This window comes from Oncorhynchus gorbuscha, linkage group LG25 (assembly GCF_021184085.1).
Source record: "Oncorhynchus gorbuscha isolate QuinsamMale2020 ecotype Even-year linkage group LG25, OgorEven_v1.0, whole genome shotgun sequence".
NCBI lineage: Eukaryota > Metazoa > Chordata > Actinopteri > Salmoniformes > Salmonidae > Oncorhynchus > Oncorhynchus gorbuscha.
The window spans coordinates 23,117,435-23,261,613 of NC_060197.1; the positions used below are offsets into that span (position 1 = coordinate 23,117,435).

Sequence of the window (144,179 nt, forward strand, 5' to 3'; positions counted from 1 at the left end):
GTGTGTGTGTGTGTGTGTTGTTTTTCTACAGATGGAGTGCTACTAATAGACCCAGAGTACCTAAAAGACCGTAAAGGTAAGTGTGTGTGAGTGCACGCGCGCGAGTGATTAAAAATAATAATAAAGTATTCACAATTTCACATCCCTTTATTACTCTTCTCATGTTCCCGTCTCCCCTCTCTCCTTCTTCTTAATTTTCCCCCCTGCGATCTCTTCCTCTCCCTCTCTCTCCCTTCCTCCTCCAGTCTTTGTGACTCTGACCTGTGCATTCCGGTATGGCCGTGAGGACCTGGACGTTCTGGGTTTGTCCTTTAGGAAAGACCTCTACATCTCCACCTTCCAGGCCTTCCCCGCCGCCACCACAGAGGAGGAGCGGAAACCACTTAGCCACCTGCAGGAGAGACTGCTGAAGAAGCTGGGCCAGCACGCACACCCGTTCAACTTCACCGTGAGTTCTGTAGACTGGCCCACTGCGCAGCAAACACACCCGTTCAACTTCACCATGAGTTCTGTAGACTGGCCCACTGCGCAGCAAACACACCCGTTCAACTTCACCGTGAGTTCTGTAGACTGGCCCACTGCGCAGCAAACACACCCGTTCAACTTCACCGTGAGTTCTGTAGACTGGCCCACTGTGCAGCGAACACACCCGTTCAACTTCACCGTGAGTTCTGTAGACTGGCCCACTGCGCAGCGAACACACCCGTTCAACTTCACCGTGAGTTCTGTAGACTGGCCCACTGCGCAGCGAACACACCCGTTCAACTTCACCGTGAGTTCTGTAGACTGGCCCACTGCGCAGCGAACACACCCGTTCAACTTCACCGTGAGTTCTGTAGACTGGCCCACTGCGCCCAGCGCAAACACACCCGTTCAACTTCACCGTGAGTTCTGTAGACTGGCCCACTGCGCAGCAAACACACCCGTTCAACTTCACCGTGAGTTCTGTAGACTGGCCCACTGCGCAGCTAACACACCCGTTCAACTTCACCGTGAGTTCTGTAGACTGGCCCACTGCGCAGCTAACACACCCGTTCAACTTCACCGTGAGTTCTGTAGACTGGCCCACTGCGCAGCAAACACACCCGTTCAACTTCACAGTGAGTTCTGTAGACTGGCCCACTGCGCAGCAAACACACCCGTTTAGCTTCACAGTGAGTTCTATAGACTGGTCCACTGCGCAGCAAACACACCCGTTTAAATCAACTCGTTTTGGTTCCTCTTTGCCCGTGTTCAATTCTGTGGTTATGCGTTTCTGTCTCCGGTGTCTGTGTGCCTGTTTGTTGGTGAGCAGTTGTGTATTGATTCTGCGGTGTGACTGTCAAATATCTCTCTTTCAGATCCCTCAGAACCTGCCCTGCTCAGTCACTCTACAGCCAGGACCAGAGGACACGGGGAAGGTACACACACACACACACACACACACACACACACACACACACACACACACACACACACACACACACACACACACACACACACACACACACACACACACACACACACACACACACACACACACACACACACACACAAAACTTTTGATTGATTATCTGCCTCTACCTTCATCTCTGCTCAGGCTTGTGGAGTGGACTTTGAGGTCAGAGCCTTCTGCGCCAGGACTGTAGAGGAGAAAATACACAAAAGGTACAGTGTTGTCGAAACCCTGCGTTTTGATCCCGGGATTCAGTGCAGACGGTTTAAGCGATTGTGTATGTGCTGTTTAAGGAACTCTGTGCTGTTGATAACCCTAGTGTGTGTGTGTGTGTGTGTGTGTGTGTGTGTGTGTGTGTGTGTGTGTGTGTGTGTGTGTGTGTGTGTGTGTGTGTGTGTGTGTGTGTGTGTGTGTGTGTGTGTGTGTGTGTGTGTGTGTGTGTGTGTGTGTGTGTGTGTGTGTGTGTGTGTGTGTGTGTTATGACTAGTTTTTTCATATGATATTACATATGTTGTTATAGGAACTCTGTGCGTCTGGTGATCCGTAAGGTGCAGTACGCCCCTGAGAAGCCTGGTCCTCAGCCCATGGTGGAGACGACGCGATCCTTCCTACTGTCAGATAGATCCCTACATCTAGAGGCCTCACTGGATAAAGAGGTAGGGCAGGCCCCCCCCGAGACAGACAGAGGCCGACGCGCAGAGACAGACGCACGACGGACACACACACACACACACATTAATTAATTAGTTAAAAGCGTTATGCAAACATTTGGTTGATTGGATTGGTTAAAGCCTGAGATTATCGCCCCCACCAACCGAATTCACTCCTCCCCGTTCTCTCTGTCTCTTCCTTTCCTTCTCGTTCTCGCTCGGTCTTCCGCTCTTCTGTCTTCCTCTCTTCCTCCCCCTCTTTCTCAGCTCTACTACCATGGCGAGCCTATCAGTGTGAATGTCCATGTCACCAACAACTCCACCAAAACAGTGAAGAGGATGAAAATTTCAGGTAAGAGACAAACGTGTAATCAGCTGGCCCCAATTCAACCCCCCCCCCAACCCTTCTTTTATGCATAAGCTCCATCACTGCACTGCTAATACCTACCCAAACCCTACAGATCTACAAACATTGAGGGGTTAGGCCCAAGGGGGAGGGTTTCGGAGCGATTTGGGAAAGGCTGTAGCAGAGGAGAGGCGCAAACCTTCCCATCTGCCACTCCTCTGCTCTCTCCATCTTTTGTCGCTGTGTGTCTGTCAGTAGTTTGCCTCTCCTGGTGTTGTTAACCCTTTCTCTCCCCTGCCGCAGTGCGTCAGTATGCCGATATCTGTCTGTTCAGTACGGCTCAGTACAAGTGTCCTGTTGCACAGGAGGAGGCAGAGTGAGTACCCCTTCTCTCCGGAACCTCTCTCTCCATCCCTGTAACGTTCTCTTCATCACGTTCTCTCTCTCCTTTGGCCCTCGGGACCACTCTCCTTTCTTCACCTCTCTCTTTTCTCCTCTGTGAGAGAATGTTGGGTGAATAACGCACAGGTTGTGTGGCCAAATAGAGACTCACTTTCGGTACTCTTCGTTTTGTTTCATTTATTTCCGCATAACTTCTACCCTCATGTTGTCTGACCTTCTATGCTCACTGAAAATGTGCTATGCTTCGACATCATACTCCTGCCCCTCCCCCGATATACCAGACCCTGCAAACCCACCTTTCTGCTGGTACTACCATTCCAGACTGCCCCTCTCCTCCTCTCAGCTCAACACCTCTCCTGCCCTGCTACCTCCCACCCAACCCACTCTGAGACCCCAGGCAACCTCATCTCCTCCCCCGCCTAGTAACATCACAGCCCCTCGTCCCCTTGTTATGACATCATGGAGTTGGTGTTCTCTCCCCCTGTACTGTAGTTTTACAGGTGACTGATGTAGTGCTGCACAGATGTGACACCTACAATAAGTCTGTGGGCCACACCGCCGACTGGTGAGTAGAGGAGCAACAATACGAATGGCTTAAAGTAACTATCCAGTGTTTCCAGATTTCTATCAAATATGACCTCGAATTTGTTTATTAAGTATGTTAAAAAGCTGCTTTTCTGTGTTTTAAATGGTGTGGGCGTACTCCCAGCCACCGAATGGTGTGGGTGTGAACCGGTTATTCAAATATGAATACGAGTCGATCGCTGATTGGCCAAGTCATGACGTCATCCTTTATGGGGAAATAGCAAGCATTTTTGAAACGGTCTGTTTGAGATACAAGTTTGAGGTGGGGTTTTTGAAGTGTTTCCTCCCCCCTCCAATTCATGCTTTGGCCTCATACGAGCATATGATGAGTCAACAACGTTATTTGGGTGTGAGTTAACCGAATATGAACTTTTAAAAGTGAGATTTTCACTGGATAGTTACTTTAACCCCTGGAACTCCCAGACCTAGACCTCCCCACAACCCCAGTACCTGGCTTGATTTAGGCTCACCAAAACTTCCCCTCATAGCCGAAATCTTGATGCCTAACCTCCCACCTGGATAATTATCCTTTTGGTCCCTCCCTTATCCAGTCCTCTTCAAGAAGCCAATGGCCCCAAATCCCAATTTACCTTCCTCTCAAATTGCGGGAAATCTCTGACTGGTACCCAATCTAGTCCCCTTCAATAATCCTCTTCCTCTCTGCTCTAATGTCAGCATCTTTAATCCTTGTCTTTCCTCTCAACTTTCCTTACTGCTTCCCAAGCGTTGTGGACGCGTGTACGAACGAGAGTGAGTGATTCAAAAAAACAACCACATATGATGAAACAGAGAAATGATCAATTCTTTCTCTCTCCACAGTGACCAGGTGTCCCCCAGCAGTACGTTCTGTAAGGTGTACACTCTGACTCCCATGCTCACCAATAACAGAGAGAAGAGAGGCCTGGCTCTGGACGGGAAGCTGAAGCACGAAGACACCAACCTGGCCTCCAGCACCATGTAAGAGACTAGAGAGAGAGACACGCACATGAATACTCACATTCAGTACCAGCCAAACGTTTGGACACACCTACTCATTCCAGGGTTTATCTTTATTTTTACTATTTTCCACATTGTAGAATAATAGTGAAGACATCAAAACTATGAATACATATGGAATCATGTAGTAACCAAAAACGTTTTAAAATATATTTTATATTTGAGTAGCCACCCTTTGCCTTGACAGCTTTGCACACTTTTGACGTTCTCTCAACCAGCTTCATGAGGTAGTCTCCTGGAATGCATTTCAATTAACAGGTGTGCCTTGTTAAAAATTAATTTAATTAATTTTCAGCCAATCAGTTGTGTTGTGACAAGGTAGGGGTGGTATACAGAAGATAGCCCTATTTGGTAAAAGACCAAATCCATATTATGGCAAAAACATCTCAAACAAGCAAAGAGAAAAGGTAGTCCATCATTACATTAAGACATGAAGGTCAGTCAATACAGAACATTTCAAGAACTTTATTCAAGTGCAGTCACAAAAACCATCAAGCGCTTTGATGAAACTGGATCTCCTGAGGACCGCCACAGGAAAGGAAGACCCAGAGTTACCTCTGCTGCAGAGGATAAGTTCATTAAAGTTAACTGCACCTCATATTGCAGCCCAAATAAATGCTTCACAGAGTTCAAGTAACAGACACATCTCAACATCAACTGTTCAGAGAAGATTGTGTGAATCAGGCCTTCATGGTTGAATTGCTGCAAAGAATCCACAACTAAACGACACCAATAAGAAGAAGAGACTTGCTGGTGGAAATCTGTCCTTTGGCCTGACGAGTCCAAATTTGAGACGCAGAGTAGGTGAACGGATGATCTCTGCATGTGTGGTTCCCTACGTGAAGCAGGGAAGGAGGAGGTTTGATGGTGTGGGGCTGTTTTTCTGGTGACACTGTCAGTGATATATTTAGAATTCAAGGCATGTTTAACCAACAAGGCTACCACAGCATTCTGAAGCGATACGCCATCCCATCTGGTTTGTGCTTAGTGGGACTATCATTTGTTTTTCAACAGAACAATGACCCAATACACCTCCATGCTGTGTAAGGGCTATTTGACCAAGAAAGAGAGTGATGGAGTGCTGTATCAGATGACCTGGCCTCCACAATCACCCGACCTCAACCCAATTGAGATGGTTTGGGATGAGTCGGACCGCAGAGTGAAGGAAAAGCAGCTAACAAGTGCTCAGCATGTGTGGGAACTCCTTCAAGCCTGTTGGAAAAGCATTCCAGGTGAAGCTGGTTGAGAGAATGCCAAGAGTGTGCATAGCTGTCATCAAGGCAAAGCATGGTGGTGGCAGCAGTTTTTCATCAGTAGGGAATGGGAAGCTCGTCAGAATTGAAGGAATGATGGATGGCGCTAAATACAGAGAAATTCTTGAGGGAAACCTGTTTGTCTTTCAGAGATTTGAGACTGGGACGGCGGTTCACCTTCCAGCAGGACAATAACCCTAAGCATACTGCTAAATCAACACTTGAGTGGTTTAAGGGGAAACGTTTAAATGTCTTGGAATGGCCTAGTCAAAGCCCAGACCTCAATCTAATTGAGAATCTGTTGTATGACTTAAAGATTGCTGTACACCAGCAGAACCCATCTGACTTGAAGGAGCTGGAGTAGTTCTGCCTTGAAGAATTGGCAAAAATCCCAATGGCTAGATGTGCCAAGCTTATAGAGACATATCCCAAGAGACGTGCAGCTGTAATTGCTGCAAAAGGTTTTTTGACTTTTGGGGGGGTGAATAGTTACGCACGCTCAAGTTTTCTATTTTTTTTGGTCTTATTTCTTGTTTGTTTCACAATAAATATTTTGCATCTTCAAAGTGGTAGACATGTTGTGTAAATCAAATGATACAACCCCCCCCCCCCCCCCAAAAAAAAATATATTTTAATTCCAGGTTGTAAGGCAACAAAAGAGGAAAAATGCCAAGGGGCTGAACGCTTTCACAAGGCACTGTATGCCAGGCTTGTAGTGTCATACCCAATAAGGCTTGAGGCCTTACATTTGTCAGTAATTGCTGACAAATGTTCTTCAACAAGGTACTGAGTAAAGGGTCTGAATACTTATGTATAAATATATCAACCTGACAGGTGTGGCATATGAAGAAGCGGATTAAACAACATGATCATGACACAGGTGCACCTTGTGCTGGGGAAAATAAAAGGGCACTCTAAAATGTGCAGTTTTGTCACACAACACAATGCCACATGACGACTGCAGGAATGTCCACCAAACAACACTGCCTCTCATATCAACGTACCACTCTATATGCTCACAGGACCGTTTATTAGGTACGCCCATCTAGCACTGGGTCAGATCCCCTTTGCCCTCAGAACAGCCTGAATTCTTCAGGGCGTGGATTCTACAAGCTGTAAGCGTTCCACAGAGATGTTGGTCCATGCTGACGCGATGGCATCACGCAAGTACTGCAGATTGGACGGCGGTATACCACCGCCACCAGCCTGTACCATTGACACATTGATGGGTCCATTGACTCATGCTGCCTCTACCAAATCCTGACTCTGCCATCAGCAGGACTCAACAGGAACCAATGTATTCTTCAGGCAATGTTTTTCCACTCCTCAGTTGTCCAGTGTTGATGATGGCGTGCCCACTGGAACCGCTTCTTTTAGCTGATAGGAGTGGAACCCGGTGTGGTCGCCTGCGGCAATAAGCCCATCCGTGACAAGGATCGCCGAGTTGTGCGTTCCGAGATGCCGTTCTGCACACCACTGTTGCACTGCATTGTTATTTGTCTGTTTGTGGCCCGCCGGTTATCTTGCACGATTCTTGCCATTATCCTTCGAGCTGAGCTCTCTCATCGACAAGCTGTTTTCTCCCACAGGACTGTCGTTGACTGGATTGTTTTTGTTTGTCGGAAACCCTACACGCGGTCGTGTGTGAAAAGCCCAGAAGGGTGGCCGTTTCTGTATTACTGGATCCGGCGTGCCTGCCACCGATTGTCACACCCTGCTCAAAGTCGTTTAGGTCCCTTGTTTTCCCATTCCAAAATTCAATCAAAGAGTAACTGAATGCCCCAATGCCTGTCTGCCTGCTTATGGGGGCATTTGCGCAAAACTGAAAGCGCAAACCACCGCATTTAACCATGGAAAGATGACTGGGGAATATGGCCGACTACAAACAGTGTAGTTATTCCCTCCGCAAGGCAATTAAACAAGCGAGATGTCAGTATAGAGACAAAATGGAGTTGCAATTCAACTAAACACCTTCTTTACCCGCTTTGAGGATACTACAGTGCCACGGACGAGGACCTCTACCAAGGACTACGGGCCCTCCCTTTCCTGCTCCGTGGCCGACGTGAGTAAGACATTTAAACGTGTCCTCAGAGCATTCGCAGACCAGCTGGTTGGAGTGTTTATGGACCTATTCAATCGCTCCCTATCCCAGTCTGCTGTCCCCACATGCTTCAAGATGGCCACCATTGTTCCTATACCCAAGAAGTCAAAGGTAACTGAACTGACTATCGCCCCGCAGCACTCACTTCTGTCATCATGAAGTGCTTTGAGAGGCTAGTCAAGGATCATATCACCTCCACCTTACCTGCCCCCCTAAACCCACTTCAATTTGCATACCGAAACCAATAGGTCCACAGACGATGCAATCGCCATCACACTGCACACTGCCCTATCCCATCTCGACAAGAGGAATGCTGTTCATTGACTACAGCTCAGCATTCAACACCATAGTACTCTCCAAGCTCATCATTAAGCTTGAGGCCATGGGTCTCACCCCTGCCCTGTGCAATTGGGTCCGGGACTTCCTGACGGGCTGCCCCCAGGTGGTGAAAATAGGAAACAACATCTCCACTTCGCTGATCCTCAACACTGGGGCTCCACAAGGGTGCGTGCTCAACCTTCTCCTGTACTCCCTGTTTACCCATGACTGCGTGGCCATGCATGCCTCCAACTCAATCATCAAGTTTGCAGACGGAACAACACTAGTGGGCTTGTTTACCAACAACGATGAGACAGCCTACAGGGAGGAGGTGAGGGCACTTGGAGTGTGGTATCAGGAAAACAACCATTCACTCAACGTCCACAAAATAAAGGAGATGATTGTGGACTTCAAGAAACAGCAAAGGGAGAACCTCCCTATCCACATCGACGGGACAACAGTGGAGAAGGTGGAAAGTTTGAAACCGCACGGGGCTGAAGAAATTTGGCTTGTCACCTAAAATCCTCAAAACTTTTACAGATGCACAATTGAGAGCATCCTGTCGGGCTGTATCACCGCCTGGTACGGCAACTGCACCAAGCACAACCGCAAGGCTCTCCAGAGGGTGGTACGGTCTGCACAATGCATCACCGGAGGCAAACTACCTGCCCTCCAGGACACCTACAGCACCCGGTGTCACAGGAAGGCCAAAAATATCATCAAGGACAACAACCACCCGAGCTGCCTGTTCACCCCACTACCATCAAGAAGGCGAGGTCAGTACAGGTGCATCAAACCTGGGACCGAGAGACTGAAAACAGCTTCTATCTCAAGGCCATCGGACTGTTAAACAGCCATCACTAACACGGAGAGGCTGCTGCCTACATACAGACTTGAAATCATTGGCCACTTTAATAAATGGATCACTAGTCACTTTAATAATGCCATTTTAATAATGTTTACATATCTTGCATTACTCATCTCATATGTATATACTATATTTTATACCATCTATTTTTTCATCTTACCTATGTCGCTTGGTCATCGCTCATCCATATATTTATATGTATATATTCTTATTCCATCCCTTTACTTTGATTTGTATGTGTTAGGTAGTTGTTGTGGAATTGTGAGATTACTTGCTGGATATTACTGCACTGTCGGAACTAGAAGCACAAGCATTTCGCTACACTCGCAATAACATCTGCTACCCATGCGTATGTGACCAATACAATTGGATTTGATTCATATAGGAAGCCACGATCCATTTTTCGTGAACGGCACCTAATAAACTGGGTGTATATATATGTGCATGCAGTTTTCCTCTTGTCTATCTGTCGGGTTTCATTGATGTGTGTCTGTTTGATGTGTTCCAGAGTGAAAGATGTGTCCAATAAGGAAGTTCTGGGGATCCTGGTGTCCTACAGAGTCAAGGTCAAACTAGTGGTGTCCCGTGGCGGGTACGTTACATCTGGGCTCATACACATCCACTAAAATGGTCTGTCTGACATAGATTCGCGAAGTGGTTGTAAAAAGTAAACATTTCCACCTGGATTAAGCTGGAATGTTTTACGAGTATTAGGTTACCTCTGCCTGACATCTGATTGGTCTCCGGACTTGGGGGGGTTTAGTTGAATCAACGTTGTTTTCGATTTCCTTTGTCAACCTATTGTGACATGGAGTCAACGTGGCAAATACGTTTCGAATTGAGAAAAAAAAGCTGTCAACGATAACTGTTGTTTGAGGGTGAAATTTCCACCACGGGATTGTGTAATCATGGTAAGCAAATTTCAACATGAACAACATCAAATATGTTGAATTTGTACCTTTAAAACAACGACAGATTTTCAACGTTATATCCACTATCAGGAAAACAACAGTAGGCTAGGCAGTACTTCCTACTAGAGAATTTCTATATCTACAGCTATCCTTTAGTCTCCCATCCAGGGTTTTAATCAAGCCCAGCCTTGCTTAGCTATGATATTTGTCACTGACTTACCAATGTGCTATCGTGAGAATGATTGTTGAGAGACCTCCACTTATAAAGTAAATAGATTCAGTGTTGCTATCGAAGTCATTCCGAATGGCCATTTTAACTTTGCATCTGCGCTGTTTGAAGTAAATGTGTTTTTGCAAAATTGTCAGTGGAAACTGTTAAAAGTTGTCCTTGTGAATCGAGTTGAATGGTTTGTTTAAGTTTGCAATCATTGGATTTTGTTTGACATACATTTTAAAGTGAAAAATCGGAGTCTCCGTAGTCTTTGTTAGTAGAATTGCCCTAAATCTCCGTTAAGTGTGTCGAGAACCAAACACAATTCAACATCACATTTGAAATACAATAAATAGCCTATTAGCTTGTCGACAAGTTAACAAATCATATGTTGGATTCACGGCTCCATCCCAACCAAAAATAGAAGTTAAAGAATGGGATTAAGCCAGTGGCTCAGATGGAATTTTCCAAACAGCAGATACATATCCTTTAAATGTTGATATTTGGTTGGGTGGTCAACCAAACAGAATTCGGTATTACATTTACATTTAAGTCATTTAGCAGACGCTCTTATCCAGAGCGACTTATGTAATTACAGTAAATAACCTTACAAGCTAATGTAACGTTCAACATTAAAATGAGTAACACATCCATGGCCACATTTTGAAGTTACTGTAAATATAAAATGTCCTCTTATGCAATCGTATAAAGCGTGCTTGTTCAAGGTCGCATGCGCAGGTCGTCGCAGGTCTTAGGAGATCTTCACAATGTCTCGACCAAATATTACCCAATTGTCCATTGTTGAAATGACTTGGTGTTCCCAGTGGGCTGGCGTTGCTTTAACATGACGGTGTATGTCCTCTGTATAGCGACGTGTCGGTGGAGCTGCCTTTTGTCCTGATGCACCCCAAACCCTCAGACCAACACATTTCCAGACCTCAGTCAGGTACAGACCCCTGTGTGTGATCGAGAGAAAATGACATTTTAGAAATAGAAGTGTTTTTCAGTGATAGTTACCTGTTTTGCCATGTCATTACTTTCTCCAACAGCCGTCCCAGAAACTGATGCCCCAGTGGACACTAACCTTATAGAGTTTGAGACAAAGTAAGAGAGCGAGAGAGAGAGAGAGAGAGAGAGAGAGAGAGAGAGAGAGAGAGAGAGAGAGAGAGAGAGAGAGAGAGAGAGAGATTGAGAGTGTGTTTCTCAGATTTCAATTTAACCTTGTTTGTTGTTGAACACAATTTGAATCTCTTCCTCCATTCCTTCTCTCTCAGTAATTTCTCTCAGGATGATGACTTTGTGTTCGAGGACTTTGCCCGTCTCCGACTGAAAGGAATGAAGGACGATGAGGATGACCACTTCTGCTAATTCTCCCTGCCCCAGGACCAGGCACCCAAACCTGGGGAGAGGAGCTAGGCGAGTCACTGGTTTAGCCTCCGCACCAGACAGTAGACCCAACTCCAGAAAAGGGGTGCAGGGGCACTCAGATATTTTTAAAAGCCTCTCCCCGTTCTCTTCATATTCAAATTGCTCTCCCATCTTCTTTCTCCTACATTTGCGATGGCATTGTTAATTTCATCTCCTTCGTTTTGTCACTCCTTTTGTTTGAGAAACAGAGATAATGAGAGAGATGGAGATTATTTAAAGGGCATGTCGAGTCAACTGTCTCTGTTTTAGGAAATCATTCTATATGTTTTGGGTCCATTCGTTGATTCAGGGTCGATCTTATATGTTCTATAGGTCCCACAAGCGGTCAGACAGACAGATATACAGTGCCTTCCGAAAGGATTCGGCCCCCTTGAACTTTGTGACCTTTTGCCACATGTCAGGCTTCAAACATAAAGATATAAAACTGTATTTTTTTGTGAAGAATCAACAACAAGTGGGACACAATCATGAAGTGGAATGACATTTATTGGATATTTCAAACTTTTTTAACAAATCAAAAACTGAAAAATTGGGCGTGCAAAATTATTCAGCCCCCGTAAGTTAATACTTTGTAGCGCCACCTTTTGCTGCGATTACAGCTGTAAGTCGCTTGGGGTATGTCTCTATCAGTTTTGCACATCGAGAGACTGAATTTTTTTCCCATTCCTCCTTGCAAAACAGCTCGAGCTCAGTGAGGTTGAATGGAGAGCATTTGTGAACAGCAGTTTTCAGTTCTTTCCACAGATTCTCGATTGGATTCAGGTCTGGACTTTGACTTGGCCATTCTAACACCTGGATATGTTTATTTTTGAACCATTCCATTGTAGATTTTGCTTTATGTTTTGGATCATTGTCTTGTTGGAAGACAAATCTCCATCCCAGTCTCAGGTCTTTTGCAGACTCCATCAGATTTTCTTCCAGAATGGTCCTGTATTTGGCTCCATCCATCTTCCCATCAATTTTAACCAACTTCCCTGTCCCTGCTGAAGAAAAGCAGGCCCAAACCATGATGCTGCCACCACCATGGTGTGTTCAGGGTGATGAGCTGTGTTGCTTTTACGCCAAACATAACGTTTTGCATTGTTGCCAAAAAGTTCCATTTTGGTTTCATCTGACCAGAGCACCTTCTTCAACATGTTTGGTGTGTCTCCCAGGTGGCTTGTGGCAAACTTTAAACAAGACTTTTTATGGATATCTTTAAGAAATGGCTTTCTTCTTGCCACTCTTCCATAAAGGCCAGATTTGTGCAATATACGACAGATTGTTGTCCTATGGACAGAGTCTCCCACCTCAGCTGTAGATCTCTGCAGTTCATCCAGAGTGATCATGGGCCTCTTGGCTGCATCTCTGATCATTCTTCTCCTTGTATGAGCTGAAAGTTTAGAGGGACGGCCAGGTCTTGGTAGATTTGCAGTGGTCTGATACTCCTTCCATTTCAATATTATCGCTTGCACAGTGCTCCTTGGGATGTTTAAAGCTTGGGAAATCTTTTTGTATTCAAATCCGGCTTTAAACTTCTTCACAACAGTATCTCGGACCTGCCTGGTGTGTTCCTTGTTCTTCATGATGCTCTCTGCGCTTTTAACGGACCTCTGAGACTATCACAGTGCAGGTGCATTTATACGGAGACTTGATTACACACAGGTGGATTGTATTTATCATCATTAGTCATTTAGGTCAACATTGGATCATTCAGAGATCCTCACTGAACTTCTGGAGAGAGTTTGCTGCACTCCATTCAACCTCACTGAGCTCGAGCTGTTTTGCAAGGAGGAATGGGAAAAAAATTCAGTCTCTCGATGTGCAAAACTGATAGAGACATACCCCAAGCGACTTACAGCTGTAATCGCAGCAAAAGGTGGCGCTACAAAGTATTAACTTACGGGGGCTGAATAATTTTGCACGCCCAATTTTTCAGTTTTTGATTTGTTAAAAAAGTTTGAAATATCCAATAAATGTCGTTCCACTTCATGATTGTTTCCCACTTGTTGTTGATTCTTCACAAAAAAATACAGTTTTATATCTTTATGTTTGAAGCCTGAAATGTGGCAAAAGGTCGCAAAGTTCAAGGGGGCCGAATACTTTCGCAAGGCACTGTATGTTTGTAATTCAAAAACATATCCAAAATCCCCAGGTTTACCTTAAATCCCGGTTGGAGGATTCCGGATTTCCTGCTTATTCCCTTCTGATTCCGGGATCTTCCAACTGAGATTTCTGGAAAATCTGGGAATTATTTGAAAATGTGGGGAATCTGGAACTTGAATGTACAGGACTACATTGCTGCACAACTACTTAGAGGGAACACAAGTTTAATAGTTTATGCAAATGCATTGTTGTTACATGGTTATAACCTGTTATTACACTGTTATTATGTTATCAGTGGTGGAGTGGAGGGTAAGCGCACCTAAACGCCATTTACGCAGATTTTTTTTTCTCTTCCACCTTTTGCAGGAAAATGCATTGGAAAGTATAGGGAGCATTTACTTTACTCACTGCGAATGGTGACCAGCATTTACCCACCTATTTATTTGACCACAACATGACGGGTCACTATGCGACACGATCATTGCAGCTTTTCACCTATCCTAAACACAAGCTCATTACCCAATTTGTAATAACCCAACACTCGATCCATTATGGCATGTGTAGAACGATTGCATATCGTCACAGTTGAGGGAGGGAGTGTGTAAGTGTAGTGCACTCACAGCGAGGAAGGGTTGTGAGTGTAGTGCACTAAGAGTACAGTGAGTGTTTTTAAGGGCAGTGCACTTACACGGAGGGTGTGAGTGTGGTGCACTCATCGTGAAGATACGCGGAAGCGTATGTGCAGACAGTGTGGCCTTTTCTGTTAGGGACTACATAGGAGACTTCCGGCATCAAAACCTACACACACACACACACACACACACCCGACATGCATTGATTGCCATGAACACGATAAATAACTATTCTTTTACATTTATGATTTGCCAAAAGTTTATTATTTGACAAAGGTCAAATGGCATGTCCTGGTTGCAGTTTGATTGAACCCCACCATCGATAAGATTAGGGCTCATGCCAAGGATGTACTGAGCTTGGATCAGCCCCCGGTCCCGTCCATGTAGTGTTATTCGTTATGATCAACCTGGCAAAAACTGATTCAAAATCAGCCAAGATTTTTTTGATTAGTCACAAATGTGTGTTCAATGGCACACCTGGTGTGTGATAAGAAGTTCTGCAGTCTTCTGCAGGTCTCTCGAATATACTGTCGATTCTGGAGAGAAAGTTTGATGCAGGTTGAAGTTTTCCCCTAATCACTGATACACTGATTAAAACAATCTGACCGTGTAATGGTAAAGGTTAGGATTGATGAGTTATTTGATCCTAGATCTGTGGTTAAAGTGCATCTTCTACCTCAAATCGGCTAAATTTATCATTGACCAATCTCTCAAACTTACCAGCATCCAACATTGGCCTCAATCATCAGAATCACCAATGTTGGGAGGAGTGGAAAGGGCGATGGGAGGAAAGAGGGGAAAAGCCAGGCACGGGGGATGGGAGGTAGGGAAAATAATGTCGGGAAAATAATTATATTTTTATTGTTGTAATAATCGCCAGAGATATGTGTACTTAAATGTTGCCATTATTTTTATTTTATTCTAAAGACATTTTATTTTTCATTATTAAAAAGTCATAAGTGATATAAACTAACCTTATGCTATTTCCCTGCTGTATTCTCTCAACTGCTGTAAATATTATTACTGTAAATGCAACTCAACAGCCAATAAGAGTTCACTATAGAACACTGCAGTCCAATAAGAGCACAGTTTATAGGATAGTCAGACTCCCCAATTTAGGTTCTCCAGGACCTCTTAGTATGTTGGTCTTAGTTCCGAACCGGTTTCACAGTTAAAATTGTGTAAACTGAACTTTTAAAATTCTACATCAAATGAATGTTGGTTTCACAAGTCCACGTTAAGGTCAATAAATATGTTTTGTATAGGAAACCGGTATAACCAGGGGCCCCTCTGGAACAGGATATGGAGAAATACAGTGAATCCCAAACCACCCCCTCACACCTCTCAACTCGCTCTGAGGGCCCTCCGTTGTCGCGTGTTGCTGACGAAACTCCGAGGGTGACGATGGAATAAGCAATAACCCCATCAACGTTGGGACACGCTGAAATGAATAAAACAAGCATGAAATTCAAGTGAACAAATCCCCTCTGCTGTTTTACAAGATATAAACCTCAGTAACAGTTTAATTTGGGAGGTATTTAATATTTTACATGTGTCAAGTCTTGAAATCAGACAAAAAAAAATCAAATGCATGTGACATATAATTAGGCACACCTCTACATGATTTCGTATGAAATTGCTCAAACTCCAAACATATCGCAGTGCATGTTGGGATTGCACTTCACTCTGAAGCCTGCAGCCTTGTTATCTGAGAGTCTAAATATCCCTTTACACCCTTGGATCATTTTCACTCCCTCAGCTTTGGGACACGTGTGCAAATGGTGGAGGAAAGCGTGAACGCGCAAATGGAGGGGCGAGGGGGTGATTTGAGATTCAGCCATAGGCTACTGCTGTAGTATCTAGATTGTAGACACCCGATAGGATAGTACAGAGAAGTACATTGCAGTCAATTACGTGTGTCTATCATGGTGTGTAGGTGCAGAACAAAGGTAGATGAGGAGGATCGATTGATTGCAACTTGGCTCACTTATCAGATTGGAAATCACTGTGTTTGATCAGGTTATAGATTTATAAAACGTATAAACATAAAAGATAAAGTATCCACCTTGTGTACAGTTTCAGAAGGATAAGCTTCAACGACAGCAAACCAAGAGTTACAAATTACTAAGCCAGCAAATGCAATGTAACAACAATGACCACCTCTTCTTATAAGATGTATTTTAATATCAGGGTAGAGGTGTGTTTAAATGGATTAGATTGTAACTGTAGCCATTTTGGTTCAATGACAAGAATGTGTTTTTTTCATAACGTGCTGCCTAATTCAACAACTGTCCATGGTTAACAAGAGTTATTGGTCATGTTAAACAAAACATTTTGTACATTGGTTGGTTTTTACACATTTGAACGAACCCAGGTGGTTGAGGTTGTAACAATTATAGAAATATAATTACTAGAAAGGAAATCTGCATTCAAGTTAATGTTTTGCTTTTGTGTAAATATATTTCCAGGGGTGTGATGTCAGTCACAACACATTGGTTTTGAAGTTTCACATGAAGGTTATAAAGGTTCATAAGAAGGTTACGAAGCTCATACTCTGTTCATGTTATGAATGGATCAACGCATGGCATGGTATTCTAACAATGCACTGCAACAATATGGAAAATGTTGTGATATTTGTGATTAGAACTTTTAGAACCTCCAGAAACTCTTAGGGACCATGTAAACGTTACAATGAGATTTTTGGTAACTCTGTACTTTAAGTGGCATCTTACGAAGCGTTATAAGGCCTTATGAACATTCACAGCACCGTAGAGGCCATAGAGGTTTAATAAACTGTGTAATTAAGCAGTAAGGCCGTTATATTGATACTATATCACAGCTAAGGCTAGGGGCCTCTTGTTTTGTTACTATATTATATTTACATGTGCTATGAATGTTTAATAAGGCATAAGACTTCATAAGAAACCGCTTCAGGTAGAAGTGTTACCAGCTTTTCTTTTTTTTTTGTAAATCTGAATGGCGATTGTCCTCATGTCTATAAACCAGTGAAGTGTAGAAAAACTTAAAGTCGAAGTTCAGTATTTTACAACCATGGATTACAGTTTTTCCTGGCCCATAGACTACTTTCAGGGTGAGGAACCATCTAAAATATTCAGTAAAATACTTAACTTCCCCTTTTTAAAAACAAATATTTTATTTTTGTTCCCTTCAATCTTAGTTGAGGTATCTATCCATGGAAACGCACGCAATCATGTCAATTTGTAGGCTTGTGTATTGAGTCAGACATTTTATTTTAAGGACAATTTAAGCTACCACAAAAATGTAGATTCATAGAGAACTATACTTAAATGCTACCTGATACTTTATCTGTGAATTAATTAAATTAAGACAAAGTATATTGTTATCAAGGAAACCAAGATGCTGTATAAGCAATGTTATTTTACTCAATAAAATGGAACAAAATGACAATGAAAAAAATGTAAGATTATAAAAAAAATTACATTGGAGAATATATGTCGCTTCTTTATTTTGTACTGCATTTTAGAAAATGTCAAATAAAAAACTTAACATACAAAATGGTCTATTTGTAAGTGCGTGAACGTTCTGTGTATGCATGACACAAGCAGGATAATGGAATGAAACACTAACTTTATTGCAGAACATTGCCAGATACATGACTGATATCATACAAAAACAAAACAAAAATGAAGTATTTCAGTCCCCACCTCTCTTCGGCAGGTGGTCCTAAAACACCATGGTGACAGCGAGCGATGGAAACATCCCCCTACTGTGCTCTGCCCGAGTGCCGACCGACCGTTTGTGTTCTCTCAGGGTTGTGGATCCAGCATGACTTCGCAGGTGCGTCCCAGCTCTCCCAGTTTGACCCTGGTGTATTCTGCTCGGTTCAAGGCCATTTGACAGTCTTTCCTGGCCGAGTATGTGGAGCCCTCGTGGGGCTGGCCTGTGGCAACCTGCAGGGGACGGAGAGAGAAGGCAATGCAGTGTGGTGAAAGGGAGAAATGTTAGTGCTGGCACAAGGCTACACTACTAGGTGAATGTGAAACAAGCATAACTTTGATGTAGAAAGAAAAGGTCATTCAAGGGTTTTTCTTTATTTGGACCATTTTCTACATTGTAGAATAATAGATTTCAGATAGACATCAGATTTCCACCGGTCGAATGTCCATTGCTCGTGTTTCTTGGCCCAAGCAAGTCTCTTCTTCTCATTGGTGTCCTTTAGTAGTGGTTTCTTTGCAGCAATTCGACCACAAAGGCCTGATTTTCACGCAGTCTCCTCTGAACTGTTGTGTCTTTTACTTGAACTCTGTGAAGCATTTATTTGGGTGGCAATCTGACGTGTAGTTAACTCTAATGAACTTCTCCTCTGCAGCAGAGGTAACTCTGGGTCTTCCTTTCCTGTGGCGGTCCTCATGAGAGCCAGTTTCATCATAGCGCTTGATGGTTTTGGCGACTGCACTTGAAGGAACTTTCAAAGTTCTTGAAATGTGGAATGAATTTCAGTTAACAGGTGTGCCTTGTTAAAAGTTCATTTGTGGAATTTCTTTCCTTCTTAATAATGCCTTTGAGCCAATCAGTTGTGTTGTGACAATGTAGAGGTGGTATACAGAAGATGGTCTTTTACCAAATAGGGCTAAGTCCATATTATGGCAAGAACAGCTCAAATAAGCAAAGATGTCTTAAAGTAACGATGGACAGTCGTTTCTCTTTGCTTATTTGAGCTGTTCTTGCCATAATATGGACTTAGCCCTATTTGGTAAAAGACCATCTTCTGTATACCACCTCTACATTGTCACAACACAACTGATTGGCTCAAAGGCATTATTAAGAAGGAAAGAAATTCCACAAATGAACTTTTAACAAGGCACACCTGTTAACTGAAATTCATTCCACCTAATGAAGCTGGTTGAGAGAATACCAAGAGTGTGCAAAGCTGTCATCAAAGCAAAGGGTGGCTACTTTGAAGAATATAAAATATATTTTGATTTGTTTAACACTTTTTTGGTTACTACATGATTCCATGTGTTATTTCAAGTTTTGATGTCTTCACCATTATTCTACAATGTGGAAAATAGTAAAATAAAGTAAAACCCTGGAATGAGTAGGTGTGTCAATGTTTGACTGGTACTGTATACGTTTCAATTCACGGCATGGCACACTGTGTGTGAGGGCATGCGTGTGTGTCTTCTTTCTCCTACCTATGTGAGGTACTGATCTGGAACCTGAACTCGGTCTACTCTGACAGAGCTAGTGAATTGACTGGGCTGACTGTCTGTGCATCTCTGTGTGTCCCCTCTTACCTGTGGGAGCTGAGCTCAGTCTCCACTCTGACGGCCCCAGTAAACATACAACTGTGTCTGTCTGCGTGCGTTACCTGTGTGAGGTATCTGATTTGTGAGCTGAGCTCAGTCTCCACTCTGTTGACGGATCCAGTAAACTGGCTGAGTTGTCTGTCCAGGAAACTGGCATTGTGCTTGTCTTTAGACAGCTCCAACACAACGTTGCCTAGAGAAGATAAACACAGAAAACAGAATTAGGCCTACAGTTGATGTATTTACTCACAGAAACTGTCATGGCTTGTCTTAAACAACTACAGACATTGAGCAAATAGAGTGACAATGAATGCCCATTCCTTCTAAGAGCTCTTTTCTAGTACTATACATGTGTGGCTAGGTACAGTTAGCTAGCTATGTAATGACACAGGTACTACTGTTAGCTCTGGTCCAGGGTGAAGGCCCAGCGCTAGCAAGGCGCACTAACGCCCTGGATCAGAGCTAATGTACGGTGCATTCGAAAAGTATTCAGACACCTTTCCCTTTTCCACGTTTTGTAATGTTCAGCCTGATTCTAAAATGGATGATTAAATACATTTCTCATCAATCTACACACAATACCCCCATAATGACAAAGGCAAAAACAAGTTTAGACATTTTTGCAAATGTATTAAAAATAAACAAATACCTTATTTACATCAGCATTCAGACCCTTTGTTATGAGACTCGAAATTGAGCTCAGGTGCATGCTGTTTCCCTTGATGTTTTTACAACTTGGAGTACACCTGTCGTAAAATAAATTGTTGGACATGATTTGGAAAGGCACAGTTGACAGTGCATGCCAGAGCAAAAAACCAAGCCATGAGGTTGAAGGAATTGTCCGTAGAGCTCCGAGACAGAATTGTGTCGACACAGATCTGGGTAAGGGTCCCCAAAAAATTATGCAGCATTGAAAGTCCCCAAGAACACACTGGCCTCCATAATTGTTAAATAGAAGAAGTTTGGAACCACCAAGACTCTTCCTGGAGCTGGCCGCCAAGCCAAACTGAGCAATCTGGGGAATGAAAGGTCTTGGTAAGGGAGGTGGCCAAGAACCCAATGGTCACTCTGACATAGTTCCAGAAGGACCCCATCTCTGCAGCACTCCACCAATCAGGCCTTTATGGTAGAGTGGCCAGAAAGAAGCCACTCCTCAGTAAAAGGCACATGACAGATCGCTTGAAGTTTACCAAAAGTCACCCAAAGGACTCTCAGACCATGAGAGACAAGATTCTCTGCAAGGATTGAAACCAAGATTGAACTCTTTGGCCTGAATGTCAAGCGTCACGCCTGGAGGAAACCTGGCACCATCCCTACGGTGATGCATGGTGAAGGCAGCATCATGCTGTGGCAATGTTTTTCAGAGGCAGGGACTGGGAGACTAGTCAGGATCGAGGGAAAGATGAGCAGTGCAAAGTACAGAGAGATCCTTGATGAAAACCTGCCCCAGAGCACTCAGGACCTCAGACTGGGGTGAAGATTCACCTTTCAACAGGACAATGACCCTCAGCACACAGCCAAGACAACGCAGGAGTGGATTCGGGACGAGTCTCTGAATGTCCTTGAGTGGCCCAGCCAGAGCCCGGACTTGAACCCGATCAAACGTTTCTGGAGAGACCTGAAAATAGCTGTGCAGCAACACTCCCCATCCAACCTGACAGAGCTTGAGAGGATCTGCAGAGAATAATGGCAGAAACTGCCCAAATACAGTTGAGTCAAGCTTGTAGTGTCATACGCAAGAAGACTCGAGGCTCTAATAGTTTCCAAAGGTGCTTCAACAGAGTACTGGGTAAAGGGTCTGAATACTTATATAAATGTGGTATTTCAGTTTTTTAATGTTTAATATATTTGCAAAAATTTCAAAAATTTTAGTATCATTTTTAGAATAAGGTTGTAACGTAACAAAATGTGGAAAAAGTCAAGGGGTCTGAATACTTTCGGATTGCATTGTATATCTAACTAGCTAGGTATGCGTTTGTTATTACAATGTATTTGAACTGTTGTTGTTGCATGCAGAGGTAGACGAACCGGCGCACTGCAGAATCGTTGCAATTTGACTCTCAACCTCTTCCAAAGCTCGCAGTCGGTCATTCGCCATCAGGATCAATTTCACACACTGGGAGTAATAAAAATAGACGATTCTTATCAGAATCGGCTACGTATGGAACACTATCGTAGAAAATAGGTTATTACTTAAATGCATTAATCCTAAATGTAGCCAAACTCCTGCATAATGTCAAAAACACTACAGAAAGCGAACATCAACAAAACAAAAAGCTTTCCGAGTAAAGGCGCATATAAATGACGTCAACCTCTTTCGAATAACTACAACCGTCGCATAATTTAGACGTTTTAGTGTGGCGGAGTGGGAAGATGGCTGTAACAGCGGATTGGATGCATGTCCCCTCCAATATGTGGCTAACCAACCGAGGGTCTGGTGTCTGTTCTGAAAGAGCAGCGGACCGAATATTTACCAGCACTTTTAGCGAATTACCGGGATCACGGCGTGTTCTCGACACAGGTAAAACTGGCTTGCTATTCTTGGTATTGGCCACGCATGGCATCCCGTCTGCTTTCCATTTTTTTATTACCTTTATTTAACTAAGTAAGTCAGTTAAGAACTCCCAATCGCGGCCGGTTGTGATACAGCCTGGATTTGAACCATGGTGTCTATAGTGACGCCTCTAGCACTGAGATGCCTTAGACAGCTGCGCCACTCGGGAGCTGTCTCAATGATTGATGTCTCAATGCAATCGACTCGTGCTAGTCTTTGTTTTTCCCTTGCTGAATACCATTGTGTCATATCTTGCTACATAGCCAACTCTAATGTTGCTTTGCTTCTAAAGTTTGTATAGCAGTGTTGATGGCCTGGTTGATGTCACTCCTCGCTCTTATCCCTCAGAGTACTGGAGCTGTCGGTGGTCTCGTGGGACTCAGCAACGCCAAACTCGGCAACAGCAAAACCAAGTTCGAGGGGCTGTATCTTCTCTGTGCTGGTCAAAGACAGTTCTAGTGATGTGTTCCAACAACACTGTCTCTTATGGCTACGGTCCCTACAACAGGTCATACATGTAAGACACTGTAGGAAGACACCTGTAGACCCGTGCTTAACTTTGGCATGAGCTCAGGAGGAGCACCTGAAATGTTCTACTGCTTGAGCTCCTGTTGCTCTTATAGAATATTAACTAGAAAGTATATCTCCTACACCGAAATATAACTGTACCGGCACCTATTTCAGTCCAAGTCAAGCGCTTTTGTAGACCTTCACAATAAGTGCACACACACACACACCGGAGACACATCTGTCCAAAACATTCACTGAGTCAAATCCAAGATACACAAGACTGCGGTGCCAGACGGATTACCAGGACGTATGTTCCGGGCATGTGCTGACCAACTGGCAGGTGTCCTCACTGACATTTTCAACATGTCCCTGATTGAGTCTGTAATAGCAACATGTTTCAAGCAGACCACCATAGTCCCTGTGCCCAAGAACACAAAGGCAACCTGCCTAAATGACTACAGACCTGTAGCACTCACGTCCGTAGCCATGAAGTGCTTTGAAAGGCTGGTAATTGCTCACATCAACACCATTATCCCAGAAACCCTAGACCCACTCCAATTTGCATAACGCCCCAACAGATCCACAGATGATGCAATCTCTATTGCACTCTACACTGCCCTTTCCCACCTGGACAAAAGGAACACTTATGTGAGAATGCTATTCATTGACTACAGCTCAGCGTTCAACACCATAGTGCCCTCAAAGCTCATCACTAAACTAAGGATCCTGGGACTAAACACCTCCCTCTGCCACTGGATCCTGAACTTCCTGATGGGCCGCCCCCAGGTGGTGAGTGTAGGTTACAACACATGTGCCACACTGATCCTCAACACTGGAGATCCCCAGGGGTGTGTGCTCAGTCCCCTCCTGTACTCCCTGTTAACCCACGACAGCATGGCCAGGCACGACACCAACACCATCATTATGTTTGTAGACGACACAACAGCGGTAGGCCTGCTCAACGACGAGGCAGCCTATAGGGAGGAGGTCAGAGACCTGGCCGGGGGGTGCCAGAATAACAACCTATCCCTCAACGTAACCAAGACTAATGAGATGGTTGTGGACTACAGGAAAAGGAGGACCGAGCACGCACCCCATTCTCATCGACGGGGCTGTAGTGGAGCAGGTTGCGAGCTTCAAGTTCATTGGTGTCCACATCAACAACAAACTAGAATGTTCCAAACACACCAAGACAGTCGTGAAGAGTTCACCTGCCATCCAGGACCTCTACACCAGGCGGTGTCAGAGGAAGGCTCTAAAAATTGTCAGACTGTTTACCACCGCATGGCAAGCGGTAACTGAGTGCCAAGTCTAGGACAAAAAGGCTTCTTTACGCTGCTGCTACTCTCTGTTTATCAAAAATGCATTGTCACTTTAACTATAAATTCATGTACATACTACCTCAATTGGGCTGAGCAACCAGTGCTTCCGCACATTGGCTAACCAGGCTACCTACATTGTGTCCCGCCATCCCCTCTTTTATGCTACTACTACTCTCTGTTCATGATATATGCATAGTCACTTTAACCATATCTACATGTACATACTACCTCAATCAGCCTGACTAACCGGTGTCTGTATATAGCCTCGCTACGGTATATATCTTTTTACTGTTGTTTTATTTCTTTACTTACCTATTGTTCACCTAATACCTTTTTTGCACTATTGGATAGAGCCTACACCTGTTGTATTCGGCGCACGTGACAAACTTTGATTTGAAGATGCACACCTGTACAGCACAATGCATAGCCTAGAGGGAGGCACATATTTTAATGAATTTGCTGAATCAAATGTGGATAGGGACATCAGAAATAACTGGGTTAAATCTCTTGATATTGATTATAAAAAATTAAAAAATCTACTTAAGCTAATTCAAACCCTTTTTTCCCTTACCCCCAGTCCCAGGACCCCCCTCCCGTCCGTCCAGCTAGCGGTGGGGGTCCTCCAGGACCTGCTCCATTATTCCTCCCAGCTACCTGAGCTGGCCAGGGAGGTGGGCCTCAACTCTATCCTGGGGATCCTCACCTCGCTGCTAGGCCTCAAGTCTGAGGTAAGTTAGGGCTGGGGAAATTGCTTGTATACAGTAGTAGTTAACTACGTAAGTATTGAGAAATACTAGAGCAGAATTCGGTAACTGTGTGTGTATGTTTAGTGTCACCTAGCTGCCATTGAGGGGATGACTGCATGTATGACCTATCCCTGAGCCTGTGGCTCCCTGAGGGTGAGCATTACAACACACTCATAAACTACATTACAAATAGGATGCTCTTTTAGTACATCATATTTGGGAGACACTGTGTTGTTGTTATTGATGTTGTTTTATCTCTGTCTGACAATTTGTCTTCAACAGGACAAACTGGGTGCCTATTTCTTAGCCAAAATGGACAGCGCCAACCCAAAAGTACAAGAGGTTTGTCTTCAGTTTATTTGTGACTCACCACCTGGATTCGGTCCTATGTAGTGAAATGGTGTTTTTTACATTGGATAAAAGTAGAGACTCCGATCTAGAAAATGGTATATCATACACTGCAGTTGAGGAACAATGTGAAAGTAATTGTGTTTTTGAAAGTTGATAAACTTTCAAAAACGAAAATGGCCTGTGAATGTGGCCTGTGAATGTTTTGGTACTCCTGCTGGAGAACTCTTCTTTGTCTACACCCATTCAGCATTGTTCACACCCTCTTAAACCTTAGTCCCACCCAACTCTTTAAGGATTCACAGTGTAGTAAACAACCAAAGGTTTCAAGACTAAATGTGGTGAAAGTAAGTAGCAAAAAATAGTAGCAAAAATTAACTTAGGATATAGGCCAAGGACTAGATAATCTGATTTTGGTGCAGGTCATGTTCTTCACATTACCCGTCTCTGGTAAATGCACACTACAGTGCCTTGCGAAAGTATTCGCCCCCCTTGAACTTTGCAACCTTTTGCCACATTTCAGACTTCAAACATAAAGATATAAAACTTTATTTTTTTTAAAGAATCAACAAGTGGGACACAATCATGAAGTGGAACGACATTTATTGGATATTTCAAACTTTTTTAACAAATCAAAAACGGAAAAATTGGGCGTGCAAAATTATTCAGCCCCCTTAAGTTAATACTTCGTAGCGCCACCTTTTGATGCGATTACAGCTGTAAGTCGCTTGGAGTATGTCTCTATCAGTTTTGCACATCGAGAGACTGACATTTTTTCCCATTCCTCCTTGCAAAACAGCTCGAGCTCAGTGAGGTTGGATGGAGAGCATTTGTGAACAGCAGTTTTCAGTTCTTTCCACATATTCTCGATTGGATTCAGATCTGGACTTTGACTTGGCCATTCTAACACCTGGATATGTTTATTTTTGAACCATTCCATTGTAGATTTTGCTTTATGTTTTGGATCATTGTCTTGTTGGAAGACAAATCTCCGTCCCAGTCTCAGGTCTTTTGCAGACTCCATCAGGTTTTCTTCCAGAATGGTCCTGTATTTGGCTCCATCCATCTTCCCATCAATTTTAACCATCTTCCCTGTCCCTGCTGAAGAAAAGCAGGCCCAAACCATGATGCTGCCACCACCATGTTTGACAGTGGGGATGGTGTATTCAGGGTGATGAGCTGTGTTGCTTTTACGCCAAACATAACGTTTTGCATTTTTGCCAAAAAGTTCAATTTTGGTTTCATCTGACCAGAGCACCTTCTTCCACATGTTTGGTGTGTCTCCCAGGTGGCTTGTGGCAAACTTTAAACAACACTTTTTATGGATATCTTTAAGAAATGGCTTACTTCTTGCCACTCTTCCATAAAGGCCAGATTTGTTCAATATACGACTGATTGTTGTCCTATGGACAGAGTCTCCCACCTCAGCTGTAGATCTCTGCAGTTCATCCAGAGTGATCATGGGCCTCTTGGCTGCATCTCTGATCAGTGTTCTCCTTGTATGAGCTGAAAGTTTAGAGGGACGGCCAGGTCTTGGTATTTGCAGTGGTCTGATACTCCTTCCATTTCAATATTATCGCTTGCACAGTGCTCCTTGGGATGTTTAAAGTTTGGGAAATCTTTTTGTATCCAAATCCGGCTTTAAACTTCTTCACAACAGTATCTCGGACCTGCCTGGTGTGTTCCTTGTTCTTCATGATAGTCTCAGAGGTCCGTTAAAAGCGCAGAGAGCATCACAGTGCAGGTGCATTTATACGGAGACTTGATTACACACAGGTAGATTGTATTTATCATCATTAGTCATTTAGGTCAACATTGGATCATTCAGAGATCCTCACTGAACTTCTGGAGAGAGTTTGCTGCACTGAAAGTAAAGGGGCTGAATAATTTTGCACGCCCAATTTTTCAGTTTTTGATTTGTTAAAAAAGTTTGAAATATCCAATAACTGTCGTTCCACTTCATGTGTCCCACTTGTTGTTTATTCTTCACAAAAAATACAGTTTTATATCTTTATGTTTGAAGCCTGAAATGTGGCAAAAGATCGCAAAGTTCAAGTACTGTATATCAAATAATCTTACGCTTATTCATCCCATGCACAGGGTACAGAAGGTGTAAACAGTACAGTGAAATGGTTACTGGCATAGTGGAGTCTTTGGTTTAGTCATGTACAGTTGAAGATGGAAGTTTACATACACTTAGGTTGGAGTCATTAAAACTTGTTTTTCAACCACTCCACAAATTTCTTGTTCACAAACTATAGTTTTGGCAAGTCGGTTAGGACATCTACTTTGTGCATGACACAAGTCATTTTTCCAACAATTGTTTACAGACAGATTATTTCACTTATAACTCACTGCATCACAATTCCAGTGGGTCAGAAGTTTACATACAAAGTTGACTGTACCTTTAAACAGCTTGGAAAATTCCAGAAAATGATGTCATGGCTTTAGAAGCTTCTGATATAATTTGACATAATTTGTGTCAATTGGAGGTGTACCTGTGGATGTATTTCAAGGCCTACCTTCAAACTCGGTGCCAAAAGAAATCAGCCAAGACTTCAGAAAAATAATTGTAGACCTCCACAAGTCTGGTTCATCCTTGGGAGCAATTTCCAAACGCCTGAAGGTACCACATTCATCTGTACAAACAATAGTACGCAAGTATAAACACCATGGGACCACGCAGCCATCATACCGCTCAGGAAGGAGATGCATTCTGTCTCCTAGAGATGAATGTACTTTGGTGCGAAAAGTGCAAATCAATCCCAGAACAACAGTAAAGGACCTTGTGAAGATGCTGGAGGAAACGGGTACAAAAGTATCTGTATCCACAGTAAAAAGAGTCCTCTATCGACATAACCTGAAAGGCCGTTCAGCAAGGAAGAAGCCACTGCTCCAACACCTCCAGAAAAAAAGCCAGACTACGGTTTGCAACTGAACATGGGGATAAAGATTGTACTTTTTGGAGAAATGTCCTCTGGTCTGATGAAACAAAAATAGAACCGTTTGGCCATAATGACCATTGTTATGTTCGGAGGAAAAAGTGGGATGCTTGCAAGCCGAAGAACACCATCCCAACTGTGAAGCACGGGGGCGGCAGTATCATGTTGTGGGATTGATTTGCTGTAGGAGGGACTGGTGTACTACAAAATAGATGGCATCATGAGGGATGAAAATGATGTGGATATGTTGAAGCAACATCTCATGACATCAGTCAGGAAGTTAAAGCTTGGTCGCAAATGGGTCTTCCAAATGGACAATGACCCCAAGAATACTTCCAAAGTTGTGGCAAAATGGCTTAAGGACAACAAAGTCAAGGTATTGGAGTGGCCATCACAAAGCCCTGACCTCAATCCTGTAGAAAATGTGTGGGCAGAGCTTAACAAGCCTGTTTAAAAACAACTGAGTTTAAATGTAGTTGGCTAAGGTGTATGTAAACTTCCGATTTCAACTGTACATGGATGAATGCTTCTTCCTCTCTGTCATGGATGCCATGGTTGCCCTTGTAATGTAATTTAATCCTCTGCTTCCACCGGGGATTCCACTGATTTGAAAATTGGGTCAACTTCCGTGACAACGACACAGTTTCTTCCCCACCATTGTCATCAGAAGACTACAATGTCTAGTTCAATGAAAAAGGTTTTCACCGAAATCAAGGATTTCCTCATTGTCTGGTTAGAGTCGAAGAGAGTCAGCATGGCACTATCATCCTCCAGATACTGCTGTGCTTTGTCGATAGCGCTATTAACTTCAATGTTGAGAGCAGTAGCAGAAAATGTTTCAGTTCTTCATTATATCTTCATGTTATAATAATATCTCATGTTATAGACAGAAGCATGCTACATGGCAGATCAATCCAATCTCCTCTCCTGGGCAGGTCAAGCCCAACCATTATCTCAGCCAATCATTTCCAGCGGAAAGGTTCCTGTTTTTTTCTTCGTGGCTACACCAACTAGGCTCGTAATTTTAAATGTTTATTCATATTTACAGATGGTATACAAGTTTGTTATAAAGGCACATGAAAGTTAACATGTTCTAGAAAACATTTCTGCAAAAACAACGTTCAAATGCCTCACATTTGAACAGGGTCACATTTTCTTCCACGTTAAATCTCTATTTGTATGCTTTATTTATATAACCTCATGTTTGTCAACTCCTTCACTTTTCTCCTCCACCTCTATCTTCTCCATATATCTCTCCATCTCCAGGTAGCATGTGAGTGTTATGGTCATCTGACCTGTTTGGGCAGAGTGGTGGAGAAAGGGGGGAGGCACAGAGCCGAGGGATGGACCAATCAGCTTCACTGCCTGCTGGCCTCGGCCAATGGCATACTGGCACAACTCTACCAGGGCTCTGAATCAGGTAGAGAATGCTTTTTCTTTCCTGAAGTGTTTCAGAGTATGAGCGCTGATCTAGGCTCAGTATAGCCTTATAGATCTTAATGAATAAGATTACATGGTCAGGGGAGACCTGATCCTAGATCAGCACTCCTACTCTCAGATGCTTTAATGAATGATAAAAACATTAAAATTGTCTTCAGGGTTTTACAACCAGAATTATGCTCATCTGCTAGGGAGGTAATGATTCACCGGTTCAAATGTTTAAGATACGAGTGCACCGGTCCACGGGAGCCCAAACCAATGCAAATGTAGCATGAATCAGTCTGAAAATCGATTCAAATGTAACAAACCACCGATTCACTGAAGTCTTACTCATGTCATTTTATTTCCCCCATTTGAAAATGCCTCTTGTCTTTTGTGACTGAATAGACTAAATAGTAGTCTATCTAACTAAGCACGTAAATGTGTGTGACAGTCATTGATCTCCAAGCCAGATGTTAACTGTGTGTGCGCACAGAGCGCAGCTGCTCATGCCAACAAGAGCTAGGCATACCCCCTGATTAGGGATGCGCCGATATGACATTTTTGGCCGATAACGATAGCCAATATTTTCCTTGCCAAAACAAAGATACCGATATAAAAAAAATGCTGCCTTTTAAGCATAGTTGAAACACACACACTGACCAAAAAGTTATTTTGTTGGCATTTACATATGTCCCCATTACCAGTAAAACATAATCAAAACCTATTTAGTTCACTTACTTGTTGTGCTGTTTTCTTGTTCAATCAATCACATTTATTTATAAAGCCGGAACCTAGGAAGAAACCTAGAGAGGAACCAGGCTATGAGTTGTGGCCAGTCCTCTTCTGGCTGTGCCGGGTGGAGATTATAACAGAACATGGCCAAGATGTTCAAATGTTCATAGATTACCAACAGGGTAAAATAATAATAATAATCACAGTGGTTGTAGAGGGTGCAACAGGTCAGCACCTCAGGAGTAAATGTCAGTTGGCTTTTCATAGCAGATCATTCAGAGTATCTCTACCGCTCCTCTACTGCTGTCTCTAGAGAGTTGAAACAGCAGGTCTGGGACAAGGTAGCATGTCCGGTGAACAGCTCAGGGTTCGATAGCCGCAGGCAGAACAGTTGAAACTGGAGCAGCAGCATGACCAGGTGGACTGGAGACAGCAAGGAGTCATCAGGCTAGGTAGTCCTGAGGCATGGTCCTAGAGCTCAGGTCCTCTGAGAGAAAGGGAGACAATTAGAGAGAGTATACATACAGTTAATAATAATAATAAATAATAATATATGCCATTTAGCAGACGCTTTTATCCAAAGCGACTTACAGTCATGTGTGCATACATTCTACGTTGAAGTCAGAAGTTTACATACACCTTAGCCAAATACATTTATACTCAGTTTTTCACAATTCCTGACATTTAATCCTAGTAAAAATTCCCTGTTTTAGGTCAGTTAGGATCACCACTTTATTTTAAGAGTGAAATGTCAGAAAAATAGTAGTGATTTATTTCAGATTTTATTTCTTTCATCACATTCCCAGTTGGTCAGAGGTTTACATGCACTCAATTAGTATTTGGTAGCATTGCCTTTAAATTGTTTAAATTTGGTCAAATGTTTCGGGTAGCTTCCCACAATAATTTGGGTGAATTTTGGCCCATTCCGCCTGACAGAGCTGGTGTAACTGAGTCAGGATATACAGTGGGGAGAACAAGTATTTGATACACTGCCGATTTAGCAGGTTTTCCTACTTACAAAGCATGTAGAGCTCTGTAATTGTTATCATAGGTACACTTCAACTGTGAGAGACTGAATCTAAATAAAAATCCAGAAAATCACATCTAAATAAAAATCCAGAAAATCACATTATGATTTTTAAGTAATAAAGGCACAACTTGGTGTATGTAAACTTCTGACCCAGTGGAATAACTCACTGTATCACAATAAGTGAAATAATCTGTCTCTAAACAATTAAGGGAAAAATAAATTGTCATGTACAAATTAGATGTCCTAATCGACTTGCCAAAACTATAGTTTGTTAATTAACAAGAAATTTGTGGAGTGGTTGAAAAAATGTTTTAATGACTCCAACCTAAGTGTATGTAAACTTCTGACTCCAACTGTAAATTCACACAGAACACCAGATAAGACAGGAGAAATACTCCAGATTAGTTCAGTCTCAACCAGGATTTCATCATACATGTCAAGCAGTGAAGTTTCATCTCGGTCTGTCCGTGGCCTCTCATCCTCGGTGCGCACTGTCACTGTCCATTTCCGTCTTGTCCAGCTGTGTCTGTAACATTTAAAGTAAACCCTGTTTCTTGTCTCCATCGACGTAGCGGTACCTAGCACCGAGCATGATGCTAGGTACCTAGCATGATGCTAGGTACCTAGCATGATGCTATAGGTACCTAGCACCGAGCATGATGCTAGGTACCTAGCATGATGCTATAGGTACCTAGCACCGAGCATGATGCTAGGTACCTAGCATGATGCTATAGGTACCTAGCACCGAGCATGATGCTAGGTACCTAGCATGATGCTATAGGTACCTAGCATGATGCTATAGGTACCTAGCACCGAGCATGATGCAGGATGCATGATGCTAGGTACCATGATGCATGATAGCACCGAGCATGATGCTAGGTACCTAGCATGATGCTATAGGTACCTAGCACCGAGCATGATGCTAGGTACCTAGCATGAGCATGATGCATGATGCTAGGTACCTAGCATGATGCTATAGGTACCGAGCATGATGCTAGGTACCTAGCATGATGCTATAGGTACCGAGCATGATGCTAGGTACCTAGCATGATGCTATAGGTACCTAGCATGATGCTATAGGTACCGAGCATGATGCTAGGTACCTAGCATGATGCTATAGGTACCTAGCATGATGCTAGGTACCTATGATGCTATACCTAGCACCGAGCATGATGCTAGGTACCTAGCATGATGCTATAGGTACCTAGCACCGAGCATGATGGTATAGCATGTACGAGCTACCGAGCATGATGCTATAGGTACCTAGCATGATGCTATAGGTACCTAGCACCGAGCATGATGCTATAGGTACCTAGCACCGAGCATGATGCTAGGTACCTAGCATGATGCTATAGGTACCTAGCATGATGCTATAGGTACCTAGCACCGAGCATGATGCTAGGTACCTAGCATGATGCTATAGGTACCTAGCATGATGCTATAGGTACCTAGCACCGAGCATGATGCTAGGTACCTAGCATGATGCTATAGGTACCTAGCACCGAGCATGATGCTAGGTACCTAGCATGATGCTATAGGTACCTAGCAGCATGATGCTAGGTACCTAGCATGATGCTATAGGTACCTAGCATGATGCTATAGGTACCGAGCATGATGCTAGGTACCTAGCATGATGCTATAGGTACCTAGCATGATGCTATAGGTACCTAGCACCGAGCATGATGCAAGGTACCGAGCATGATGCTATAGGTACCTAGCACCGAGCATGGTGGCGACTCAGAGAATGCCACCGAACCGCTTGTTCACAGCTTCTTGTGGAATACTTTTGCAAGTTTTAACCCCACGGTCTGTGTTTTGTTGAGCAGGTGTTTCAATGCCATGACAGAGGGTATTACGTCTGCTGCAGAAGCGGTTAATTAGCTTATTTCTCGAGTCAGTTGTTCGAATGGAGCTGAGAGTGTGTTCATGTTTCAAATGTTCTGAAATACCATTGAAATGGCAGCAGCGGTATGTGAACCAGCACATTCTTGAGCATGCAATACGGCTTTCCTCAGTACGAAATCCTTGTCGACCCACGGTGCTGTCAGACTCAGCATGCCCATGTGGCTGACTTCGCTGGTCCAAATCTCAGTCAAGCTAGTAGCAGTGACGCCCATCGAAAGTAGCTCATGGATGTGCGTTTCAACAATACTGTGTAACTCTGGTAGGGCAACATCTAAAAATAGCGCCTACTTGGTAGTGTGTACGGGGGCTCGAGGTGTTCGACCAGTCGGCGAAGGCCAACATCATCCAGGACAGAGAGCGGTTGATTGTCAAGGGCAATGAATTCCATTATCTTGGTATTAATGGATTTCACCTTTGAGTTGTCTCGCTGAAACCTTCTTCCTCTTTCAAATGACTGCTCGACTTGAACTTGTTTAGTTGTTGGAAGTTTGCGCTTAGTATTTTTCTGCTTTTGTTGGCATGTTGGCATTTTTAGCTAAGGTCGGCCGATTCCGATATGCTTACCGATATATCGTGCATCTCTACCACTGATCTTATATTCAAACTCCTGCATGGCAACTTCAGCTTTCCAATGCTTGTAAAATGGCTTTTGCAATGTCAAATCATAGGCTTTATTAGTTGGGTGACAACCGTTTTAATTTGCTGGGTTATTGTTACTAAATGCATTGTAGAAAATTGTGTTTTACCGGTGGAGTTGTGTAGGCTACCGGAGTGGACACAACTTACATCTTGCTGATTTGCCCATCTAACTGCTGATTGGGTCTTTTCGATTGCCAGGTTTGACCATAAGAAATAGTTTTGGTAGTTTTGCTTTTGGTCATTTTTACAGGAACAGGTTAAATTTGTCATTTCAGAACAAGTGCAGCAATAATTTTTTTGCAAGCTTCACCATTTTGTTTTTGAGACGGGGGTGAAATCCAAAGCTGTGTTTTATATTAATTGGCTATAAATATTTAATCATTATTATAAAAAAAGCATCTGTTAAAATGGCAAGTTAAACAGAATGTGATGGGGAGTTCAGATAAAACATCCCCCCCTAATCTGGATGCTCAGGTCCTCAGCTCCCGTTTCCTGGCAAACCAGACTCCTTGCTCCAGCCAAATGCTACGTCACGCCCACGGACATTCGTTTCTCCTCCGCAATGAATACCTCCCCAACCCTTCACCAAATTTGAACACATTCGCGCCGTCTGATTGGTTTAGAAGCCAATGGGTTGGGCCAGAGTGGCGGTTTGAAAATTAGTCTTTGGATTTGATACTCTGATTGGTTAGAGACGATCAAATCGCTGAGGACTTTTTGTACAAAGCCCCACGTGCCCTCGTCACCACGAACAACTTCAATGATGACAGTCTCGGACTAAAGTCTGTAGCGAACAATGAATGAGAATTTAGTGTGAGTCGTCAGGCTATAGCACCATCGGTAACAGGTTTGAATTTAGAACGGAAAATGAATGTTGTTCCCCAAATCAAACTGAAACGTTTCAAACTAAAAGTATCCATATCAGAGCCCATGTATCTAGATCGTGCTTGAAAGGAATGATTCCCATCCCTATTATCTAGTCTAGTGAGTCATGTCTCTTTCCCTACTGTGTGTTCTGCCCTCTTGTGTTTCAGAAGGGACAGTGCAGTATGAAGGGCCAGGTGTAGAGCTGCCCTACTCTCCTCTGCATGACACAGACCCCCTCCTCATGCTGCAGTTACAACACAGACACAGAGCTGCCTGCCTGGCTCTCAAACACACACTCCGGTAGGTCCACACACACACACTGGAAGCTTTTACTAACTACCCAAATTACAATTGTTCATGTCTGTCTCTAATCTCTCGCTCTCTCTCACACACACAGTGTGGACCCGGCCTCTGCAGTGCGTCTACCTGTACAGCAGGTGCTCAACCTGGTCTGTCGCGCCCTGGCGGTCAGCTCCAAGAGCATAGTGAGTTCTCACTCACTCACCACTGTTTTGTCAAACACCCCCCCCCACCCCCAAAAAATGTAATAAACATTCAACCACCAAAAATGCAGTAAGGTTAGGTACATGGGGGTCTTGGTGTATCGTTAACAAGGCTCTCTTTATCAACAGAATGTAACAGCTGATGGGTGTGTGAAGCTGCTGGTGTTGCCTGCCATACACAAAGATACTCTGCGGGTGCTGCACGCTCTCATCACAGCGTAAGTACCTACTGAAGGCAACCCAAGTGCTAGCCTGGTCCCAGATCTGTTTGTGCGCTCATGCCAACTCCATTGCTCTCATTGTCTAGTCAAACAATGAGGGACAAGGAGTTGGCATGACCGCACAAACAGATCTGGGATCAGGCTACGCAAGTGCTGGCTTGAAAAAAAAAATCTAAATGCAATGGGTGTTTTATTAATTAGTGGACTGATGGACTTGAATTCTTCTTTCCTATCTCAGTTTAGGCAGTGGGTTGGTGCAGTATTCCAGTGTGCTACAGAGACTGTTCTCTCAGACCCTGACTGCCTGGACCCCTGAAACCAGCCTGGGACAACAGAGAGCATTCAGGTATCTCACACACACACACACACACACACACACACACACACACACACACACACACACACACACACACAAACCCCATGTGCGCTACGCGTACATACAAACCAAAGGAGGTTGGTGGCTTCCGCTAACCCCCCCCCCCCCCCCCCCCGCAAGAGCCAGTGAAAGTGCAGGGCGCCAAATTCAAAACAACAAAAATCTCATAATTCAAATTCGTCAAGCATACAAGTATTTTACACCATTTTAAAGATATAATTCTCGTTAATCCAGCCACAGTGTCTGATTTCAAAAAGGATTTACAGCGAAAGCACCACAAACGATTATGTTAGGTCACCACCAAGCTACAGAAACACAGCCATTTTTTTCCAGCCAAAGAAAGGAGTCACAAAAAGCACAGAGGTAAAATTTATCACTACCCTTTGATGATCTTCATCAGATGACACTCATAGGATTTCATGTTACACAATACATGTATGTTTTATTTGATGAAGTTCATATTTATATAAACAAATCTGAGTTTACATTGGCGCGTTACGTTCAGTAGTTCTAAAACATGCAGTGATATTGCAGAGAGCCACATCAATTTACAGAAATACTCATAATAAACATTGATAAAGATACGACTATTATACATGGAACTTTAGATAAACCTCTCCTTAATGCAACCGCTGTGTCAGATATTTTTAAAACTTTACGGATAAAGCAAACCATGCAATAATCTGAGTACAGCCTTTAGACAACAAAGCAGCCAAAAAGATATCCGCCATATTGGGTGGTCAGCATTACTCAGAAATAGCATTTTAAATATTCACTTACCTTTGATGATCTTCATCAGAATGCACTCCCATGAATCCCAGTTCCACCATAAATGTTTGATTTGTTCGATAATGTCCATCAGTTATGTCCAAATATCTTCTTTTGTTAGGGCGTTTGGTAAACAAATCCAAAAGCGTGTTCAGGTCGCGCTGAACGTCGGACGGAAAGTTCAAACAGTTCCGTTACAGCCTGTAGAAACATGCCAACCTAAGTATGGAATCAATCTTTAGGATGTTTTTAACATAAAACTTCATTAATGTTCCAACCGGACAATTCCTTTGTTTGTACAAATTAAGTGGAACGTAGCTACCTTTCACGTGAGCGCGCCAGACCTAAGCTGTGGTACTCTGCCAAACCACTCACTCAAAGAGCCCTTATGAGCCCCTCCTTTAGAGTAGAATCCTCTAAACAGGTTCTAAATACTGTTGAAATCTTGTGGTAGCCTTCGGAAGTGAAACATAACTAATTTCACCCTGTATCTTCAAGAGGGGCTGGTTTTTGCCTGCCATATGAGTTCTGTTATACTCACAGACATCATTCAAACAGTTTTAGAAACTTCAGTGTTTTGGATCCAAATGTACTAATTATATGCATATTCTAGCTTTTATGGCTGAGTAGCAGGCAGCTTAATCTGGGCACGTTTTTCATCCAAGCTACCTAATACTGCCCCCTACCCCAAAGAAGTGAATTGGGAAGGCAGGGCTCGTGGTAAAGGCTGGAGCGGAATGAGTAGACTAGTATCAAATACTTCAAACACATAGCTTGACGTCATTCCATTCACTCCGTTCCAGCCATTATGGGCCGTCCTCCCCTCAGCAGCCTCCACTGACACACACACACTGGCGAACTACACACACTCCAAACCTCCTTTATTTGTATTCATATGTTCATAATCTCTCTCCTTTTGACCCATAGTGCAGTGCCTATGTCCTTGTACCATACCTTAGAACTCTGGGTAAGAGTGGGAGGAGCCTCAGCCAGTGTCTTGCAGGGAAGCCCCACCCACTCTGAGCTCCTACTGGCCCACCTGCTGGGTGACAACACACCCTTGGCGGACTCTGTTAGGGTAAGAGGATCTGATTGGTATATTGCCAATGAGAAGCTTAGGATGGTCATTACTATGGCTATGTAGTGCACTATTTCTGGTCAAAAAATGTTGGTCAATAGTAGTGCACTACATAGGGAATAGGGTGCCATTGCACAACATTTACTCACGCTCCACTTAAGTCTAACACCATCCCCCTCTCCTCTCTTTTTCCTCCTCCTCTCCAGCCCACCAGCTCTCCTCGGCTCCGTGATCTGGTTTCCAAAAAGCCCTGCTCTAAAAGCCGGAAGCCTGGATTGGCTGTGAGCGACAGGGGCGGCGCCTCTTTCCAGAGGAAAGGAGACTCGCTGGCCAATCAGGACACCTGCCTGTCTGCACTCAGAGGTGAGGGGTTTTATCTAGTGTGCTGACATTTGTTGATTATTGTGTAAGCAAAACAAATGTATACATTTTCCAGTCCATGTTGCCAATGAATGACCAATCCCTTTCATAGTGTATTTTTAGCATTTTACAATCAATCACAGGTCAATGATATCTTGACGAGCTGTGATGAGTATAGTAATACATCTCTCTCTTTGCAGCATTGAGACAAGTCATACTGACCAGTGGATCTCTACTGAAGGAAGATATACACAAGGTCAGTTGTGTGTGTTGTATTACCTTCCCTGTAATACAGCCATGAACAACATTATTGGCACCCTTGATAAAGACGAGCAAAAAAAAAGACTGTATAGAATAAATAATACAAGTACTGAGCTATATTGTATGCTAATTTGTTTGGGAAATGATTTTATACTAATCCAATTAACCCCATATTTTGTTTAACAAGTAATAAAAAAAAATCTTAAAAGATAAGGTTTAAAAATGATTATATCAAAGATCTCCACCATATTTTACAGTAGGTATGGGGTTGTTCTCTGCTTATTACATCCTGCTTTCAACGCCAACCTACTACTGGTGTGCGCTGCCAAAGAGCTGCATTTTGCTTTCATCTGGCCATAGCGCCGGTTCCGATCCAATTGCCAATGCCGTTTAGCAAACTCCAAGCATCTACATTTGTAAGATGACATGAAAATGAAAACTATTTGGCCACGGACACCAGTGGTGGGTTTGGTGTATGAAATAAGTTGTGATAAGCAGAGATGAACCCCCATACCTACTGTAAAATATGGTGGTGGTGGTGGTGGTGGATCGCTGATATTATGGGCCAATTTTGCTTCTACTGGTCCTGGGGCCCTTGTTAAGGTCAACAGCATTATGAACTTTACCCAATACCAGGACATTTTAGCCAAAATCCCAGTTGCCTCTGATAGGAAGCTGAAACTTGACCGCAAGTGGATTTTTCAGTAAGACAATAACCCCAAGCAAACAGCAAATTCCACAAAGAAATGGTTAATTGAACACAAAATCAACATTTTGCAATGGCCATTTTAGTCTCCGGACTTGAACCCCATTGAAAACCTGTGGTTTGAATTGAAGAAGGCAGATGAAGGCTATCAAGGATCTGCAAAGATTCTGTATGGATGAAGTCTTAAGACCCCCCCCCCCCAATGTATTCTCCAATCTCATAAAACATTTTAGAAAAAGGCTCAGTGCCGGAGTATTGAAAACAGGGGTGCCAATAATGTGTCTTTTTGAGTCTTTTTAAGGTGTCTTTTTGAGTGTGAAAATATTAACAAAATCTTTCTCTGAGCAATTGTATTAGTATAATATAATTTTCCATTTTATGGAGCATAAAATATGGTTCAGTATTTGCATAAAATAGTCTTTTTTTTTACTCCTTTACCAAGGGTGCCAATAATTTTGGTCATGTTTGTGATTGTTTCTTTATGCGTGTGCTCCTTTCCTCCCCGCTCTCTCTGCCCCCCTCCCCCCTACACACAGAGGGACTGCAACCTGAAAGTACATACACACACACACTCAGGGAGGGGGACTAAGGGGTTATTTGGGGGCTGTGACTAGCCCACTGTCGTGTTTTGGTTTGGTGGTCTGTGTTTAAGCAACCAAGTAAACATGATTCTGCCTCTTCCGTTCCACTTTAAATAAGAACATATACACACACACACACACACCAACTCATACACTGCAAGCACACAATCAACACATTCACAAACACAACTACACGCATAGAACACACAGAGATATCTATACATGCATACATACAGTGCCTTCGGAAAGTATTCAGACCACTTGACTTTTTCCACAGCCTTATTCTAAAGTAGATTTAAAAAATAATATTCCTCAGCAATCAACACACAATGACAAAGCGGAAACACGTTTGTTGAAATTTTTGCAAATGTTTTAAAAATAAAAACTGAAATACCTTGTTTACTTAAGTATTCAGACCCTTTGCTTTGAGACTCGAAATTGAGCTCATGTGCATCCTGTTTCCATTGATCATACTTGAGATGTTTCTACAACTTGATTGGAGTTCACCTGTGGTAAATTCAATTGATTGGACATGATTTGGAAAGACACAACTGTCTATATGACAGTTCTGTACAGCACTTTGAGATATCAGCTGATGTACGAAGGGCTATATAAATACATTTGATTTGATTCTATATCAGGTCCCATAGTTGACTGTGCATGTCAGAGCAAAAAACCAAGCCATGAGATCGAAGGAATTGTCCGTAAAGCTCTGAGACAGGATTGTGTCGAGGCACAGATCTGGGGAAGGGTACCAAAAAATGTGTGCAGCATTGACGGTCCTCAAGAACACAGTGGCCTCCATCATTCTTAAATGGGAGAAGTTTGGAACCACCAAGACTCTTCCTAGAGCTGTCCTCCCTGCCAAACTGAGCAATCGGGGGGGGAGAAGGGCCTTGGTTAGGGAGGTGACCAAGAACCCGATGGTCACTCTGACAGAGCTCTAGAGTTCCTCTTGGAGCTGGGAGAACCATCCAGAAGGACAACCATCTCTGCAGCACTCCACCAATCAGGCCTTTATGGTAGAATGGCCAGACAGAAGCCACTCCTCAGTAAAAGGCACATGACAGCCCACTTGGAGTTTGCCAAAAGGCACCTAAAGGACTCTCAGACCATGAGAAACAAGATTATCTGGTCTGATGGCCTGAATGCCAAGCGTCACGTCTGGAGGAAAGCTGACACCATCCCTACGGTGAAGCATGGTGGTGGCAGCAAAATGCTGGGGATGTTTTTCAGTGGCAGGCACTGGGAGACTAGTCAGGAACGAGGCAAAGATGAACAGAGCAAAGTACAGAGATCCTTGATGAAAACCTGCTCAGGACCTCAGACTGGGTTTCACCTTCCAACTGGACAACATCCCTAAACACACAGCCAAGACAACGCAGGAGTAGCTTCGGGACAAGTCTCTGAATGTTCTTGAGTGTCCCAGCCAGAGCCCGGACTTGAACCTCATCTAATATTTCTTGAGAGACCTGAAAATAGCTGTGCAGCGACTCTCCCCATCCACGCTGACAGAGCTTGAGAGGATCTTTAGGGAATAATGGGAGAAACTCCCAAAATACAGGTGTGCCAAGCTTGTAGAGTGTGAGGGGAAAATTATGTATTCACCTTATTTGTTTGAGATGAGTAGTTAGCAATTATTGACTTAACTAATATTGTAAGTAAGACATTTATTTCCTTCATTCTGAGTGAACTGAGAGGAGTTTTTTAAACTGGGGCTGGCATCTAAGTGATGGCTAGGTAAAAACCTACAGCTGGCATTCCATAGATAAGATGTGGGGGGTGTCACTGAGATAGAGACCCTGGAGGAACAAAGGCCTCAGTGTTCCTAATCTTCATGACATCTGGGACACAGTACCAGAGGCAGATCACCACTTCATTAAGTCAGGATTCCTATTTGACTCAGCTATGCCTCCTTGTCCGTCCAACATGTCCTCATCTCCCACCCTTTCTAATGCGACTATCCCCGATGCTTCTCCCTGTTTTTCCCCTGCCCCACTACAAAGTTTCTCCCTGCAGGCAGTTACTGAGTCCGAGGTGCTAAAGGAGCTCCTTAAACTTGACCCCAAAAAAACATCTGGGTCAGATTTACATTTACATTTAAGTCATTTAGCAGACGCTCTTATCCAGAGCGACTTACAAAAGTGAGGTCATGGGAGCAGAAGGGAGGTTATCGGCCGGAGGGAACGTCCTCTTCTGAAGACGGTCCTGCTGCTCAACACCAACAGGAGACGGAGCCTGCACCGGAAGTGAGGGTGGACAGTGACGATCAGCCATCCAATCAGGAGGGAGAAATATCCAAACAGGGCGGCGACAATACCGGACAGGAGGTCATCAGATGGTTTAGACCCTTATTTAAGGTTGCTGCCCCTATCATGCCAAGCCCATCTCTGACTTTTTTTTACCCGTTTCTCCTTTCTGGGGAGGTTCCCATTGCTTGGAAGGCAGCCACAGTCCTTCCTTTCATTAAGGGGGTGATCACGCTGACCCTAACTGTTATAGGCCTATTTCTATTTTGCCTTGTTTATCAAAAGTGTTGGAGAAACTTGTCAATAATCAACTGACTGGGTTTCTTGATGTCTCTGGTATGCAATCTGGTTTCCGCTCAGGTTATGGATGTCACTGCAACCTTAAAGGGTCTCAATGATGTCACCATTGTCCTTGATTCTAAGCAATATTGTGCATCTATTTTTATTGACTTGGCCACAGCTTTTGATACGGTAGACCATTCCATTCTTGTGGGCTGGCTAAGGAGTATTGGTGTCTCTGAGGGGTCTTTGGCCTGGTTTGCTAAGAGTGCAGTGTATAAAGTCAGAAAATCTGCTGTCTTAGCCACTGCCTGTCAACAAGGGAGTACCCCAAGGGTCAATCCTAGGCCCCACACTCTTCTCAATTTACATCAACAACATAGCTCAGGCAGTAGAAAGCTCTCATCCATTTTATATGCAGATGAGTCTTTTACTCAGCTGGCCCCTCCCTGGATTTTGTGTTAAATGCTCTACAACAAAGCTTTCTCTACCCTTAACCTTGTCCTGAACAGCTCCAAAAACAAAGGTCATGTGGTTTAGTAAGAAAAATTCCCCCTTTTCCCAAAGGTGTGATTACTACCTCTGAGGGTTTAGAGCTTGAGGTAGTCACTGCATACAAGTACTTGGGAGTATGGCACTGTCCTTCTCTCAGCACATATCAAAGCTGCAGGCTAAGGTTACATCTAGACTTGGTTTCCTCTATCGTAATCGCTCCTCTTTCACCCCAACTACCAAACTAACCCTGATTCAGATGACCATCCTACCCATGCTAGATTACGGAGACATAATTCAAAGATCGGCAGGTACGGGTGCTCTCGGGCGGCTAGATGTTCTTTACCATTCGGCCATCAGATTTGCCACCAATGCGCCTCATAGGACATATCATTGCCCTCCATACTCCTCTGTAAACTGGTCATCTCTGTATCGGTCACAAGACCCACTGGTTGATACTTATTTATAAAACCCCCATAGCCTCACTCCCCCCTATTTGATATATCTACTGCATACTGAACAAAAATATAAACGCAACATGGAACAATTTCAACGACACATACAAGCACTGTGAGTGTGTGTACGTGCAGTACCAGTCAAAAGTTTGGACACACCTACTCATTCCAGGGTTTTTCTTTATTTTGACTATTTTCTACATTGTAGAATAATCAAAACTGATGAAATAACACATGGAATCATGTAACCAATTTTTTTTTTTTACAAATCCAAATATATTTTCTTTTTGAGATTGTTCAAATTAGCCACCCTTATAGTGTAACCTTATGAACATGTCCAGTGAAAGCATTTACAACAGTGGATTCATTTTCTAGAGTTGATTGTGCAGTTTGTTCTGAGGCGTGTGAAGGATACGACCGTAATTACATGCATTTCAGTCATTATCTCTCAGCTGAAGCTCAGGTGATAAAGCTACTGGATGAACACCTGCGTGTGTTCAGTGGTTTCATTTTACCCTCGTGCTGTTGAGGACTGTTTAGACTGGTTTAGAGGTGTAATACTCTGGGAAGATTTGTTTATAGCGTAGGAGTGTTTTCCATGTGTGCTGTTGTTTTCTGCTCTTGGTTAGCTCAGGCAAATTTGTATCCTTAGTGATATGTACTGGACTGGAAAGCGACCTTTTTTTGGAATACATTTGCTTCCTGAATCTGTTTCTCTTTATCCCCATCTCTCCCCATCTTTCTCCAGGTATCCTCCTTCTGTACAGAGGCCCTGACCATATGCAACTCCCTCCTCCATCCGCGCCCCCCCTCCCTCTCTTTTCCCCTCACCCTCAAACCCCCCCCCCCCCCCCAGGCATCCAACCTCCTAAGGGGGCCTGCCCCCAGACCTCCCTTCCCCAGCTCCCTGGACAACCACCTACCTCTGGTTCTTCCAGTGCTCTCCGGCGGCCAGAGACCCGTTTTCATCCTCTACGACAAAGAAGAGGCGTCGGATGTGGAGATTTCGCTAGAGAGCGATTCGGACGATGGTGTGGTCATCGTGCCACAGAGGATGCTGATGTTGGAAAGCCAAGATGGCACCAGCGCTGCGGCCACTCTTCCCGGTCTTCCTTAGCACCAGGTGGCGTCACACTCCCCATGCCCTGTCCAAGAGGCGACCCGGGTGGGGACATCTCCCTCCCCCTTTCCAACGACCTTCCCTCTACCTCCCTCCCTCACCCTCTCCCCCCCTCCTCCACCCCAAACTACACCGTCAACTTGTTCCCTCCAGCTCCGCTAGTCTCTCTGGTTCCCCCTCTCAACTCCACCGGTGTGGCCCAACTCGGGGAACCCTCTGTGGGGTTAGGAGTCGGGACTGACTCCCTGCCTGGAGCCCAGCAGATGTTGCTCCACAGCCTCCAGCACCAGGTCAACCTACAGCACTAGATCTTCCCATACAGGTACAAAAATCACGTAATTTTCACTTAAATGTCCTGTCATTAAGTTTTGCTTGTGTGTCATTTATCTTTTGATTTTGTACAAAATACAATATTTTGGGTTATTGAAAATACATTTCACAAAGGTATGGATGGTACAATGATTATCTACACTACATAGCTTGTTTTGTCACAAACTGAAATCAGGCCCAAAAAATATGAATTTTAGAAACCAGAAAATGGCAGAGCTATCTCTACGTATTGCGCCTTTTAAATACAATTCTTGAACTCTACAGATTCACCAGAACCAGTTAGCCCAGTCCAGCAGAGCCCTACAGCAGCAACAGCAATCCATTGACGAAGATCACACGATCATTAATATCAACAGCTCTGATGAAGAAGAGGAGGATGAGTTGGAAGAGGAAGAGAACGATTTCCCAGATGAGGATATTTGATGGAGACCTTGATGATTATAAGGGGGAGGAGATGGAGGATGAAGAAGAGGGAGAGATTCGGCTGTTGGGAGGATAGGAGGGATGAGAGGAAGGAGAGGTGCTCAGAGGGTTGGTGGAGGGAGGGATAGGAGGATTCCGAGTGGAGAGCGAGGGGGAAGGAAGGATAAAGGCTCAGGAGGTAGAGAGCATCGGAGTGCTGGAGGAAGAGGGAGAGGAGGATGCCAATGAAGGAATGAATGACCCGAACATGCCTCAGATCCTGTGTGTGACGGGCGGAGCTCTGAGAGAGCTATCTCAGGCAGAGCTAGATGAGGAAGGGGCCGGGCATGGGCAGAAAGTGAGGTCATGGGAGCAGAAGGGAGGTTATCGGCCGGAGGGAACGTCCTCTTCTGAAGACGGTCCTGCTGCTCAACACCAACAGGAGACGGAGCCTGCACCGGAAGTGAGGGTGGACAGTGACGATCAGCCATCCAATCAGGAGGGAGAAATATCCAAACAGGGCGGCGACAATACCGGACAGGAGGTCATCAACAGCTCCGAGGGAGAGCAAGGGAGAGGGGCCTGAACGAGAGAAAGAAAGAGAGGATGGGAGAGGGATGAAGAGAAAGAGAGGATGGGAGAGGGATGAAGAGAACGAGAGGATGGGAGAGGGATGAAGAGAACGAGAGGATGGGAGAGGGATGAAGAGAACGAGAGGATGGGAGAGGGATGAAGAGAACGAGAGGATGGGAGAGGGATGAAGAGAACGAGAGGATGGGAGAGGGATGAAGAGAAAGAGGATGGGAGAGGGATGAAGAGAACGAGAGGATGGGAGAGGGATGAAGAGAACGAGAGAGAAGGAAGGAACAGAGAAGAAAAAGGTAAGAAAAAGACTCAGAAACACACTGTTCAAAATGTGTCCATATAACCATTATACCACTCAGGCTTTTTGTACTGTACAACCCACACATTTCCCATGTGTTTTATGGACATGGCTTAGGGGGAATACTTGCAGATATACAAATTATGTTGGTTAATGACCGTTGTGCATTTCCTCTGCCACAGAATTGGCCAACAAAAGTTAACAACCCACACTCTCTCTCAGTTGGATGAAGAAGCGATGGCGTCCATGCTAGCCGACATCGTAGCCTGCCCTCCAGACAATGTGCCCTCTGGATCCAACCGCCCATCCGAAACAAGGCCAGGCACGGCTCCATCACAATACCTACAGAACAACTCGATTTCTAGCCCCTTCCATAGTCTCACACATTCTTTCATTATCAACATACTGCTAAGAGGCTGGGTTTAGACGGGCACCCCAATTCTGATCTATTTTCCACTAATTTTTTTTTTTTTTTTTTTACACCCCTTTTTCTTCCCAATTTCATGGTAACCAATTGGTAGTTTGTTTTGTCCCATCGCTGCAACTCCCGTACGGACTCGGGAGAGGCGAAGGTCGAGAGCCGCGCGTCCTCCGAAAACACGACTCAACCAAGCCGCACTGCTTCTTGACACAATGCCCGCTTAACCTGGAAAGCTAGCCGCACCAATGTGTCGGAGGAAACACTGTGCACCTGGTGACCGTGTCAGTGTATACTGCGCCCGGCCCGCCACTGGAGTCTCTAGTGCTCGATGGGACGAGGACATCCCTGCCGGCCAAACCCTCCGCTAACCTGGACGACGCTGGGCCAACTGTGCGCCGTCCCATGGGTCTCCCGGTCACGGCCAGCTGCGACAGAGCCTGGACTCGAACCCAGAATCTCTAGTGGCACAGCTTAGCACAGCCTTAGACCACTGCGCCACTCTGGAGGCCTCTCAGTAATTGGTCTTTTGACCAATCACATCAGATCTTTTTCACAACAGATCTTTTTCAGAGCTGATCTAATTGTTCAAAAGCCGGATTTAGTGAAATGAATATCAGAACTGGGCTGCCTGTGTAAACACAGCCAGCCATAGAGATTGGAATTAGATTGGTCTTAAACAATCACATTTCGTCTTGAATGCAGGACAGTAGATTTGTATTTGTAATACAACTCTATGGACTATTATTATTTTAAAAAACGCTTCAATTATTTTACATCAAAACATAGACTTTGCAGCTCGTACTGGTGTGTGGTGTGTTAGTGAGTGGAGTAGTAGCGTGTTTTTGGATCTTTATAGACAGTATATGACTTCTGTTCTTTTTGTTCTCCTGTCTTTTCTTACAAAATAAACGTCAAAAGCAGTTATCCATTTCAACAGGTTTGCAAAGTCTTTATTGTCTTTTCTCAGGAGCCGTTTCAGTTTGTGTGTTCACTTTGGGAATGAGTCAACTTGGGTTTTTATGCTGTGTTGAGGATGTGAACCCGCCTTGTCAATGCATAATTTAGAGGCGTAAGTGTATGCAGACATTCTGTGAAGGTTTTTACGTTGTTCCTTCATCCTACATACACCCAAACAACTTTACTGCTAAAAACTATTTTGCAATACCAAATGTTCTCCACTTAGGAAATGTACGCCTTTCCTACACACTTCTCAGAAGTTGGTATTCAGACTTACTTGATGCAGGTGGGTAATAACGGGCTTTGCAGGCGTGGTTCCCATGCGCACGCTGAAAACCCTCCCACTTGCTGGCCAACGGATTTCCTCTTTGAGTTTTCATTAAATTGATCTTAAGTCATCCCTTTTAAACAAGGTGTACCTTTTTCAATTAGAATTTAGTCAACAGACTCATTAGAATCCATTGAGCGAACGAGTGCAGAATTATAGGGATCAATGAAAGAAAGACCTAAATAGAAATGCAACAGCTGCAAAGACTTGACTGAGTTACAGATCACATGAGGAAATCAGTCAATTGAAATAAATGTATTAGGCCCTAATCTATGGATTTCACATAACTAAGCATAAATATTTATTTCATAACTCCATTTCTTGAACTGCATTGTGGGTTAAGGGCTTTATAAGTAAGCGTTTTACAGTAAGGTTGTGTTCGAAAGCGCGTGACAAAATAACATTTTCTTTGAATACTGTGTCGAATCTAGGTTGAATCCTGGGGCATCTTGACTGAGCGTTTTTAACGAAGAGTTTTGTGACGGGGACCTGTCAGTTAAGTCTTTGCCCAAAGATGACACGTTTAGAACCAGCCTGATTCTAGCCCACGGGATGAAGCAGCAGATCCTGTCACCGTCTACACATTCCACACGAAACACAATAAGGCAGTCTCCAAGGCAACTCCCGTTTTGCAGATAGAAGTACGGTCTACTCAGACCGCATCTCTTAGATGTGTAAAAGCTATACGCAGAGTGACATTATGCACGTTGACATGTGCGAGAACCTCATTTGAATTTGTGAAGTCAAATTTTCTCTGAATACATTTCATTTTGTTTATGTTTTGACTCAGTATTGTGCTTCTCTGTAGGGGTTGTCTGAAGAGAACATCAGATATGACACTAATTATATATAACAGTGTGTAAACGATTACCCAGTAAGTTCAGGAAAGGTGCTTGTTGTGTTGGTTACATATTTTTAGACTAGGTTTTTGCATGATGCCTCAGTGGTCTTTTGTATGCCTTATCTCTCTGTATGTGCTCATAGAGGTTGGTGTACTTCTCATTTCCTTGTGCTAGAGAGAGAAAGAGAGGGAGAGAGAAGGGGAGAGGTGCCAGAGGGAGGAGGGCATGTAGACAAAGTGATAGAGGGAGGGGGAGAGAGAGAAGCCAAGTCATTAGCTTGGAAACGTGGACAGGTAGTGAGAGTGTGTGAATGAAAGAGGATTTTATTAAAGTGTATTTTGAAGTGTAGCAGACTGCTGGTGGATGACTGTACCGGTTGACAGTGGAGTGGACTGACTTAACTTTCTGAGTGAGATTTCAGAGAGAGGGAAGAGGAGAGAGAGTAAGGGTTGCTCTGGAGTGAAGAAAATTTGCACTCTACACAAAGAAAGAGAGAGAGTGAGGGAAGAGGAAATAGGGACGGGGGAAGAGTTAGGTACACGGAAATAAACAGGAGAGAGAAAGAGGTGTAGAGAAAAGTGTTCGGAGCCTAACAGTGAATGTTCTATCTTTCCCTAACAGCAGTGAGGTAAGTTCTTCCTTTTGCTGTTATACTGTCTGATGAACAAACTGTACACACATTCTGAATGGATATGAATGAATGCATTTAGTCTGCAATAGATTACATACAGACTAGATTACATACCTAAGGGAATGCTATAGGAATGCAAGGTTGAAAAGTACTGAAATGTAAAGTCGAAAAGTACTGAAATGCCAGGTAGAAAAGTACTGAAATGCCAGGTAGAAAAGTACTGAAATGCCAGGTAGAAAAGTACTGAAATGCCAGGTAGAAAAGTACTGAGATGCCAGGTAGAAAAGTACTGAAATGCCAGGTAGAAAAGTACTGAAATGCAAAGTAGAAAAGTACTTGTTTCCAACAAGTTAGTTTGTCAAATTTCTGCCCTGCTGGAGCTCTTCCGGTCAACGTTAAGCACCGTTATTGCGAAGTTGGAAACGTCTAGAAGCAAAAAAACGTCTCAGCCGTGTAGCGGTAGGCCACACAAGCTCACAGAACGGGAACGCCGATGGCTGAAGTGCGTAGAGCATAAATGTCGTCTGTCCTCGGTTGCGAACACTCACTACCGAGTTCCAAACTGCCTCTGGAAGCAACATCAGCACAATAACTGTTTTGTCGGGAGCTTCATGAAATGAGTTTCCATGGCCGAGCAGCCGGACACAAGCCTAAGATCACCATGTGCAATGACAAGGTGTCGACTGAAAAATCTGGGTTTGGCGGATGCCAGGAGAACACTCCCTGCCCGAATGCATTTGGTGCCATTTGGAAGGCAGGCAAAGTTAATAAGTGATATTGCCATAGGGAAAGGGCTGGACCGGGCTACACGCTGTTAAAAAAAACTGATAAAAGCACAAGTGCAAACATTAGCTTTAAGTTATGAGTCTCGGGTGCGTTTTTCTCAGCTCACAGTCTCTCCATTGTTTTAGAGCGAGGGGTGCCGTACCTATTGGGTGTGTACCGATAACTGTGTGCCTGACGTAGGCTATTAATCCATGCAAAGTTTCATAAGTTTATTCGCCACGTACAGGATGCAACAGGTAAAACAATCGAGTTCAATTCTCCCCTTGAGAGCTCTTTCCCAACAATGCAGTGATAATAATATAGATAATCATGGAAAATGTAAAAAAACACATGAACTACAATAAGAGTTAAAGTAACATTAGAATGCAAGTATTTACAGGTCAGTGCCAGTACCTTATTCAATGTGCAGGGTTACTGGAGGGGTTCAGGTGGGTTTATACATAAAGTGACTGCTAGTAGGATATGCATGCAAACCGGGCCAAAAAGCCAAACCTTAAACAATATCTGCCAATTAATTTCCAGCGATATTGCCCATCTGTCTGTGTGGTGTGTGTGCGTTTGTCTATCACTCTGTGTGTACCAGTTGATGTGATAACAGTCTTGTGGGTTGACAGAGAAACTTTCCCCAAAAAGTTCTCAATTAGGCCTAAATGTTAACTGCAAAGTAGGCTTACCTGTCAAATTAATAAATTATTTGTATCTATTTTTTTGTATTGTTATTTGCTAACTTTGCCATGAGATGAGCAGCAGCAGTACAGAACCATTGCTAGACCGGCACATTAGATGACACATTCATCACTCGCTAGATGTGCAACTAAAGGGCCAGAAGGCAAACAAAGGGGAATTACACTCAAATCTATTTGTTTGTTTTTTGCCAGACCTAAAAAAAAAATTGGTCTTCTGGTGTGATTTAAGCATGACATGGACTCACAACATCCAAATTCGTTGTTTCTCTATGAACAATTGTAATTTCTAGTGCAAATAATAATCTAAAACCAGGAACAATGTCCCAGATAATTTTGTTTGGGGAAAATACTAAACTGATATCATAGTGCTTAACCCTTAGAGTTAAGCACGGCGCAATGCGGAGTGCCTGGATACAGCCCTTAGCCGTGGTATATTGACCATATACCACAAACCCCTGAGGTGCCTTATTGCTGTTATAAACCGGTTAACAACATAATTAGAGCAGTAAAAATAAATGTTTTGTCATACCCGTGGTATACGGTCTGATATACCACAGCTGTCAGCCAATCAGCATTCAGGGCTTGAACCACCCAGTTTATAATAACCATTATTTTACCAGGTGTATTGACAGAAAGCACTACCTTTTCTGGTACACTAAGGACCTGGGGGAAGAGTTGCAGGGGAGGGGAGAAAAGAAGAATGTGCCTATTTTGAAAGCTCAAAAAAATATATATATAGCACGCACATGTTTCATTTAAAAAAAAAAAAAAATATTTAAGTAGCTCTCCTGCTAGAAAAGGTTGGAGACACCTGGTCTATGGTGTCTGGGATGATGGAGGTTATGTGTGCCATGACCAGCATTTCAAAGCACTTCATGATTACAGATTTTAGTGCTACAGAGGGGTAGTCTATGTCGCAGGTGACCTTAAGAGCAGGAATGATGGTGGTCAGCTTGAGACATGTCGGGATCATAGACTGCTTTGAGGAGAGATTGAAAATGACCATGAAATTGCCTGCCAGCTGGTCTACCTTTAGGCACAGATATAGGATCAGGTTACCCTCCTCAAGTCTTAACCTGAACCATAAGAAGATAAACATTAAACTGACCTGAGATCTGTATTTGAGGACACACCAGACTCCTCAGCCCCTATGCACCACACTCAGAAATGTTCTGACATAGAGCCAACAACCTCAGCCTTGTGTGTGTGTGTGTGTGTGTGTGTGTGTGTGTGTGTGTGTGTGTGTGTGTGTGTGTGTGTGTGTGTGTGTGTGTGTGTGTGTGTGTGTGTGTGTGTGTGTGTGCGTGCGTGCGTGTACCAGTGTTTTTAGATGGAGGAATATAAGGTGACAGTTGCTACAGGCACATCAGAGTATTCCGGCACCAATAACTACATATATGTCACCCTGGTTGGAGAGAATGGACAGAGTGAGAGAACAATCCTGGACAACCCTGGACTGGACTTCTGTAGAGGAGCGGTAAGTAGGGCTGTGTTGTGTTGTGCGTGTGATCCAAGCAGAGTACAAGGTGTATGTGTGTGTCATTTTTAGGTAGGTTCATATAAAGTGTGTGTGTGTCTCTCCCTCCCTACCCCCCCAGGTGGATGAGTACAAGGTGTATGTGTGTGTCATTTTTAGGTAGGTTCATATAAAGTGTGTGTGTGTCTCTCCCTCCCCCCAGGTGGATGAGTACAAGGTGTGTAGCCCAGCCCCTCTGGGTCCTCTCCTCCTGGTTCGTCTGGAGAAGCAGCGGTACTGGGTAGAGGATAACTGGTTCTGTCGCTATGTCACTGTGGAGCCACCAGGTGGTGGTATAGCCCTCACCTTCCCCTGCTACCGCTGGCTCATAGGAGACGTCAAGGTGGAGATACGAGAAGGCACAGGTAATTAATTGGTAAAGGAACGAAGTTGCCCCTCAATATACTGCTCTCAAGTCAGTTTGTGTTTTTTTCCCTTTCGTGTTAAAGGTTAATGTTTTGGGGTGAGAAAGCAGATCCTAGATCTGTGTCCTAGATTTGGTCAAACAAAGGGCACGAGTCACCAGAATAGTTTCAATGCACCTTGGCATAGAAATTACATCATTTGATGTTTAGTTGTTGGTGGTGCAAAACGCTGTCTCAGGAGCTGCTCCGAAAATTCCCATAAGTGTTCACACACACACCTTTCAAAACCCCTCTGCCCCTTTGACACCCCTCTTTCAAAGTCACTGAGATCTCTTCTTCTAGCCATGGTAGCCAAAATAATGAGCAACTGGGCATTTTTATACATTTAACATTTACATTTAAGTCATTTAGCAGACGCTCTTATCCAGAGCGACTTACAAATTGGTGCATTCACCTTATGACATCCAGTGGGACAGTCACTTAACAATAGTGCATCTAAAACTTAGGGGGGGTGGGGTGAGAGGGATTACTTAACCTATCCTAGGTATTCCTTAAAGAGGTGGGGTTTCAGGTGTCTCCGGAAGGTGGTGATTGACTCCGCTGTCCTGGCGTCGTGAGGGAGTTTGTTCCACCATTGGGGGGCCAGGGCAGCGAACAGTTTTGACTGGGCTGAGCGGGAGCTGTACTTCCTCAGTGGTAGGGAGGCGAGCAGGCCAGAGGTGGATGAACGCAGTGCCCTTGTTTGGGTGTAGGGCCTGATCAGAGCCTGGAGGTACTGAGGTGCCGTTCCCCTCACAGCTCCGTAGGCAAGCACCATGGTCTTGTAGCGGATGCGAGCTTCAACTGGAAGCCAGTGGAGAGAACGGAGGAGCGGGGTGACGTGAGAGAACTTGGGAAGGTTGAACACCAGACGGGCTGCGGCGTTCTGGATGAGTTGAAGGGGTTTAATGGCACAGGCAGGGAGCCCAGCCAACAGCGAGTTGCAGTAATCCAGACGGGAGATGACAAGTGCCTGGATTAGGACCTGTGCCGCTTCCTGTGTGAGGCAGGGTCGTACTCTGCGGATGTTGTAGAGCATGAACCTACAGGAACGGGCCACCGCCTTGATGTTAGTTGAGAACGACAGGGTGTTGTCCAGGATCACGCCAAGGTTCTTGGCGCTCTGGGAGGAGGACACAATGGAGTTGTCAACCGTGATGGCGAGATCATGGAACGGGCAGTCCTTCCCCGGGAGGAAGAGCAGCTCCGTCTTGCCGAGGTTCAGCTTGAGGTGGTGATCCGTCATCCACACTGATATGTCTGCCAGACATGCAGAGATGCGATTCGCCACCTGGTCATCAGAAGGGGGAAAGGAGAAGATTAATTGTGTGTCGTCTGCATAGCAATGATAAGAGAGACCATGTGAGGTTATGACAGAGCCAAGTGACTTGGTGTATAGCGAGAATAGGAGATGGCCAAGAACAGAGCCCTGGGGGACACCAGTGGTGAGAGCGCGTGGTGAGGAGACAGATTCTCGCCACGCCACCTGGTAGGAGCGACCTGTCAGGTAGGACGCAATCCAAGCGTGGGCCGCGCCGGAGATGCCCAACTCGGAGAGGGTGGAGAGGAGGATCTGATGGTTCACAGTATCGAAGGCAGCCGATAGATCTAGAAGGATGAGAGCAGAGGAGAGAGAGTTAGCTTTAGCAGTGCGGAGCGCCTCCGTGATACAGAGGAGAGCAGTCTCAGTTGAATGACTAGTCTTGAAACCTGACTGATTTGGATCAAGAAGGTCATTCAGAGAGAGATAGCGGGAGAGCTGGCCAAGGACGGCACGTTCAAGAGTTTTGGAGAGAAAAGAAAGAAGGGATACTGGTCTGTAATTGTTGACATCGGAGGGATCGAGTGTAGGTTTTTTCAGAAGGGGTGCAACTCTCGCTCTCTTGAAGACGGAAGGGACGTAGCCAACGGTCAGGGATGAGTTGATGAGCGAGGTGAGGTAAGGGAGAAGGTCTCCGGAAATGGTCTGGAGAAGAGAGGAGGGGATAGGGTCAAGCGGGCAGGTTGTTGGGCGGCCGGCCGTCACAAGACGCGAGATTTCATCTGGAGAGAGAGGGGAGAAAGAGGTCAGAGCACAGGGTAGGGCAGTGTGAGCAGAACCAGCGGTGTCGTTTGACTTAGCAAACGAGGATCGGATGTCGTCGACCTTCTTTTCAAAATGGTTGACGAAGTCATCTGCAGAGAGGGAGGAGGGGGGGGGGGCGGAGGATTCAGGAGGGAGGAGAAGGTGGCAAAGAGCTTCCTAGGGTTAGAGGCAGATGCTTGGAATTTAGCGTGGTAGAAAGTGGCTTTAGCAGCAGAGACAGAGGAGGAAAATGTAGAGAGGAGGGAGTGAAAGGATGCCAGGTCCGCAGGGAGGCGAGTTTTCCTCCATTTCCGCTCGGCTGCCCGGAGCCCTGTTCTGTGAGCTCGCAATGAGTCATCGAGCCACGGAGCGGGAGGGGAGGACCGAGCCGGCCTGGAGGATAGGGGACATAGAGAGTCAAGGGATGCAGAGAGGGAGGAGAGGAGGGTTGAGGAGGCAGAATCAGGAGATAGGTAGGAGAAGGTTTGAGCGGAGGGAAGAGATGATAGGATGGAAGAGGAGAGAGTAGCGGGGGAGAGAGAGCGAAGGTTGGGACGGCGCGATACCATCCGAGTAGGGGCAGTGTGGGAGGTGTTGGATGAGAGCGAGAGGGAAAAGGATACAAGGCAGTGGTCGGAGACTTGGAGGGGAGTTGCAATGAGGTTAGTGGAAGAACAGCATCTAGTAAAGATGAGGTCGAGCGTATTGCCTGCCTTGTGAGTAGGGGGGAAGGTGAGAGGGTGAGGTCAAAAGAGGAGAGGAGTGGAAAGAAGGAGGCAGAGAGGAAAGAGTCAAAGGTAGACGTGGGGAGGTTAAAGTCGCCCAGAACTGTGAGAGGTGAGCCGTCCTCAGGAAAGGAGCTTATCAAGGCATCAAGCTCATTGATGAACTCTCCGAGGGAACCTGGAGGGCGATAAATGATAAGGATGTTAAGCTTGAAAGGGCTAGTAACTGTGACAGCATGGAATTCAAAGGAGGCGATAGACAGATGGGTAAGGGGAGAAAGAGAGAATGACCACTTGGGAGAGATGAGGATCCCGGTGCCACCACCCCGCTGACCAGACGCTCTCGGGGTGTGCGAGAACACGTGGGCGGACGAAGAGAGAGCAGTAGGAGTAGCAGTGTTGTCTGTGGTGATCCATGTTTCCGTCAGTGCCAAGAAGTCGAGGGACTGGAGGGAGGCATAGGCTGAGATGAACTCTGCCTTGTTGACCGCAGATTGGCAGTTCCAGAGGCTACCGGAGACCTGGAACTCCACGTGGGTCGTGCGCGCTGGGACCACCAGAGTAGGGTGGCCGCGGCCACGCGGTGAGGAGCGTTTGTATGGTCTGTGCAGAGAGGAGAGAACAGGGATAAACAGACACATAGTTGACAGGCTACAGAAGAGGCTACGCTAATGCAAAGGAGATTGGAATGACAAGTGGACTACACGTCTCGAATGTTCAGAAAGTTAAGCTACGTAGCAAGAATCTTATTGACTAAAATGATTAAAATGATACAGTACTGCTGAAGTAGGCCAGCTGGCAGTGGGTGCGTTGTTGACACTACACTAATCAAGTCGTTCCGTTGAGTGTAATAGTTTCTGCAGTGTTGCTATTCGGGGCTAGCAGGCTAGCTAGCAGTGTTGTTTACGTTACGTACGTTGCGTTAAAAGAACGACAATAGATGGCTAGCGAACCTAGAAAATCGCTCTAGACTACACAATTATCTTTGATACAAAGACGGCTATGTAGCTAGCTAAGTAGCTAGCTACGATCAAACAAATCAAACCGTTGTACTGTAATGAAATGAAGTGAAAATGTGATACAACCTGTGAATGCGACCGGGTAGTTGAGTTCTATACAGAAGACGTTGGCTAGCGTTGGCTAGCTGTTGGCTAGCTAGCAGAGTCACCTACGTTAAGGACGACAAATAGCTGGCTAGCTAACCTTGGTAAATTAAGATAATCACTCTAAGACTACACACTCTAAACCTAAACAACACAATTATCTTGGATACGATGATACGAAGACAGCAAAGACAGCTATGTAGCTAGCTAACACTAAACTAATCAAGTCGTTCAGTTGAGTGTAATAGTTTTCCCAGTGCAGCTAATCAGTGGACGTTAGCTAGCTGGCTAGTGAAGACTACGTTAGGACGGCGAAATACGATAATTACGCAATTATCTTTGATACAAAGACGGCTATGTAGCTAGCTGAGAGGAAATTGCTAGGATAAGACAAATCAAACCGTTGTGATATAATGAAATATAATGAAAAAGTTATACTACCCGTTGGAGCGACGTGCAGATGCGACCACTCGCTCCAACCGGATACATGACCCTAAGCATGATGGAATGTTAATTGCTTAATTAACTCTGGAACCACAACTGTGCAAAATGATGCCGGAGGGGAGGGCAGCCGTTTCATCAGCTCTTAACCAACCATGCTATTTTGTTTTGTTATTTCGCTTTGTTCGTAACTTGTTTTGTACACAATGTTGCTGCTACTGTCTCTTATGACCGAAAATACATCTTCTGGACATCAGAACTGGGACTACTCACCTCAAATTGAAGAAGAACTCTCGCTCGTCGGATGTCGCAGGGCCTGCAAACTATTACAGCCGAGAGCTGCCCAGTGACACGAACCTATCAGACGAGCTAAATAAATTCTATGCTCGCTTCGAGGCAGGTAACACTGAAACATGCATGAGAGCATCAGCTGTTCCGAATGACTGTGTGATCACGCTCTCCGCAGCCGATGTGAGTAAGACCTTTAAACAGGTCAACATTCACAAGGCCGCTGGGCCAGATGGATTAACAGGACGTGCATGCACTGACCAACTGGCAAGTGTCTTCACTGACATTTCAACCTCCCCCTGTCCGAGTCTGTAATACCAACATGTTTCAAGCAGACCACCATAGTCCCTGTGCCCAAGAACACTAAGGTAACCTGCCTAAATGACTACCGACCTGTTGCACTCACATTTGTAGCCATGAAATGCTTTGAAAGGCTGGTCATGGCTCACATCAACACCATTATCCCAGAAACCCTAGGATCCACTCCAATTTGCATACCGCCCCAACAGATCCACAGATGACGCAATCTCTATTGCACTCAACACTGCCCTTCCCCACCTGGACAAAAGGAACATCCATGTGAGAATGCTGTTCATTGACTACAGCTCAGCATTCAACACCATAGTGCCCACAAAGCTCATCACTAAGCTAAGGACGCTGGAACTAAACACCTCTCTCTGCAACTGGATCCTCGACTTCCTGACGCCCCCAGGTGGTGAGCGTAGGTAACAACACATCCGCCACACTGATCCCCTCAGGGTACTCCCTGTTCAATCATGACTGCACGGCCAGGCACAACTCCAACACCATCATTTTCTGATGACACAACAGTGGTAGGCCTGATCACCGACAACGACGAGACAACCTATAGGGAGGAGGTCAGAGACCTGACCGTGTGATGCAAGGGCAACAACCTCTCCCTCAACGTGATCAAGACCAAGGAGATGATTGTGAACTACAGGAAAAGGAGGACCGAGCACGCCCTCATTCTCATCGACGGGGCTGCAGTGGAGCAGGTTGAGAGCTTCAAGTTCCTTGGTGTCCACATCACCAACAAACTAGCATGGTCCACCAAGACAGTTGTGAAGAGGGCACGACAAAACCTATCACCCCCTCAGGAGACTGAAAATATTTGGCATGGGTCCTCAGATCCTCAAAAGGTTTTATAGCTGCACCATCGAGAGCTTCCTGACTGGTTGCATCACTTCCTGGTAAGGCAACTGCTCGGCCTCTGACCACAAGGCACTATAGAGGGTAGTGTGAACGGCCCAGTTCATCACTGGGGCCAAGCTTTCTGCCATCCAGGACCTCTATACCAGGTGGTGTCAGTGGAAGGCCCTAAAAATGGTCAAAGACTCCAGCCACCCTAGTCATAGACTGTTCTGCCTGCTACTGCACGGCAAGCGGTACCGGAGCTCCAAGTCTAGGTCAAAGAGGCTTCTAAACAGCTTCTAACCCCAAGCGTTAAGACTCCTGAACAGCTCATCAAATAGCTACACAGAGTATTTGCATTGCCCCCCCCCCCCCTTCCATGCTGCTGCTAATCTCTTATTTTCTATGCATAGTCACTTTAATAACTCTACCTACATGTACATATTACCTCAATTACCTCGACACCGGTGCCGCCCGCACAATGACTCTGTATCGGTACCCTCTGTATATAGCCCCGATATTGTTATTTACTGCTGCTCTTTAATTATTTGTTATTCTTATCTCTTACATTTTGGGGGGAAATTTTCTTAACTGCATTGTTGGTTAAGGGCTTGTAAGTAAGCATTTCACTGTAAGGTCCTGTTGTATTCGGCGCATGTGACAAATACAATTGGATTTGATTTGTGTGGAAGCACCTGCGTTCAATATCATTTGTATCCCTCGTTTACTCAAGTGTTCCCAGGCAGTTACCTGTATGTGTGAGTGAGTCATCCCTCTCTCGCTGTCTCTCTCCCTCCTTTAGCGAAGAGACTCTGTGACGATACCTCTCCTCAGCTATTGGCTCACAGAAAAACAGAACTGCAGGAGAGACAAACTATATACAGGTCAGTAAGATTACAGAAATGATGTTACACACACACACGTGCACACACCTATTTAGGAACACAGTCACAGAAATACGAATGCACACACGCGTCCCAATTCCAATCGCTCCAGAAAGAGAGCCTAGTTCTTAAAGTTATGTTTGCTTATCCAGATGGACTGCATGGGCTTCTGGGATTCCCAAGTGTATCGATGCCAAGACCGAAGCAGACCTGCATCAGGACGTACGTTTTGACAGCGAGAAAAGGAGTGACTTTGAGGGTTCCTTACACTATGCGTGAGTTACACACATTTTTCTGTGTGATGTTATTCTTACGCATTGACATTCACACATGCTGGTCAAATTTCCCCTAAATCTAATGTAAATCTAATGTAAAATGTCCCTCACTTGCTCAGACATGTCTTACCCACATTACGTGTCTCAACTTCCCCCTTTCTGAAAAAAATATGTTCCATTTCTCTCTCCTTACCCCACCTCACCCCCTCGATCTCTTTCTCTACCCCCCTCTCTCACCCATCACCCCCTCGCTCTACCCTCTCTCTCTCTCTCACCCATCGCCCGCTCGCTCTACCCTCTCTCTCTCACCCATCGCCCGCTCTCTACCCTCTCTCTCGCACCCATCTCTCCCTCCCTCCCTTCTTCTCTCTCCAAGTATTCTAGAGCTGTCTCTGAAGAAACTAGCCATCAGGTTTGGAAAGTCATGGGATGATCTGGAGGACTTTAAACGATGCTTCTGGAAACTCAAAAGCCCCATAGCTGGTAGAGTACAGTAAAACAAATATACCATATTTACATTCAGTGCTTTAGCCCTCCCTCCCATCTGCATCAGAGGTGTTATTGGTTGTAGAGTACAGGCCGACACTTTTTATTGCCAGTCTCTTCCTGTTCCTAATCACAGACATTTAGGAAGTGAGGCCTCGGAGTAATGCAACAACAGTTTTCACCAAACTTCATCAGTGTTTCATCTACTGTTTCACATTGCAATATATGTTCATATAAAGTAATTAGGTCCATTTTGAATATTTTAAAGAATTTATTAAATAATTGTTTCATATATATGGTCAATTAATTTTCCCACATTACGTATAACACTTCTCTATATTTACTCTCTCAGTCCTATTATTATACAGTATATCAAATAGTACAGTTTTTTTATTGCTTTGGTGCAATTTTCACAAGTATTTTGTACCTTTTTTACAATTCTTAGTACAAAACTCTTAACACATCATCAAACGGGAAGTTGTTTCAAAACTCTTAACACATCATCAAACGGGAAGTTGTTTCAAAACTCTTAACACATCATCAAACGGGAAGTTGTTTCAAAACTCTTAACACATCATCAAACGGGAAGTTGTTTCAAAACTCTTAACACATCATCAAACGGGAAGTTGTTTCAAAACTCTTAACACATCATCAAACGGGAAGTTGTTTCAAAACTCTTAACACATCATCAAACGGGAAGTTGTTTCAAAACTCTTAACACATCATCAAACGGGAAGTTGTTTCAAAACTCTTAACACATCATCAAACGGGAAGTTGTTTCAAAACTCTAAGCAGATGTTCAATTGACCAAGTACAACACACAACATCATACAGTCACTTTTTCACCAAACTTAGTCAGCGTCTCATCTACCGTTTCACCTTGCAACACATGTTCATATGAAGTCGTGGCCTTTCACAATGCAATGCTCACATTTACTTTTGATATGATTCTCTTTTTTGTTCAAATACATTTTACTATTTACTTAACCCGCCGCCTCTTGATGATCACCTAAACGTTTTGGTAAACCTATAGAACTGGTTCGTCTACTACACATTTTGAGAACTCATTCAAATGTACAGTATGTCTGTAAGGTAGAAACATAAGTATATATACTCAAATGTACAACTATGATGATTACTTATGATTTTACTTCATAGCAAGTTTAAAAAAAATGTTTTTATCTGATATTCGCATGATCAGAGATGTACTGTATGTAACAAATCAAAGTTTATTGGTTGCGTACACAGATTAGCAGATGTTACAGCAGGTGCAGCGAAATGCTTGTGTTTCTAGCTCCTACAGTGCAGTAATACAATAATACTACGCAAATCATCCAAAAAGTCCAAAACAAGAAAGAAATACATCCCCTATAAACTAAACATGTGTCCAGTATTGTATTGTACGTAGTTGCTCGTGTTTCTTGGCCCAAGCAAGTCTCTTCTTATTATTGGTGTCCTTTAGTAGTGGTTTCTTTGCAGCAATTCGACCATGAAGGCCTGATTCACACAACCTCCTCTGAACAGTTGATGTTGAGATGTGTCTGTTACTTGAACTCTGAAGTATTTATTTGGGCTGCAATTTCTGAGGCTGGTAACTCTAATGAACTTATCCTCTGCAGCAGAGTTAACTCTGGGTCTTCCTTTCCTGTGGCGGTCCTCATGAGATCCAGTTTCATCAAAGCGCTTGATGGTTTTTGCGACTGCAGTTGAAGGAACTTTAAAAGTTCTTGAAATGTTCCGCATTGACTGACCTTGACATCTTAAAGTAATGATGGACTGTCTTTTCTCTTTGCTTATTTGAGCTGTTCTTGCCATAATATGGACTTGGTCTTTTACAAAAATAGAGCTACCTTCTGTATTCCACCCCTATCTTGTCACAACACAACTGATTGGCTCAAACGCATTAAGAAGGATAGAAATTCAACAAATGAACTTTTAAGAAGACACACCTGTTAATTGAAATGCATTCCTGGTGACTATCTCATGCAGCTGGTTGAGAGAATGCCAAGAGTATGCAAAGCTGTCATCAAGGCAAAGGGTGGCTATTTGAAGAATCTCAAATATATAACACATTTTTGATTATTACATGATTCCATATGTGTTATTTCATAGTTTTGAGGTCTTCACTATTATTCAACAATGTAGAAAATAGTGAAAATACAGAAAAACCCTTGAATGAGTAGGTGTTCTAAAACCTTTGACCGGTATTGTCGATTATTATATTAAGAAATTATTATTGATACATTCAGACAGTACTTTTTCATTCTGTTTTTGATTGATTGATTATCCCTATGGTTCCAGAGTACTGTATGGAGCACTGGAAGGAAGATTGGTTCTTTGGGTACCAGTGTCTGAATGGTTCAAACCCCCGCATGATCCAGTGCTGCAAGGAGCTTCCAGGAAACTTCCCCGTCTCTGGGGACATGGTGCAGGGGTCGCTGGCATCCAGGACCTCCCTGGACAAGGAGCTCAAGGTGGGGCCCATCTATCTATCTCTGTCTGACCCCCCTAGGGTCCATCTACCTGTCTTTCTGTGTACGTGCCAAAATAGCACCCTATTCCCAAAATCGTGCCCTACTTTTCACCAGAGCTCTAATTGCAAAATAGTGTACTTTTGTCCAGAGCCCTATTCCCTACACTCTTAGAAAAAAGGGTTCCAAAAGGGTTCCTTGGCTGTCCCCATAGGAGCACCCTTTTTGGTTCAATGTAGAACCCTCTGTGGAAAGGGTTCTACGTGGAACCCAAAAAGGTTCTACCTGGAGCAAAAAAGGGTTCTTCTAGGGGTTCTTCTATGGGGACACCTAAAGAACCCTCGTAGGTTCTAGAGAGCACTTTTTTTCTAATAATGTATATAGTGCACTACTTTTCAGAGATATTTTCCCTAGTGCACTACTTTTAAACAGAGCTCTATTTCCTATATAGTGCACTACTTTTAAACAGAGCTCTATTCTCTATATAGTGCACTAGTTTTAAACAGAGCTCTATTCCCTATATAGTGCACTACTTTTAAACAGAGCTCTATTCCCTATACAGTGCACTACTTTTAAACAGAGCTCTATTCCCTATATAGTGCACTACTATTAAACAGAGCTCTATTCCCTATATAGTGCACTACTTTTAAACAGAGCTCTATTCCCTATATAGTGCACTACTTTTAAACAGAGCTCTATTCCCTATATAGTGCACTACTTTTAAACAGAGCTCTATTCCCTATATAGTGCACTACTTTTGACCGGAGCCTTTTCTCTATATGGGTGACTCTACAGAAGTGGTGTAAATTGCTGTCCCACACCAAAAACATATTTAAAAAACAATTGTGTCTCCCAAACTTAGGACATTTATTTACATCATGATATGTTCTAATTGAATCCAAGGCAATAACAAACACAAGTTAATATAGTACAAAGTAACCGTTTATACACCTGTCCCAAACCCTGATTTCCTAAACTTCATGTTTGAAAATAAAGCAATGTAAAAAAGAATATTACACTTTCATTTCAATAGAACATCTTGAGTTGTTCTATTATTACATTGAAAGATACTGATCTAAATTATTTGTTTGGGTTATTTTTAAACACCTTTTTGAGGTCAATCCCGAAACACACACTTTAAAAGGCTGTAGAATGAAGGTGCCTTAAGCTACAACCCTACAAATACCACCAGGTGATGGGGTTGCACCCCTCTCCATGATGGCCACATGGTGAGTAGTCTGTCTGCAAACATTTTGGAGACATTTTGGGAGCAAGTTGGTAAATCTTAATGTATTTTTTAAGTGTCACTACCGAACATCTAATACAGTTGAAGTCGGAAGTTTACATACACTTAGGTTGGAGTCATTAATACTCGTTTTTCAACCACTCCACAAATATCTTGTTAACAATCTATAGTTTTGGTGATTTATAGTTTTGTCGGTTAGGACATCTACTTTGTGCATGACACAAGTAATTTTCCCAACAATTGTTTACAGACAGATTATTTCACTTATAATTCACTGAATCACAATTCCATTGGGTCAGAAGTTTACATACACTAAGTAGACTGGGCCTTTTAAACAGCTTGGAAAATTCCAGAAAATGATGTTATGGCTTTAGAAGCGTCTGACATCATTTGAGTCAATTGGAGGTGTACCTGTGGATGTATTTCAAGGCCTACCTTCAAACTCAGTGCCTCTTCGCTTGACATCATCATCAAAAATTGTAGACCTCCACAAGTCTGGTTCATCCTTGGGAGCAATTTCCAAACGCCTGAAGGTACCACGTTCATCTGTACAAACAATAGTGCAAGTATAAACACCATGAGACCACGCAGCCGTCATACCGCTCAGGAAGGAGGTGCGTTCTGTCTCCTAGAGATGAACGTACTTTGGTGCGAAAAGTACAAATCAATCCCATAACAACAGTAAAGGACCTTGTGAAGATGCTGGAGGAAACCGGTACAAAAGTATCTGTATCCACAGTAAAACGCGTCCTTTATCGACATAACCTGAAAGGCCGCTGCTCCAAAACTGCCATAAAAAAAAGCCAGACTACGGTTTGCAACTGCACATGGGGACAAAGATCATACTTTTTGGAGAAATGTCCTCTGGTCTGATGAAACAAAAAGAGAACTGTTTGGCCATAATGACCATCGTTATGTTTGGAGGAAAAAGGGGGAGGCTTGCAAGCCGAAGAACACCATCCCAACCATGAAGCACGGGGGTGGCAGCATCATGTAGTGGGGGTGCTTTGCTGCAGGAGGGACTGGTGCACTTCACAAATGTGTCTGTTACTTGAACTGTGTGAAGCATATATTTGGGCTACAATTTCTGAGGCTGGTAACTCTAATGAACTTATCCTCTGCAGCAGAGGTAACTCTGGGTCTTCCATTCCTGTGGCGGTCCTCATGAGAGCCAGTTTCATCATAGCGCTTGATGGTTTTTGCGATTGCACTTGAAGAAACATTCAAGTTCCTGAAATGTTGCGGATTGACTGACCTTCATGTCTTAAAGTAATGATGGACTGTCTTTTCTCTTTGCTTATTTGAGCTGTTCTTGCCATAATATGGAATTGGTCTTTTACCAAATAGGGCTATATTCTGTATACCACCCCTACCTTGTCACAACACAACTGATTGGCTCATACGCATTAAGGAAATAAATTCTGGTGCACCTTTTAAGAAGGCACACCTTCTTGCATTCCAGGTGACTACCTCATAAAGCTGGTTGAGAGAATGCCAAGAATCTGCAAAGCTGTCATCAAGGCATAGGGTGGCTACTTTGAAGAATCTAAAATATATTTAGATTTGTTTAACACTTCTTTAGTTACTACATGATTCCATGTGTAATTTCATAGTTTTGATTTCTTCACCATTATTCTACAACGTAGAAAATAGTCAAAATAAAGAAAAACCCTTGAATGAGTACTGTATATATACATTTACAAAACAATATATGGGATTTGGAAATGATGCAGTTGATTACATTGACAGAACTGCAATATTAAAGCTGATCTACCCCCTAAAAGAAATACTATCTTAACCCTAGCCTCAGCTGCCTCTACAGATTTTCCGCTCTCCTCCCTTCATCTCTAGGCTGGTAACATCTACTTGATTGACTATGCCATTATGGATGGTGTTCCCACCAATGTAATCAGGGGGAAACCACAGTACATCGCTGCACCTCTGTGTCTACTATATGAGCACCCTGACCAGGGCCTCATACCCATTGCCATACAGGTAGGACTGGACACACACACACACACACACACACACACACACACACACACACACACACACACACACACACACACACACACACACACACACACACACACACACACACACACACTTTATTCATCCCTTCTCTTTTCCAGCTAGGACAGACTCCTGGCTTGGACACCCCCATCTTCCTGCCTAATGACCCCCCCCTGGCCTGGCTATTGGCTAAGATTTGGGTCCGTCACTCAGAGTTCCAGGTGTTCCAGTTGCTGTCACACCTGTTGAGAACGCACCTGTTGGTAGAAGTGTTCTGTGTGGCTACGTTACGTCAACTTCCTGCTGTACACCCTGTATACAAGGTAGGAGCGTGTGTGCGTGTATGTGCGCGAGCGTGAACGTGTGTGCGTGTGTTGCTGTCTCATCCCCCTCTCTTGTCTTTAGCTCCTGGCTCCCCACCTGCGCTACACTCTGGAGATCAACTGCAGGGGACGGACTCAGCTCGTCTCCGCTGACGGCATCTTCAAAAGGGTCAGCTCGCTATTCTCTTCTTTGACGATTAATTTTCCCCATATTTTGACACCCCCCCCCCCCCCCTGAATGTGCGAAATGTCATATAGGGACACAGATAGAAGGACCGCTTTGAAAGTGGTGGACCAGTGGTTCGATTTCCCACCATTGCGGTCTAAGCTGACAGCATCCTCCTGCTCTCTTCCTCCAGGTGGTGTCTACAGGAGGGGAGGGCCTGCTCGTCCTGTCCCAGAGAGAGTACAAGGTCCTGACCTACCGCTCTCTCCAGCCCTGCTGGGACTTCCAACAGCGCGGCGCCACCACGCTCAAAGACTACTTCTACAGGGAGCACAGCCTCATGCTGTGGGATGCCATACACAGGTTTTTACTTATTTTACCCCTATGCATCTGTCGTCGAAATGGCATCTTATTCCCTATAGGCCCTGGTCAACAGCAGTGCACTTAATGGGGAAAATAAGACGTTCTAATCGTTGTGCAGTATTAACTCCTTTAATTAGCCTTCTCTTACTCTCCATTATTTCTACCTCACTGTCTGTTTACCTCCCCCCCCTCCCTCCCTCTCTCTCCGCCCCTCCATAGTTTTGTCTCAGGGATGATATCTGTGTACTACCAATGTGACAGTGATGTGGTGGAGGACCCTGAGCTACAGACCTGGATAAAGGACATCGCTGAGGAGGGCTTTGTCGATGTCCCCACGTTTGGCTTGTCCAACGAACTCAAAAACAAAGCAGAGCTGGTTACCTTGCTGAGTGTAGCCATCTTCACGAGCACAGCACAGCACGCAGCCACCAACAATGGACAGGTACTTCACAAACACACACACACACCAGGCACGCGAGCAAGCACACACACATTTCTATGAAGTCACTCCGCTCTCTTTAACATAGTTTGACTGGTGTGCTTGGGTACCCAACACCCCGTGCACCATGCGTCACCCCACGCCAACCGACAAGGATGCTGTTACCATGGAGATGATAATGGACAGCCTGCCTGATGTCAGCCAAACATGTTTGGAGATGGCGATCACATGGCACCTGGGGAGGCCACAACCTGATGCAGTAAGTTAAAGGGTTACGCTGACGCTAGCCGAGCCCATAGAATTCCAGTCGAACTTGTGAGTAGTTACCGTACACATTATTTTAAGTGGGGGTGGTACTACCTCAACATACATTTTTGGTTCCATTTCAAAACGCTTTCTCCCGTTTGCTCCAACTGAATGAAACCCTTGTCTCCCACCTTTTGTTCTTTCTCTCCCGCTCTCTCTCTCTTTCTCTTCCGCTATCCCCCTCTCTGCTCCAGGTCCCGTTGGGTCAGTATCCAGAGCAGTACTTCACTGAGCCCCAGGCCCAGGAGGTGATTGACAGGTTCAGAAAGGAACTGAAGGATATAGAGGAACACATCCTGAGCCAGAACCAGGGACTGGAGCTACCTTACCTCTTCCTCCTGCCCAGTCGCATCGAGAACAGCATTACCATATAGATTAGACCCCAATGTCTTATCATCATTACTTTTTTACTAATTGAGGAGCAGGGCCGGACAATCGCATTTGGGGCCCCGGGGCCCTGCTGCGGAGCATGCCACTGGGCACAGACATCAGTTCAACTTCTTGTTTTGATATACAGTTCCAGTCAGAAGTTTGAACACACGTACTCATTCAAGGGCTTTTCTTTACTTTGACTATTTTCTAAATTGTAGAATAATAGTAAATACATAAAAACTATGAAATAACACATATGGATTCATGTAGTAACCAACAAAGTGTTAAACAAATTCTTCAAAGTAGCAACCCTTTGCCTTGATGACAGCTTTGCACACTCTTGGCATTCTCTCAACCAGCTTCATAAGGGATGCATTTCAATTAACAGGTGTTTTTTCTTAAAAGTTAATCTGTGGAATTTCTATCTTTTTTAATGTGTTTGAGACAATCAGTTGTGTTGTGACAAGGTATGGGTGGTATACAGAAGGTAGCTATATTTGGTAAAAGACCAAGTCCATATTATGGCAAGAACAGCTTAAATAAGCAAAGAGAAACGGCATAAAGGTCAGTCCAAGTGCAGTCGTAAAAACCGTCAAGCGATATGATGAAACTGGCTCTCGTGAGGACGGCCACAGGAAAGGAAGACACACAGTTACACAGTTACCTCTGCTGCAGAGGATACGTTCATTAGAGTTACCAGCCTCAGAAATTGCAGCCCAAATAAATGCTTCAGAGTTAAAGTAACAGATGCATCTCAACAGCAACTGTTCAGAGGAGACTGCGTGAATCAGGCCTTCATGGTCGATTTTACTACCAAAAGAATACACCACTATAGGACACCAATGAGAAGTAGAGACTTGCTTGGGCCAAGAAACACAAGCAATGGACATTAGACCAGTGGAAATCTGTCCTTTGGTCTGATGAGTCCAAATTTGAGATTTTTGGTTCCAACCGTCTTTGTGAGACGCAGAGTAGGCGAATGGATGATCTCCGCATGTGTGGTTCCCACCATGAAGCATGGAGGAGTGATGGTGTGGGGGTGCTTTACTGGTGACACTGTCTGTGATTTATTTAGAATTCAAGGCACATTTAACCAGCATGGATACCACAGCATACTGCAGCTATACACCATCCCATCTGGTTTGTGCTTAGTGGGACTATAATTTGTTTATCAGGACAATGATCCAAAACACACCTCCAGGCTTTGTATGGGCTATTTGACCAAGAATGAGACTGATGTAGTGGTGCATCAGATAACCGGGCCTCCACAAACACCCGACCTCAACCCACTTGCAATGGTTTAGGATGAGTTGGAGTGAAGAAAAAGCATCCAACAAGTGCTCAGCATATGTGGGAACTCCTTCAAGACTGTTGGAAAAGCATTCCTCATGAAACTGGTTGAGAAAATGTCAAGAGTGTATCAAGAGTGTGTAAAGCTATCATCAAGGCAAAGGGTGGCTAATTTGAAGAATCTCATATCAAACATATTGATTTATTTAACACTTTTTTTGGGTTACTACAAGATTTCATGTGTTATTTCATAGTGTTGATGTCTTCACTATTATTCTACAATGTAGAAAATAGTTTTAAAAAATAAAGAAAAACCCTTGAATGAATAGGTGTGTGCAAACTTTTGACTGGTTTTGTACATTGGTTGAGTTCTCAACTAACGTGAATTCAACGTGAAATCAATACATTGATCGCTTTTTGCAAATCTAATTCATTTTCCACGTCATCACATTGATTTTTGGGGTTGAAATTATGTGGAAACAACATTGATTCAATGTTTTTGCCCAGTGGTGGATAGGCCATCAACTAACCTTTATCCCAGTTAACCCAGAACTAAAATCCAGATTATGCACCAGGACTAAGGGAGTAGTTGAAATCGGTGAGGGGGATACATTTTGGGGGGGATTCTTGCATTGGAATTATATTGAATTCTGATTATATATCATTACTCTATACCATAATAAACAAAGTTCAAATGCAGATGCTCTGAGATCTTTGAGTGCTTTTGAAATAGCCAATCTCTGCTGTGCTGTATCAGCACAATGGACAGCGCCCTACAACTAGGCCATTTTGGTCATGAATATAAGCTACAAGAGGCTGTTTGTAATATGTGAATTGCCCTATATGAATGCAGCCTTACACACAGCTGTCTTACAGAAATCATGCAAACTAGTTTTTCATGCATGCAAATAAAAATACTGAAGAGCAGTTTGGCTTAGAATACCGACATAACTGAATTTGAAAGAATGGAACAGAACAAAACAGAGGTACCGGTAGGTAAACAAAATATCAGATCGATAAAGGCATGTAACAATCCATATTTAGGCTAGTTACATTAACAGTGAACAAAATCAGAATGGCTATCCAAATAACCAAAACATAGCCTACTACAGTGAGATCCAGCCAGCTGTCTTGCCAAATAAATAGGCCCGCGTTAAACATGGAATAGCATGCCGCTCGCTCATGAGTTCAGCAACACGTTGTGACATGGCACAATACACTTCTGTGAATAAAACCCGACCCACGTAATTAATTAACCAATGTACAGCCTAACATGGAACCCAAACCGGCTGTGCGCGCTATCGTGCATAAATGTATTTTGTCCCCCTACACCAAACGACACGTAGGTTAAAATATCAAAACAAACTCTCAACCAATGACATTAATTTGGGGACAGGTTGAAAAGCATTAACCATGTACGGCAATTTAGCTAGTTAGCTTGCATTTGCTAGCTAATTTGTCCTGAGATATAAGCATTGAGTTGTTATTTTACCTGAAATGCACAAGGTCCTCTACTCCGACAATTAATCCACACATAAAAACGGCCAAATGTTTCTAGTCATCTCTCCTCCTTCCAGGCTTTTTCATCTTTGAACTTATATGTTGATCCATCTACACTTTCATAGTATTACCACGACAACCGGCAAAACAGTTTGTCTTTCAATCACCCACTTGGGTATAACCAATGAGGAGATGGAACGTGGGTACCTGCTTCTATAAACTAATGAGGAGATCGGAGAGGCAGGACTTGCAGCGTGATCTGCGTCAGAAATAGAAATAAGTTATATTTTAAGCATGAGCAGTGTGGGTGCAATAATTGAATAACATGGATTTCTAAATTTATTTTGAGACGCTTGCGCACGCGACGTGTCCGGTCTGGTCAGCATGTAACATAAACACGTTTCCAATACGTACAGTTCTATATACATCAACGAAAACCAATAGGAAACCAAGAACCATAATATAATGTAGCCTATTTATTTCTATGATGACACATACTGGTAGGTAGCTATACCCAGTGGCGTCATTTGGGGTTCTTGCATTGCTAATTTCACGGTATACCACAATAAACTCAAACGTTTAAAACATGTTTTTGACCAAGCAGTGACAGGTTCAATGCCACGAAATCTCGCAGCGCTCGATCAGCACCATGGACAGCGCCCTACACACTAAAGCAAGATTAAGATTTTTAAATAACTCGATTGTTTCAATCTTACCTTTTTAAAAGAGTTGCAGCTTCCTTGATGCTCTGTGGAACTTCCTGAGTAATCGATCATTCCATTCTCCCCGAATTCTTCTTGTATGATCCCCTCAAATGCCAGTTGGATGAGTTGAGCTTTCCTCGGGTGTAGCATGCTTCTTCTGAGGTCACTGAACACGTTTGTCAAAAGTGGAAAATGAGTTCTCGCATGTAGCTGTGGACGCCCCAAAAGTCAGTCCATGTTTCAGTGCAGCAAGTACAGTCGGCATAGCGGAGAGAGGCCCAGAGAATCATTGCAGGATATCAAGTGGGGTCCATTTGTTCTCATTGGAGCCAGAGCAGGCGATTTCAGTCTTCAAAAACTGGCAAGCGGCACTAACCTCAGCTTCCACCAAATCAGTTTTGCTTAGATCCAGCATTGGTTTAATCTTTTTCACATCTTAAGTCATGGCTCTCTGGGTCAAAGGCACACAGAGCCTCCGCCAGTTGGCTGTTGCACTCGCTGAAACGTTCTGACATTTCACCAATGACAGCATCCAACGACAACGTGCTGAAGAAAATTGTTTACACCCAGTCTCTTCTCATCTGTACTACTGTACTGGTCACTACCTATTGCTGGAGATTTGTACTTACATAACGTCTTCGTTTGCTTGAACCTGGTGCGTGCCACTGACACGCCCAAATGGCTTCGAACTCGTTGTCGCACCTCAACTTCTCGACGCACTGCAGACCACTTTGACTCTCGTGTAAAGATTTTGCTTATGCTACGCTTGCGCAACTATGGGGCAAAACTTTTTGACAACATTTTTTTTAAAATGTACACATCACAACGAGCACTTGTTGTCTCTCAAATACATCCTTACAGTTGTTGGTTAGCTAGCTAGCTAGCGAATTCTAACCATATTAGCATGATTGACATGAAATTAGTCAAAACACCTAAAAGCAAGACGTGGTATCAAAACATGAAACAAGTTGAACTATCACAAAACAGACCTTTGGTCAGAGCATGGGCCAAGCCAATGTAAATGTGTTTATTTGCTAGCAGCAAAATAATTTGTTTATCTACGACATGTATCAATCATTTGTGTTCTAGCGAATATCAGCTTGTGTAGAGCTCATATTGGCTTTAATTGGGCAATGAGTTTAGGGGGGAAAAATCAAGTAAACACAGAATAGCCACAATGCAAAATTGAATACAATGTTAGGGATGTGTAATTGATTACCTGAACTGTTGAACATTTGCTGAATTGTTTAAAAAAAACAAATCTATTCTACTGTAGTTTTCTTCACAAGAACATCAATACTTATTTTTTCATGAAGCCACTAAACGTTGCACATATGCAGGGGATCCATTCAGGTGCGAGATAGACACTGATGCACGTAATGGTAAAAATAAAAGTGGTCAACCTTCCCTCTTATAGTTTTTGAAACCTGTAGATCTTTATATATCCTTTGACCTCACACCTGCCAGTAGAAAGCATGAGATCTCTTCAACTTCAGCTCTCCATTCTGCATCGTCAGGTAAGGACATCATCTCTCCATTCTGTATCTTCAGGTAAGGACATCAGCTCTTCATTCTGTATCTTCAGGTAAGGGCAGTCAACATAACTTGGTACATTTGGGCACTTGACCTCAGAGTCCAAAGTGTGGTCTCACACTGGAATCAAATATGATGCCATCTGGAGAGGATCCTAACCACAGGGCATCTGGATACACTACGAAGCCACACGGAAATAAGTTAACATTCTTCAGTGTGCAGTAGTCCTGTACAGCCACTGGCTCCATGGCTAGCCCCCTCTTCATCTCCATGGTCTGCATACCAGATCCCTTGAACAGCTAGGCGGTCAGCTGAGATCTCTCCCTGGATATGGCAAACCTCTCGGAAACGAGAGGATGTTATTCTCATTTTCCTGAGCTGATGCCATTCAGGGCTGCTGCTCTGCTCCCTTGTAGCAACCTCGACTTTGTGTGACATCTCGTAGGTTGTCTCTAATGCGTTGACGTGGAACTTCTCCTGATGGCTAAGGGCGTAAGAACACTGTGAAGACTGAAGCCTGTGGAAGTAATGGTGGAGAAGGGGCATCGGCAATCTTCACAATTTCACAGGTCTTTGGCTGTGGAAGTTGATAGGACAGCACACTGTCAGAAACGTCAGCTAACATTTCCATTTTTGTCACAAGAGGGGCAGTAAGTGGAGAAAAGTTGGCATACGCTTCTGAGACGCGGAGAAGGCCCATGTCAGGCATTTATCCATTGAGTGCTTTGTAGAGAGAACTTCTGCAAAACATTTTAAAACCTTAACATCAGGTTGGAGAGATTACTATGACAAAGACTCATGTAACCTTTCCAGAAACAGCGTACAAGCCCGAAAGTTCAAATATTTTTTTCACTTTTATTTTACCAGGTAGGCTAGTTGAGAACAAGATCTCATTTGCAACTGTGACCTGGCCAATATTAAGAAAAGAAGTTTGACAAATACAACAACACAGCGTTACACATGGAATAAACAAACATACAATCAATAATACAGTAAGAATCTATATACAGCCTGTGCAAATGAGGTAGGATAAGAGAGGTAAGGCAATAAATAGGCCATGGTGGCAAAGTAATTACAATATAGCAATTAAACACTGGAATGGTAGGATGTGCAGAGGATGAAATTGCAAGTTGAGATACTGGGGTGCAAAGGAGCAAGATAAATACATAAATACAGTATTGGGATGAGGTAGATTGGATGGGCTATTTACAGATGAGCTATGTACAGGTGCAGTGATCTGTGAGCTGCTCTTGAAAGCTGGTGCTTAAAGCTAGTGAGGGAGGTAAGAGTAAAAAATAAAATGGATTAACATATACAGATTTATAGATTCTATATTTCCCCCCAGTCTTCGTCCCAAACATTTGTCATTTGTCATCACAACGTAAAGATGCCACTGTAAAGGCTTATCATCTGGATACAAAAGAAAATCACAAGAACATTTTTTTCAGTCAGGGAACCTCCAACTTACCTTATTCCACCAGCACACGAGTTAGTAGGTTTACGGAACTCTATCCCATCAACTGGACCTGGCTTCACACCCTAATTAACAATGATTTACTGTTACAAAGGCTGAACACTTTTCAGTTGCATTTTTTTATGGATATGGATTAACTCAAAAACAACAATAAACATAGTAGTGCCTAGTCTTCTTAACTAGGGGCTCATTTAACTATGCAGGAATACATTGTGTCTCAGTAACACAATTACCAAACACTGCATCAACAGATCTTCATCAAATAACCTGTTAAGTGGGCAATTCTAAATGGAGATTGGGACCCATCATTAATATCTATCTATTGATAAGATAAAACATTGACACAGTCTCCACTTCCAGGGACCTTGTTAAACATCTCCTGTGAGACACTGTCATCATGGTCAAATGTGTTGGTGTGTTTAGATCGTTCGATCATGGAATGTGAATAAGGGCTATTGAAGAGCTAATTCTACTGTAATCAATGCAAATGAAATCACTCACATCGATATAGTATAGAAATCAATCGAACTGGGAAAATAACCGTGGCAACATGTACCGTTTGCACACTTCTAAAAGACAAAACCACAACGAACTTGGGTAGACTACATATACTTGTCGATAACTAGGACCGTGAGGTAGCCATTTATCAACTAATCTTCTGCCATACTGTTTGTGTTAGAATGCAGCAGTTCGTCTTCGCTCAACTATTTTTTTTTTTTTTTTATAACTAGGCAAGTCCGTTAAGAACAAATTCTTATTTACAATGACGCCCTACCAAAAGGCCTCCTGCGGGGACGGGGGATGGATTTTTTTAAAAAAATGAAACAAAACAAGACAAGAGAGACAACACTACATAAAGACAGACCTAAGACATCATATCAAGGCATATCAACACGTGACAACAAAGCATGGTAACAGCATTAAACACGGTACAAACATTATTGGACACGGACAACAGCACAAAGGGCAAGAATGTAGAAAAAAACAATACAGCCCCAGCTGCCAGTATAAGTTCTAAAACACTAACAAAACTTCCTTGCATCTGCTACACAAGCTAAGGCCTCAACCTGGTTTCAAACAAATACAACTGTCATTTGATACATTTCTACAGAGATTTTTGTTTTTTTACCTGATGGGAAGACAGGCACAGCGAATTAACAGGGTAGTTATCATTCCCAGTTCTGAAGACATTAGCTAGGAAATAATACAACTCTGGTGATTTAATTTGCGTAGATAAATAATAGCAAGGTGTTAGGGATTTGTTAATCATACACAGACAAAGTCTCCTGATTCTCCAAAAGTGTGCACTTGCACACTCCCTCTCATAGATTTAATAACAGTGGATACTCCCTCCAGCCAATGCTTAGATGTTTTATTTAACTAGGCAAGTCAGTTAAGAACACATTCTTATTTACAATGACTGCCTAGGAACAGTGGGTTAACTTCCTTGTTCAGGGGCAGAACAACAGATGTGTACCTTGTCAACTCAGGGATTTGATTTACCAACCTTTTGGTTACTGGCCCAACGCTCTAACTCCTAGGCTACCTGCCACCTCAATCCCAATGCTTTTAAATCCATGATGGAGAGTGTACAAGTGAACACTTTGGGATAAGTGTGGAGAATCAGGACACAGCCAGACAATAACAACGGCTACCATTCATTCAGACTCAGTATAGAACATTTACGGAAAAAGCCACTTTTCTTCTCCAGACAGTGTTTTGCTGTGTTGCAGAAGTAGCATGCCCAGTCCAGCAGGTGGTATTAGTGCACCATGGACTCCTTGTGCTTGTTCAGTTTGATCTGGCAGAAAGAGAGCTGTAATCAGCATGTAGATACCCGCTGCGATGAAACCGTTATAGCCAACTTGGTTGTACAGGTCGTAGATGATATGTGGAGGGTTTTGACTGCGAGGGAGAAAAATGGTGAGAAAATAAGAGTAGGGCTCTACCTCAACTTGTCTTTCCATGATTCCTCACAGGTTGGCATTCGTTGTAATGAATCTTGCCCTGGAGGCAGCTCTGCAGAGTGGTCACTAGCTGGCACAGCCAAAAATTTATAAAATCAGATTTTAAACATAATCACACTGCTAACCCTGACCTTAAATTAAAGGTTAGGGTTAGAATATTTTTATGCACAAACTTTTGTTTTAATACATTTTTACTAGAGAGACAATTTTGACTGCTGCTGGCCAAGATTGCAGAAATTGCTCAGTTCTGCTACGGGTCAAGATTCATGACAATAAACGCCATCTGCTGATTCCTCGCCTCTTGTCCTTGATTACACACAGGTGGATTGTATTTATCATCATTAGTCATTTAGGTCAACATTGGATCATTCAGAGATCCTCACTGAACTTCTGGAGAGAGTTTGCTGCACTGAAAGTAAAGGGGCTGAATAATTTTGCACGCCCAATTTTTCAGTTTTTGATTTGTTAAAAAAGTTTGAAATATCCAATAAATGTCGTTCCACTTCATGATTGTTTCCCACTTGTTGTTGATTCTTCACCAAAAAATACAGTTTTATATCTTTATGTTTGAAGCCTGAAATGTGGCAAAAGGTCGCAAAATTCAAGGGGGCCGAATACTTTCGCAAGGCACTGTATGTTTCATGCAGACCACCATAGTCCCTGTGCCCAAGAACACTAAGATAACCTGCCTAAATGACTACCGACCCATAGCACTCACGTCTGTAGGTATGAAATACTTTGAAAGGCTGGTCATGGCTCAAAATCAACACCATTATCCCAGAAACACTAGACCCACTCCAATTTGCATACCGCACCAACAGATCCACAGATGACGCAATCTCTATTGCACTCCACACTGCCCTTTCCCACCTGGACAAAAGAAACACCTATGTGAAAATGTTATTCATTGACTACAGCTCAGCGTTCAACACCAAAGTGCCCTCAAAGCTAATCACTAATCTAAGGACCATGGGACAAAACAACTCTCTCTGCAACTGGATTCTGAACTTTCTGAGGTAGATAACAATACATCCGCCACGCTGATCCTCAACACAGGGGTCCCTCAGGGGTGGGTGCTCAGTCACATCCTGTACTCCCTGTTCACTCATGACTGCATGGCCAAACACAACTCCAACACCATCATCAAGTTTGCTGATGACACAACAGTGGTAGGCCTGATCACTGACAACGATGAGACAGCCTATAGGGAGGAGGTCAGAGACCTGGCCTTGTGGTGCCAGGACAACAACCTCTCCCTGAACATGATCAAGACAAAGGAGATGATTGTGGACTACAGGAAAAAGAGGATCAAGCACGCCCCCATTCTCATTGACGGGGCTAAGACCTTCCTGTTCCTTGGTGTCCACATCTCCAACAAACTATCGTGGTCCAAACACACTAAGACAGCCATGAAGAGGGCACGACAAAACCTATTCCCCCTCAGGAGACTGAAAAGATCTGGCATGGGTCCTCAAATCCTCAAAAGATTCTACAGCTGCACCATCGAGAGCCTGGTATGGCAACTGCTCGGCCTCCGACCGCAAGGCACTACAGGGGGTTGTGCGTACTGCCCAGTACATCACTGGGGCCAAGCTTCCGGCCACCTAGGACCTCTATACCAGGCGGTGTCGGAGGATGGCCCTAAAAATGGTCAAAGACCCCAGCCATAGACTGTTCTCTTTGCTACAGAACGGCCTAGGTACCGGAGCGCCAAGTCTAGGTCCAAAAGGCTTCTTAACAGATTCTACCCCCAAGCCATAAGACTCCTGAACAGCCAATCAAAGGGCTACCCAGACCCCTTTTTTACACTGCTGCTACTATCTGTTTATTATCTATGCATAGTCACTTTAACTCTACCTACATGTACATATTACCTCAATGACCTTGACTAACCGATGCCCCCACACACATTGACTCTGTACCGGTACCCCCTGTAATATAGCCTCACGATTGTTATTTTACTTCTGCTGTTTGTTTGTTTACTTCACACTTATTTTTACTTAAAACTTAAGGGCTTGTAAGTGAGCATGTGACAATTAAAATTTGATTTGTGGGAACACCTTCAAGACTGTTGGAAAAGCATTCCTCGTGTAGCTGGTTGGGAGAATACCAAGAGTGTGCAAAGCTGTCATCAAGGCAAAGAGTGGATACTTTGAAGAATATAAAATATATGTAACATGTTCGACCACACAATCCCGCACAGTAGGTGGCGGTATGCACAAACAAAATGTGCGTTGTGATACCAAAGAAGAATCACAAACACGTGGTATGAATTTTGGACCAATCAGCATTTGGGATTTATTAGCGCACGTTAAATCTTGCGTTTGTCCACATTATTTATTTTTAGCTACACATTTCTGATTATTGCAACAACAACACAAGATCCGTTTTAACACAATTCACAGGCTCACTGAAAACAATTGAGGACTACAGACAAAAATATATTGTAAGACGTGGACGAAGTTGGTATTTGTATTAACAGCTGAGCCTGCAGTGCAAGCAGGCTAACTAACCTGAAGCGTAGCTAGCTTCTCAAAACGGCGTTATTCACAGGAAAATCTGAATCTGTTCAGCAACTACAAAAAGAAAAATGACTTCAGCCTCAACGAAGGTACGTTATTCTCACGTTTTGATTTTAGCCGTATATTTTGCTGTTAGCTAGGTCCTGCACAAATCTAGCTCATGTTAGCTACCTAACGTCGTCAGCTAAACAAGCGAATTCGAATGGCAGCCATGTAACCGCTATTTAAGCTCACATGGGTTATTCCAAAGATACATTTACATTTGACTGTCTTTCCTATACCAGGCAACTCAACTTTTTGAAGAAAGAAAAAAACCCATTATTCGTGTTATAAGTCAAGCACCCAGGACGTGGCTGAATGTTGTCAATGTCATGCATGAACTTTTCTCACTTCCATGTGTACTTACTTTGTAAGGAAGCTACCACACGACGGCGCTGTCTGCATGGAGGAAAACCCCTCATTAATGATCTCTTAAATAAAGATTACGGCATTGCAACCGTACAAAACACCAATGCTGGATAAAATGGACTAATCCTGTTTTGATATTATTCCAACAAATCAATCTTTGTCACATGCGCCGAATACAAGCGTAGACCTTACCGTGAAACGCTTACACGCCCTTAACCAACTGTGCAGTTCAAGAAGAGCTAAGAAAACAAACTAAAGTAACAACAACAATGAGGCTGCTATATACAGGGGGTACCGGTACTGAGTCAGTGTTTGGGGGTTAGTTGAGGTAATTTGTACATATATATATATATATATAGTATATATATAGTATATATATGCCATATAGTATATATATAGTATATATATATGCCATATAGTATATATGTATATATGCCATTTAGCAGACGCTTTTATCCAAAGCGACTTACAGTCATGTGTGCATACATTCTACGTATGGGTGGTCCCGGGGATCGAACCCACTACCCTGGCGTTACAAGCACCATGCTCTACCAACTGAGCTACAGAAGGACCACACATGTAGGTAGGGGTGAAGTGACTATGCATAGATAAACAGTGAGTAGCAGCATTGTACAAAGTACTTTGATTAATTGTTCAGTAGTTTTATGGCTTGGGGGTAGAAGCTGTTAAGGAGCTTTTTTGTTCTAGACTTGGTGCTCTGGTACCGCTTGACGTGCAGTGGCAGAGCAGTCTGACTGGAGTCTGACAATTTTATGGGCTTTCCTCTGACACTGCCTATTATATAGGTCCTGGATATACTGGGTCATATGATGTACTGGGCCATATGCACTACCCTCTAGGGCCTTGTGGTCAGATGCGAAGCAGTTGCCATACCAGGCGGTGATGCAACCGGTCAGGATGCTCTCAATGGTGCAGCTGTAGAACCTTTTGACTATCTGGGGACTCATGCCAAATCTATTCAGTCGCCCGAGGGGGGAAAAGTTTTGTTGTTCCCTCTTCAAGACTGTCTTTGTGTGTTTGGACTAGAGGTCGACCGATTATGATTTAAAAAATATATATATATTTAATTAACACTTATTTTAACTTAATATTAATACATCAATAACATCAATTTAGCCTCAAGTAGAAAATGAAACATGTTCAATTTGGTTTAAGTAATTCAAAAACAAAGTGTTGGAGAATAACGTAAAAGTGCATAGTGTGTTACTGATGGTAGTTATTACTTATTTTCCACCATAATTTGCAAATAAATTCATAAAAAATCCTACAATGTAATTTTCTGGGGGTTTTTTTCTCTAATTTTGTCTGTCATAGTTGAAGTGTACCTATGATGGAAATTACAGGCCTCATCTTTTTAAGTGGGAGAACTTTCACAATTGGTGGCTGACTAAATACGTTTTTGCCCCACTGTATGCTTGTATGCTCAGTCAGATTATATGCAACACAGGACACGCTAGATAATATCTAGTAATATCATCAACCATGTGTAGTTAACTAGTGATTATGATTGATTGTTTTTTATAAGATACGTTTAATGTGGAGTGCAACGAGAGAGAGGCAGGTTGTTATTGTGTTGGACTAGTTAACTGTAAGGTTGCAAGATTGGATCCCCCGAGCTGACAAGGTTAACCCACCGTTCCTAGGCCGTCTTTGAAAATAAGAATGTGTTCTTAACTGACTTGCCTAGTCAAATAAAGATTAAATAAAGGTATTTTTTTATATTATTTTTTATTAGCAAATCGGCACCCAAAAGACTGATTTCTGATTTGTTATGAAAACTTCAAAACCGGCCCTAATTAATCGGCCATTCCGATTAATCAGTCGACCTCAAGTTTGGACCATGATAGTTCGTTGGTGATGTGGACACCAAGGATCATGAAGGTTTTCCTTTTGTCCAGGGGGGGAAAGGGCAGTGTGGAGTGCATTTGAAATTGCGTCATCTGTGGATCTGCTTTGGCGGTATGCGAATTAGAGTGGGTGTAGCGTATCCGGGAAGATGCTGTTGATGTGAGCCATGATCAGCCTTTCAAAGCACTTCATAGCTACAGATGTGAGTGCCATGGGGCGGTAATCATTTAGGCAGGTAACCTTTGATTCCTTGGACACAGGGACTATGGTTGTCTGCTTGAAACATGTAGGTATTGCAGACTCAGTCAGGGAGGGTTAGCAAATGTCAGTGTAGACACTTGACAGTTGGTCTGCGCGTGGCTTGAGTGCACATCCTGGTAATCCGTCTGGCCCCACGGATTTGTGAATATTGACCTGTTTTTAACGGTTTTGCACACATCGGCTACCGAGAGCGTTATCACACAGGTGCACTCTGCATGCTTCAGTGTTACTGGCCTTGACGCAAGGATAAGACATTTAGCTCGTCTGGTAGGCTCTGTCACTGGGCTGCTCGCGTCTGTTTCCCTTTGTAGTCCGTAAAAGTTTTCAACAAGGCATTGCCTTGTAATACAATTGATCATACAGTGTATTTGGGTTTCTTTACAGCCTTTTTCTAAAATTGATCAAATAAAATGAATCTACACACAATAACCCATAATGACACAGCGTTAAGTAAAAAATATATTTAAAAAATGTTAGCAAATTAATGTTTAAACCCATTTTATTTACATAGGTAATCAGACCCTTAGCTATGAGACTCGAAATTGACCTCAGGTGCATCCTGTTTCCATTGATCATCCTTGGGATGTTTCTACAACTTGATTGATGTCCACCTGTGGTAAATTAAATTGATTGGACATGATCTGGAAAGGGACACACCTGTCTATATAAGATCCCACAGTTGACTCTGCATGTCAGAGAAGAGCCATGAGTTCGAAGGAATTGTCTGTAGAGCTCAGAGACAGGATTGTGTTGGCACAGATCTGGGGAATGGTACTCTACCATTTCTGCAGCATTGAAGGTCCCCATGAACACAGTGGCCTCCATTCTTAAATGGAAATAGTTTGGATCTACCTTTCCTTTAAGAGTGGCCAGATGGAAGCCACTCTTCAGTAAAAGGCACAACAGCCCACTTGGAGTTTGCCAAAAGGCACCTAAAGGACTCTCAGACCATGAGAAACTGGATTCTCTGGTCTGATGATTGAACTATTTGGCCTGAATCCCAAGCGCCACGTCTGAAGGAGACCTGGCACCATCCCTACGGTGAATCACGGTGGTGGCAGCATCATGCAGTGGGGATGTTTCTCAGCGGCAGGGACTGGGAGACTAGTCGGGATCGAGGGAAAGATTAACAGAGCAAAGTACAGAGAGATCCTTGATGAAAACCTGCTCAGGACCTCTGACTGGGGTGACAGTTCACCTTTCAACAGGACAACAACCCTAAGCACACAGCGAAGACGCAGAAGTGGCTTCTGGACAAGTCTCTGAATGTCCTTGAGTGAACCAGCCAGAGCCCAGACTTGAACCCAATCAAACATCTCTGGAGAGTCCTGAAAATAGCTGTGCAGCAACGCTCACCATCCAACCTGACAGTGTTTGAGAGGATCTGCAAAGAAGAATGAGAAACTCGACTACAGCTTGTAGCGTCAAACCCAAGAAGACTCTGCTGTAATTGCTGCCAATGGTGCTTTAATAAAGTACTGTGTGAAGGGTCTGAATACATATGTAAATATTATTAAAAAATAAAATGTCTAATCCTGTCTTTGCTTTGTCATTATGGGGTATTGTGTGTACAATGAGGAATAAGGCTAATGTAACAATGTGGAAAGACCTTAGCTACTGTCTCAAAAATCAATACCTTTTGAATTATCTTATTTTCTTATGTGTTTTCTGCTTTAATTTTCAAGGTTGGGGAGATCTTCTCAGCAGCAGGAGCTGCTTTCACCAAGTTAGGGGAGCTGACCATGCAACTGCACCCCGTAGCTGACTCCAGTCCCGCAGGGTGAGAATACACACACCAAGTTACAGATAGAGATAAATATCTGTATCGATTATGTAGAGTTCTAAAATCAGACTAAACTTGGAAGTCTACTGATCATCACTTTAATTTCTGGGCTTGTGTCACTTGTAGCACACTGTACACATTACAATGATATGTGCTCCATCTTGAATATCCCCGTCAAGAAGTCATTTTGAGGAAACGCTGTTGCGTCATTATTACCAGAAAGCACTCGACACCCGCCCACGCCATGTCCACTCTCTTTTCGTCTCTGGCCGTGTTCAAGGGCATCAATCGCTGATCACCAACTGACCAGACTAATCTACAAATTCATAATGTGTAGTTATTTAGGACGCTAGGTCATTTGTAGATCTGTGCAACTGCAATGTAGTCTAGTGGATCTGAAACGCCCTGTGTGTCGTTGCAGAGCTAAGTGGACGGACACTGAGATTGGGCAGCTGAGATCGGCCGTGGTGAGGTTTGGTGATGACCTGAACTCCCTCAGCGCTGTCATCAAGGAACGCACCGTGTAAGGCCCCCCGGTCTCTTTTCATTCCTAATGGCCCTCTATCATTGTAGTCCTTCACCCGGTCTTGGTCTCTTACCCCTTGTATGTCTCTTCTTCGCTCCATTCGCGTCTGGGTGACCAATGAGATGTTCAGAGGTAGCTCTAAAGTAATAGGAAGATAGTCTATCAGTGACACAAGCCCTGATGAGCTAAACCATCACTAGATCTAAAATATCGCATTCAGATCTATTTACCCACACATGCATTGTACTATCCACATGCTAGTGCTAAAGATCTATCAATTCATGATGGTTTACTTAAAACATTTTTGTTGACAGGTTACTGGTTTAATCACCACCGCTAACCTGATCCTACCTTGTCTCCTCTTTCCAAAGGGTCCAGATTAAAAGTACAGTGAAGAGGAAGCTCTATGACGAGACTGGGATGCCCATTTCCACCGACTCCCCAAAAAAGACCGCCAAGAAGACTGCTGTTACCATAGCCACCACGGCAACCCCAACTGTCATTGCTGTGCCGACCTCACAGGTTGTCATGAAGGCAGGTGTCCAGGGAAATGTGACTCTGGCCATTCCCACCATGAAGAAACAGAAGTCTGCAGGTGAGTGGAGATGGATGAAGGAAGGAATCAATCAATACATTTTGTAGTTGCCATCTTGGCAATGATTTCTAATCAGTCCCACCTTCAGCCTTTTTTAAAATTTTACCTCAATATTGAAAGGATTCTTTTTCAACAAAATATGTGCAATGCAATTAGAAAAGTCCTTGCAGATCAAATTGAATAGTTTAACTGTGAATATTTAGTCTGTCTATTATATTTCAAACAATGGGATAAAGAAAAATACTTAGCTCTTCCTGCCTGTGTGTTCCAGCAGATGTGACTCTGAGTGCTCTGAATGACTCTGACGTCAACTCTGACCTGGTAGACATAGAGGGACTCGGAGAGGGATCCAACTCCAAGAAACTCAACTTCGATCAGGGTGAGAGGGAACGGGCTTATTTTGACTACTATCTAGTGATAATGCACAGCCTTTGCTATTGCCTGAATGAGGGGAAACCAATAATTACTGGTCTTCAAGACAGGAATCAAGAACTCTCCGGGAAGAAGAAAGGTGGGGGTGTATGTTTCATGATCAAACACTCATGGTGTGATTATGATTAACATACAGAAAGTCCTTTTGTTCACCCGACCTAGAATACTACAATCAAATGCCGACCGTATTACCTCCAAAGGAAATTCTCTTCTGTCATAATCACAGCCCTGTATATTCCCCCTCAAGCTGATGCCACAATGGTCCTAAAAGAACTACACTGGACTTAATGCAAACTGGAAACTATATTTATTGTAGCTGGTGATTTTAACAAAGCAAATTTGAGGAAAACGCTACCCAAGTTTGACCAACACATTGACCATTGACTGTAATATTCGCACTGGTCAAACATTGGACCACCGTCACTCAACTTTTCGAAATGCCTACAACGCCCTCCCCCACACATTCTTCGGCAAATCTGATCACGACTCCATTTTGCTCCTCCCTTCCTATAGGTAGAAACTCAAGCAAGAAGTACCCGTGTTAAGGTCTATTCAACACTGGTCTATTCAACAATCGGAATCCATGCTTCAAGATTGTTTTGATCACGCGGACTAGGAAATGTTCCGGGTAGCCTCTGAGAATAACATTGACGGATACACGGATAACCACTGACTTAAAACCTACCCAAACCAGAAACTGGATGGATGGCAGCATTCGCACAGAACTGAAAGTGCGAACCACAGCATTTAACCATGGCAAGTGACTGAGAAAATGGGCGAATACAAACAGTGTAGTTATTCCATCTGTAAGGCAAACAGGCAAATCGTCAGTACAGAGACTAAGGGGAGTCGCAATTCAACGGCTCAGAAATGGGACGTACAGTTGAAGTCGGAAGTTTACATACACTTAGGTTGGACTCATTACAGCTCATTTATCAACCACTCCACAAGATTCTTGTTAACAAACTATAGTTTTGGCAAGTCTGTTGGGACATCTACTTTGTGCATGACAAGTAATTTTTCCAACTATTGTTTAGACAGATAATTTCACTTAATTCACTATCACAATTCCAGTGGGGCAGAAGTTTACATACAATAAGTTGACTGTGCCTTTAAACACTTTGGAAAATTCCAGAAAATGTCATGGCTTTAGAAGCTTCTGATAGACTAATTACATAATTTGAGTCAATTGGAGATGTACCTGTGGATGTATTTCAAGCCCTACCTTCAAACTCAGTGCCTCTGCTTGACATCATGAGAAAATCAAAAGAAATCAGCCAAGACCTCAGAAAAAAAATTGTAGACCTCCACAAGTTTGGTTCATCCTCGGGAGCAATTTCCAAATGCCTGAAGGTACCACGTTCATCTGTACAAACAATAGTATGCACGTATAAACACCATGGGACCACGCAGATGTCATACTGCTCAGGAAGGAGATGCGTTCTGTCTCCTAGAGATGAACGTACTTTGGTGTGAAAAGTGCAAATCAATCCCAGAACAACAGCAAAAGACCTTGTGAAGATGCGGGAGACAACAGGTACAAAAGTATCTATATCCACAGTAAAACGAGTCCTATATCGACAACCTGAAAGGCCGCTCAGCAAGGAAGAAGCCATTGCTCCAAAACCACCATAAAAAAAGCCAGACTATGGTTTGCAACTGCACATGGGGACAAAGATCGTACTTTTTGGAGAAATGTCATCTGGTCTGATGAAACAAAAACAGAACGGTTTGGCCATATTGACCATTGTTATGTTTGGAGGAAAAAGGGGGATGCTTGCAAACTGAAGAGCATCCCAACTGTGAAGTACGGGGGTGGCAGCATCATGTTGTGGGGGTGCTTTGCTGCAGGGGGGATGTGTGCACTTCACAAAATAGATGGCATCACGAGGGAGGAAAATTTATGTGGATATATTGAAGCAACATCTCAAGACATCAGTCAGGAAGTTAAAGCTTGGTTGCAAATGGGTCTTCCAAATGGACAATGACCCCAATCATATTCCAGAGTTGTGTCAAAATGGCTTAAGGACAACAAAGTCAAGGTATTGGAGTGGCATCACAAAGCCCTAACCTCAGTCCTATAGAACATTTGTGGGCAGAACTGGAAAAGTGTGTGCTAGCAAGGAGACTTACAAACCTGACTCAGTTGGGAATGGGCCAACATTCACCCAAATTATTGTGGGAAGCTTGTGGAAGGCTACCTGGAATGTTTGACCCAAGTTAAACAATTTAAGGGCAATGCTACCAAAAACTAATTGAGGGTATATAAACGTATGACCCACTGGGAATGTGATGAAAGAAATAAAAGTTGAAATGAATTCTGAATACTATTATTCTGACATTTCACATTCTTAAAATAAAGTGGTGATCCTAACTGACCTAAAACAGAGTTTTTACTAGGATTAAATGTCAGGAATTGTGAAAAACTGAGTTTAAATGTATTTGGCCAAGGTGTATGTAGACTTCCGACTTCAACCGTATGTGGCAGGGTCTACAGACAATCACTGACTACAAAGGAAAAACCAGCCATGTTGCGGACATAGTCTTGTTTCCGAACAAGCTAAACACCTTCGCCCGCTTCGAGGATAATACAGTGCCACCGACACGGCCCGTTACCAAGGACTGTGGGCTCTCCTTCTCCGTGGCCGACGTGAGTAAGACATTTTAAGCGTGTTAACCCTCGCAAGGCTGCCGCCCCAGACGGCATCCCTCCTCAGAGCACGCACAGACCAGCTGGCTGGAGTGTTTATACTAGTGATACACCAATGACATTTTTGGCCGATACCGATATCCAATATTTTCCTTGCCAAAAGAAAAACCGATATCGATATTTACAATTTGTGGCATTTTAAGCATTCTAGTACAGTTAACTATTGTAACTTTAATGGGTTACAGAGTTAATGTTTAAGTTAATTGAGCTGTATCTAAAGATATTTTCTTTACAGCTTACATATGTAATTGTATTAGAATTAGTGTGTTGGAGATTGAGAGAACAACACATATTTTTGTTGTATTGGATTACGCTTTTACTGCAAGTTCCAGAATGCCTTGCGACAGGAAGTAGAGAGAACGCGCAAGTTATGTACAAGTGATTATCCTGACTTTCGCGAGCAACTTTCTGTTATTGTTTTGTAGAATCTAAAGTTGTTTAATGTACACGAACAAGTAGTATTACTAAAAGAAGCTTTCATTTCAAACTCGACGTCTCAAGTCATTACTTTGAAGATAGTTATAGAATAACTATTTAACACACAGACCGCTGCGTCCATGTATAAGCACTGCATCTCAGTGCAAGAGGCGTCACTACAGTCCCTGGTTCGAATCCAGGCTGTATCACATCCGGCCGTGATTGAGAGTCCCATAGTGTGGCGCACAATGCCAGAGTCGTCATTGTAAATAAGAATTTCTTAACTGACTTACCTAGTTAAATAAAGGTTACACGCACATCACACTGACCAAAAAGTTATTTTGTTGGCATTTACGTATATCCCCATTACCAGTAAAAAATAATCGAAACCTATTTATTTCACTTACTTGCTTTTGATTAGTCGTTTCATTCTCAACCAGCATTTCTATGGAATGCCGTTTGGTTCTTTGCGTGTCAAAAAAGATATGACATCGGTTTCAGTAGCTAGGTGTCGTCTAAAACAACCCTAATTTATAAGAGTTCTTATTTGATTCATGGTGGCTGGATATCTGTGTGAAGCTAGCAACAATAAGGATGAGCCAAAATAGTGGACTTTGCAGTTAGCCTTAGTATAATTATGCCATACTTGTATTTATCTGTATTCATTTGCATTACTGTCAATTACTTGTATTTTGAAGACAAACCTCAAATTCCACTAATGTGGCTAGCGTCACAACACAACCCAGGACGGTCGAGCCTCACTAGCCAAATGAAGCTAGCTGGCTGCTTTAAAACGTTAGTTTTGGGCAACAGGGCTAAGTTGCTGACTAGCTATTTATTTTCATGAACAGAAGTTCAATTTAAATAGGTGAACAACAAGTGGCAACCTAGCTAATACTTACAAGGATTCCTAAATTATTGCTAAGAATAATGAAAAATTGTTTTCAGGCTGGTTGTATTGGTGCTAGCTACCCCAGAAGTTGCGGTTGAACAAATTATGCTTTACCAACGCGGTATTGTAAACTCATCATTCGTGGCCGGTATTTGATTGTTTGGAGACTTTTGTACAGCTTTGACAGTGCTACAGTCTTTTGACACGTAAAAACCCAAACGACCTTCCATAGTATGTATGTCGTGACGCTATTACCGCATAACTCCAGTAGGGCAACATCTGAAAAAATAGCGTGCTTGGTAGTGTGTACCGGTGCTTGACCAGCCGGCGAAAGTCAACATCACCCCCGACAGAGAACGGTTGATTGTCAAGGGCAATGAATTCCATTATCTTGGCTTTATTTATTTCACCTTTATTTAACCAGGTAGGCTAGTTGAGAACAAGTTCTCATTTGCAACTGTGACCTGGCCAAGATAAAGCATAGCAATTCGACACATACAACAACACAGTTACACATGGAAGAAACAAAAGTCAATAATACAGTTGAAAAGAAAGTCTATATTACAGTGAGTGCAAATGAGGTAAGATAAGGGAGTTAAAGCAATAAATAGGCCATGGTGGAGAAGTAATTACAATATAGCAATTAAACACTGGAATGGTATATGTGCAGAAGATGAATGTGCAAGTAGAGATACTGGGGTGCAAAGGAGCAAGATAAATAATGTATGAGGTAGGTAGATGGATTTCACCTTGGAGTTGCCTCGCTGAAAATGTCTTACTCTTTCAAATGACTGCTCGATCCACACAGCAGACATTGTGAGCTAGTTTAGGAATGCTGTGTTGCACGTATAGCGGCAAATTTTACATGGCGTCATTACATGTACCTACGTTATATAGGTATGCACATCAGCTTTGCACATCGGCTGATTTCCGATATGATCACTGTTTATATATATTTTTTATTGTGCATCCCTAGTGTTTACAGACAATTTCATTCCCTCCCTATCCCATTCTGTCCCCACTTGCTTCAAGATGTCCACCATTGTTCCTGTACCCCAAAAAAAGCAAAGCTAACTTAGTAATTTAGTTATCGCACCATAGCACTCACTTGTCATCATGAAGTGCTTTGAGGCGAGTTCAGGATCATATCACCTCTACCTTACCTGACACACTAGAACAACTTCAATTTGCTTACCACCCCAATAGATCCACAGACAATGCACTGCACACTGCCCTATCCCATCTGAACAAGAGGAATTTCTATGTAAGAATGCTGTTCATTGACTATAACTCCGCATTCAACACCATAGTACCCTCCAAGCTTATCATTAAGATGGGCTGCCCCCAGGTGGTGATGGTAGGAAACACCTCTGGAAAGCTTCAAGTTCCTCAGCGTACACATCACTATCTGAAATGGTCCACCCAGACGGATAATGTAGTGAAGGCGCAACAGTACCTCAGGAGGCTGAAGAAAATGTGGCTTGGCCACAAAAAACATCAAACTTTAAGATGCACAATTGAGAGCATTCTGTCAAGCTGTATTATGACCTGGTATGGCAACTGCACCGCTCTCCAGAGGGTGGAGTGGTCTGCCCAACGCATCACCGGGTGCAAACTACCTGCCCTCCGGGACACCTACAGTACCCGATGTCACAGGAAGGCCAAAAAGATCATCAAGGACATCAACCACCCGAGCTACTGCATGTTCACCCCGCTATCATCCAGAAGGCGAGGTCAGTACAGGTGCATCAAAGCTGGGACCAAGACAGAAGCAGATTTTCAACCTTAAGGCCATCTGACTGTTAAATAGCCACCACTAGCCGGCTTCCACCCGGTTACACAGCCCTGCACCTTAGGGGCTGCTGCCCTATACATACACTTGGAATCCACTAGCCACTTTAATGGGACACGTCAATTTAATGTTTAAATACTGCTTTACTCATCCCATGTATATACTGTTATATTCTACTGTATTTTAGTCAATGCCACTGACATTGCCCAATCTATTTATATTTCTTAATTACATTTTAGATGTGTGCATTGCGATTCGTTTTTAGATACTACTGCACTGTTGGAGTTAGGAACATAAGCATTTTGCTACACCCACAATAACATCTGCTAAATGTGTATGTGACCAATAAAATTGGATTTGAAGCTATTACTATATGAGGGGCAGCATATGTAGTTTAGCAGTTAAGAGTGTTGGGCCAATAACGGAAAGGTTGCTGGTTCGAATTCCAAAGCCCACTAGGTGGGGGGAAAATATTTCTGTCCCTGTGAGGAAGGTACTCTAAATGAAGTTTCGTCTGCTAAATTAAAAACTGCATAGGAAAAGTCTAAATAAAAAACATGCCATAAATTGATCAAGAAGATATACCTTAGATCTTGCAGAAAATATGCTATAACTGAGTTTGTGGAAAGTCAGTTCTATAATCTTGCCAGAAAGATCCACAATTTTTTCCCAACTAAAATGTTTTTCTTTGCTCCTCTCAGACAACCTGAACCTCGACTCCAGCTTCATTATGAACTCGTGACCTGCCGCTCCTCTCTCGTTGACCAAGATGTTTTCATTAGCACCCTATTTCCTACATAGTGCACTACTTTTGACTGGAGCCTTATGGACCCTGGTCAAATGTAATCCACTAAATAGGGATTAGAGTGCAATTTGAGACATAGCCCCCGACATCTATGGACAACAGCCGAGATCCTTCAGATTTGATTTGGCAGATCTCTATGGGTGCATCTGAAATGGCACCTTATTCCCTGCTTTTTTTTAGCCAAGGCCTATGAGTGGTGCAAATTTCTCTTGCATGAGGAATGTGTTGGATGTAAATAATGGTATTTTTATTTATTCATGATTGATTTGTACTACACAAAGCTAATGTGCAGAGCTGCATGGCCAAGGACTACAGTGTGTAGATTTTGCCATCTTGGTTTATGTCAATTATGTGGGGTAGGTGGCCCTGCAAATTCCCATTTGACAATGCTGCAACTGCAAACTGTTGTTTCCAGAATCATGTACTTGTGAACCCAGTGTTGAGCTCACCAGCAAATTAAACTGGTATTTGAAAAGCATACTGGCTAATATAGATGAACACAATTGTATCAAAGGACAGGAATTAGTTTAGTGCCGTTTTCTGTTTGAAACAGTGGATTATCTTATTGTTCAAAACATGACCCATGTAATTTTGGGGGGAAATATTTCTCGGTAAGTTACTGACAAACATTTTGTAGTTTTATATAGAGGCGTACTCTAAAGACAATCAAATGACCTGTGCGATTTGCTGAATTATGTTGAATAAATTGACAAATTACCAACTAGAATTTTACTTTCAGGAGTCATGTCACTCAATGTGTAGTCTTTATTGAAATGAGATTTTATACAATTGAAAACACTGGTGGGCACAGTAAGTGTAAAAACAAAAACCACCAAATAGGTGCAGTGATGTTTTAGTGTCAGCCATATTAGTATGGCTCACATCCCTGGAGCAAATTAGGATTAAGTGCCTTTGCACTAGGGCAGATTTTTCACCTTGTTGGTTTAGGTATTTGAACCAGCAACCTTTTGGTTACTGGCTCAAAGCTCAAACTGCTGTGATGAGTGATTAAATACTAGGGCTGTGAAATCAGGCCAATTTCCAATTTCCAGCCATTTATGCTTACACTTTATAAAACGAAGTAATATATTCAAATGATCACCAACCCTCAATAGTACACATGAGGGACAGCCAGGGACATAAGTAGCATATTTTTACTAACACAGGGCTTCTTCTGATAAAACATAACTGAGTAAAATAAAAATGGCAGAATATGAACACAACAGGAATTGATGCCATTTTAGCTCCAGGTTGAGGAGTAGATAAAGATGTATTGTAGACAAGCGTGTGGCTGACTGGAGCAGCACAAGCCATACTGGCAGCCCAGAAAAGGGGCAGCTACCAGTAATGATGTGCTGCTAACGCCAGACACACTGGGGAGAGGAAGAGAGACCATCAGGCTGACTAAAGGAGAGCTCAACAGCCAGGCCAACTGACACACACTTAGAGGGGAGGCCAGCCAGGTTGACCACCCAGCCTTAGTCTGGAGACAGCCCACCATGCAGACTGACAGGTCTCAGTCACACAGACACTGCATTGGAGGGACCACCAGGCAGACCAAAACCCCTTGGTCCCTCCTACAGTATGCTTGGCTACAGACTAACAGCCTGGCTGGCCAGTAGGACCATCAGGCTCTTCTGGCTGACGCCAAAGGCCTCGCTCCAACATTAGGAAGAGACACCCGTCTGGACTGGCGTCCACACTGTTGAAGTGCTTGCGACAACTGAAAGTCACGTCTTTACCGGCATTTTATGTGTTTTATGGCGCCATATTTTTACACGTTTCACTCCCCACCACAAAGAATTTCCGCTTCAGTGATATATTCAAAAGAAGCTAGCAACTATTAAACAAACCAAAAGCTTCAGAAAGTATTCACACCACTTGACTTTCTCCACATTTTGTTGTTACAGCCAGAATTAAAAATGTATCAAATTGAGATTGTGTAAGCTACTGACACACACAAATGCACTGCTCGACAGAGACCGTACAGATAATTTAGTGTGGGGTACAGAGATGAGGTAGTCATTAAAAAACACTTATTGCACACAGTGAGTCCATGCAATGTCAAAGTGGAATGATAATTATTTATATTTTATTCATTCAAAGTGAAAAGCTGAAATGTCTTGAGTCAATAAGTGTTCAAACCCCTTTGTTATGGCAAGCCTAAATAAGTTCAGGAGTAAAAATGTGCTTAACAAGTCACGAGTTGCATGGATAATTGTGTTAACGTGTTTTTTTTAACGACTACCTCATCTCTGTAACCCATACATACAGATACATGTAAGGTCCCCCAGTCGAGCGGTGAATTTCAAACACAGATTCAACCACAAAGACCAGGGAGGAAGCACACCCACTGGTAGATGAGTAAAAAATAAAACTTTTGGGTGGTGCAGTGATACGACCAGTCACTACAAAGAAACAGGCGTCCTTCCAAACTCAGTTGCCGGAGAGGAAGGAAACCGCTCAGGGATTTCACGGGGTTACAGAGCTTAATGGCTGTGATAGGTGAGGACAAACAACAACATTGTAGTTACTCCACAGTACTAATTTAAATGAATATTGAAAAGAAGGAAGCCTGTACAGAAGAAAAAATATTCCAAAACATGCATCTTGTTTGCAATAAGGCACTAAAGTAAAACTGCAAAAAGTGTGGCAAAGAATTATGATTGGGATAAATCCAACAACACCAAGTACCACTCCTCATATTTTCAAGCATGGTGGTGGCTGCATCATGTTACATTTACATCATTTAGCAGACACTCTGTCCAGGATGACTAACAGTAGTGAGAGCATACATTTTTGTACTGGTCCCCGTGGGAATCGAACCCACAGCCCTGGCGTTGCAAGCACCATGCTTGTCATTGGCAAAGACTAAGGAGTTTTCTTTTGTTGATAAAAAGAAACAGAGCTTAGCACAGGCAAAACCTTGAAAATAGGAAAACCTAGTTTCCAACAGACACTGGGAGACATATTCACCTTTCAGCAGGACAATAACCTAAAACACAAGGCCAAACATACACTGGAGTTGTTTACCAAGATGACAATAATCAACAACCAACTTGACAGAGCCATTTTGTTTTGTTTTTAAGAATAATGTGCAAATCTTGTACAATCCAGGTGTACAAAGCTCTTAGATGTAAGTACCCAGAAAGACTGACAGCTGTAATTGCTGCAAACGGTGATTTTAAAATGTATTGACTCAGGGGTGTGAATACTTACATAAATTAGCTATTTCTGTATGACATTGTCCCTAAACGTGCTAAAATTTCTAAAAACATGCTTTCACTTTGTCATTATGGGGTACTATGTGTCGATGGGTGATAATCAATTGAATTCATTATGAATTCGGGCTGTAATAAAATGTGGAATAAGTCAATGGGTATGAATACTTTCTGTTGGCACTGTAAAACAGGCAAAAAACATGACATTGAGCCAACAGTAAAAGTGATAAGCTGACAACATTACAGGTTAAACTAACACTGACAACTGCCAGTGCAGATAAGGAGAGTTCTCCTTCAGAATGGAACATTGATAGTCAGAATTGGAATCGCAGAAGTGTTCTTTTGGAATTGCAGTGATTCCAAGGGCTCCCAGCGGCAGCACATAATGATTTGGAGTTGCTTTTAGATACCTGCAAAACATGATGTGCTGCTAAAGGGTACCCCGGAGAGATGGCGCGAGAGAGAGAGGATTCTCCATGGTATAGAGCTGTGGAGATAAAGAAGAAAACAGATCATTAACATAACAATCTGACAAGATTCTCTCTCTCTCTCTCATACTTTTCAGTGGAAGAGATTCTTTAAACAACACAAAACCAAGATATTACATATCGGCCTATAACATTTTAAAGATATGTGATTTTTACACTCTGGTGGCAAATTGCTTCTAGAGTTTTAGAAACACGAGTTGTGAGTAGTACAACAATAGTTATGCTTTCTTAAGAAAACAATAAGAGACAGATGGTGAAATGATTTTCTTGGCAAATGCAATACCAAGTCAATTCTATGTAATTCATAGGAATTTAAATTAAACTGCAATTATAATACAACTTGATATACTTCACGTATTTGAGACCACAAAATGGATGGTGGGCAAGTGGACAAAATGGTGGATGATGATGAAAAAAAGAGAAGTTGGGGTAGAGAGGACACTTTCTGAACAGTTCACTAACTACACCAGGTGCATAAATGTATCTATTCAAACACTACATTGTATCAGAATGTTAGAAACCTAGTCTGTAAAAATATACTTAATAAAAATAACTATTTGTATAATACTTATTCTTAATTTAAAGCCTGTCCCTTTTGCCTGTTTCACCCCTTTTCTAGGTTTTACAGGTGGTATACTGATATGCTTCACGCAGAAGAACAATTTATACAAGACGGCCAAACAGGACAACATCCTCATACATTGAAAATAATTCTGATGATTTGAAATAGTTTTTGGTTCTAAATCAAATATAAATGTCCCCTTTGCCAACAATAACACCCCCCCCCCGAAACAAAATACATTATGTGCTGCAGATTGTCAAACTGAATCCCCAAAATAATGTGCTGAAATTAACACAATTACCTTAATATGTAGAATGACAGTTATAAATTGTGCCATTTTGAAAACAGTGCCCATTCTAAACCATAGAGCATGTGAGGAGTCAGTTATTCTCATCAAGACAACTTCCCCACATCTAAAAATCTATCCCAATAGTAAAAACAGGAATAGGAGTTCATAAAAAATAAAAAAAAAGATTTGACAGAACAGAAAAAAATGCCAGTTAAAACAAATAATAATTCATGTCATTATACTCTAATCATAGAAATGACAGACATCACCACAATAAATCACCCTATATGCAGCAGTAACCAATCGAACGTTTTGGACTTGTTGGGCCTCACTGTCATCAAGACAAGATTATCTTCAAACATGACTGTGCGGGTGTGTGTGTGAGAGTTTGTGAAAAGAAAATTAAGGAAAAGAGGGAGAGAGAATTGGAAAGGAGGGAGAAAAGAAGAAGAGGAAAAGGAGGGAGAAATAGAAGATAGAGGAAAAAGAGGGCGAAAGAACCCCCATAGAAGGTGTGACCTTGACATTCACAAGCAGCGATGCACCTGAGCTCCAGCTAACGTAGCAACCACAAGACACGCACACACACATCTCAGAGAGGAGGGAGAGGGGAATGAAAATAGGGGGAAGAGGCACAAGAGGCCTCTTGACTGTATGACTACAAGGGGTCCGTTCTTGGCACTAGCAGTTGAAATAGAACTGATGTGGCCCTCAAATAAGGCTAATCTTACACACAACGTGTTTAGTTGAATTTACATTTGAGACAAGACAAGAAATACATTTTTTGTGTTATCAAGATACAGAAGTCACTTGACCGTTTAAATACAACTGATGTGGCCCTCAAATCTGGCTATGCTAACACGATTCCAGTTGCAGAACAGACAAGAGAAAACTCATACATAAATGACAATAGGTTTAGTTTTATTAAGACCTGCATATTTGGAATCCGGTTTGTGATCTGTTGAAAAGAAAGTCAAGAGACAAAATAGGAACAGACAGTGAAGCCAATTACTGAAATATGAACGAATCTGTAAAAATTGTGATAGTTGTTGTATCAAGTAAGAACAATATTTGTTTTTCTAGGAGCGGGGTCTCGCATAAACTTTTTTGACTTAGAAAAGTTGGATTTCCAAGGCATAAAGTAGACCGAAATTAAACCTTTCACCAATATACTATTGATATGAATTCATATTAACAGAATGAACACCAATTGGCCATTATTTAAGACTTTAAACAAAACCACCACTTTAACCCTACAATGTGGAAGAGAGAAAAAACATTTCAAGGTCAAATAGCATTTGTCCTAGTAGGACCAGACTAAAACCAAGCCAGTATATTGATTAATGCCAAACTAATTCACCATTTTCATCAAATTAAAACAATGGAAAGACTAGAAGATAATGACATAGCCTTCTAGCCTATTTCAGACTAGTGCCACACGACCACATTGATATTATTATTATTCATTCAGGAAAAGCAGGATGACATTATGAGTAGCTCATTAGAGATTTTAAAAAGCCAATGATCACGTCAGAACTCAGGCAGCAAGCATTTGTTCTCTCTCTCACTCTATATTGCCAGATAGGCTCATTCAAAATGAGTAAGGAGGGAGGGGGGGCAAGAGAGAACGAACGAAAAAGAGCGAAGCAGAAAGAGTGGTTGCAGAGGGACAGAAAGAGCGAGGGAGGGTAAGGGAGAGAGAATGAGAAAATGTGAGGCAGGAAGAGCGACAGACATACGAGGTAGTAGAAAATAATTTTCAGTGTTTCTCTCCGACATGGATAGGCTTGTCTCTCTCCATTCAAACCAGAGGCCATTTTAAAAGACCTGAAACAGAGGAGAAAATAAAGAAGAAAGGATTCACTTACCTTGGGTCCTTGTTCAAAATAATGGGAAAAGGGGGGGAATGGTTGGGGGCCAATAACAGAATGTAAACACCCTCTTCAAATTAAATCTAGCCCACACCTTGTGTGTAGTAGCCTATTTCTCCTTATATTGATGCACCTCTGAAGGCCAATGTACTCTCTACACCCTCTCTCTCTACACACACAAGCCTAAACTTCACCCATAACTCAATAAATAAATACAACAAAAAAAAAAAGACTAAAATTACTCAAGGAAATGATCACTTGGGGAATAACAACATAGCCTAATTTAAGAAGAACAAAAAATGTCAATCGAAGCTTTGGGGGCTCCCTTTCCTAATGGGGAGGTTTTCTGAACCAAGTCCTAAAATTTGCCCCAAAAAACTTTAGTCCCCCTAGTACACCAGTATCTCTTCCTACGCCACACTCAGGTCTCCCTTGTAAAAAGAGGTCTTCTGACCTCAATGGGACTTTTTGGATAAAGGTTAAATAAATAAAAAGAAAATGCCTACTACACCCCAAGCCATAGTCCCAGTTACCCACCCTCCCCCTTATTCACCTCCACCAGGCCCCAAGGCAGGCTCCTGTGCTGTGCTGTGCTGTGTGTGCAGTCTCTCTCGGCTCTACGCTGAAGCTAGTGAGGAGGCTTGGGGAACTTAGTAGGCATAAAAAGGCAAGGGGAGCCGTTACTCTTTTTCCCTCAGCATCACTTTCTACAATAAAAATTGTCATTTTCGGAGCGCGCGAAAAATCTGGAAAAAAAGCAGGGGGTCGTCAAGGTATCGGGGGTGATGGGTGTGAAATTTGGGGTTTGTGGGGGTAAAGGCCCGGCGGGAAAAAATTAATTTGTGAGGGTACGTTTGTCTAGTCTGGGCTGCACCAGTGCGAGCAGCAGCAGCCGCCACTCGCTTCGATTTTTTGTTGTCTTGCCAAGGCTTTCACTCCGCCAACGGAGGGAGAAAGAGAGAGGGAGGGAGAGAGAAAGGGAGGGGTGGGGGGCAAAAGAAGGAACAGGCTAGACTGCAGAAAAGCACAGAGAGCGAGGGAAATAAAAATTAAGGAAAGTGTCGTTGCGCGTTTGTGTGGTGGTTTTTGCCACAGCGACAATTCAGAGTTTTCGCAGCAAAAAGGCATTAGCCACAAACCACAAATGAACGTCGCCGAGCTGAACAAAAAAAATAAGATACGACTACTTTCCAAGCTTGGCCCGAGTGCCATTTCTCATTAACAGAAAAGAAAAGGACGAGCACACAGGGGAAAAAAAAAAAAATGGCATATCCGAGTCTCTCCAATCCTTTGGGGTCTCTGGGCCAACATCATCGTTCGAACAGAAAAGCAGCAATCAAATAATTTGACTGGGTTCAGTGTAAGGAGTAGAAGGAAGAGAGCAAGCACACAAAGTAGAGAAAATTGAGTTCTGGATCTACAGATAGATTTACCAGGGACAGAAGGCCTCAACCATCCCCACACACCCACACAAATGAGTGCACGTACAAACACGCTCGCACACACACGAAAATAAAGACAAAGAGCTAGAATGCCATCATCATAAATGTTTAGACTTAACACACAATTCAGACATTCTGATTATAAAGTAAAACATCTCAAAGTTGACTTGGCTAAGCCCAACTACCTCTAAATAGGCACGTCTGTCTGGTTATTCTGGTAACTGTAGACAATCCGGACCAGTACAAAAGTTTAATCATTACATTATAGCAGTGTTTCCCAAACTCGGTCCTCTGGGCCCCAAGGGGTGGACTTTTGTTTTTTGCCCAATCACTACACAGCTGATTCAAATAATCAACTAACCATCAAGCTTGGATTATTTTAATAAACTGTGTAGCGCTAGGGAAAAAACAAAAACATGCACCCCTTGGAGCCCCGAGGACCAAGTTTGGGAAACACTGCATTATAGAGTCTAAAAGAATACCACACATTTAACTGGCAAGCACAACTGAATCCAGTCACATAAAGTCATTATTAGCCTACCAGTATATGCCACAGGGTGTAAGCTAAGCAGATAATAGCCACTATATCCAACCTCAGAAAAAGTCTAAAATCCTTCCCACAGCATGCCAAGCACACAATCCAAATCCACTCAAACATGAAAATAGCTTAAAATATGAAGCACACAAACCTGACAAAATGTACTGTGACAGATGCTTCAGAGAAAGACACCTACAACCATTCAGACATTCACCAGGGAATAAAGTGCGTATTAAACAGGGGCCATGATACAGCAATGCGCTGTCTTTTACCGTCTGACTTCCTTAACTCAAAATTAGGCCATGTTAAAATATGAGACATATTCACTGCATATATAGAATGTTTTATGCATTTAAAAATCAACCTTTATTTGAAAGAACACCTGTTTCATAGCAGTACCACATGATAGACTGAATATATTGTGGTTTATTAGCAGAAGTCAAATGAGTCAGATTGTACATTTCTGTAGGTTGTGTGCTAAAATGACACACACTAGTTAGAATATGGCAGATATTTTAGCTATAGTACACAAAAATCTGAGCCTCCCTTAGCAAATATTACTGATCAGATACCAGATTCTAGATCATGCCTTATGCATGAATAGAGTTTAGGTTAAAAAGTTTGGTAGGGTCAGGGTGTGTCATTCAGCAAAATCAGTGGCATATTGTGAAGTAAATGCTTTTTCAAAACCTAGGCGCCTAGTTTGGGGTCACTGTATTATTACTTATTTTTATATTTATTTACATGCATACATTTTTTATTTACCATAAATTGCACCAGAAAAAAACATTGAAAGTACATGAATGATTTGCTCCACACAATATGAATCTATACTAGATTGCAGTTGAATGGATGGTTCTATATGATGTTCTGAAAAGGAGCAAAGGAAACATTTTTATTGTACAGTGGCAAGTGCAATACGTGGCATCAACGATGACGCAGTTACAAATGCAAGGTTCGATATGGTGGTCTGGTTTTCACTAGTAACAATTCAATGAATCTTTTTACATTGACCTATTCAACATCTCGTCCTATGCATTATTCTAAATATTTTGGAGACATTTCATTAAACAAATTAAACTAAATGTATCTATCAACCAATCCATTAAAATATTTAGATTGTGAACTTATGGCAAGAACAGGGTGAGATGTAGAAATTGTACTATTATTCACAGATTAATGCATTATTTCCGGTTTTAACTAAACTTGATGTTTGAACAGCATCGTTTATCAGAGAGCAATCTTAGCTAAAAGTAACGCGAAGGCTATCAACTTTGGCAACATAGCTAAAGGGCAAGGAGCAAGACAGGCAACTGTCGTCAGCTACCGGGAACTAGTTAGCTACTTAGTATAAATTGCACACCAAAAAAGTCACAATGGTTCAAGTTATCTACAATCGGTCAATGCAACTTTGTAACGTTAGATAACATTTGTCTATTTTTTTTCTGTTGATCTATTCATATGATGTATCGTGTTTAGCTAGATGGCACAGTACGGGGGTTGGGTCGACCAAAAAAAAATGCTGATTCAGACAATGTCGTTGCGATTTCCCCCAGTTGGCCGTTTACCCTACAGACTTAATTCAATTTAAAACGACTTATTCAACCGTTTGCAAACATTTTGTAACTTTACAATCAGTTTTATGATTATTTTCAAGTTCAGCGAATATTTGATATGAACATATGGGGGTGGAGTAGATTGTCGAGGGGGGTTGCATGAGCGGATTTGGGGGAGGGGTTCACGAAGCAAACCTATGGCACTCGCACTGAAACGGGGGTGTGACACCGACGTAGCATAACTCTGTCCTAACCATTAAATAGTTAGCAGCTAACGTTAGATTACAGTAACCTTAAATCAATGTACTTTAGCTAACTACATCGCTGAAGGTACTTTGCTAACGTAAAGAGATTCACTTTTAAGTCGCCTAAATCTTACTGCAGTGTTAAACTGCCATAAAGCTTTCAAAACGAGCTAGCGACGTAAGCTAAACGTGGCTATTCCACCAAAGGAACGTAGTAACTAACTAGCTTGTTAATTTAGCCGAGTTTCTAGTCATCCTATATAAGGTTAGCTACTAATCTATTTTGAGATTGAGTGAAAGTGTTTTGAAATACATGACGACGGTTGAAATTGTTAAATGTAGCTAGCTATATTTCCTGGCTAACAGCCCACAAAACAGTCGAAAACGTAAGTTAGCTAGTTAACTTTCATGTTTCTTTTTAGCTACCATTAGCTAAATGAAACTAATGTTATCTAGCCTGTAAAACAAGGCATGCTAAAAATGCTTACCACGAGAAAATACGTCCTCGTCCCATGAAGAAACGACCATTCATGCAACAAACAAAACAAATCCCCGTGTAAATGCAATTCAGAAAATATCAATTAATTCGTTAAATATCTTTTTCAACCAAGACATTCATTCTCTTGCAGCAGAAGTTTGAAAATGGCGCCAACGCCTCGCCTCGACAGCTCTACACACACTGGTGACACGGAGAAAAAGGGGAAAAAAAATAAATATAAATTTCAACGGTCGAATTTTAATTTTTAACAAAATGCATGAGGTGTGTGATCGTTAGCCCAATTCATATTGCTACTCACTTTTGCTTAAAACTGTTCCTATGATTTAATTTTATTTTTTTTGTTCAATTTTAATAACCGTCAAAGATTGTTCTAGTCGTAGAGCAGCACGGGAAATTACATAACCGGTTGTGTTTTGAATTTCCAAGCCGGGAAAGGGTGAAATGGGAGGATTTGTCGCCCCCTTCAGTTCACCAATGTATGCCTATGCATTTCACTCCTCAACTAGGCCAGAGATATAGTAGGTCTAGGCCCTAGAGGACATAAAACAACTTTGACTCGTATGGTAAATGATTTGTTTAACTGCCATTTAATATGCATTAGATATATTTTCAGATGAGAATAGCTGTCTTAAAAGTGTTTAAGCTACTAACATTACAAAGTTCTCTCTCTTTCTGTGTGTACAAAGATGGAACTAAGCCTTTCAGTTGGCACCCTGCCTGCTACATTCTCCTGTTTCTTAGATACCTCGCTCAATTGATGGACAATAAATAGCTCTTCGTCCAATGTTGATACTTCTTTACAGGATCAGAGAGTGGAGGGGGGAGAGAGAGAGAGAGAGAGGGCAGGATAGAGAGAGAGAGTTGCACTGTTGTGTTTATTTTAGGAGCAATGAAAACATAAATGTCATAAAAACATGTCTGATAAATATATACTGTATATGCTCCTGTACAAGACCTCTAACAGCCTGTATGTTAGGCCCCTGTAATGAGTCAAATGACAATAAGTTGATCTGTTTCAAAGAGATGGAATAGGGGTTGTGAATTTGTGAACATAGTGGATCGAGGGGCTAGATAGTCAGCAACATAGGAAATTCCATAGGGAAATATTATGTTATTAAAAAAAATATGTTTACACAAGTAGTTTTCCATCAATACAGCAGAATCTCTGTACTTACACAACCCAAATGACAGCTTAATAATTTACCAAAGAGCTCAGAACTAAAGGCAACAACAATCTTAGGTCTTTACGGTCCGTCAGTCTCACCTCACCATAATTTGAGCAAACGGAAGGACAGAGTAGAGTAGGTTGCAGGATCCATAGTTCCTGACAAGTGCTTGTGACATCACTATAGTCTAGATTCTAGAATGTACAACCCCATTCCATTTTAAATAAAGTAGGTTGTTTTTGTGAATGAGTGGAGAGTATTTCTCAGATTTTAGGGTGTTGTACAATTTATTTTCTCTGTGTGTGTGTTTAAACACTCAGCACTACATTAGTTAGGTTGACCTTTGGGTTGAGTTCAGGTGAATAGGGAGATTATTAACATTATTGCTAATCCAATTTGTTTACGAAGGCATGACCATTTTTTACTCTCTCTTTTTCACACACATGCACATACACATGCATTTTATTCTTCTCTCCTCGTGAGGGACCTACAATTAATTTCCATTCAAAATCCTATTTTCCCTAAACCTAACCCTATCGCTTACCCTAACCCTAACCTTAACATGTAGCCCTAACCCTAATTCTAACCTTAACCCTAATTGCACCTCTAACCCTAAACCTAACCCCTAAACTTAAAATAGCCTTTGTCCTTATGGGGACGTGGGAAATGTGGCCACGTGGGAGAATCTTCCTTGATTTACTGTCCTTGTGGGCGCACACACACACACACACACACACAATTCAACAACACAATCTCATTGGACAGTAGCGTTACATTAAACATGTTTAATCCAGTCATATTTTACACATTTCCAAAATGTCAGACACAAGATGAACAGAAAATAGACCAATACAGTTCTCATCAACGCCAGGGTAGTGGGTTCGATCCCCGGGACCACCCATACGTAGAATGTATGCACACATGACTGTAAGTCGCTTTGGATAAAAGCGTCTGCTAAATGGCATATATTATTATTATTATTATCAAGGGCCGTCATCAAAAGATACAATAACAGATACCAAATCTGTCTCTGAGTTTTGTTTTCCTGAGGCATAACTTCCTTCAACTCAACAAATTCATGGAGAAATGTTTTTTTTAATAAAAATAAAAAAACTATATAACAGAGTCCATCATTGTTTTGTTATGGTACAGTATCATAATCCTCATCCAGATCTACTCATCAACATTTGAATACTGCCAATGATAGTAAGATCATCTCTAATGATCATATCTAATGTCCTTTGTGTCTCCAAACCGTTCCTTTTGACATCCTGAATTCTGCACCCAACCATTTATACTGTTCACAAAGGCCTGCTTCTGAATGAAATCCATGTAATGCAGAAGACTTCCGCCACCAACAACAACTCATCCTATGCCTGCCAGCATTGATCCCCTCAGGATGAATAAAGTCTATCGAATTGAATTGAACTTATTCCACAGTATATCGGACCTTGGATTTGGTCATCCCTCTGAATAAATGTACAGCCGTTTTATTAGTCTCTTTGTTGTTACCCTTGTTATTGGCCATGCCCCCCTTCTCGCCCCTGTCGCCCCCCTCCTCCTCGTCTCCCGCTCTTCCCAGCTTCCTCAACGGCCAGAGGAGCCCATGATGCTGGTTGGCTGCAGTAGTGTCTGGCGGTGGGCAACAGGGGGCGCCACCCCCTTTCTCCTTGGTGAGGAAGTAGAGGAGTGCGTTGAGCCAGGCATTGAAAGACGCCAGCGGCCGGGTGATCTTATAACACATGGATACCATCGTCATGGTGTGGCACGGGACACCTTTCTTCACTTTCAGGACGAGGAAGATAGTCCTGGTGACATGAAATGGGAAGAAGCAGAGGGCAAAGAGGAGTGTGATGGTGATGATTGTCTTGATGGATTTACGCCGTCGGTGGGCATATGGAGAGTGGGCGCCGAGAAATATCGACATCCCCTCTCCTCCTCCCTGAAGTCTTCCTCCTCCTACAACTCCAGCTCCATTCCCTCTCATTCCTCCTCCACGTCCCCCACCTCCTCCTCCCCCCTCTCCTCTGCCTCGCTGTGACTGGGGCTGGGAGTGCAGGGTCCGGAATATTGTCAGAACCACATGTGAGTAGCACCAGGCGATGATAGAGAACGGGAGAAAGAACCCTAGAAGATGTAGGATGATTCCATATGGAACATAGTCTTGGAACTCCTTATCGATGGCATCGTCCCAACAGTTCTGATAGGTTTCCACCTCCCCAGTACCGTTACTACTGACGGTGCCAGTGTTATTACTGGTAATCGCCATAGCCTCGCCCCCTACACCTCTCATCACGTGGCTCGTTTGGGCAAACCGGAATATGGGGCACGTAAGAGCGAAGACGACCCCCCACACCAACACACACGTCCCCTTGACCGCTCTCTTAGTCTCCAGTGTGATGGTCCTCATAGGGTAACATATCCCCAGGTAGCGATGGACAGATATACACGTCAGGAAGAATATAGAACAATACAGGTTGAAATAGAACAGAAAGCGGACCAAGCGGCACATGTAGTCCCCAAAGATCCATTGGTCACGCATCACATAGCTAGCCACCAGGAAGGGGAGTGACAACCCGTACATGAAGTCCGTGGAGGCTAGGTTGACCATGTAGATGAGGGAGGCGTTCCAACGCTTGGTGCGTCTGAAGGAACGCCAGAGAATGATAAAGTTGAGGGAGATTGAGAAGAGGAAGGTGAAGGAGTAGCACAGAGGGAGGAAAATGTACTTGTAGGACTCGTCGATGCTGCAGGAGGGAGGGAGCGAGGGATTGACAGAGAAGGAGTTAAGGAGGTGGTGTACTCCTTCAACAATAACGTCATCATTGAGCGCAGGGGCGTCCATCGTTGTTGATGTCATGGTGACGTTGGGGTGTTTCCGTGTCAGTTGAGATTATGTCTCATCTTCCCATTCTACTGTTCCTTCTGGTTGCCTCGGTTTGATTTCTGAATATCCAATTCCCAGGTTCACTTATGTTGTCTTCACAATTCAAATTCTGTTTACCTGGAAAGAAAGAGAGAGGGTTGTTACAATCACTCATATTAATGAATGTTCATAGTATACTTCCCTGTACAGTGATTTGATATGGGTATACAGGTAACTGCCAAAATAACGGAAACACTTGAGTAAATGAGGGATACAAAGTACATTGAACACAAATACAAGCGCAACATGCCCAAATTTGTTTACATCCCTATTCGTGGGCATTTTAGCCTTTGTCAATATAATACATCCACTTCATCTACATCCGCTGATTAAACAGCATGGGGACAATAAAAGGCCACTCTAAAATATGCAGTTTTGTCACACAACACAATGCCACAAATGTGTCAAGTTTTGAGGGTATGTGCAAATGTCATGGTGAGTGCAGGAATGTCCACCAAAGCTGTTGCCAGAGAATTCAATATTCATTTCTCTACTATAAGCCACCTCCAATGTCATTTTAGAGAATTTGGCAGTATATCCAACCGGCCTCACAACCGCAGACCACGTGTAACCACACAGCCCACAACCTCCACATCCGACTTCTTCACCTGCGGCGTCTGATGGGAGGGGGGCGGGTGCTGAGGAGTATTTCTGTCTGTAATAAGGCCCTTTTGTGGGGAAAAACTTATTCTGATTGGCAGGGACTGGCTTCCTATTAAGTGTGCCTGGCTCCCAAGTGGGTGGGCCTATGCCCTCCCAGGCCCACCCAATGGCTGCGCCCCTGCCCAGTCATAGATTGGGGCCTAATTCTTTTATTGCAATTGTTGCATGTTACGTTTATATTTTTGTTCAGTATATATTGAAAGCAGGTGCTACCACACAGGTGTGGTTTCTGAGTTAATTAAGCAATTAACATCCCGTCATGCTTAGGGTCATGGAAAAAATGCTAGCAGACCATTATTTTGCCTACCAAAGCTATGGCCCCATTGGATGACAATGCTCCCATCCACAGGGCAGGAGTGGTCACTAAAAATGTTTGATGAGCATGAAAACGACATAAACCATATGCCATATGACATGGCCCTCTCAGTCACCAGATCTCAACCCAGTTGAACACTTATGGGAGATTCTGGAGCAGCGCCTGGGACAGCATTTTCCACCACCGTCCACAAAACAAAACTTATGGAATTTCTTGTGTAAGAATGTTGTCCCATCCCTCCAGTAGAGTTCCAGACACTTGTAGAATCTATGCCAAGGTGCATTGAAGCTGTTCTGGCTCGTGGTGGCCCAACTCCCTATTAAAGACAATTTATGTTTGTATTTTCTTTATTTTGTCAGTTACCTGGAAGTCTGGAGTTATATAACTTTTAGCATACTCTAAACCCGGGGTATTCAACTCTTACCCTACAAGGTTCAGAGCCGGCTGGTTTTCTGTTCTACCGGATAGTTAATTGCACATACCTGGTGTTCCAGTTCTAAATCAGTCCCTGAATAAAGAGGAACAATGAAAAGAAATGCAGTGGAAATGGCTTCGAGGTCCAGCATTGAGTTTGGGGGCTCTAAACGGTCATCGTCATCTTTTTCATTTCTTTCTTTCATTCAACATACACCATGAGGTGTCTTCCCAAGGTACTCTCCCTCCCTCCTTCCCCCTTGCTGACCGGTGACTCCCCCCAGCCCCTTACACAATCTCCAGTGTTGTTTGCCCTCCTGTACGACTATATGCTGCTGATTCAGTCTCTTCTCACTCCATTAAACTCGACAATCAGTAACTACACTTCCCCTTGTCCTATCAGTCCATCCCTCCACCACCCCCCCCCCGTTCATCTTTCGTTTCATTCCCCTCCACCATACAGTGACTCCATATGCATCCACCCATCCATTCCCACCTCCTCTTTGCCCTCATTTTCATACTCTTGATTCATTAACTTGTGTGTCATTGCATTTCTCCTCTTTCGTCTTGTACGTCATTCGTGAACATATGTGGGTCGCTTCACATTTGGACCCCATCGACTGAACTCAAACTCATTCAAGCCCTACTATCCCATTATACTGTACCATCACCACATTGCTATCCCCTTGTCCAGTGCTTTGCACGTGCCCAGTGACGACCCCCCCCCCCTCCCGCCCGCCCGCCCAATATACACACACACAAGCAGGTGCGAGTGGGCTACACATGATGTGTGTATGTCTGTGAGTGTGTGCAATCAACATCACTTCACACATTCAACGTAGAGGATTTAGGTAAATATAGGTCCTATGTACACCATAGGTGCAAAAGACAAATCATTCAAAATAATTAGCTCAATCCCTTCTTCATGACTACTCTATTTATCTGAGTGTTGAATATAATAGATACGAGCCATGCATTTAGAGAGTTGGGACATTACAATAATTATTTCAAAAAAGTAAAAGCATTGCATTTGGGACGAATCTTTCACTAAACCCTAAACCTCAACTAAATATTGTAATAAATCATGTGGAAATTGAGCAAGTTGAGAAGAGTAAACTGCTTGGAGTAACCTTGGATTGTAAAACAGTCATGGTCAAAATATGTTGATGGAACAGTAGCTCCATTATGAAGCACATTAACAACGCTATCAACAAGGCAGGTCCTACAGGCCCTAGTTGGTTTTGTCGCACCTGGACTACTGTCCGGTCGTGGGGTCAGGTGCCACAAAGAGGGATTTAGGAAAATTACAATTGGCCCAGAACAGGGCAGCACAGCTGGCCCTTAAATGTACATGGAGAGCTAACATTAATATGCATGTCAATCTCTCCTGGCTCAAAGTAGAGGTGAGATTGACTTCATCAGTACTTGTATTTGTGAGAAGTATTGACATGTTGAATGCACCGAGCTGTCTGTCTAAACTACTGGCACACAGCTCAGACACCCATGCATACCACACAAGACATGCCAACAGAGGTCTCTTCACAGTGCCCAAGTCCAGAACAGACTATGGGAGGTGCACAGTACTACATAGAGCCACGACGACATGGAACTCTATTCCACATAAAGTAACTTATACAAGCAGTAAAATCAGATTTTAAAAAACAGATAAAACTATGCCTTATGGAACAGCAGGGACTGTTAAGGGACAGACACACGCGTACACACACACATAATAACATACACACTCGTACATATGGATTTTGTGTTGTAGATATATGGTAGTAGAGAAGGCACACACTTAATGTGTTGTGAAATCTGTTGTGTAATGTAATGGTTTTAATTGTATGTAACTGTCTTAATTTTGCTGAACCCCAGGAAGAGTAGCAGCTTCCTTGGCAAGAACTAATGGGGATCCATAATAAATACAAATAAATTGGGAATATTTTTACTGTGTGTGTCAGGTCTGGTCTCTTGGTTGTACTGTGTGTGTCAGGTCTGGTCTCTTGGTTGTATTGTGTGTGTCAGGTCTGGTCTCTTGGTTGTACTGTGTGTGTCAGGTCTGGTCTCTTGTTTGTACTGTGTGTGTCAGGTCTGGTCTACTGGTTGTACTGTGTGTGTGCCAGGTCTGGTCTCCTGGTTGTACTGTGTGTGTCAGGTCTGGTCTCCTGGTTGTACTGTGTGTGTCAGGTCTGGTCTCCTGGTTGTACTGTGTGTGTCAGGTCTGGTCTCCTGGTTGTATTGTGTGTGTCAGGTCTGGTCTCCTGGTTGTACTGTGTGTGTCAGGTCTGGTCTCCTGGTTGTATTGTGTGTATCAGGTCTGGTCTCCTGGTTGTACTGTGTGTGTGTCAGGTCTGGTCTCCTGGTTGTACTGTGTGTGTCACGTCTGGTCTCCTGGTTGTACTGTGTGTGTGTCAGGTCTGGTCTCCTGGTTGTATTGTGTGTGTCAGGTCTGGTCTCCTGGTTGTACTGTGTGTGTGTCAGGTCTGGTCTCCTGGTTGTACTGTGTGTGTCAGGTCTGGTCTCCTGGTTGTACTGTGTGTGTCAGGTCTGGTCTCCTGGTTGTACTGTGTGTGTGTCAGGTCTGGTCTCCTGGTTGTACTGTGTGTGTGTCAGGTCTGGTCTCCTGGTTGTACTGTGTGTGTGTCAGGTCTGGTCTCCTGGTTGTACTGTGTGTGTCAGGTCTGGTCTCCTGGTTGTACTGTGTGTGTCAGGTCTGGTCTCCTGGTTGTACTGTGTGTGTCAGGTCTGGTCTCCTGGTTGTACTGTGTGTGTGTCAGTTCTGGTCTCCTGGTTGTACTGTGTGTGTGTCAGGTCTGGTCTCCTGGTTGTACTGTGTGTGTGTCAGGTCTGGTCTCCTGGTTGTACTGTGTGTGTCAGGTCTGGTCTCCTGGTTGTACTGTGTGTGTGTCAGGTCTGGTCTCCTGGTTGTACTGTGTGTGTGTGTCAGGTCTGGTCTCCTGGTTGTACTGTGTGTCAGGTCTGGTCTCCTGGTTGTACTGTGTGTGTGTCAGGTCTGGTCTCTTGTTTGTACTGTGTGTGTCAGGTCTGGTCTCCTGGTTGTACTGTGTGTGTGTCAGGTCTGGTCTCCTGGTTGTACTGTGTGTGTGTCAGGTCTAGTCTCCTGGTTGTACTGTGTGTGTCAGGTCTGGTCTCCTGGTTGTACTGTGTGTGTCAGGACTGGTCTCCTGGTTGTACTGTGTGTGTCAGGACTGGTCTCCTGGTTGTACTGTGTGTGTCAGGACTGGTCTCCTGGTTGTACTGTGTGTGTGTCAGGTCTGGTCTCCTCGTTGTACTGTGTGTGTCAGGTCTGGTCTCCTGGTTGTACTATGTGTGTCAGGACTGGTCTCCTGGTTGTACTGTGTGTGTCAGGACTGGTCTCCTGGTTGTACTGTGTGTGTCAGGACTGGTCTCCTGGTTGTACTGTGTGTGTCAGGACTGGTCTCCTGGTTGTACTGTGTGTGTCAGGACTGGTCTCCTGGTTGTACAGTGTGTGTCAGGACTGGTCTCCTGGTTGTACTATGTGTGTCAGGACTGGTCTCCTGGTTGTACTGTGTGTGTCAGGACTGGTCTCCTGGTTGTACTGTGTGTGTCAGGACTGGTCTCCTGGTTGTACTGTGTGTGTCAGGACTGGTCTCCTGGTTGTACTGTGTGTGTGTCAGGTCTGGTCTCCTGGTTGTACTGTGTGTGTCAGGACTGGTCTCCTGGTTGTCATAAGAAAGTATGGCACATAGAGAGTGGCAATAAATGTAACTGTAATAAATCTATAAATGGAAACAGCATAAATACCTAAATCCCTGCAATCTGTGAGCTTTGTAAGCAAAATAAAGGACATACCTGTTGAAATGAGCTGTGGTTCAAAGCGCTCCTTCTTCCTTTATCCCTGTTCTCCAAGTTAGAAAAACAGAGTCCAAAAAAAACGAATACTGAAGATACCAGTAAAGACCACGGGTAAAATGGTGAATATATAAGAGCAAAATGACCAATCAAGAAGATACCAGTAAAGACCACGGGTAAAATGGTGAATATATAAGAGCAAAATGACCAATCAAGAAGATACCAGTGAAGACCACGGGTAAAATGGTGAATATATAAGAACAAAATGACCAATCAAGAAACTCTGTGTTGGAAAGTCTATCTCTCTCTTGACATAATGAGTCACCTTCAGGTCTGCCTCCTGTCTACCTGTTTTTGGCTCCTCTAACTCATCCCTGTCTGCCTCGTGTCTTTGTCGGTGTGACACAGTCCCTCCCTCCCCCCCTCTCTCTCTCCTCTTGTCCCTCTATCTTTCCCTCCCTCCCCCTGTCCCCCTCTCTTCCTCCCATTCTGCTGATCTCGACATTTGGCTAAGGCAAACTCTAACCAGGGCTGAAGTCACACACACACACACACACACACACACACACACACACACACACACACACACACACACACACACACACACACACACACACACACACACACACACACACACACACACACACACACACACACACAGACGGCAATGTATACAATTTACATCTGTGCTAAATACATTATGTAAATAGCTACTGTACATGTACACTTAATCCATCTCTAGATACAGGTACATACATACATACAAAGCAGCACTAGCACACCTACACACAATATGTATCCTTGACAACCTGTTTATTTCATGCAAAATTATTGTAGAATAATACAACGTCAACAGTGACGTCAACCTCATGTAACCCGGACAAAATCCCAATGCGCCTTGTGTTGGTGTTTTATGACAACAGTACCAAACGAGTGAGGCTTGGTCAGGCATCTTGTCAGTCGGCTGGTAGGTACATTGTTGTCATATTACAACAGTATACAGGTTAATATAGTATTCCATACCCTTTACTTTTCCTGCTATTTCAGTAGACCCAAGGCATTGAGTTGAGCTGTGCTCACATTACTGTGTCTGTTTGGTTAGTAATGCCCCTTTCTCTGACTGACTCATTCAACGATCATCATACATACATTAAAACATCGACGAGAATAGAAGACATAGCTGTGTCCCGGCAACATAAAAATCAAAACAAACAATGAAACGTGTCCCGGCAACAAGAATTTAAAAAAACAATCGGTAACACTTTATTCAAACTCTACGTCGTAACGCTCAATGACAAGTAATCTTCGGACATTTGTTATGATACCGTATGACGTATAGTTCAAATAATGTGCTACCAAACGATCATTGCATTTCAACAAGTGGATGACAATGGACATTTGAACTAGACTGATCCATGGGTAGCAGCTTATTAATCCCTTATAATATTACCGTTATTTTCCCCCTAAAACACTACAATACAACAACATTAACAGTCCAGACATACACGTTTCCCTTTATAAAAACACAAAAAAACACAGAGCAAAACCGGTTGATATGATGTCATAATAAATGTGAAACTGGGTGTGATGACGTCATTTCAACCGTTTTGCTCACTGGGAAATGAAAACAAAATGCTGTGCAATTCAATCCAAACAAGTATTTAGGAGTGATGCAGTCTCTTCACATTGATATGATTCGTCCATTAATTTCAAGCACCGGTGTCCGTCATGTGACCTGTGACCTGATCTCTGACACCGGGATTCCATTTTATTAGACGATGACCGTAGAACTTAGAATGATTAGAATTATTCTATGGTGATGGGCCTTCTGAAAGTGTCGTCCATAGAGTATATAATACACAAGAGTGGCTTGTCATAGACCTGCATAGCTCTAGATTGTGCTGATAATGGCAGCCATCTTGGTCAGGGTTCTATATGTGATTCTAAGGTGACGTCAGAGTGATGTCATATCCTGTACCTCCAGCAGCATAGCATCCTGTTCTGTCCTCAGCTGGTCCCGAGTCTGAAGATGAACCACCAGCTCTGTGCTAAGGTCTGATGGGCGAGGCACAGAGACACACCCACATGCGCACGGACACACGAACACAAACAAAATGTCAGATCAAACATGTAAGATCAAATGCAGTTGTACAGATCATTTGACAAAGGTGAAAAACAGGTAAAATAATAAGGTTGGTATAACTTATAAATGAAAAAGGTGAAATATAAATTAGCCTATATCTAAAATATACACTGAGTATACAAAACAGGAACACCTTCCTAATATTGAGTTGCACCTGCTTTTGCCCTCAGAACAGTCTCAATTTACATTTAACATTTACATTTAAGTCATTTAGCAGACGCTCTTATCCAGAGCGACTTACAAATTGGTGCATTCACCTTATGACATCCAGTGGAACAGCCACTTTACAATAGTGCATCTAAATATTTTAAGGGGGGGTGAGAAGGATTACTTTATCCTATCCTAAGTATTCCTTAAAGAGGTGGGGTTTCAGGTGTCTCCGGAAGGTGGTGATTGACTCCGCTGTCCTGGCGTCGTGAGGGAGTTTGTTCCACCATTGGGGAGCCAGAGCAGCGAACAGTTTTGACTGGGCTGAGCGGGAACTGTACTTCCTCAGTGGTAGGGAGACGAGCAGGCCAGAGGTGGATGAACGCAGTGCCCTTATTTGGGTGTAGGGCCTGATCAGAGCCTGGAGGTACTGAGGTGCCGTTCCCCTCACAGCTCCGTAGGCAAGCACCATGGTCTTGTAGCGGATGCGAGCTTCAACTGGAAGCCAGTGGAGAGAGCGGAGGAGCGGGGTGACGTGAGAGAACTTGGGAAGGTTGAACACTAGACGGGCTGCGGCGTTCTGGATGAGTTTGTCGGGGCATGAACTCTACATGGTGTCAAAAGCGTTCCATGCTGGCCCATGTTGACTCCAATGCTTCCCACAGTTGTGTGAAGTCGGCTGGATGTCCTTTGGGTGGTGGACCATTCTTCATACACTCTGGAAACTGTTTAGTGTGAAAAACCCAGCAGCGTTGCAGTTCTTGACACTCAAACCATACCCCGTTCAAAGGCACTTAAGTCTTTTGTTTTGCCCATTCACCCTCTGAATGGCCCATATACACAATCTATGTCTCACTTGTCTCAAGGCTTAAAGATCCATCTTTAACCTGTCTTCTCCCCTTCATCTACACTGATTGAGGTTGATTTAACCGGTGACATCAATAAGGGATCATAGCTTTCACCTGGTCAGTCTATGTCATGGAAAGAGCAATGTTTTGTACACTCAGTGTAAATATGCAATATATCCTGTGTAGTATCTAAGTGACCACTCACCTTGTATAGCCTTGTTGAGAGAGTTTTGGTGGGCGTTGAGCTCTTTGAGACTGAAGGCTTGCAGGTCACTTCGGTCCAGCCTTCTATTCTTCAACAGCTGATTACAACAAGCTGGGCTCTGAGACACAGGGGACAGAGTGAAGAACAGAATGTAAGAGAACACCTAATAACAAAACACTGTGCACCCCAAGGGCAGTACTATAACCTCCTTCCTAGCCACTCCTGTAGATATGATGGGTATTGTATCAGATGGCAAGGAGAAGCAAGTGCCTATCCTATAGGAGTGCAGAGGGGGTAGGGGCTAGGAGTTGATTTGGGATTCAGGTCCCTCCTTCCCTCCCGCTCTCACCTCCTGTTTCTGCTCGGTCCTCAGCTTGTTTCTGAGCGCGTTCAGTGCAGCCTTGAAGCCTGATGATTTGCTCTTGGCTGCAGGGAGGGCAGGGAACTTGGGCTGCTGGCGCACCTGCACACTGGAACCGCTCTTACCAACAATTTTGGAATTCTTGAAAGGACCAGAAACAAAACAAAAACGGCATTATGGTTGAGATCTGGAATACAAGAAAACAAGTGTCTTTCACAATTCTATGATATATCCTGCATCACGCTAGCTGTACCACTCTATCTATGACCAGCCTTACCTTTTGAGTGTGTGTGCTTACCTTCACACTAACCTTTTTGCCAGTATCCTCATCTTCTTCTTCGCTTCCGCTGTCATTGATGAAGCACAGCTGGAGGTTCATCTGATTCGAAAGACTGATGAGGAAAACATTTTTTTTGGTTAGTAAGTAGTGAAATGACCCTGGCATTGATACACATGATTACAAGAGAAGGTGGAAAGTTTTAAAGTTCCTCGGCGTACACATCACGGACAAACTGAAATTGTCCACCCACACAGACAGTGTGGTGAAGAAGGCACAAAAGAGGCTGAAGAAATTTGGCTTGTCACCTAAAACCCTCACAAACTTTTACAGTTGCACAATTGAGAGCATACTGTCAGGCTGTATCACCGATTGGTGCGGCAACTGCACCGCCCACGACCGCAGGGCTCTCCAGAGAGTGGTGCGGTCTGCACAATGCATTACTGGGTTCAAACAACCTGCCCTCCAGGACATCTACAGCACCCGATATCACAGGAAGGCCAAAAAGATAATCAAGGACAACAACCACCCGAGCCACTGCCTTCTTCAACCCGCTACCATCCAGAAGGTGAGGTCTGTACAGGTGCATCAAATCTGGGACCGAGAGACTAAAAAACAGCTTCTATCTCAATGCCATCAGCCATGGAATCATGTAGTAACCAAAAAAGTGTTAAACAAATCAAAATATATTTTATATTTGAGATTCTTCAAATAGCCACCCTTTGCCTTGATGACAGCTTTGCACACTCTTGGCATTCTCTCAACCAGCTTGACCTGGAATGCTTTTCCAACCGTCTTGAAGGAGTTCCCACATATGCTGAGCACTTGTTGGCTGCTTTTCCTTCACTTTTTCCGACTCATCCCAAACCATCTCAATTGAGTTGAGGTCGGGGGATTATAGAAGCCAGGTCATCTGATGCAGCACTCCATCACTCTCCTTCTTGGTAAAATACCCCTTACATATCTTGGAGATATGTTGGATCATTGTCCTGTTGAAAAACAAATGATAGTCCCACTAAGCCCAAACTAGATGGCGTATAACTGTAGAATGCTGTGGTAGCCATGCTGGTTAAGTGTCCCTTGAATAAAAAATAAATAAATCACAGACAGTGTCACCAGTAAAGCACCCCCACACCATAACACCTCCTCCTCCATGCTTTACTGTGGGAAACACACATGCGGAGATCATCCGTTCGCACACACTGCGTCTCACAAAGACACGGCGGTTGGAACGAAAAATCTCAAATTTGGACTCAAGAACAAAGGACAAATTTCCACCAGTCTAATGTCCATTGCTCGTGTTTCTTGGCCCAAGCAAGTCTCTTCTCATTATTGGTGTCCTTTAGTAGTGTTTTCTTTTGCAGCAATTTGACCATGAAGGCCTGATTCACGCAGTCTCCTCTGAACAGTTGATGTTGAGATGTGTCTGTTACTTGAACTCTGTGAAGCATTTATTTGGGCTACAATTTCTGAGGCTGGTAACTCTAATGAATATTCTCTGCAGCAGAGGTAACTCTTGGTCTTCCATTCCTGTGGCGGTCCTCATGAGTGCCAGTTTCATCATAGCGCTTGATGATTTTTGCGACTGCACTTGAAGAAACTTTCAAAATTCTTGAAATGTTCCAGATTGACCGACCTTCATATCTTAAAGTAACGATGGACTGTCATTTCTCTTTGCTTATTTGAGCTGTTGTTGACATTATATGGACTTCTGTATACCCCCTTAACTTGTCACAACACAACTGATTGGCTCAAACACATTAAGAAAGAAAGAAATTCCACAAAATAATTTTTAATATTAAGAAGGCACACCTGTTAATTGAAATGCATTCCAGGTGACTACCTCATGAAGCTGGCTGAGAGAATGCCAAGAATGTGCAAAGCTGTCATCAAGGTAAAGGGTGGCTATTTGAATCATCTCAAATATAAAATACATTTTGATTCATTTAACCCTTTCTTGGTTCTACATGATTCTATATGTGTTATTTCATAGAAAATAGTCAAAATAAAGAAAAACCCTCGAATGAGTAGGTGTCCTAAAACTTTTGACCGGTAGTGTATGTATATACTGTTTTTATACCATCTATTGCATCTTGCCTATGCCGCTCTGTCATTGCTCATCTATATATTTATATGTATATATTCTTATTCCATTCCCTTACTTAGATTTGTGTGTATTAGGTAGCTGTTGTGGAATTGTTAGATTACTTGTTAGATATTGCTGCACTGTCGGAACTAGAAGCACAAGCACTTCGCTACACTAGCTATAACATGTGCTAACCATGTGTATGAGACCAATCCATTTCTATTTGATACCACTCCTCCAGGGAGCTAGCTTTCTTGGATGCTTTCTTGGATTATTGACCACAAGGATGTGAGTTCGCTTCTTGCCTCGAACCTTATGCTCCTCCCTTTCATTACACTGGTGTCAGAAGTGGGATTTGTTCATGATTCTATCAGCCTGGGTACTATACTATTTGCACATAATTAACAACACTGTCACAACACAATGTTACGTAGACGACACCGTGCTTCGTACCGCGACGTTAGGGCTGTCACGCGGCTATTGCAGTCCTCCTCGCCTCTGTCCTCCCAGCTCTCCTTACTCTTCCCTTGCTCCCTGTCTCCTGGCCGGTTCATGGACAGCGTCTTCCCTCTCTCTCTCTCCTCCGGCCGGCTTGCTGACAATTTCTTACCTCGTTCAAGGACACTGGAAGACTGGAGATGAATCAGATTTACAGTCGTGAAAAAGTAAGTACACCCTCTGGAAAGTGGTCTATTTTGAATCATTTTTTAAACATATTTGGACACATGGATATTTGAGCTATTTTCCAACCACATTCATTGATAAAGGGAACTCAATTTAACAAATCGCACACCAATAAATGTACTTTGAAAATGTTATGCAACACTCCTCCGTTTGCCTTCACCTAAAATGGCTAAAATTAGGATCAGGCACCAAAACAGGTGCAAATTATTAGGAAATCATTAGAGCACCTTGGGAGAGTCCAGACTTCTATAAAGATTATAAACTCGGTCTGGTTTGGTCTTATGTTGTAACACATCATGCAAAGATCCAAATACCTATCCGAGGCCCCCAGAAGAAAGATGATTGATGCCTGTGAGTCTGCGAGGGGTTACAAATCCATTTCCCAGCAATTCGAAGTACATAGTTCCACTGTCCGACGGATCCACTGTCCGACGGAAAATTCCAGACCACTGGCAATCCACCTAGGACAGGTTGTCCCACCAAATTCACCCCGCGAGCTGACCGAAAGATGCTCATAGAAGTCTCCAAATACCCCAAGGTAACATCAAGGGATCTACAGGCCTCTCTTGCTACAATCAATGTTGAAGTTCATGAGTCAGCTGTCAGAAAGAGACTGCACCATCTTTGCCTACATGGGAGTTCAGGAAGGAAGAAGCCTCTGCTTTCAAAAAAAGAATATCAAGACAAGACTGACATTTTCCAGACAACACCTGGGTAAAGACCAAAACTACTGGAACAATGTGCTCTGGACAGATGAGTCAAAGGTGGAGTTGTTTGGCCGCAATGCCAGACGCCATCTTTGGCAAAAAAAAAAAAAAAACACTGCCTTTGAATAGAAGAACCTCATACCAACCGTAAAGCATGGAGGCGGTGACATTATGGTTTGGGGCTGCTTTGCTGCCTGAGGGCCTGGCCAAGTTGCCATCATTTAGTCAACCATGTATTACATATTGTACCAGAGAATCCTTGAGGAGAATGTGAGGCCATCTGTCAAAAAGCTGAAGCTGAATCGAACATGGATCTTGCAACAGGACAATGATCCAAAACACACAAACTAATCTACAACAGAATGTCTCAAAAAGAAGAAATGGAGGGTTATGGAATCGCCGAGTCAAAGCCGAGCTCTCAATCCTGTCGAAATGTTGTGGGGGGACTTGAAGCGGGTCGTGCATGCCAGAAATCCCTTGAATATAACACAGTTGAAGCAGTACTGTAAAGAAGAGTTGGAAAAAATCCTTCCAGTCGATATGAGAGACTGATAGACAGTTACAAGTAATGGCTACATTAAGTTATTTCAGCCGAAGGGAGCAACACCAGCTACTGAAGCTATGGGTGTACTTATTTTTTCCCACACTATGGAATTACATTTCTGTTGACTTTCAATGAATAAATGATGGCAAAGTATAATCTTTCAGTTTCATTTGTTAAATTAGGTTACCTTTATCTGTCAATAGTGTTGAAGTGAATATTACATATCCATCTGTCCAAATACTTCCTAAAAAGTCAAACTTTCCAGGGGGTGTACTTTTTTTCCCACATGACTGTAGGTAGCACAAGTTATACAGAGCAAGTTATGGAGAGCCTCTCCTGTGTGTAAGTTTAATTGTTTTTTTAATGAGCTGCCTTATTGGCCAGGTCTCCCTTGTAAAAGAGGTATTCTGACCTCAATGGGACTTCCTGGATAAATAAAGGTTAAAATGATAATGGATTTTTTTTTAAAGTTAATATTGTTTTGCAGTGCTGTGTAGTCTCTTTCAACACAACACTAGCCACTGAATAGAGCAGGTGCCTGACATTGCATTCAGGCACCATGTTTTTTGTACAACACTGTGTCCCTGACAGATGCACACTTCTCTCCCATAAATAGACAACTGTGTCACCTGTCCACATCCATAAGTAACAGACAGCATTCAACTATGACCCTTTACCTTTGTTCTTTCTTCTCACTCCTCTCCCCTTCCCCCTCTACTCTCCACTACCTGTCCAAAAACACCTGTCCCCAGCACTCAACTGTGACCTCTGACCTTTGTTTTCTTCTCTCTCTTCTCCTCTTCCTGTTTCTCCAGCTCTGCGATGCGAAGGCTCAGCGCCTCCCAATGCATTATGGGTAGGCCCAGGTCATCCTCTCCGTATGAGCCCTCCTGCCACACCAACGCAGCTCCCTCCGCATCTTCATCATCATCCTCTTCATCATCTTCCTCTTCAGCCTCGTCGCTCTGTTTCTCCTCTTCCTCCGTCTCGTCGCTCTCTTTCTCCTCTCCCTGCTCCCTCTCTCTCTCCTTCTCTCCCTCCATCTCTTGTGTCAGTAGGAGAGAGTGCCAGCGTGGGTAGACTTCACTGCGCTCTGGGTTGGAGGGTTGTCTAAGATAAAGATTATATAGTTGTCTATTAATACATAATAAACACGTTATAAAGAACTATAGAAACCTACTGGTTACTAAGCTGTTATAACACCTATATTACACTACTTGGTGGTAGGCCGTGCTTAATTTGTAAATCAGGAGGTGCTGGAACCAAAAAAAAACCTGGGGAGCTCTGTGGTCCTTCTGTGCTCAGTTGGTAGAGCAGACAGGGTAGGGGTGACCTGGGGAGCTCTGAGGTACTGAAAAAAAAAAAAAAATCACCTTTATAATAAAGCATTTCATGCATATCATCACATTTGCGTAGTGACACAAAGCAGTAGAGTAGAGGCACTTACAGAAGTTGCACACATGGGGAAAAATGGGGTCCGGGGAAAATGTGGTATTTTATAAACGCATTTCATGCAATTCTAAATCATTTTACATGATTGGAGACATTTGCAGAATTTTTTAAAGACGATAGAAATGATCGAAATGACAGTCTACTTTGACACTGACAAACAGAGAATCTGAGATCAATAAAAATGACCTTAAATCCATCAGATGAATGGTCAGATGAAGCAGATGCTAAACTACAGGACTGTTTTGCTAGCACAGACTGGAATATGTTCTGGGATTCCTCCAATGGCAATGAGGAGCATCTGTCATTGGCTTCATAAATAAGTGCATCGATGACGTCGTCCCCATAGTGACCGTACGTACATAACCCAACCAGAAACCATGAATTACAGGCAGCATCCGCACTGAGCTAAAGGCTAGAGCTGCCGCTTCAAGGAGCGGGACTCTAACCCGGAAGCTTATACGAAATCCCGCTATGCCCTCAGACGAACCATCAAACAAGCAAAGCGTCAATACAGGACTAAGATCGAATAGTACTACACCGGCTCTGACGCTCGTAGGATGTGGCAGGGTCTGCAAACCATTATAGTGACATGAGCCTACCGGACGAGCTAAATTACTTATATGCTCGCTTCGAGGCAAATAACACTGAAACATGCATGAGAGCACCAGCTGTACTGGAAGACTGTGTGATCATGCTCTCCGCAGCCGATATGAGTAAGACCTTTAGACAGGTCAACATTCACAAGGCCGCAGGGCCAGACGGATTACCAGGAAGTGTACTGCAAGCATGACCTGACCATCTAGCAAGTCTCTTCACTGACATTTTCAACCTCTCCCTGTTCGAGTCTGTAATACCAGCATGTTTTAAGCAGACCACCATAGTGCCTGTGCCCAAGAACACTAAGGTAACCTGTCTAAATGACTACCGACCCATAGCACTCACATCTGTAGCCATGAAGTGCTTTGAAAGGCTGGTCATGGCTCACATCAACATTATTATCCCAGAAACACTAGACCCACTCCAATTTGCATACCGCCCCAACAGATCCACAGATGATGCAGTCTCTATTGTACTCCAAACGGCCCTTTCCCACCTGGACAAAAGGAACACCTATGTGAGAATGCTATTCATTGACTACAGCTCAGCGTTCAACACCATAGTGCCCTCAAAGCTCATCAATAAGTTAAGGACCATGGGACTAAACACCTCCCTCTGCAACTGGATCCTGGACTTCCTGATGGGCCGCCCCCAGGTGGTAAGGGTAGGTAACAACACTGTGCTCAGCCCCCTTCTGTACTACCGTTCACTCATGACTGCACGGCCAGGCACGACTCCAACACATCATTAAATTTGCCGATGATCACCGACAACAACAAGACAACCTATAGGGAGGTCAGAAACCTGGCCGTGTGGTGCCAGGACAACAACTTCTCCCTCAACGTGATCAAGACAAAGGAGATGATTGTGGATTACAGGTAAGGAGGACCGAGCATGCCCTCATTCTCATCGACGGGGCTGCAGTGGAGCAGATTGAGAGCTTCAAGTTCACTTCACTGCCACTCTCTGTTGTCATCTATGCATAGTCACTTTAATTAACTCTACCTACATGTACATACTACCTCAACTAACCGGCACCCCCTCTATATATTGTTATTTTTACTGCTCCTCTTTAATTACTTCTTACTTTTATCTCTTATTCTTATCCATATTGTTTTAAACTGCACTGTAGGTTAGGAGCTCGTAAGTACACATTTCACTGTAAGGTCTACTTCGGCAAATCTGACAAAAAATTTGATTTGATTTGATTTGATCAACAGCATAGGCCTACTTGTGTGGAGACACATATTGTAGGCTACAATATGAGGATTAAATTATAGTCCTAAAAATGCTATTCAGTTTCACTCACTCACCCAATGATGCGCAGTTCACTCACCGGTGATGGCCGATACGTTTGTGCCAAAAGCCTACAGTGCATTCGGAATGGATTCAGACCCCTTGACTTTTTCCACATTTTGTTACGTTACAGTCTTTTTCTAAAATTGAATAAAACATTTTTTTCCCCCTCATCAATCTACACACAACACCCCATAATGACCAATCATATACAGGTTTTTAGAGATTTTAGCAAATGTATTAAAAATAAAGAACTGAAATGCCTTATTTACATAAGTATTCAGAGCCTTAACTATGAGATTGGAAATTGAGGTCAGGTACATCCTGTTTCCATTGATCATCATTAACATGTTTCAACGACTTGATTGGAGTCCACTTGTGGTTAATTCCGTTGATTTGACATGATTTGGAAATGCACACACCTGTCTATATCAGGTCCCACAGTTGACAGTGCATGTCAGAGCAAAAACCAAGCCATGATGTCGAAGAAATTGTCTGTAGAGCTCCGAGACAGGATTGTGTCGAGACACAGATCTGGGGAAGGGTACCAAAGCATTTCTGCAGCATTGAAGGTCCCCAAGAACACAGTGGCCTCCATCATTCTTAAATGGAAGAAGGAGGGAACCCCCAAGACTCTTTCTAGAGCTGGCTTCCCGGCTAAACTGAGCAATTCGGGGAGTAGGACCTTGGTCAGGGAGGTGACCAAGAACCCGATGGTCACTCTGACAGAGTGCCAGAGTTCCTCTGTGGCGATGGGAGAAACTTCCAGAAGGACGACCATCTGGAGGAAACCTGGCACCATCCCTATGGTGAAGCATGGTGGTGGCATCATCATACTGTGGGGATGTTTTTCAGTGGCAGGGACCGGAAGACTAGTCAGGATTGCGGGTGAAAGATGAACGAAACAAAGTACATCGAGATCCTTGATGAAAACCTGCCCCAGAGTGCTCAGAACCTCAGACTGGGGCGAAGGTTCACCTTCCACCAGGACAACGACCCTAAGAACACAGCTAGACAACGAGACAAGTCTCTGAATGTCAAGACAAGTCTCTGAATGTCCTTGAGTGTCCCAGCCAGAACCTGGACTTGAACCTGATCAAACATCTCTGTAGAGACCAGTGGCGATTTTAGCATGTACATTTAGGTGGGACAAAACCAAAAAAACATGTGGGATGCATGCCAGCAAAGCCACTACACAACACACCACTAAACAGTACATTAATTACACTATAACGGTGACAAACGGTTCCCACAAACTGTTGGGGCCAACAGCAGAGTCCCAACACCTTACCACTGCTACACCTGGCTTTCAGCGGAGCCTTTTCTGGCAGCGAAACAGTTCATTCAGCCTCATTTACTGCATTTATAAAACATAGCTGATATGCCTGACGTGCTTAAACAAATGTGGTTTCTACTGACAATTGAAATGTACAAACTATGGCATAAGGGAAAGTCAAGCGGATAAGAGGCAATCCGTAATTTCGATTAAGACATTAATGAGCGAGCGACGGTTGCTTTGTAACGCTTGCAGTTAGTCACTGATTCTTTCCAAACCACTTATTGTTTAATTTGCAATTTCCAACTTGTTGTGTAATGTGTATGTCCAATGGCCGATGAGCACAGATACATTTTATCTATAATTTCTCTATAATTTCTCTTCATTATTTATCTTCATATGACAAGGATTAAAAAGGATTTGTCAGTAGATTGTCGACTTGATTCATGTTGATAACTGCTAGCTAATATTTTGAAAGTAAGATTTTGACATGTTCAGTCCAATCAAAGCTTCTGTACATATAACGTGATTTGACGTAATTTTATCTGTGGCCAATGACCTTGAGCCTTCTTGGAATGGCTCTTCTAATGTAACTCTATAGCAGGACCCAAAGGGCTTAAATGTTCGATGTCTACCCTTACTAAGGAATTAGATTTGGCCTGTGAAGTAGTGTCCCCATGAGTGACAGAACACTGAGCCAATCATGGCGCAATGCTCCTATTTTCTGCTGGCTTGCCCCACCACCACAGAAAACCCCGAGCTAGGCTGAAACACCTGAATTTTGGAGCTGCTTACTCAAGAAAACAAAAAAGAGACCATGTTTGTATGTGGCTTTATTAACTTAATGATATATATTTATTTTTACATTGTTTGCAAACTGATATGACACGTACTAATGCCAAAATAACATGCAAAATAGGCAAGCCCCACAAAAAAATGTGGAGTCCCACCTGCCCTGAATGATGGGTTGCCACTGGTAGAGACCTGACTCTCCCCAACCAACTTGACAGAGCTTGAGAGGATCTGCAGAGAAGAATGGGAGAAACTCCCCAAATACATGTGTGCTAAGCTTGTAGCGTCATACCCAAGAAGCCTCTAGGCTGTAATTGCTGCCAAATGTGCTTCAACAAAGTACTGAGTAAAGCACATATGTCAGAGTCAAGGCCCGCGGGCCACATCCGGCCCGCGAGAAGGTTTTTTACGGCCCCTGGGATGATCTTGATTTGTTATTAGAACCGGCCCGCAGACCGCAGCAAGCCGGCAGCCCGCAGATCTTTTACACGCACCAATACTACATTTCCCACAATGCAACGGTGACGCACCGAGCAGTAGGCTGCTTCATTTCAATATTTATTGGCACAGCAGTTGTCAGCATCACAGTAAAATTAACTTTCAGATACCCATCAAAAATGGCAAAACGGAAGGTGGACACTGAGAACCGGGGGGTTTCAAACAAGGTGGGAGTCGGAGTATTTGTTCACGGAGGTAGCTGGAAAACCTGTGTGTCTTCTGTGTGGAGAAAGTGTGGCGGTACTGAAAGAGTATAATCTGAGACAACATTATGAAACGAAACACGCGGACAAAAACAAGAATATGGACATGGAACAAAGGCTACAAAAGGCAGAGGAATTAAAACGAGGCCTCAAATCAGGCTGCCAGGCTGCTGTCAAGGCCAGTTTTATTTTGGCAGAAGAGATCGCTAAATCAGCCCGGCCATTTACGGAGGGGGATTTCATCAAAAACTGCATGATTAAAGTTTGTGACGAAGTTTGCCCAGAAAAAAGGCAACTCTTTTTAAATGTGAGTCTGAGCAGAAACACCATTGCCGAGAGAGTAGACCAGTTGTCCATCAATCTAAAAGAGCAGCTTGTGAAAAAGGGAAAAGATTTCATTGCATATTCCTTGGCTGTGGATGAGAGCACCGACATTTCTGACATTGCCCAGTTGTCAATTTTCATCCGCGGAGTGGACTCCAGCCTAAGCGTGACAGAGGAGTTTTTGGCTTTACGTCCTATGCATGGCACAACTACGGGGCATGATTTGTATGAAGAGGTGTCAAGATGTGTAAATGAGATGGAGCTGCCTTGGGAAAAACTCGTGGGTTTGACAACCGACGGAGCACCTGCGATGTGTGGACACAGGAGCGGACTGGTGGCAAAGATACGGGAAAAGATGCAAGAGGAAAACGCGACAGGTGAGCTGACAGCTTATCATTGTATCATACACCAGGAAGCGTTGTGCGGTAAAGCCTTGAAAATGGAGCATGTAATGAGCATCATCACGCGCACAGTTAACTTTATCAGAGCCAAAGGTTTGAATCACCGCCAGTTCAAGGCATTTCTGACGGAGTTAGAAACGGAGCATGGTGATTTGCCTTATCACACAGAGGTGCGATGGCTAAGCCAGGGAAAGGTGCTTCAAAGATGTTTCGAGCTTCGTGAGGAGATTTGTCTGTTCTTGGACAGCAAAGGGAAAGACACAACACAACTCCGAGACGAAATGTTTCTGTGTGAAATGGCTTTTCTGTGTGACATTACGAGTCATCTGAATGCAATGAACTTGCAGCTGCAGGGTCGGGATCGTGTCATCTCTGATATGTACAGTACAGTGAAGGCATTTAAAACCAAACTGACTCTGTGGGAGACGCAGATGCGGAAAGAAAATTTGAGCCACTTTCCCAGCTGCCAGACCATGAAAGAGAAGCTCTCTACCAGTGCGTTCCAGAGCGCACAGTTGGCTGATAAAATAGGTATGCTTGCCGCTGACTTTCGACGCCGATTTGCTGACTTTGAAGCACAAAAAAGCAGGTTGGAACTGCTCGGTAACCCATTTGCTGTTGACGTGGAAAGCTCACCACCAAACCTCCAAATGGAGTTGATTGACCTCCAATGCAATGATGCACTGAGGGCAAAATATGCGGCAGTGGGTGCTGCGGAGTTCGCCCGTTTCCTCCCGACACAATGCCCCAGCTGCGCATCCAGGCTGCTCAAACGTTGTCTATGTTTGGCAGCACATACCTGTGTGAACAACTGTTTTCTTTGATGAACTTGAACAAAACATCACACAGAAGTCGACTTACTGCTGAACACCTCCACTCAATTCTGAGGATTTCCTCAGCTCAGAGCCTTACCCCGAACATTGATGAACTTGTGGAAAAGATGGGACACCACCAAGTATCACCCTCAACCTCAAACAAGTGAACATTACTGTGCAATCACATATTTAGAGTTTTTACTCAGTTCAAGTTTAAAAGTTAAAGTTTAATATTTGTTTTCACTGCATGTTACTTCTCCTTAAACAAAGTGTTGTTTTTGATTAATAGATTTTTGCACTTTATTTTATTGTATTTCAATCCAATTATATTTTAAAAATATTTCAGTTGAGTGGATGATAGAAAATTGCTATTATTGTTTTTTTCTTTGAAGTAAATTTAGCCCACTTTTGCTAAAATAGAAAATATAGGCTACTGATGGTGCCTTGAATACCGGTTTCTTTCATTTAATGTTCATGTTATGGGGATTTTTATATAAAGGAAATTTGTCTTTTGTGTCTGTTGAAAATTAAAGATTACTGACAGAGCCATAAGAAAATATTGCTTTATTTATCTGATCATATTGGAATATATTTGTTAGGTTTTCAGTAGGTTCAATTAGGTTCACTAGACTATATGCGTCATTTAAAAATTTTTCAATGAACATTCGAACAGTCCGGCCCTCGGCTTGTAGCTAAATTTTTTTATTTGGCCCTCCGTCCATTTGACTTTGACACCCCTGGAGTAAAGGGTTTGAATACATATGTAAATGTGATATTTATATTTTATATTTGTAATTAATTTGCAAAATATTCTAAAAACCTGTTTTTGCCTTGTCATTATTTTTTTATGGTTTTTATTTACCTAGGCAAGTCAGTTAAGAACACATTCTTATTTACAATGACAGCCTAGGAACAGTTGGCAAACTGCCTTGTTCAGGGGCAGAACGACAGAGTTGTCAGCTCTGGGATTCAATCTAGCAACCTTCCGGTTACTGGCCCAACACTCTAACCACTAGGCTACCTGCAACCCCAATATTATGTGGTATTGTGTGTTAGATTGATGAGGGAAAAAACCATTTAATAAATGTTAGAATAAGTATGTAACGTAATTTATTTATTTTTTAAGTCAAGGGGTCTGAATACTTTCCGAATACACTGTATATGTCACTCGTTTTACTTTGTAAAACAATATTTGGAAGTTCATCAAATATTTTGTTAGGCTAGAGCAGACAGATTAGAGACTTCTCTTTTCAGCAGGAGCCATTTGGTTTCCAACCTGTGTTTTCCTGCAAATGTATTTGAAATATTGCGAAAGGCCTGTTTTGTCTGCATGCTGTTCACTGACAGATTTACTGCATGTTCCTGACTCTATTGTTATTGGGCTACACACAATCCACAGCTAGTCTATTTTTTAAAAGACGCTATTGTCCTCTGTGGCTAAATGACGGGCATTTTCATGGTGTAGTAGGCTATTCTGAATTATTTCATTATTTCCATTGAACAGACAGCAGTTATTCTATAACTTTGGCAAATGTATTTCAATTTATCAGGGGCAGTGGTGGAAAAAGCCCACAATTGTCATACTTGAGTAAAAGTAAAGATACCTTAATAGAAGTAAAAAAAAAGTGAAAGTCACCCAGTAAAATACTACTTGAGTGAAAGTCTAAAAGTATTTGGTTTTAAATATACTTAAGTATCAAGAAGTAAATGTAATTGCAAAAATGTGTACATTATTTTCTTTAGGAATGCAGTGAAGTTAAAAGTAAAAGTTGTCAAAAATATACATAGTAAAGTAAAGTACTGATACTCCAAAAACGACTTAACTTCTTATGGCTGGGGGGCAGTATTGAGTAGCTTGGATGAATAAGGTGCCCAGAGTAAACTGCCTGCTACTCAGGCCCAGAAGCTAAGATATGCATATTATTAGTTGGATAGAAAACACTCTGAAAACGCTCCCGTGAGAGTGACCTGTGTTCCATTGCATTTCTGAAGACAAAGGAATTGTCCGGTTGGAATATTATTGAAGATTTATGTTAAAAACATCCTAAAGATTAATTCTATACATCTTTTGACATGTTTCTACGAACTGTAATGGAACTTTTTGAGTTTTCGTCTGGACCTAGTACTCGTGCATAATGAATTTGGATTTGTGAACTAAACGCACGAACACAAAGGAGGTATTTGGACATAGTGTCACGACTTCTGCCGAAGTCGTTGCCTCTCACCGGTCTTCTAGCCATCATTGATCCTTTTTTTTCCATTTTTCCATTGGTTTTGTCCTGTCTTCCCACACACCTGTTTTCTATCCCATTCATTAACTGTTGTGTATTTAACCCTCTGTTTCCCCTCATGTCTTTGTCAGAGATTGTTTTATTGTCAGTGTAGTGTGATTGTTGTATTAGGTGAGCGTCGGGTCCTCGTACCCATGTTTGTTTGTTTATGTACGTTTAGTGTTATGGAGCACACTCTGTGGACTTTATTAAAAGACTCCATTTTACACTCAATTTGACTCTCCTGCGCCTGACTTCCCTGCCACCTATTACACCTATGCATGACACAGATTATGGACTTTACAAAACAAACATTTATTGTGGAGCTGGGATTCCTGTGAATGCATTCTGATGAAGATCATCAAAGGTAAATTAATATTTAGAATGCTATTTCTGACTAATGTTGACTCCACAACATGGTGGGTATCTGTATGGCTTGTTTTTGTGTCTGAGCGCTATACTCAGATTATTGCATGGTGTTGGCTTTTTCCATAAAGTTTTTAAAAAATCTGACACAGCGATTGCATTAACAAGAAGTATATCTATAATTCCACGCATAACACTTGTATCTTTTATCAATGTTTATTATGAGTATTTTTGTAAATTAATGTGGCTCTCTGCAAAATCACAGGATGTTTTGGAAGCAAAACATTACTGAACATAACGCTCCAATGTAAACTGAGATGTTTTGATATAAATAGGAAATGTATCGAGCAAAACATATGTATTGTGTAACATGAAGTCCTATGAGTGTTATCTGATGAACATCATCAAAGGTTAGTGATTAATTTTATCTCCATTTCTGCTTTTTGTGACTCCTCTCTTTGGCTGGAAAAATGGCTGTTTTTCTGTGACTAGGTGCTGACCTAACATAATAATTTGGTTTGCTTTCGTCATAAAGCCTTTTTGGGACTAACAACACCTTACACCTTTATCTTTAAAATGGTGTATAATACATGTATGTTTGAGGAATTTTAATTATGAGATTTCTGTTGTTTGAATTTGGCGCCCTGCACTTTCATTGTGCTGTTGTCATATCGATCCTGTTAACGGGATTTCAGCCGTAAGAAGTTTAAATAGTACTTTAAAGTATTTTTTCCTAAGTACTTTTTACACCACTGATCATGGGTGCCTGTCACGACTTCCAGGTGTGTACAGTCAAGACATAACAAATGGAAAAAATAAACATGGATCTGTGGCAGCGAGAAAGCCGGTGAGGACGACCACCGAACGCCGCCGGAACAAGAAGAGGCACCAACTTCGGCGGTCGTCCTCACCGGCTTTCTCGCTGCCACAGATCCATGTTTCTTTTTTCCATTTGTTATGTCTTGATTGTACACACCTGGATCCCATTACGTTATTATTGTTTCCCTATGTAACCCTTTGGTTCTCATTACGTTTTGTGCGTGATTGTTCCTGGTCTTGTGTTAGTCTTTTGTGTTAGGGCTTGTTATCCCTGCATGGATTTATTTGGCCGAGTAAAGTACGTTATTTCACTCAGTTCTGTGTCCTGCGCCTGACTCCGTCCTCACCTCTGCACAACTGACACATGACAGTGCCTCAGCTCCCCCAGAACCCTTTGCGCTATGATTAACGAAGAGGGAACTCGAATGAACTTTGAACGCTTTTAATTATATTTTTTACATCGCAAAAAGTTACTTATTTTTCATGACACAAGATGTACCGGATCCGGCCAAATACGTTCCGGAATAAAACAGTCAAACGGAGGTGATCCTGTTCCGGCAGGATCCGGCTAAAATTAAGCACTGGTAGGCCTTCGACTTCAATTATATGCAGGGAGAACATTTTACTTTAAAGAAGCCATCCACATTATTCAAATGATTATATTTTGGGACGAATTGAAGTTGAGTTCAAAAGAGAGTTTCAGAAAGTTTTTTTGTTAAACGGTAAGGTAACACATGGAATACCTGGAAACAGAATTTAGAGCGTTTCAACTTTATAATGTACCAGTGTAAGTAACTTACAGCCTCACTTACCAGTGGGTCTATGTGGCCATCCAAACTGCACTCTGAAATGTGTATAGATCAAGACAGACTGCAGAATATAATTGAAATAGAAAATAAAGACAGTTACGTAAACGCTGTTAGGGAAAATAGTTTGAGACTGATTGATGTACGCCATAGTAACAGTAGCCTATATAGTGATAATAGGCCCAAGATGTAGCCTAGAGAAGAAGCGAAGTAAAACACACGTGACACGTATCAATAGTTGTAGCCTATAAGCATAATGTTTAGTTAGTCAGTGGTTGATCGTGTAACCCAATAGCTATTTGGAATCGCTTACCAATTTCCCAGGGGAGTAGAAATCACAGCTTCTTGCGCTGTCAAACCGGGGGAGAGGATTCTTGTGTCCACATAACTTTCCCTTCTTCCTTGAGCGAAAACTCTTCCTAGTTTCCCTTTATTCTCCTTCCTTCTTCCTGAGTTTCCACACTTTTTTTCATTCCCCGTTCCTTTATCTCAACTTCTCGCTCACTGTAACGGGAGAAGGGTGTTGAACTGCAAGATTATGGGAAGCTTGTTTACGCGGCTTTGAAGTTACAACCAGTGGCAAATGTACTTTAGTAGCCTAATGTTATAGCTGGTTAGTAGCCGAGCATCTCCAAGAAATCCACGAATTCTTGCGCCAAAACAATCGAAACAAAAGCGTAAACCTTCAGGAATTTCACGGCTTTTCAGTAGGGACATAGAGAGGAGGGGTGGAGAGAGACGGGCTGAATAAGTAACGAAAATTGCCAGGTGTCGTATTTCAGTTTTCTAACAGACTACTGAAATTCAAATGGTAGAAGAAATTAGGATTTGATTCTGTAAGTTTTAATTCTGATTGATAGGGAGATGATTACTAAGAATACAATTCACGATGTTAGTAAGCCTAAATAAAGTTATGTTCCCCCTTGTGTTTGTAGTATTTGGGACTAGTATTCTGCCAGCAGCACAAATAATAACGTCACCCTGTATGGTAATCAGTAATCCTTAAAAATAAAAGCCCTCATTTCTAAACCTTGCAATGTGGATAACTCATTCAAAATATATTACATTAGAATCCATGTATATTTGTATTGATCTTATGAACAAATGCAATACATTATTTATGGAAACAATTACAAATGTGCTTCTAAATTTTTTTAAAGATACTGTCAAGTCTATGTTCAGACTGGTATGTTCACAATATTGGGTTGTAGAGCAAAAATGATTATATGTGCAGATGTAAAAGTGGGGCTGGGAATACTCAGTGAGGTCTGTAGAATCTATATGGGTCTTATTTCTTGGACTGCGTTCTAAATACCCAGCAGCACTCCACTCCACCTATTCCATTGGTCCCAATGCAATACACTGTAGGCCTATAAAAGACACATTGGCTTGTGGAGAGAGAACTGTTCTATGTGCCGGGTAAAAGTGGGGTTGGGATTACTCATTAGGGTCTGTAGAATCTATGTATGGTGTTATTTCATGGGGGCTGTGATCTAAATACCCTGCAGCACTGTCTACTTTGCCCATTCCATTGGCCACAATGCAATATACTGTATTTGAATCACCAAAGACATTTTGGGCTGTAGATTAAGTATTGGTCTGAAAATAGTAAAGATGAACCCTGTCAACAACCCTAAGTAATTTCAACTACTTAAAATAAACAGTGCAGGTTGAACCACATTAATTTACTACATTCACCAATTTCATAAAATGTCAGTTAATTCAAGGTCTAACACTCTATGATACATTCATTCATTTGAGTCCCCACTTTTCATGAAATGTATCGGCTTAGAAATTCATGGTTTGACATACTCTATGATACATTCATTGATTTCAATCACCCATTCCATGAAATGTGTCCCATTCCATTAAAAATGCCTGCTCTGACACTATGATACATTCAGTCATTTGAATCACTCATCGAATAAATCCATAAAATGAGTGATGGGCACCGATATGGAACATGTTGAGTCAGGTCAAAAAGTATTGTCACGTTTGATAAAGATGAGCAAAAAAAGAATAAAATAAATAATCCAAATACTGAGCTATATTGTATACAAAAGAAATGGGACAATTATATTATTTTATGCTAATAGAATTGCTCAGATAAAGAGATCATTTTGTCATTTTTGACACTCTTGTTTTCAATACCTCACCTTGCGAACATACTTATTTTTCACCATAATTTGCAAATAAATTCATTAAAAATCCTTCAATGTGATTTTTCTGGATTTTTTTTTCTCATTTTGTCTGTCCTAGTTGAAGTGTACCTATGATGAAAATTACAGGCCTCTCTCATATTTTTAAGTGGGAGAACTTGCACAATTGGTGGCTGACTAAATAATTTTTTGCCCCACTGTATATAGCCAGAAGCAGGCCATTCGACACAGTCCCCCTCCAAAACCAAATCAAATCAAAACCAAATCAAATTTATTTGTCACATACACATGGTTAGCAGATGTTAATGCGAGTGTAGCGAAATGCTTGTGCTTCTAGTTCAGACAATGCAGTAATAACCAACGAGTAATCTAACCTAACAATTCCAAAACTACTACCTTATACACAAGTGTAAAGGGATAAAGAATATGTACATGAAGATATATGAATGAGTGATGGTACAGAACGGAATAGGCAAGATGCAGTAGATGGTATCGAGTACAGTATATACGTATGAGATGTGTAATGTAGGGTATGTAAACAAAGTGGCATAATTTAAAGTGGCTAGTGATACATGTATTACATAAAGATGCAGTAGATGATATAGAGTACAGTATATACATATACATATGAGATGAGTAATGTAGGGTATTAAACATTATATTAAGTAGCATTGTTTAAAGCGGCTAGTGGATGATAGCGGGGTGGTTGTTGTCCTTGATGATCTTTATGGCCTTCCTGTGACATCGGGTGGTGTCGGTGTCCTGGAGGGCAGGACGTTTGCCCCCGGTGATGCGTTGTGCAGACCTCACTACCCTCTGGAGAGCCTTACGGTTGTGGGTGGAGCAGTTGCAGTACCAGGCGGTGATACAGCCCGACAGGATGCTCTCGATTGTGCATCTGTAGAAGTTTGTGAGTGCTTTTGGTGACAAGCCAAATTTATTCAGCCTCCTGAGGTTGGAGATGCGCTGCTGCGCCTTCTTCACGACACTGTCTGTGTGGGTGGACCAATGCAGTTTGTCCGTGATGTGTACGCCGAGGAACTTAACTTACTATCCTCTCCACGACTGTCCCATCGATGTGGATAGGGGGGGGTGCTCTCTACTAACCATATTTGGTTAGTAGAGACCCTACTGAGTATCTGGGGAGAACGGGCTGGTGGTAATGACTGGAATGACTAGGAATGACTAGGCGGGATGGTAACAAATATATCAAACACATGGTTTCCAGGTGTTTGATGCCATTCCATTTGCTCCATTCCGGCCATTATTATGGGCCGTTCTCCCCTCAGCAGCCTCCTGTGATGTACAGTCTATTGCAGGGTATTGCATTGGGGGGCTATGGAGGGTGTGGGGAAGCCAGCAGCAGGCTGTGCGACACAGTCCCTCTCAAAAACAAACCATATTTGGTCAGTAGAGACCATACTGAGTATTTTCCATCCCACTCAGCTGAGACAGGTAAAACAGTTCTCTTTACAGCCCAATATTCTCAACAAACCAGTGTCAACATAGTTTTTTGTCATTATTGGTCTTCCCAAAAAAATCTTAACCATATTTTACATTTGTTTTCATAAATTACTTATTGCCTTTTCTTGTTGACACATTAAAAGTAACCACTTATTAAAACAATATTTATTTTGCAATGTTTTTATTTTGAAGGTTTTGTCATTACCATACAAACATGATGTCATAATTTGTGCTGGTAGCAGAATACTAATCAAGAAGTCACGCCAGAAAGTCCAACAAATTTATATGTATTTATTTAACTAGGCAAGTCAGTTAAGAACAAATTCTTATTTACAATGACAGCCTACTCCAGCCAAACCACACTGGGCCAATTGTGTGCCACCCTATGGGACTCCCAATCACAGCCAGATGTAATACAGCCTGGATTTGAACCAGGTATTGTAGTGATGCCTCTTGCACTGAGATGCAGTGCCTTAGACTGCTGCGCCACTCAATATATGACAGAGGTACTCAACAACACACTCAGAAAAAAATATTGAAAGCTACAGCTATGGCCTAGGCCTACTGTAGCCCCAAAATAGTTTAGGTAGGCTATTTACTGTAGGCCTACTATTAACACTTACATGCATTGTGAAAGTTTGCCTCCAATTAGTATTTGAAATTAACCTCCGACTTGCTATGAGTTTTCCTTCGAGTCACTTTGCGTCGATACTACAAAAATGTAAATTCTTAAGCCCTTACCATGTACAGTGTCTTGCAAAAGTATTATTTGGATTTCATGTAATGGACATACACAAAATAGTCCAAATTGGTGAAGTGAAATGAAAAAAATTACTTGTTTCCAAATATTCAAAAAAATAAAATAACTGAAAAGTGGTGCGTACATATGTATTCACCCCCTTTGCTATGAAGCTCCTACATCAGAGAGGCAACAAAGAGACCAAAGATAACCCTGAAGGAGCTGCAAAGCTCCACAGTGGAGATAGGAGTATCTGTCCATAGGACCACTTTAAGCCGTACACTCCACAGAGCTGGGCTTTACAGAAGTGGCCAGAAAAAAGCCATTGCTTAAAGAAAATAATTTATTTTATTTATTTATTTCACCTTTATTTAACCAGGTAGGATAGTTGAGAACAAGTTCTCATTTGCAACTGTGACCTGGCCAAGATAAAGTGTAGCAATTCGACACATACAACAACACAGAGTTACACATGGAATAAAGAAAACATAGTCAATAATACAGTAGAACAAAAGAAAACAAAGTCTAAATTAAGGAAATAAATAGGCCATAGTGGCAAGGTAATTACAATATAGCAATTAAACACTGGAATTGTAGAACGGCAGAAGGTGAATGTGCAGGTAGAGATACTGGGGTGCAAAGGAGCAAAATAAATAAATACCAGTATGGGGATGAGGTAGGTAGATAGATGGGCTGTTTACAGAAGGGCTATGTACAGGTGCAGTGATCTGTAAGCTGCTCTGTCAGCTGGTGCTTAAAGCTAATGAGCGAGATGTGAGTCTCCAGTTTCAAAGATTTTTGCAATTCGTTGCAGTCATGGGCAGCAGAGAACTGGAAGGAAAGAGGAGGAATTGGAGGAGGAATTGGCTTTGGGGGTGACCAGTGAAATATACCTGCTGGAGTGCGTGCTACGAGGGGGTGCTGCTATGGTGACCAGTGAGCTGAGATAAGGCGGACCCTTTACCTAGCAGAGACTTGTAGATAACCTGTAGCCAGTGGGTTTGGCGACGAGTATGAAGCGAGGGCCAACAAACGAGAGAGTACAGGTCGCAATGGTGGGTAGTGTATGGGGCTTTGGTGACAAAATGGATGGCACTGTGATAAACTGCATCCAGTTGGTTGAGTAGAGTGTTGGAGGCAATTTTATAGATGACATCACCGAAGTCGAGGATCGGTAGGATGGTCAGTTTTACAAGGGTATGTTTGGCAGCATGAGTGAAGGATGCTTTGTTTGCGATATAGGAAGCCGATTCTAGATTTAATTTTGGATTGGAGATGCTTAATGTGAGTCTGGAAGGAGAGTTTACAGTCTAACCAGACACCCAGGTATTTGTAGTTGTCCACGTATTCTAAGTCGGAGCCGTCCAGAGTAGTGATTCTGGACGGACGAGCAGGTGCGGGCAGTGATCGATTACATAGCATGCATTTAGTTTTACTTGCGTTTAAGAGCAGTTGGAGGCCACGGAAGGAGAGTTGCATGGCATTGAAGCTCGTCTGGAGGTTAGTTAACACAGTGTCCAAGGAGGGGCCAGAAGTATACAGAATGGTGTCGGCTGCATAGAGGTGGATCAGAGAATCACCAGCAGCAAGAGCAACATCATTGAGGTATACAGAAAAGAGAGTCGGCCCGAGAATTGAACCCTGTGGCACACCCATAGAGACTGTCAGAGGTCCGGACAACAGGCCCTCCGATTTGACACACTGAACTCTATCAGAGAGGTAGTTGGTAAACCAGGCGAGGCAACCATTTGAGAAACCAAGGCTGTCGAGTCTGCCAATAAGAATGTTGTGATTGACAGAGTCGAAAGCCTTGGCCAGGTCGATGAATACGGCTGCACAGTAATGTCTCTTATCGATGGCGGTTATGATGTCGTTTAGAACCTTGAGCATGGCTGAGGTGCACCCATGACCAGCTCTGAAACCAGATTGCATAGCGGAGAAGGTATGGTGGGATTCGAAATGGTCAGTAATCTGTTTGTTAACTTGGCTTTCGAAGACCTTAGAAAGACAGGGTAGGATAGATATAGCTCTGTAGCAGTTTGGGTCTAGAGTGTCACCCCCTTTGAAGAGGGGCATGACCGCGGCAGCTTTCCAATCTTTGGGAATCTCAGACGATACGAAAGAGAGGTTGAACAGGCTAGTAATAGGGGTTGCAACAATTTCGGCAGATAATTTTAGAGAGGGTCCAGATTGCCTAGCCTGGCTGATTGGTTGGCGTCCAGATTTTGCAGCTCTTTCAGAACATCAGCTATCTGGATTTGGGTAAAGGAGAAATGGTGGGGGCTTCTGCGGGTTGCTGTGGAGGGTGCCGGGCAGTTGACCAGGGGTAGGGGTAGCCATGTGGAAAGCATGGCCAGCCGTAGAGAAATGCTTATGGAAATTCTCAATTATAGTGGATTTATCGGTGGTGACAGTGTTTCTTAGCCTCAGAGCAGTGGGAAGCTGGGAGGAGGTGCTCTTATTCTCCATGGACTTTACAGTGTCCCAGAACTTTTTTGAGTTAGTACTACAGGATGCAAATTTCTGTTTGAAAAAGCTTGCCTTAGCTTTTCTAACTGCCTGTGTATATTTGTTCCTGACTTCTCTGAAAAGTTGCATATCACGGGGGCTATTCGATGCTAATACAGAACGCCACAGGATGTTTTTGTTCTGGTCAAGAGCAGACAGGTCTGGAGTGAACCAAGGACTATATCTATTCCTAGTTCTACATGCTTATTTAATATGATGAGGAAGGCACTTTTAAAGAATAGCCAGGCATCATCTACTGACAGGATGAGGTCAATGTCATTCCAGGATACCCCGGCCAGGTCGATTAGAAAGGCCTGCTCGCAGAAGTGTTTCAGGGAGCGTTTGACAGTGATGAGGGGTGGTCGTTTGGTCGCAGACCCATTACGGATGCAGGCAATGAGGCAGGGATCGCTGATATCTTGATTGAAAACAGCAGAGGTATATTTGGAGGGCGAATTAGTTAAGATGACATCTATGAGGGTGCCCGTGTTTACTGATTTGGGGTTGTACCTGGTAGGTTCATTGATCATTTGTGTGAGATTGAGGGCATCAAGCTTAGTTAAAGGCATGTGGGAGACTCCCCAAACATATGGAAGAAGGTACTCTGGTCAGATGAGACTAAAATTGAGCTTTTTGGCCATCAAGGAAAGCACTATGTCTGGCGCAAATCCAACAACTCATCACCCCGAGAACACCATCTCCACAGTGAAGCATAATGGTGGCAGCATCATGCTGTGGGGATGTTTTACATCGGCAGGAACTGGGAAACTGGTCAGAGTTGAAGGAATGATGGACGGCGCTAAATACAGGGAAATCCTGGGAAACCTGTTTCAGTCTTCCAGAGATTTGAGACTGGGCCAGAGGTTCACCTTCCATCAGGACACTGGAGTGGTTTAAGGGAAACATTTAAATGTCTTGGAATGGCCTAGTCAAAGCCCAGACCTCAATCCAATTGAGAATATGTAGTATGACTTAAAGATTGCTGTACACCAGCGGAACTCATCCAACTTGAAGGAGCTGGAGCAGTTTTGCCTTGAAGAATGGGCAAAAATCCCAGTGGCTAGATGTGCCAAGCTTATATTGAAATACCCCAAGAGACTTGCAGCTGTAATTGCTGCGAAAAGTGGCTCTTCAAAGTATTGACTTTGGGTGGTGAATAGCTACGCACGCTCAAGTTTTCTGTTTTTTTGTCTTATTTCTTGTTTGTTTCACAATAAATATATTTTGCATCTTCAAAGTGGTAGTCATTTTGTGTAAGTCAAATGATACAAACCCCCAAAAAATCCATTCTAATTCCAGGTTGTCAGGCAACAAAATAGGAAAAATGCCAGGGGAGGTGTATAATTTCACAAGCCACTGTACCTATGTTTGTCCCCTGTTGTTGCGTACCTTTCTTTGTTTGCTGAAAAACCATACTTTTTGATAAAACGTTAATAAAATACAACCACCTAATGTTTCCTCATTGCTTTTGCTCTAAGATGGCAACTCAGCACAAATGCCCCTGTGCCAACTGAATCTCAACAAGGAATCAGTCCATGGTTTTATTTGATTAACCTATTATTAATAAGTATCCCACTGGGCAAAAATGTCCATTCAACGTCTAGTTTTGATTTATATTCGGTTGAGTTGTCAACTAACGTGAATTCTACATGAAATTAACAACAAATGTCACCATTTCATTTAATTTAGGTTAAAAGCTGGGTGAGCATTTAAACAAAAATGCCCTTACATTGATTACTTTTTCCAAATCCAATCAGTTAATTCACATCATCGCTTAGATTTGTTTGGTTGAAATGATGTGGAAACAACGTTAATTCAACCAGTTTTTGCCGGGTTGGATGAATTTCAGAAAAAAGTTGGGTCAAAATTGAATTAGCATTAAAAAATATATATAATAAAAAAATATAAATCTGTCTGTTTAAAAATGTGGAATTTTCTCCTGAGTGGCGCAGCAGTCTAAGGCACTGCATGGCAGTGCTTGAGGCATCACTACAGCCCTGGTTTCATTCCAGGCTGTGTTACAGCCGACTGTGACTGAGAGACCCATGAGGTGGGTTTAGGGAAGGGTTTCCTTGTCCCTTTGCACTCTAGTGACTCCTTGTGGCAGGCTGGGCACCTGCAATTTGACTCCGGTCTCCAGTTGGATGGTGTTTTCTCTGACATTGGATTAAGCAAGCAGTGTGTTAAGAAGCAGTGTGGCTTGGCAGGGTTGTGTTTCGAAGGACACACGGCTCCCGACCTTCGCCTCTCCCGAGTCCTTAGTGGAGTTGCAGCAATGGGACAAGATTGTAACTACCAATTGGGGAGAAAAAGGGGTAAAAGTATAAAAAATACATTCTGAAATTTCCGACATGCTAACTGGTACATAGCACGTGTATAACTACAAACAGTTAGCAAGTGTTTCCTAGTTCCGACTAGCACATGAACACGGCATAAGCTAGAGATATCTGTGTTTTTGCATGGGCTGCATCTCAATCCACTGCATCTGTCAGTGTTGGCCTTCCTCATCTGCGGTGGAAGGTGGCAGAGCTACAGCGGTTTTTGTCAGACCAGGAGTCATCCCGAAAATCGGACTTCTCACAGAAACGTCTGAACGGTTTGGGCTACACACTAATATGACCCATATATGGAAAGATTAGACTCTCACAAACACGATGGTGTTCTGTGTTTGTTTTTTTCCCAAAAATTAATGGAAGTGAATAGGGAATTTCTACGTCAAAGGTATACGGGGAGTTTTCTTGTATCTCTCAGATATAGGACAGACACTTCAAAACATACTTCCTTTTGACACATTTTTTGGCCATCTAGTTTTCCACATATGAATCTGTTATTCAAAGTGTTTATATGGGCTTATAGCAGTAAGGCCAAATTCAATGTTTCATCAAATCAATTTGTATATCTGTCTGCTAATTAAGTCTAGTAAAGCCCCAGTGCACTACTTTTTTGTTGAGAAAAAAAAGCACTAAAAATAATGAATTGCCTGTGTTATAGACTGCTATATTGGTCACTAATACAGGACTAGTAAAGGCACAGTGCACTACCATTGTGGAAGAATTATGCAAAACTTTAAAATAAATATTATTCAGAGGGTGCAGCACCTCTACTTTCCATGTCTATGGTAATGGAGATGATTTACAATGTTTTGTGTGTGTGAACCCACACATGACAGGAGAGGAACACACACAGTGCAGCCCATTTATATGCCTGAAGATATGGGCAATTCCCGAAGTCATACTCAATCCTGTGTGCTTACACTCCACTCTTGTGGCCAAACCAATACACCACAACCTCCTTTGACATTTAGTTGGTATTTTCTCCTGATAAATTATCCTCTGTAAATATATGAATTATTCAATATAATATACATATAATATGATATGACTCTGTATGACAGGTAAGACGGAAAGAGAGAGAGGAGAGAGAGTGAAAGTAAGGAAAGGGAGAGAGAGAGAGAAACAGAGGGAGAGTGAGTTTTATGAATTCCCTTTACCTCAGAACCCTTTCAAGTAGCACACTCCACTCCCCATCCCCCAGAAAAAGAGCCTGAGATTTTAGGCCAGGTGTACCATAAACCATCCTCTCAATCTCTCTCTGACTTGTGTGAACTTGCCCAAATTAGTTGCTAGGGCAGTTGCTACGTAAGTTGTTCGGGGGGTGTACACCCTTCTGACCCCCCAGGTCACACACTTTTCTGTCTCCTTCAAGCAGTGGCAGAGAGAGCTGTAAGCTCCTAAACCTCGGCTCTGCCCATCACATCTGGATTCGTTTCTCTGGATTAGGATGGTGTGTATGGAAGCATTTTGCTGCCGAAACTCAATTGGAAATGGCCAAATCAAAAATCAATAGCAAGTTTGCAAAACCTTTTCCTAAATTTGGTATGCATTTTGTGGCACAATTCTAATTGAAATGCAAAAAAAATATCATTTTCATAATTGAGTATGCATAATGTCTGCCAATTTGAAAAATAAATAAAGTGTGTTTGATATTTCATTTACATGGTACTATCCAGTACAATGCTGCCATTTAAAAATCAAATGGAAATGCTTAAATTACAAATCATTACTGGTCCGTGTAAGTTCAGATTTCTGAGTCAAAAAGGAAAACGGCTATTTTTTTTTTTGTTTCTGAATTTGAAAAACATTTTTTTTTCTAATTTATTCTGTCAAAATTGGACATGGAATAATGGACAACAAATAACTACAAAAAGTATTTAAAAATATATATTTTAGTTTTTGTTTTCTTCATACCCGGAAGTACACAACTCCTCATATAATATTCACAGGAGTGTGTTTACATGCTAGGTTGGCAGCACAAAGAAAGGATTAGTTTTTGTGTGACAGGAAGATACAAATAGCTAACATACAGAACTTATTATTACATTTACATTTAAGTCATTTAGCAGACGCTCTTATCCAGAGCGACTTACAAATTGGTGCATTCACCTTATGACATCCAGTGGAACAGTCACTTTACAATAGTGCATCTAAATCTTAAAGGGGGGGGGGAGGGAATACTTATCCTATCCTAGGTATTCCTTAAAGAGGTGGGGTTTCAGGTGTCTCCGGAAGGTGGTGATTGACTCCGCTGTCCTGGCGTCGTGAGGGAGTTTGTTCCACCATTGGGGGGCCAGAGCAGCGAACAGTTTTGACTGGGCTGAGCGGGAGCTGTACTTCCTCAGTGGTAGGGAGGCGAGCAGGCCAGAGGTGGATGAACGCAGTGCCCTTGTTTGGGTGTAGGGCCTGATCAGAGCCTGGAGGTACTGAGGTGCCGTTCCCCTCACAGCTCCGTAGGCAAGCACCATGGTCTTGTAGCGGATGCGAGCTTCAACTGGAAGCCAGTGGAGAGAACGGAGGAGCGGGGTGACGTGAGAGAATAGGGAGCCCAGCCAACAGCGAGTTGCAGTAATCCAGACGGGAGATGACAAGTGCCTGGATTAGGACCTGCGCCGCTTCCTGTGTGAGGCAGGGTCGTACTCTGCGGATGTTGTAGAGCATGAACCTACAGGAAAGGGCCACCGCCTTGATATTGGTTGAGAACGACAGGGTGTTGTCCAGGATCACACCAAGGTTCTTAGCGCTCTGGGAGGAGGACACAATGGAGTTGTCAACCGTGATGGCGAGATCATGGAACGGGCAGTCCTTCCCCGGGAGGAAGAGCAGCTCCGTCTTGCCGAGGTTCAGCTTGAGGTGGTGATCCGTCATCCACACTGATATGTCTGCCAGACATGCAGAGATGCGATTCGCCACCTGGTCGTCAGAAGGGGGAAAGGAGAAGATTAGTTGTGTGTCGTCTGCATAGCAATGATAGGAGAGACCATGTGAGGTTATGACAGAGCCAAGTGACTTGGTGTATAGCGAGAATAGGAGAGGGCCTAGAACAGAGCCCTGGGGGACACCAGTGGTGAGAGCGCGTGGTGAGGAGACAGATTCTCGCCACGCCACCTGGTAGGAGCGACCTGTCAGGTAGGACGCAATCCAAGCGTGAGCCGCGCCGGAGATGCCCAACTCGGAGAGGGTGGAGAGGAGGATCTGATGGTTCACAGTATCGAAGGCAGCCGATAGATCTAGAAGGATGAGAGCAGAGGAGAGAGAGTTAGCTTTAGCAGTGCGGAGCGCCTCCGTGATACAGAGGAGAGCAGTCTCAGTTGAATGACTAGTCTTGAAACCTGACTGATTTGGATCAAGAAGGTCATTCAGAGAGAGATAGCGGGAGAGCTGGCCAAGGACGGCACGTTCAAGAGTTTTGGAGAGAAAAGAAAGAAGGGATACTGGTCTGTAATTGTTGACATTGGAGGGATCGAGTGTAGGTTTTTTCAGAAGGGGTGCAACTCTCGCTCTCTTGAAGACGGAAGGGACGTAGCCAGCGGTCAGTGATGAGTTGATGAGCGAGGTGAGGTAAGGGAGGAGGTCTCCGGAAATGGTCTGGAGAAGAGGGGAGGGGATAGGGTCAAGCGGGCAGGTTGTTGGGCGGCCGGCCGTCACAAGACGCGAGATTTCATCTGGAGAGAGAGGGGAGAAAGAGGTCAGAGCACAGGGTAGGGCAGTGTGAGCAGAACCAGCGGTGTCGTTTGACTTAGCAAACGAGGATCGGATGTCGTCGACCTTCTTTTCAAAATGGTTGACGAAGTCGTCTGCAGAGAGGGAGGAGGGGGGGGGAGGGGGAGGAGGATTCAGGAGGGAGGAGAAGGTGGCAAAGAGCTTCCTAGGGTTAGAGGCAGATGCTTGGAATTTAGCGTGGTAGAAAGTGGCTTTAGCAGCAGAGACAGAGGAGGAAAATGTAGAGAGGAGGGAGTGAAAGGATGCCAGGTCCGCAGGGTGGCGAGTTTTCCTCCATTTCCGCTCGGCTGCCCGGAGCCCTGTTCTGTGAGCTCGCAATGAGTCATCGAGCCACGGAGCGGGAGGGGAGGACCGAGCCGGCCTGGAGGATAGGGGACATAGAGAGTCAAAGGATGCAGAGAGGGAGGAGAGGAGGGTTGAGGAGGCAGAATCAGGAGATAGGTTGGAGAAGGTTTGAGCGGAGGGAAGAGATGATAGGATGGAAGAGGAGAGAGTAGCGGGGGAGAGAGAGCGAAGGTTGGGACGGTGCGATACCATCCGAGTA

General features: G+C 43.1%; 6 protein-coding genes, 2 long non-coding RNA genes and 1 pseudogene across 17 annotated transcripts in view; 5 read left to right on the plus strand and 4 right to left on the minus strand.

Annotated features, from left to right (window-relative positions):
• Window positions 1–11,919, plus strand: part of arrb2b (arrestin, beta 2b) — a 73,182-nt gene extending 61,263 nt beyond the window's left edge. The window contains exons 4-15 of the mRNA XM_046328632.1: window positions 32–76; window positions 246–448; window positions 1,341–1,400; window positions 1,580–1,647; window positions 1,956–2,091; window positions 2,353–2,437; window positions 2,735–2,807; window positions 4,238–4,375; window positions 9,463–9,546; window positions 10,946–11,022; window positions 11,126–11,180; window positions 11,351–11,919. Coding sequence (XP_046184588.1) covers window positions 32–76; window positions 246–448; window positions 1,341–1,400; window positions 1,580–1,647; window positions 1,956–2,091; window positions 2,353–2,437; window positions 2,735–2,807; window positions 4,238–4,375; window positions 9,463–9,546; window positions 10,946–11,022; window positions 11,126–11,180; window positions 11,351–11,444 — 1,118 coding nt within the window. The 3' untranslated portion in view covers window positions 11,445–11,919. The remainder of the gene's footprint in view (window positions 1–31; window positions 77–245; window positions 449–1,340; window positions 1,401–1,579; window positions 1,648–1,955; window positions 2,092–2,352; window positions 2,438–2,734; window positions 2,808–4,237; window positions 4,376–9,462; window positions 9,547–10,945; window positions 11,023–11,125; window positions 11,181–11,350) is intronic.
• Window positions 11,920–17,810: 5,891 nt separating this feature from the next.
• Window positions 17,811–21,817, minus strand: LOC124013989 (mediator of RNA polymerase II transcription subunit 11). 2 transcript variants are annotated; one of them, XM_046328613.1, is made up of 3 exons: window positions 21,541–21,817; window positions 19,575–19,705; window positions 17,811–18,153 (listed from the first exon to the last, which is right to left on the minus strand). In XM_046328613.1, the coding sequence occupies exons 1-3, from the start codon at window positions 21,608–21,610 to the stop codon at window positions 18,010–18,012; spliced, it is 345 nt and encodes a 114-aa protein (XP_046184569.1). In that variant the 5' UTR covers window positions 21,611–21,817; the 3' UTR covers window positions 17,811–18,009. The 2 variants fall into 2 exon arrangements, with proteins under 2 accessions (XP_046184569.1, XP_046184568.1); XM_046328612.1 differs by having other exon boundaries at window positions 21,498–21,636.
• A 68-nt stretch (window positions 21,818–21,885) lies between these two features.
• LOC124013590 lies at window positions 21,886–45,388 on the plus strand (annotated as a pseudogene).
• A 142-nt stretch (window positions 45,389–45,530) lies between these two features.
• On the plus strand, window positions 45,531–46,948 carry LOC124014526. The gene is made up of 2 exons (XR_006835035.1): window positions 45,531–45,591; window positions 45,776–46,948. It is a non-coding gene; the product is annotated as an uncharacterized LOC124014526 (long non-coding RNA).
• Window positions 46,949–48,366: 1,418 nt separating this feature from the next.
• On the plus strand, window positions 48,367–67,555 carry alox12 (arachidonate 12-lipoxygenase). The gene is made up of 14 exons (XM_046327842.1): window positions 48,367–48,769; window positions 51,566–51,721; window positions 51,924–52,125; window positions 58,741–58,822; window positions 58,975–59,097; window positions 59,474–59,580; window positions 61,885–62,057; window positions 65,152–65,295; window positions 65,433–65,636; window positions 65,719–65,805; window positions 65,996–66,165; window positions 66,385–66,607; window positions 66,693–66,863; window positions 67,105–67,555. The coding sequence occupies exons 2-14, from the start codon at window positions 51,575–51,577 to the stop codon at window positions 67,282–67,284; spliced, it is 2,013 nt and encodes a 670-aa protein (XP_046183798.1). The 5' UTR covers window positions 48,367–48,769; window positions 51,566–51,574; the 3' UTR covers window positions 67,285–67,555.
• A 6,324-nt stretch (window positions 67,556–73,879) lies between these two features.
• On the minus strand, window positions 73,880–87,841 carry LOC124013761. 2 transcript variants are annotated; one of them, XR_006834926.1, is made up of 4 exons: window positions 87,681–87,841; window positions 83,471–84,155; window positions 83,193–83,257; window positions 73,880–75,688 (listed from the first exon to the last, which is right to left on the minus strand). It is a non-coding gene; the product is annotated as an uncharacterized LOC124013761 (long non-coding RNA). The 2 variants fall into 2 exon arrangements; XR_006834925.1 differs by lacking the exon at window positions 87,681–87,841 and having other exon boundaries at window positions 83,471–85,110.
• Window positions 78,037–91,489, plus strand: zgc:92664 (uncharacterized protein LOC436695 homolog). 6 transcript variants are annotated; one of them, XM_046328262.1, is made up of 6 exons: window positions 78,037–78,361; window positions 82,496–82,590; window positions 83,015–83,116; window positions 83,491–83,714; window positions 83,986–84,093; window positions 90,659–91,489. In XM_046328262.1, the coding sequence occupies exons 1-6, from the start codon at window positions 78,341–78,343 to the stop codon at window positions 90,697–90,699; spliced, it is 591 nt and encodes a 196-aa protein (XP_046184218.1). In that variant the 5' UTR covers window positions 78,037–78,340; the 3' UTR covers window positions 90,700–91,489. The 6 variants fall into 6 exon arrangements, with proteins under 6 accessions (XP_046184218.1, XP_046184219.1, XP_046184220.1 ...); XM_046328263.1 differs by having other exon boundaries at window positions 83,989–84,093; XM_046328264.1 differs by lacking the exon at window positions 90,659–91,489 and adding an exon at window positions 84,660–85,103.
• Window positions 91,490–103,415: 11,926 nt separating this feature from the next.
• Window positions 103,416–111,171, minus strand: si:dkey-6n21.13 (P2Y purinoceptor 3). The gene is made up of 2 exons (XM_046329638.1): window positions 110,793–111,171; window positions 103,416–105,643 (listed from the first exon to the last, which is right to left on the minus strand). The coding sequence occupies exon 2, from the start codon at window positions 105,497–105,499 to the stop codon at window positions 104,069–104,071; it is 1,431 nt and encodes a 476-aa protein (XP_046185594.1). The 5' UTR covers window positions 105,500–105,643; window positions 110,793–111,171; the 3' UTR covers window positions 103,416–104,068.
• A 417-nt stretch (window positions 111,172–111,588) lies between these two features.
• On the minus strand, window positions 111,589–131,560 carry si:dkey-6n21.12 (schwannomin-interacting protein 1). Of its 3 annotated transcripts, XM_046329284.1 has the most exons (8): window positions 131,023–131,560; window positions 130,716–130,773; window positions 119,568–119,904; window positions 117,313–117,491; window positions 114,795–114,888; window positions 114,485–114,637; window positions 114,136–114,253; window positions 111,589–112,847 (listed from the first exon to the last, which is right to left on the minus strand). In XM_046329284.1, the coding sequence occupies exons 3-8, from the start codon at window positions 119,835–119,837 to the stop codon at window positions 112,747–112,749; spliced, it is 915 nt and encodes a 304-aa protein (XP_046185240.1). In that variant the 5' UTR covers window positions 119,838–119,904; window positions 130,716–130,773; window positions 131,023–131,560; the 3' UTR covers window positions 111,589–112,746. The 3 variants fall into 3 exon arrangements, with proteins under 3 accessions (XP_046185240.1, XP_046185239.1, XP_046185241.1); XM_046329283.1 differs by lacking the exon at window positions 130,716–130,773 and having other exon boundaries at window positions 131,023–131,554; XM_046329285.1 differs by lacking the exon at window positions 130,716–130,773 and having other exon boundaries at window positions 114,807–114,888; window positions 131,023–131,529.
• Between the last annotated feature and the right edge of the window lie 12,619 nt (window positions 131,561–144,179).

Coding starts and splice junctions, on each gene's coding strand:
- alox12 (XM_046327842.1), top strand. CDS start 51,575: ATGGAGGAATATAAGGTGACAGTTGCTACAGGCACATCAGAGTATTCC. Junction 51,722..51,923: donor TGGACTTCTGTAGAGGAGCG/GTAAGTAGGGCT, acceptor CCCTCCCCCCAG/GTGGATGAGTACAAGGTGTG. Junction 66,166..66,384: donor CTGTGGGATGCCATACACAG/GTTTTTACTTAT, acceptor GCCCCTCCATAG/TTTTGTCTCAGGGATGATAT.
- si:dkey-6n21.12 (XM_046329284.1), bottom strand. CDS start 119,837: ATGGAGGGAGAGAAGGAGAGAGAGAGGGAGCAGGGAGAGGAGAAAGAG. Junction 114,889..117,312: donor GTGACAGCCCTAACGTCGCG/GTACGAAGCACG, acceptor TTTCCTCATCAG/TCTTTCGAATCAGATGAACC. Junction 114,638..114,794: donor GCAAAAAGGTTAGTGTGAAG/GTAAGCACACAC, acceptor GGTCCTTTCAAG/AATTCCAAAATTGTTGGTAA.
- zgc:92664 (XM_046328262.1), top strand. CDS start 78,341: ATGACTTCAGCCTCAACGAAG. Junction 82,591..83,014: donor GCTGACTCCAGTCCCGCAGG/GTGAGAATACAC, acceptor GTGTCGTTGCAG/AGCTAAGTGGACGGACACTG. Junction 83,117..83,490: donor GTCATCAAGGAACGCACCGT/GTAAGGCCCCCC, acceptor CTCTTTCCAAAG/GGTCCAGATTAAAAGTACAG.
- si:dkey-6n21.13 (XM_046329638.1), bottom strand. CDS start 105,499: ATGACATCAACAACGATGGACGCCCCTGCGCTCAATGATGACGTTATT.
- LOC124013989 (XM_046328612.1), bottom strand. CDS start 21,603: ATGACCGACTGCGAGCTTTGGAAGAGGTTGAGAGTCAAATTGCAACGA. Junction 19,706..21,497: donor AACAACAGTTCAAATACATT/GTAATAACAAAC, acceptor TATCTTCTCTAG/GCAACGTTGTGTTGGAGCTG. Junction 18,154..19,574: donor AAATCAGATACCTCACACAG/GTAACGCACGCA, acceptor CGTCCCCTGCAG/GTTGCCACAGGCCAGCCCCA.